The sequence below is a fragment of the Leptodactylus fuscus genome, chromosome 7, assembly GCF_031893055.1.
Source record: "Leptodactylus fuscus isolate aLepFus1 chromosome 7, aLepFus1.hap2, whole genome shotgun sequence".
Lineage (NCBI taxonomy): Eukaryota > Metazoa > Chordata > Amphibia > Anura > Leptodactylidae > Leptodactylus > Leptodactylus fuscus.
In genome coordinates, this window is record NC_134271.1 from 45,438,894 (window position 1) to 45,583,072 (window position 144,179).

General features: G+C 44.0%; 2 protein-coding genes across 2 annotated transcripts in view; one reads left to right on the forward strand and one right to left on the reverse strand.

The window, feature by feature from the left end:
• Window positions 1-25,705, forward strand: part of BRD7 (bromodomain containing 7) — an 86,198-nt gene extending 60,493 nt beyond the window's left edge. Inside the window, exons 12-16 of the mRNA XM_075281869.1 lie at window positions 19,300-19,411; window positions 22,878-22,992; window positions 24,490-24,633; window positions 25,341-25,484; window positions 25,577-25,705. Coding sequence (XP_075137970.1) covers window positions 19,300-19,411; window positions 22,878-22,992; window positions 24,490-24,633; window positions 25,341-25,484; window positions 25,577-25,638 — 577 coding nt within the window. The 3' untranslated portion in view covers window positions 25,639-25,705. The remainder of the gene's footprint in view (window positions 1-19,299; window positions 19,412-22,877; window positions 22,993-24,489; window positions 24,634-25,340; window positions 25,485-25,576) is intronic.
• A 5,367-nt stretch (window positions 25,706-31,072) lies between these two features.
• On the reverse strand, window positions 31,073-99,935 carry ADCY7 (adenylate cyclase 7). Its single transcript, XM_075281860.1, has 25 exons — window positions 99,480-99,935; window positions 88,737-88,934; window positions 77,713-77,874; window positions 60,732-60,881; window positions 57,829-57,974; window positions 57,631-57,742; window positions 53,804-53,931; window positions 53,105-53,263; window positions 52,690-52,822; window positions 50,816-51,004; window positions 48,375-48,418; window positions 47,184-47,264; window positions 45,362-45,434; window positions 44,835-44,932; window positions 43,661-43,745; window positions 43,431-43,568; window positions 43,280-43,348; window positions 42,900-43,063; window positions 42,418-42,505; window positions 38,539-38,697; window positions 35,609-35,755; window positions 35,414-35,521; window positions 34,444-34,558; window positions 33,563-33,687; window positions 31,073-31,529 (listed from the first exon to the last, which is right to left on the reverse strand). Exons 1-25 carry the CDS (start codon window positions 99,657-99,659, stop codon window positions 31,386-31,388), a joined length of 3,195 nt encoding a protein of 1,064 aa, XP_075137961.1. The 5' UTR covers window positions 99,660-99,935; the 3' UTR covers window positions 31,073-31,385.
• Between the last annotated feature and the right edge of the window lie 44,244 nt (window positions 99,936-144,179).

A 144,179-nucleotide genomic window follows, 5' to 3' on the forward strand; every position in this document is an offset into this window, starting at 1 on the left:
TCCCCTCCCTTCATCTGCCCCCAGTTTCTTGTCCCCCCCATCTCTGCCCCCAGTTTCTTGTCGCCCCCAGTTTCTTGTCCCCCCTTCATGTGCCCCCAGTTTCTTGTCCCCCCCATTTCTTCTCCCAGTTTCTTGTCCCCCCATCTCTGCCCCCAGTTTCTTGTCGCCCCCAGTTTCTTGTCCCCCCTTCATTTTCCCCCAGTTTCGTGTCCCCCCATCTCTGCCCCCAGTATCTTGTCCCCCATCTCTGCCCCCAGTTTCTTGTCCCCCCCTTCATCTGCCCCAGTTTCTTGTCCCCCCCTTCATCTGCCCCAGTTTCTTGTCCCCCCTTCATCTGCTCCCAGTTTCTTGTCCCCCCTTCATGTGCCCCCAGTTTCTTGTCCCCTCATCTCTGCCCCCAGTTTCTTGTCCCCTCATCTCTGCCCCCAGTTTCTTATCCCCCCTTCATGTGCCCCCAGTTTCTTGTCCTCCCATCTCTGCCCCCAGTTTCTTGTGTCCCCCCTTCATCTGCCCTCAGTTGCTTGCTTCCCCCTTCATGTACCCCCAGTTTCTTGTTCCCCCTTCATCTGCCACTAGTTTCTTGTCCCCCCTTCATCTGCCCCAGTTTCTTGTCCCCCATCTCTGCCCCCAGTTTCTTGTCCCCCTTCATCTGCCCCAGTTTCTTGCTCTCCCTTCATGTGCCCCCAGTTTCTTGTCCCCCCTTCATCTGCCCCCAGTTTCTTGTCCCCCCTTCATCTGCCCCCAGTTTCTTGTCCCCCATCTCTGCCACCAGTTTCTTGTCCCCCCATCTCTGCCCCCAGTTTCTTGTCCCCCCTTCTCTGCCCCAGTTTCTTTCCCCCCTTCATCTGACCCGTTTCTTGTCCCCCCCATCTCTGCCCCAGTTTCTTGTCCCCCCATCTCTGCCACCAGTTTCTTGTCCCCCCATCTCTGCCCCCAGTTTCTTGTCCCCCCTTCTCTGCCCCAGTTTCTTTTCCCCCTTTCATCTGCCCCGTTTCTTGTCCCCCCCATCTGCCCCCAGTTTCTTGTCCCCTCCCATCATCTGACCCCAGTTTCTTGTCCCCCACATCTTTGCCCCCAGTTTCTTGTCTCCTCCCTTCATCTGCCCCCAGTTTCTTATCTCTCATCTCTGCCCCGTCTCTTGTCCCCCCCCTTCATCTGCCCCTAGTTTCTTGTCCCCCGATCTCTGCCTCCAGTTTTTTGGCCTCCCTTTCTCTGCCCCCAGTTTCTTGGCCCCCCTTCATGTGCCCCCAGTTTCTTGTCCCCCCTTGATCTGCCTCCAGTTTCTTGTCCCCCCCCTACATCTGCCCCCAGTTTCTTGTCCCCCCCTACTTCTGCCCCCAGTTTCTTGTCCCCCCTTCTCTGCCCCAGTTTCTTGTCCCCCCCTTCATCTGCCCCCAGTTTCTTGTCTCTCCCATCTCTGCCCCCCAGTTTCTTGTCCCCCCTTCATGTGCCCCCAGTTTCTTGTCCCCACATCTCTGCCCCCAGTTTATTGTCCCTTCATCTCTGACCCGTTTCTTGTCCCCCATATCTGCCCCCAGTTTCTTGTCCCCCCATCTCTGCCCCGAGTTTCTTGTCCCCCCTTCATCTTTCCCCAGTTTCTTGTCCCCCCTTCATCTTCCCCCAGTTTCTTGTCCCTCCCATCTCTGCCCCCAGTTTATTGTCCCCCCTTCATGTGCCCCCAGTTTCTTGTCCTCCCATCTCTGCCCCCAGTTTCTTGTCCCCCCCTTCATGTGCCCCCAGTTTCTTATCTCCCCTTCATCTTCCCCCAGTTTCTTGTTCCCCCCATCTCTGCCCCAGTTTCTTGTCCCCCATCTCTGCTCCCAGTTTCATGCCCCCCCTCATCTTCCCCCAGTTTCTTATCTCCCCTTCATCTTCCCCCAGTTTCTTGTTCCCCCCATCTCTGCCCCCAGTTTCTTGTCCCCCCCTTAATCTGCCCCCAGTTTCTTGTCCCCCCCTTAATCTGCCCCCAGTTTCTTGTCCCCCCCTTCATCTGCCCCCAGTTTCTTGTCACCAACCCTTCATCTGTCCCCAGTTTCTTGTGCCCCCCATCTCTACCCCAGTTTCTTGTGCCCCCAGTTTCTTATCCTCCCATCTCTGCCCCCAGTTTTTTGTCCCCCCATCTCTACACCAGTTTCTTGTCCCCCCCTTCATCTGCCCCCAGTTTCTTGTCCCCCCCTTCATCTGCCCCAAGCTTCTTGTCACCCCCATTCATCTGTCCCCAGTTTCTTGTCCCCCTATCTCTGCCTCAGTTTCTCCCCCCCTTCATGTGCCCCCAGTTTCTTGTCCCCCCCTTCATCTGCCCCCAGTTTCTTGTCCCCTCATCTCTGCCCCCAGTTTCTTGTCCCCCCCTTCATCTGCCCCCAGTTTCTTGTCCCCCGTCTCTGACCCCAGTTTCTTTTCCCCCCTTCATCTGCCCCAGTTTCTTGCTCTCCCTTCATGTGCCCCCAGTTTCTTGTCCCCCCCTTCATCTGCCCCCAGTTTCTTGTCCCCCCCTTCATCTGCCCCCAGTTTCTTGTCCTCCCCCTTCATGTGCCCCCAGTTTCTTGTCCCCCCATCTCTGCCCCCAGTTTCTTGTCCCTCCCCATTTCTGCTCCCAGTTTCTTGACCCCCCATCTCTGCCCCCAGTTTCTTGTCCCCCACTTCATCTGCCCCCAGTTTTTTGTCCCCCATCTCTGCCCCCAGTTTCTTGTCCCCTCCCTTCATCTGCCCCCAGTTTCTTATCCCCCCATCTCTGCCCCGTTTCTTATCCCCCATCTGTGCCCCCAGTTTCTTGTCCCCCCCTTCATCTGCCCCCAGTCTCTTGTCCCCCATCTTTGCCCCCACTTTATTATCCCCTCATCTCTGCCCCCAGTTTCTTGTCCCCCCCCTTCATCTGCCCCCAGTTTCTTGTCCCCCCATCTCTGCCCCCAGTTTCTTGTCCCCCCATCTCTGCCCCCAGTTTCTTGTCCCCCACTTCATGTGCCCCCAGTTTCTTGTCCCCCCATCTGTGCCTCCAGTTTCTTGTCCCCCCATTTCTGCTCCCAGTTTCTTGTCCCCCCCCATTTCTGCTCCCAGTTTCTTGACCCCCCATCTCTGCCCCCAGTTTCTTGTCCCCCCCTTCATCTGCTCCCAGTTTCGTCCCCCCATCTCTGCCCCGTTTCTTGTCCCCCCCTTCATCTGCCCCCAGTTTTTTGTCCCCCATCTCTGCCCCCAGTTTCTTGTCCCCCACTTCATGTGCCCCCAGTTTCTTGTCCCCCCCTTCATCTGCCCCCAGTTTCTTGTCACACCCCTTCATCTGCCCCCAGTTTCTTGTCCCCCCTTCATGTGCCCCCAGTTTCTTGTCCCCACATCTCTGCCCCCAGTTTCTTGTCCCCCCATATCTGTCCCCAGTTTTTTATCCCCCCATCTCTGCTCCCAGTTTCTTGTCCCCCCTTCATCTTCCCCAGTTTCTTGTCTCTCCCATCTCTGCCCCTAGTTTCTTGTGCCCCCAGTCTCTTGTCCCCCATCTCTGCCCCCAGTTTATTATCCCCTCATCTCTGCCCCCAGTTTCTTGTCCCCCCTACATCATCCCTCAGTTTCTTGTCCCCCCCTACATCATCCCTCAGTTTCTTGTCCCCCCCCTACATCTGCCCCCAGTTTCTTGTCCCCCCCTACATCTGCCCCCAGTTTCTTGTCCCCCCCTTCATCTGCCCCCAGTTTCTTGTCCCCCCACTTCATGTGTCCCCAGTTTCTTGTCCCCCCATCTCTGCTCCCAGTTTCTTGTACCCCCATCTCTGCCTCCAGTTTCTTGTCCCCCACTTCATGTGCCCCCAGTTTCTTGTCCCCCCATCTCTGCCCCAGTTTCTTGTCCTCCCCCTTCATGTGCCCCCAGTTTCTTGTCCCCCCATCTGTGCCTCCAGTTTCTTGTCCCCCCATTTCTGCTCCCAGTTTCTTGTCCCCCCATTTCTGCTCCCAGTTTCTTGACCCCCCATCTCTGCCCCCAGTTTCTTGTCCCCCCTTCATCTGCCCCCAGTTTCTTGTCCCCCCCTTCATCTGCCCCCAGTTTCTTGTCACACCCCTTCATCTGTCCCCAGTTTCTTGTCCCCCCTTCATGTGCCCCCAGTTTCTTTTCCTCACATCTCTGCCCCCAGTTTATTGTCCCCTCATATCTGTCCCCAGTTTCTTGTCCCCCCATCTCTGCTCCCAGTTTCTTGTCCCCCCTTCATCTTCCCCAGTTTCTTGTCTCTCCCATCTCTGCCCCTAGTTTCTTGTGCCCCCAGTCTCTTGTCCCCCATCTCTGCCCCCAGTTTATTATCCCCTCATCTCTGCCCCCAGTTTCTTGTCCCCCCCTACATCTGCCCTCAGTTTCTTGTCCCCCCCTACATCATCCCTCAGTTTCTTGTCCCCCCCTACATCTGCCCCCAGTTTCTTGTCCCCCCCCCTACATCTGCCCCCAGTTTCTTGTCCCCCCTTCATCTGCCCCCAGTTTCTTGTCCCCCCTTCATCTTCCCCAGTTTCTTGTCTCTCCCATCCCTGCCCCTAGTTTCTTGTGCCCCCAGTCTTGTCCCCCATCTCTGCCCCCAGTTTATTATCCCCTCATCTCTGCCCCCAGTTTCTTGTCCCCCCCTACATCTGCCCTCAGTTTCTTGTCCCCCCCCTACATCTGCCCCCAGTTTCTTGTCCCCCCTTCATCTGCCCCCAGTTTCTTGTCCCCCCCTTCATCTACCCCCAGTTTCTTGTCTCTCATATCTCTGCCCCCGGTTTCTTGTCCCCTCTATCTCTGCCCCCAGTTTCTTGTCCCCCCCCCCCTTCATCTGCCCCCAGTTTCTTGTCCCGCCATCTCTGCCCCCAGTTTCTTGTCCCCCACTTCATGTGTCCCCAGTTTCTTGTCTTCCCATCTCTGCTCCCAGTTTCTTGTCCCCCCACTTCATGTGTCCCCAGTTTCTTGTCCCCCCATCTCTGCTCCCAGTTTCTTGTACCCCCATCTCTGCCTCCAGTTTCTTGTCCCCCCATTTCTGCTCCCAGTTTCTTGTCCCCCCTTCATCTGCTCCCAGTTTCTTGTCCCCCCCTTCATCTGCTCCGTTTCTTGTCCCCCCCTTCATCTGCTCCGTTTCTTGTCCCCCCTTCATCTGCTCCCAGTTTCTTGTCCCCCCCCATCTCTGCCCCCAGTTTCTTGTCCCCCCATCTCTGCCCTCAGTTTCTTGTCCCCTCCCTTCATCTGTCCCCAGTTTCTTGTCCCCCCTTCATCTGCTCCCAGTTTCTTGTCCCCTCCCTTCATCTGCCCCCAGTTTCTTGTCCCCTCCCTTCATCTGCCCCCAGTTTCTTGTCCTCCCCCTTCATGTGCCCCCAGTTTCTTGTCCCCCCCATTTCTTCTCCCAGTTTCTTGTCCCCCCTTCATTTTCCCCCAGTTTCGTGTCCCCCCTATCTCTGCCCCCAGTATCTTGTCCCCCATCTCTGCTCCCAGTTTCTTGTCCCCCCCTTCATCTGCCCCAGTTTCTTGTCCCCCCTTCATGTGCCCCCAGTTTCTTGTCATCACATCTCTACCCCCAGTTTATTGTCCCCTCATCTCTGCCCCGTTTCTTGTCCCCCCCCTTCATGTGCCCCCAGTTTCTTGTCCCCCTTCATCTGCCCCCAGTTTCTTGTCCCCTCATCTCTGCCCCTAGTTTCTTGTCCCCCCCTTCATCTGCCCCGTTTCTTGTCCCCCCCTTCATCTGTCCCCAGTTTCTTGTCCCCCCATCTCTGCCTCAGTTTCTCCCCCCCTTCATGTGCCCCCAGTTTCTTGTCCCCTCATCTCTGCCCCCAGTTTCTTGTCCCCTCATCTCTGCCCCCAGTTTCTTGTCCCCTAATCTCTGCCCCCAGTTTCTTGTCCCCCCTTCATGTGCCCCCAGTTTCTTGTCCTCCCATCTCTGCCCCCAGTTTCTTGTCCCCCCCTTCATCTGCCCTCAGTTGCTTGCTTCCCCCTTCATGTGCCCCCAGTTTCTTGTTCCCCCTTCATCTGCCCTCAGTTGCTTGCTTCCCCCTTCATGTGCCCCCAGTTTCTTGTCCCCCCCCCTTCATCTGCCCCAGTTTCTTGCTCTCCCTTCATGTGCCCCCAGTTTCTTGTCCCCCCCTTCATCTGCTCCCAGTTTCTTGTCCCCCCCATCTCTGCCCCCAGTTTCTTGTCCCCCCATCTCTGCCCTCAGTTTCTTGTCCCCTCCCTTCATCTGTCCCCAGTTTCTTGTCCCCTCCCTTCATCTGCCCCCAGTTTCTTGTCCCCTCCCTTCATCTGCCCCCAGTTTCTTGTCCCCTCCCTTCATCTGCCCCCAGTTTCTTGTCCTCCCCCTTCATGTGCCCCCAGTTTCTTGTCCCCCCCATTTCTTCTCCCAGTTTCTTGTCCCCCCTTCATTTTCCCCCAGTTTCGTGTCCCCCCCATCTCTGCCCCCAGTATCTTGTCCCCCATCTCTGCTCCCAGTTTCTTGTCCCCCCCTTCATCTGCCCCCAGTTTCTTGTCCCCCCCTTCATCTTCCCCTGTTTCTTGTCATCACATCTCTGCCCCCAGTTTATTGTCCCCTCATCTCTGCCCCGTTTCTTGTCCCCCCCCCCTTCATGTGCCCCCAGTTTCTTGTCCCCCTTCATCTGCCCCCAGTTTCTTGTCCCCTCATCTCTGCCCCTAGTTTCTTGTCCCCCCCTTCATCTGCCCCGTTTCTTGTCCCCCCCTTCATCTGTCCCCAGTTTCTTGTCCCCCCATCTCTGCCTCAGTTTCTCCCCCCTTCATGTGCCCCCAGTTTCTTGTCCCCTCATCTCTGCCCTCAGTTTCTTGTCCCCTCATCTCTGCCCCCAGTTTCTTGTCCCCCCTTCATGTGCCCCCAGTTTCTTGTCCTCCCATCTCTGCCCCCAGTTTCTTGTCCCCCCCTTCATCTGCCCTCAGTTGCTTGCTTCCCCCTTCATGTGCCCCCAGTTTCTTGTTCCCCCTTCATCTGCCCCCAGTTTCTTGTCCCCCCCCTTCATCTGCCCCAGTTTCTTGCTCTCCCTTCATGTGCCCCCAGTTTCTTGTCCCCCCCTTCATCTGCCCCCAGTTTCTTGTCCCCTCATCTCTGCCCCGTTTCTTGTCCCCCCCCTTCATCTGCCCCCAGTTTCTTGTCCCCCCCTTCATCTGCCCCCAGTTTCTTGTCACACCCCTTCATCTGTCCCCAGTTTCTCGTCCCCCCATCTCTGCCTCAGTTTCTCCCCCCCATCTCTGCCTCAGTTTCTCCCCCCCATCTCTGCCTCAGTTTCTCCCCCCCCTTCATCTGCCCCCAGTTTCTTGTCCCCTCATCTCTGCCCCCAGTTTCTTGTCCCCTCATTTCTGCCCCCAGTTTCTTGTCCCCCCCCATTTCTGTTCCCAGTTTCATGTCCCCCCATCTCTGCCCCCAGTTTCTTGTCCCCCCCTTCATCTGCCCTTAGTTGCTTGCTTCCCCCTTCATGTGCCCCCAGTTTCTTGTTCCCCCTTAATCTGCCCCCAGTTTCTTGTCCCCCCCTTCATCTGCCCCCAGTTTCTTGTCCCCCCCTTCATCTGCCCCCAGTTTCTTGTCCCCCCCTTCATCTGCCCCCAGTTTCTTGTCCCCCCCTTCATCTGCCCCCAGTTTCTTGTCCCCCCCTTCATCTGCCCCCAGTTTCTTGTCTCTCATATCTCTGCCCCCGGTTTCTTGTCCCCTCTATCTCTGCCCCCGGTTTCTTGTCCCCTCTATCTCTGCCCCCAGTTTCTTGTCCCCCCCTTCATCTGCCCCCAGTTTCTTGTCCCCCCTTCATCTGCCCCCAGCTTCTTGTCCCCCATCTCTGCTTCCAGCTTCATGTCCCCCATCTCTGCTTCCAGCTTCATGTCCCCCACATCTCTGCCCCCAGTTTCTTGTCCCCCCATTTCTGCTCCCAGTTTCTTGTCCCCCCATCTCTGCCCCCGTTTCTTGTCCCCCCTTCATCTGCTCCCAGTTTCTTGTCCCCCCTTCATCTGCCCCCAGTTTCTTGTCCCCCCCATCTCTGCCCCCAGTTTCTTGTCCCCCCCATCTCTGCCCCCAGTTTCTTGTCCCCTCCCTTCATCTGCCCCCAGTTTCTTGTCCCCCCATCTCTGCCCCCAGTATCTTGTCCCCCATCTCTGCCCCCAGTTTCTTGTCCCCCCCATTTCTTCTCCCAATTTCTTGTCCCCCCATCTCTGCCCCCAGTTTCTTATCCCCCCCTTCATTTTCCCCCAGTTTCGTGTCCCCCCATCTCTGCCCCCAGTATCTTGTTCCCCATCTCTGCTCCCAGTTTCTTGTCCCCCCATCTCTACCCCAGTTTCTTGTCCCCCCCCCTTCATGTGCCCCCAGTTTCTTGTACTCCCATCTCTGCCCCCAGTTTCTTGTCCCCCCCTTCATGTGCCCCCAGTTTCTTGTCCTCCCATCTCTGCCCCCAGTTTCTTGTCCCCCCTTCATCTGCCCCAGTTTCTTGTCCCCCCTTCATCTGCTCCGTCTCTTGTCCCCCCCATCTCTGCCCCGTTTCTTGTCCCCCCAGTTTCTTGTCCACCCCATCTCTGCTCCCAGTTTCTTGTCCCCTCCCTTCATCTGCCCCCAGTTTCTTATCCCCCCATCTCTGCCCCGTTTCTTGTCCCCCCCTTCATCTGCCCCCAGTTTCTTGTCCCCCCATCTCTGCCCCCAGTATCTTGTCCCCCATCTCTGCCCCTAATTTCTTGTCCCCCCCTTCATCTGCCCCCAGTTTCTTGTCCCCCCCTACATCTGCCCTCAGTTTCTTGTCCCCCCTACATCTGCCCTCAGTTTCTTGTCCCCCCCTACATCTGCCCCCAGTTTCTTGTCACCCCCCCCTACATCTGCCCCCAGTTTCTTGTCCCCCCTTCATCTGCCCCCAGTTTCTTGTCCCCCCTTCATCTACCCCCAGTTTCTTGTCTCTCATATCTCTGCCCCCGGTTTCTTGTCCCCTCTATCTCTGCCCCCAGTTTCTTGTCCCCCCCCTTCATCTGCCCCAGTTTCTTGTCCCCCCCCCTCCATCTGCCCCCAGTTTCTTGTCCCGCCATCTCTGCCCCCAGTTTCTTGTCCCCCACTTCATGTGTCCCCAGTTTCTTGTCCCCCCATCCCTGCTCCCAGTTTCTTGTACCCCCATCTCTGCCTCCAGTTTCTTGTCCCCCCATTTCTGCTCCCAGTTTCTTGTCCCCCCATCTCTACCCCCGTTTCTTGTCCCCCCCTTCATCTGCTCCCAGTTTCTTGTCCCCCCCTTCATCTGCTCCCAGTTTCTTGTCCCCCTTCATCTGCTCCCAGTTTCTTGTCCCCCCATCTCTGCCCCCAGTTTCTTGTCCCCCCCATCTCTGCCTCCAGTTTCTTGTCCCCCCCATCTCTGCCCCCAGTTTCTTGTCCCCCCCATCTCTGCCCCCAGTTTCTTGTCTCCTCCCTTCATCTGCCCCCAGTTTCTTGTCCCCTCCCTTCATCTGCCCCCAGTTTCTTGTCCCCCCATCTCTGCCCCCAGTTTCTTGTCCTCCCCCTTCATGTGCCCCCAGTTTCTTGTCCCCCCCATTTCTTCTCCCAGTTTCTTGTCCCCCCCTACATCTGCCCCCAGTTTCTTGTCCCCCCCTACATCTGCCCCCAGTTTCTTGTCACACCCCTTCATCTGTCCCCAGTTTCTTGTCCCGCCATCTCTGCCCCCAGTTTCTTGTCCCCCACTTCCTTGTCCCCCACTTCATGTGTCCCCAGTTTCTTGTCTTCCCATCTCTGCTCCCAGTTTCTTGTCCCCCCACTTCATGTGTCCCCAGTTTCTTGTCCCCCCATCTCTGCTCCCAGTTTCTTGTACCCCCATCTCTGCCTCCAGTTTCTTGTCCCCCCATTTCTGCTCCCAGTTTCTTGTCCCCCCATCTCTGCCCCGTTTCTTGTCCCCCCTTCATCTGCTCCCAGTTTCTTGTCCCCCCTTCATCTGCTCCCAGTTTCTTGTCCCCCCTTCATCTGCTCCCAGTTTCTTGTCCCCCCATCTCTGCCCCCAGTTTCTTGTCCCCCCCATCTCTGCCCCCAGTTTCTTGTCCCCTCCCTTCATCTGCCCCCAGTTTCTTGTCCCCTCCCTTCATCTGCCCCCAGTTTCTTGTCCCCCCTTCATCTGCTCCCAGTTTCTTGTCCCCCCTTCATCTGCTCCCAGTTTCTTGTCCCCCCCATCTCTGCCCCAGTTTCTTGTCCCCCCCATCTCTGCCCCCAGTTTCTTGTCCCCTCCCTTCATCTGCCCCCAGTTTCTTGTCCCCTCCCTTCATGTGCCCCCAGTTTCTTGTCCCCCCATTTCTTCTCCCAGTTTCTTGTCCCCCCTACATCTGCCCCCAGTTTCTTGTCCCCCCCTACATCTGCCCTCAGTTTCTTGTCCCCCCTTCATCTTCCCCAGTTTCTTGTCTCTCCCATCTCTGCCCCTAGTTTCTTGTGCCCCCAGTCTCTTGTCCCCCATCTCTGCCCCCAGTTTATTATCCCCTCATCTCTGCCCCCAGTTTCTTGTCCCCCCCCTACATCTGCCCTCAGTTTCTTGTCCCCCCCCTACATCATCCCTCAGTTTCTTGTCCCCCCCTACATCATCCCTCAGTTTCTTGTCCCCCCCTACATCTGCCCCCAGTTTCTTGTCCCCCCCTACATCTGCCCCCAGTTTCTTGTCCCCCCCCCTACATCTGCCCCCGGTTTCTTGTCCCCTCTATCTCTGCCCCCAGTTTCTTGTCCCCCCTATCTCTGCCCCCAGTTTCTTGTCCCCCCCTTCATCTGCCCCAGTTTCTTGTCCCCCCCTTCATCTGCCCCCAGTTTCTTGTCCCACCATCTCTGCCCCCAGTTTCTTGTCCCCCACTTCATGTGTCCCCAGTTTCTTGTCCCCCCATCTCTGCTCCGAGTTTCTTGTACCCCCATCTCTGCCTCCAGTTTCTTGTCCCCCCATTTCTGCTCCCAGTTTCTTGTCCCCCCATCTCTGCCCCCGTTTCTTGTCCCCCTTCATCTGCTCCCAGTTTCTTGTCCCCCCTTCATCTGCTCCCAGTTTCTTGTCCCCCCTTCATCTGCTCCCAGTTTCTTGTCCCCCCCATCTCTGCCCCCAGTTTCTTGTCCCCTCCCTTTATCTGCCCCCAGTTTCTTGTCCCCTCCCTTTATCTGCCCCCAGTTTCTTGTCCCCCCATCTCTGCCCCCAGTTTCTTGTCGCCCCCAGTTTCTTGTCCCCCCTTCATGTGCTCCCAGTTTCTTGTCCCCCCCATTTCTTCTCCCAGTTTCTTGTCCCCCCATCTCTGCCCCCAGTTTCTTGTCGCCCCCAGTTTCTTGTCCCCCCTTCATTTTCCCCCAGTTTCGTGTCCCCCCATCTCTGCCCCCAGTATCTTATCCCCCATCTCTGCCCCCAGTTTCTTGTCCCCCCCTTCATCTGCCCCAGTTTCTTGTCCCCCCCTTCATCTGCCCCAGTTTCTTGTCCCCCCTTCATCTGCTCCCAGTTTCTTGTCCCCCCCTTCATCTGCCCCAGTTTCTTGTCCTCCCATCTCTGCCCCCAGTTTCTTGTCCCCCCCTTCATGTGCCCCCTGTTTCTTATCTCCCCTTCATCTTCCCCCAGTTTCTTGTTCCCCCCATCTCTGCCCCAGTTTTTTTTCCCCCGTCTCTGCCCCAGTTTCTTGTCCCCCATCTCTGCTCCCAGTTTCATGCCCCCCCTCATCTTCCCCCAGTTTCTTATCTCCCCTTCATCTTCCCCCAGTTTCTTGTTCCCCCCATCTCTGCCCCCAGTTTCTTGTCCCCCCCTTAATCTGCCCCCAGTTTCTTGTCCCCCCCTTAATCTGCCCCCAGTTTCTTGTCCCCCCCTTCATCTGCCCCCAGTTTCTTGTCACCAACCCTTCATCTGTCCCCAGTTTCTTGTGCCCCCCTTCTCTACCCCAGTTTCTTGTGCCCCCAGTTTCTTATCCTCCCATCTCTTCCCCCAGTTTTTTGTCCCCCCATCTCTACCCCAGTTTCTTGTCCCCCCCTTCATCTGCCCCCAGTTTCTTGTCCCCCCCTTCATCTGCCCCAAGCTTCTTGTCACCCCCATTCATCTGTCCCCAGTTTCTTGTCCCCCTATCTCTGCCTCAGTTTCTCCCCCCCTTCATGTGCCCCCAGTTTCTTGTCCCCCCCCTTCATCTGCCCCCAGTTTCTTGTCCCCTCATCTCTGCCCCCAGTTTCTTGTCTCCTCATCTCTGCCCCCAGTTTCTTGTCCCCCCCTTCATGTGCCCCCAGTTTCTTGTCCCCCCCATTTCTTCTCCCAGTTTCTTGTCCCCCCCTACATCTGCCCCCAGTGTCTTGTCCCCCCCCTACATCTGCCCCCAGTTTCTTGTCCCCCTCTACATCTGCCCCCAGTTTCTTGTCCCCCCCCCTACATCTGCCCCCGGTTTCTTGTCCCCCCTATCTCTGCCCCCAGTTTCTTGTCCCCCCCTTCATCTGCCCCCAGTTTCTTGTCCCCCCCCTTCATCTGCCCCCAGTTTCTTGTCCCCTCATCTCTGCCCCCAGTTTCTTGTCTCCTCATCTCTGCCCCCAGTTTCTTGTCCCCCCCTTCATGTGCCCCCAGTTTCTTGTCCCCCCCTACATCTGCCCCCAGTTTCTTGTCCCCCCCCTACATCTGCCCCCAGTTTCTTGTCCCCCCCTACATCTGCCCCCAGTTTCTTGTCCCCCCCTACATCTGCCCCCAGTTTCTTGTCCCCCCTATCTCTGCCCCCAGTTTCTTGTCCCCCCCTTCATCTGCCCCAGTTTCTTGTCCCCCCCTTCATCTGCCCCCAGTTTCTTGTCCCGCCATCTCTGCCCCCAGTTTCTTGTCCCCCCATCTCTGCTCCCAGTTTCTTGTACCCCCATCTCTGCCTCCAGTTTCTTGTCCCCCCATTTCTGCTCCCAGTTTCTTGTCCCCCCATCTCTGCCCCCGTTTCTTGTCCCCCTTCATCTGCTCCCAGTTTCTTGTCCCCCCTTCATCTGCTCCCAGTTTCTTGTCCCCCCTTCATCTGCTCCCAGTTTCTTGTCCCCCCCATCTCTGCCCCCAGTTTCTTGTCCCCCATCTCTGCCACCAGTTTCTTGTCCCCCCATCTCTGCCCCCAGTTTCTTGTCCCCCCTTCTCTGCCCCAGTTTCTTTCCCCCCTTCATCTGACCCGTTTCTTGTCCCCCCCATCTCTGCCCCAGTTTCTTGTCCCCCCATCTCTGCCACCAGTTTCTTGTCCCCCCATCTCTGCCCCCAGTTTCTTGTCCCCCCTTCTCTGCCCCAGTTTCTTTTCCCCCTTTCATCTGCCCCGTTTCTTGTCCCCCCCATCTGCCCCCAGTTTCTTGTCCCCTCCCATCATCTGACCCCAGTTTCTTGTCCCCCACATCTTTGCCCCCAGTTTCTTGTTTCCTCCCTTCATCTGCCCCCAGTTTCTTATCTCTCATCTCTGCCCCGTCTCTTGTCCCCCCCTTCATCTGCCCCCAGTTTCTTGTCCCCCGATCTCTGCCTCCAGTTTTTTGGCCTCCCTTTCTCTGCCCCCAGTTTCTTGGCCCCCCTTCATGTGCCCCCAGTTTCTTGTCCCCCCCTTGATCTGCCTCCAGTTTCTTGTCCCCCCCCTACATCTGCCCCCAGTTTCTTGTCCCCCCCTACATCTGCCCCCAGTTTCTTGTCCCCCCTTCTCTGCCCCAGTTTCTTGTCCCCCCCTTCATCTGCCCCCAGTTTCTTGTCTCTCCCATCTCTGCCCCCCAGTTTCTTGTCCCCCCTTCATGTGCCCCCAGTTTCTTGTCCCCACATCTCTGCCCCCAGTTTATTGTCCCTTCATCTCTGACCCGTTTCTTGTCCCCCATATCTGCCCCCAGTTTCTTGTCCCCCCATCTCTGCCCCGAGTTTCTTGTCCCCCCTTCATCTTCCCCCAGTTTCTTGTCCCCCCTTCATCTTCCCCCAGTTTCTTGTCCCTCCCATCTCTGCCCCCAGTTTATTGTCCCCCCTTCATGTGCCCCCAGTTTCTTGTCCTCCCATCTCTGCCCCCAGTTTCTTGTCCCCCCCTTCATGTGCCCCCAGTTTCTTATCTCCCCTTCATCTTCCCCCAGTTTCTTGTTCCCCCCATCTCTGCCCCAGTTTTTTTTCCCCCGTCTCTGCCCCAGTTTCTTGTCCCCCATCTCTGCTCCCAGTTTCATGCCCCCCCTCATCTTCCCCCAGTTTCTTATCTCCCCTTCATCTTCCCCCAGTTTCTTGTTCCCCCCATCTCTGCCCCCAGTTTCTTGTCCCCCCCTTAATCTGCCCCCAGTTTCTTGTCCCCCCCTTAATCTGCCCCCAGTTTCTTGTCCCCCCCTTCATCTGCCCCCAGTTTCTTGTCACCAACCCTTCATCTGTCCCCAGTTTCTTGTGCCCCCCATCTCTACCCCAGTTTCTTGTGCCCCCAGTTTCTTATCCTCCCATCTCTGCCCCCAGTTTTTTGTCCCCCCATCTCTACCCCAGTTTCTTGTCCCCCCCTTCATCTGCCCCGAGTTTCTTGTCCCCCCCTTCATCTGCCCCAAGCTTCTTGTCACCCCCATTCATCTGTCCCCAGTTTCTTGTCCCCCTATCTCTGCCTCAGTTTCTCCCCCCCTTCATGTGCCCCCAGTTTCTTGTCCCCCCCTTCATCTGCCCCCAGTTTCTTGTCCCCTCATCTCTGCCCCCAGTTTCTTGTCCCCCCCTTCATCTGCCCCCAGTTTCTTGTCCCCCATCTCTGACCCCAGTTTCTTTTCCCCCTTCATCTGCCCCAGTTTCTTGCTCTCCCTTCATGTGCCCCCAGTTTCTTGTCCCCCCCTTCATATGCCCCCAGTTTCTTGTCCCCCCCTTCATCTGCCCCCAGTTTCTTGTTTCCCATCTCTGCCCTCAGTTTGTCCCCCCAGTTTCTTGTCCCCATCTCTGCCCCATTTTCTTGTCACCCCATCTCTACCCCCAGTTTCTTGTCCCCCCATCTTTGCCCCCAGTGTCTTCTCCCCCCTTCTTCTGCCCCCAGTTTCATGCGCCCCAATTTCTTGTCCCCCCTTCATCTGCCCGCAGTTTTTTTGTGCCCCCAGTTTTTTGTCCCCCCTTCATCTGACCCCAGTTTCTTGTCCCACCCATCTCTGCCCCCCGTTTTTTGTCCCCCATCTCTGCCCCCCGTTTCTTGTCACCCCGTTTCTTGTCCCCCCATCTCTGTCCCCAGTTTCTTGTCCCTCCCATGTCTGCTCCCAGTTTCTTGTTCCCCCATTCATCTGACCCCAGTTTCTTGTCCCCCCATTCATCTGCCCCCTGTTTCTTGTCCCCCCCTTCATCTGCCCCCAGTTTCTTGTCCCCCCTTCATCTGCCCCCAGTTTCTTTCCCCCCCTTCATCTGCCCCCAGTTTCTTTCCCCCCCTTCATCTGCCCCCAGTTTCTTGTCTCCCCATCTCTGCCCCAAGTTTCTTGTGCCCCCTTCATCTGACCCCAGTTTCTTGTCCCCCCTTCATCTGCCCCCAGTTTCTTGCCCCCCCCATCTCTGCCCCATTTCTTGTGCCCCCTTCATCTGCCCCCAGTTTCTTGTCCCCCCATCTCTTCCCCCAGTTTCTTGTCCCCCATCTCTGCCCCCAGTTTCTTGTCCCCCCCTTAATCTGCCCCCAGTTTCTTGTCCCCCCCTTAATCTGCCCCCAGTTTCTTGTCCCCCCCTTAATCTGCCCCCAGTTTCTTGTCACCAACCCTTCATCTGTCCCCAGTTTCTTGTGCCCCCCATCTCTACCCCAGTTTCTTGTGCCCCAGTTTCTTATCCTCCCATCTCTGCCACCAGTTTTTTGTCCCCCCATCTCTACCGCAGTTTCTTGTCCCCCCCTTCATCTGCCCCCAGTTTCTTGTCCCCCCCTTCATCTGCCCCAAGCTTCTTGTCACCCCCATTCATCTGTCCCCAGTTTCTTGTCCCCCTATCTCTGCCTCAGTTTCTCCCCCCCTTCATGTGCCCCCAGTTTCTTGTCCCCCCCTTCATCTGCCCCCAGTTTCTTGTCCCCTCATCTCTGCCCCCAGTTTCTTGTCCCCCCCTTCATCTGCCCCCAGTTTCTTGTCCCCCATCTCTGACCCCAGTTTCTTTTCCCCCTTCATCTGCCCCAGTTTCTTGCTCTCCCTTCATGTGCCCCCAGTTTCTTGTCCCCCCCTTCATCTGCCCCCAGTTTCTTGTCCCCCCCTTCATCTGCCCCCAGTTTCTTGTCCCCCCCTTCATCTGCCCCCAGTTTCTTGTCCCCCCCTTCATCTGCCCCCAGTTTCTTGTCCCCCCCTTCATCTGCCCCCAGTTTCTTGTCCCCCCCTTTATCTGCCCCCAGTTTCTTGTTCCCCATCTCTGCCCTCAGTTTGTCCCCCCAGTTTCTTGTCCCCATCTCTGCCCCATTTTCTTGTCACCCCATCTCTACCCCCAGTTTCTTGTCCCCCCATCTTTGCCCCCAGTGTCTTCTCCCCCCTTCTTCTGCCCCCAGTTTCATGCGCCCCAATTTCTTGTCCCCCCTTCATCTGCCCGCAGTTTTTTTGTGCCCCCAGTTTTTTGTCCCCCCTTCATCTGACCCCAGTTTCTTGTCCCACCCATCTCTACCCCCCGTTTTTTGTCCCCCATCTCTGCCCCCCGTTTCTTGTCACCCCCGTTTCTTGTCCCCCCATCTCTGTCCCCAGTTTCTTGTCCCTCCCATGTCTGCTCCCAGTTTCTTGTTCCCCCATTCATCTGACCCCAGTTTCTTGTCCCCCCATTCATCTGCCCCCTGTTTCTTGTCCCCCCTTCATCTGCCCCCAGTTTCTTGTCCCCCCTTCATCTGCCCCCAGTTTCTTGTCCCCCCTTCATCTGCCCCCAGTTTCTTGTACCCCCTTCATCTGCCCCCAGTTTCTTGTCCCCCCTTCATCTGCCCCCAGTTTCTTGTGCCCCCTTCATCTGCCCCCAGTTTCTTTCCCCCCCTTCATCTGCCCCCAGTTTCTTGTCTCCCCATCTCTGCCCCAAGTTTCTTGTGCCCCCTTCATCTGACCCCAGTTTCTTGTCCCCCCTTCATCTGCCCCCAGTTTCCTGCCCCCCCCATCTCTGCCCCATTTCTTGTGCCCCCTTCATCTGCCCCCAGTTTCTTGTCCCCCCATCTCTTCCCCCAGTTTCTTGTCCCCCATCTCTGCCCCCAGTTTCTTGTGCCCCCCTTCATCTGACCCCAGTTTCTTGTCCCCCCCCTTCATTTGCCCTCAGTTTCTTGTCCTCCCTTCATCTGACCCGTTTCTTGTCCCCCCATGTCTGCCTCCAGTTTCTTGTCCCCCCATCTCTGCCCCCAGTTTTTTTCCCCCCTTCATCTGCCCCGTTTCTTGTCCCATCTGCCCCCAGTTTCTTGTCCCCTCCCATCATCTGCCCGCAGTTTTTTGTCCTACCTTCATCTGACCCAGTTTCTTGTTCCCCCCCATGTCTGCCCCAGTTTCTTGTCCCCCCATCTCTGCCCCCATTTTTTTTCCCCCTTCATCTTCCCCGTTTCTTGTCCCATCTTTTTCCCCAGTTTCTTGTCCCCCCCCCTTCATCTGACCCCAGTTTCTTTTCCCCCCTTCATCTGCCCCCAGTTTCTTGGCCCCCCATCTCATCCCCCAGTTTTTTGTCCCCCCTTCTCTGCCCCAGTTTCTTTTCCCCCTTTCATCTGCCCCGTTTCTTGTCCCCTCCCATCATCTGACCCCAGTTTCTTTTCCCCCCACCTTCATCTGCCCGCAGGTTTTTGTCCTACCTTCTTCTGACCCCAGTTTCCCCCCCCCCCCGGTTTCTTGTCCCCCCCCCCCCCCCGGTTTCTTGTCCCCCCCCCCCCCCCCTGGTTTCTTGTCGTCGTCCCCCCCCCCGGTTTCTTGTCCCCCCATCTCTGCCCCCAGTTTTTTGTCCCCCCATCTCTGCCCCCAGTTTTTTGTCCCCCCATCTCTACCCCCAGTTTCTTGTCCCCCCCATCTCTGACCCCAGTTTCTTGTCCTCCCCCCCCCATCTCTGACCCCAGTTTCTTGTCCTCCCCCCCCCCCCCCCACATCGGCCCCAGTTTAGTTGGACTCACCTTGCCCCGCTCCCCGCCACTCTCTCCGCTCGCTGCACATAGTTGTCGGGCGGCTGGCTGCGTGTGACATATATGAGGCTGAGTGGGGGCCGGCGTCAGGTTACTATGACAGCCGGGAGCCTTGCGCTGCCTCCCTGGCCTGTCAGTCTTTCACTTCTATTGCAGCCTAGGCATGTAGACTGCAATAGGGGTGCCGATATTATACAGTGCATTGCAAGAAATACCATATTTATCAGATTAAAATGGAACAACGAGTAAAGTGTATGTCGGGAAACAAATTTTAAAATCCCTTTATTAGGCCAGGGTGAGGTGTACCTGTTGCTCTGATGTCGCCCAGTGTGGTCCTGCTCTGCTGTCTTGTTTTGCCAGAAGTCTCTGCCACCCTGTAACATCCCATATCCTTAGGCCACTTATCGGCCTAAGGGTATGGGATGGCAGTCATGAGGCCACGTTTTTTCACACTTGTGTTTTACTATTGGTGCTTTAGTATATATAACTGCGATGTTTTATGAAGCTGGTGAGCAGTTTACAATATTTGACTGTTTGATTTAAAGGGAGTCTATCATTGCCTAGATTGTTTTTTTTTAAATCTGGATATCATTACTTAGCCTTTAGAAAAGCTATTCTAGGCCTACCTGTCATTCCTTTATTCTCGCAGCCATTTTTGAATTAAACCAGTTTCCTTCATATGCAGATTACTCTTCTGGGAGCACCGGGGGCGTTATCCCTGTGCTCAATCAAAGCACCCCTGCCTCAGTTTCTTGAAAGACGATTCCTCCTTCTATACCTAGCAGCTAGTGTAGAAGGAGGTATTGTACAGCGCGATTAAAATCTCTCACATGCGCTGTACGTGGCTAGCTACTCTGGCAGCTGTGAAGTGGTGTAGAAGGTAGGCCTAGAATAGCGTTCATAAAGGCTATGTAAAGATATGCTTATTTAAAAAAACAATATCTGTAATGATAGACTCCTTTTAATACATTTTTCTGTTGTCAAATGGTAAACTCTTTATTATATGTGTTAGTATTATTCAGTCCCGGAAGTATCTGATTTGTAGGATTTCAGAGAATGAGGTTCTTGTGTATCCCCACATGAATGAAGTGACAGTTATGCATGTTTATTGTGCTCAATTCATCTCAATGGGACTGCTGAAGAAATGGAGCCGAAGTGATAACCAGTACCATAGAAATGAGTGGCGCACAAGCGTATCTGCTGCTCCATTTATTTAGAGAAAGAGCCTGGAGCAGTGATCTGTGGCAACTGTGTCAGTAACAGCATCACAGCCAGCCATGTTCAGGAGTTGCACAGCCTCTACAGCAACAAAATTACCAGACATTTTTAAGATCACAATTACAAGAACATAGAAAAATCAGTCTATATTATTTATTTTATTTTATTAGCATACAAGAGTTTTTGGAGAATTCAAAATACCAACCTTATGGAATGGCAGACTGTATTCTTGATGCTTTCAGCGATGGCGAGTATTCGAGGACAGAACGAGAACAGAATATAGTAAGTATATGTTTGGATGTTTGTTCCTCAATCACAGCCAAACGGCTGAATGGATTTTGGGGACATTACACACACTTGCCAGGAAAAGGTAGGCTACTTAAAATGTGGGTCACTCACCCCCAAATCACCACCGTGACCCTCCAAAGACACCTCCGGGATTGCCTGTAGAACCTGGCATTTTGCCAGCGCTGGTCTGTCCACGCACCTCCTATCAGTACATGGCAGGCTGTGGGCGGGCTATAGAGGCAGGGCTGCGGCACCATAGGTTGGGGGCTGAATGTGGGCGTGCCGATGTGGGCGTGCCGATTGAGCAGGGACACAGTGAAGAAGATGGCGGCAGCCCACATCGTCCCGGAGCCGCAGCTATCCAAGCAGACAGAAGGAGGCAGCAGGACCCGACCCTAGACATACAGGTCAGTGCAGCGGGTGGGGGGGGGGGTGTCCTGGGGAGGGGGAGTGTCCCGGAGAGGGGGTGTCCCCAGGGATCAACCACGTTCCCCAGCTTCATGTCCCCCTCCTACATCAGCCCCAGTGTAGTAGCACTTACCTTAGCCACGCTCTCTCGCTCAGTCCACATAGTTTGCGCGCTGCTGCCTGTGTGTGTTCTCTATGCAGCAGCGCGCGGACCGGCCTCATAGCAACCTGACGCTGGGGCCTCGCTAGGACACACACAGGCAGCAGCGAGCGGAGAAAGCAGCTTCGACGGAGCGTGGCCAAGGTAAGTGCTAATACGCTGGGGGCCGATGTAGGAGGGGGACACGAAACTGGGGGCAGAGATGGGGGGGACAAGAAAGTGGGGGAAGAGATGGGGGGACAAGAAACTGGGGGCAGAGATGGGGGGGACAAGAAACTGGGGGCAGAGATGGGGGGGACAAGAAACTGGGGGCAGAGATGGGGTGGACAAGAAACTGGGGGCAGAGATGGGGGGGGACAAGAAACTGGGGGCAGAGATGGGGGGGGGACAAGAAACTGGGGGCAGAGATGGGGGGGGACAAGAAACTGGGGGCAGAGATGGGGGGGGACAAGAAACTGGGGGCAGAGATGGGGGGGGACAAGAAACTGGGGGCAGAGATGGGGGGGGACAAGAAACTGGGGGCAGAGATGGGGGGGGACAAGAAACTGGGGGCAGAGATGGGGGGGACAAGAAACTGGGGGCAGAGATGGGGGGACAAGAAACTGGGGGCAGAGATGGGGGGGGACAAGAAATGGGGGGGGGGCACGAAACTAGGGGGGCCAGAGATGGGGGACAAGAAACTGGGGGCAGAGATGGGGGACAAGAAACTGGGGGCAGAGATGGGGGGACAAGAAACTGGGGGCAGAGATGGGGGGGACAAGAAACTGGGGGCAGAGATGGGGGGACAAGAAACTGGCGGCAGAGATGGGGGGGGACACAAACTAGGGGGGCCAGAGATGGGGGGGGACAAGAAACTGGCGGCAGAAATGGAGGGACACGAAACTAGGGGGGACAGATGGGGACAAGAAACTGGGCCAGAGATGGGGGGGGGGGACAAGAAACTGGGGCCAGAGATGGGGGGGGAGAAGAAACTGGGGCCAGAGATGGGGGGGGGACAAGAAACTGGGGCCAGAGATGGGGGGGGACAAGAAACTGGGGCCAGAGATGGGGGGGGGGGACAAGAAACTGGGGCCAGAGATGGGGGGGGGGGACAAGAAACTGGGGCCAGAGATGGGGGGGGACAAGAAACTGGGGCCAGAGATGGGGGGGGGGACAAGAAACTGGGGCCAGAGATGGGGGGGGGGGACAAGAGGGGGACGACAAGAAACTGGGGCCCAGAGATGGGGGGGGGGACAAGAAACTGGGGCCAGAGATGGGGGGGGGGACAAGAAACTGGGGCCAGAGATGGGGGGGGGGACAAGAAACTGGGGCCAGAGATGGGGGGGGGGACAAGAAACTGGGGCCAGAGATGGGGGGGGGGACAAGAAACTGGGGCCAGAGATGGGGGGGGGACAAGAAACTGGGGCCAGAGATTGGGGGGGGACAAGATGGGGGGGGACAAGAAACTGGGGCCAGAGATGGGGGGGGGGGACAAGAGGGGGACGACAAGAAACTGGGCCAGAGATGGGGGGGGGACAAGAAACTGGGGCCAGAGATGGGGGGGGGGACAAGAGGGGGGACGACAAGAAACTGGGGCCAGAGATGGGGGGGGGACAAGAAACTGGGGCCAGAGATGGGGGGGGGGACAAGAAACTGGGGCCAGAGATGGGGGGGGGGACAAGAGGGGGGACGACAAGAAACTGGGGCCAGAGATGGGGGGGGGGACAAGAAACTGGGGCCAGAGATGGGGGGGGGGACAAGAAACTGGGGCCAGAGATTGGGGGGGGACAAGAAACTGGGGCCAGAGATGGGGGGACGACGACAAGAAACTGGGGCCAGAGACGGGGTGGGGGGAAAGACAAGAAACTGGGGACAGAGATGGGGGGGGGACAAGAAACTGGGGACAGAGATGGGGGGGGGGGACAAGAAACTGGGGACAGAGATGGGGGGGGGGACAAAGATGGGGGGGGGGACAAAGATGGGGGGGGGACAAGAAACTGGGGCCAGAGATGGGAGGGGGGGACAAGAAACTGGGGCCAGAGATGGGGGGGGGGGGGGACGACAAGAAACTGGGGCCAGAGATGGGGGAGGACGACGACAAGAAACTGGGGCCAGAGATGGGGGGGGGGGGGGACGACAAGAAACTGGGGCCAGAGATGGGGGGGGGGGACGACAAGAAACTGGGGCCAGAGATGGGGGGGGGGGGCGGGGACGACAAGAAACTGGGGCCAGAGATGGGGGGGGACAAGAAACTGGAGGAAAAGATGGGGGACAAGAAAAAGGCGGCAGAAATGGGGGGACACGAAACTAGGGGGAACAGATGGGGGGACAAGTAACTGGCGGCAGAGATGGGGGGACAACACATATAAGCGGTTCAACGCCACCGCCAACCCGCAGACAAAGTCGCGGGTCACTGCTAGTTTACTATAATGTCTTTAGAGGGATTATATCATTAGAATCCCTTTTTCTACAAAGACAGTGTCGGAATAGCCTTTATTAAGTCTATTCTTCTCCTACCTTTATTATTCTGATCCGCACCGCCATTGCTGTGAATTTTTCTTTCGTATGCAAATGAGCCTTCAGAAAACATAGGGGCGTCCCCTGTTCTCTCTGAAGACTCTCCAGCAACGCCTCTGTCTTCTCCTGACGCCACTTCACCACATCATCAGCTGGCAGAGCCGACTGCGTATGTCAGTTCGGCCATTTTCCTGTGGCTGAACATATGCTCATGTAAGAGGCCTCATATTGCATACAGAAGAAAAAAGAAAATTCACAGAAACGGCGGCACAGATCAGAATAGTAAGGAATAGTAAGAATCCCTTTAATATGAGTCTTGATGATGTTATACAAAGTTGTTTGCTCCTTCTTGTCTTGTTTGTTCATAGGTTTATTCTGTTTGTTTTTTCTTTTAAGGCAACTACAAGTGAACAGTCATCAAATCCAGACGGCTTCAGTAGCTCTGAACAGTTTGCAAGCTTGAAGTCTGTGTTTGGTCTTGGTGTATTTGATGAGACTTTTGACAATGAAGGTAAATTGCTTTTAAGTTTTGCGGTAATTTGCCTAAAAAGTTGTGAATTTTCTAGCAGATTGGACTAAGCTGGCCTGTTTATGTAGATAACTCCCACTCTGTTGGGCTGAATAGCACTAAAATATTGTGGGCTTAGTCTAATAGGAGCGATAATAGAAAAGCTTATGCACAGCAACTTGTGCCCATAAATACAGGAGGCTCCTAAACGTCCTCTCTGTGCCATAATCGCTCATATTGGCTGAATGGCAATATATGATATATTGGGCTAATAGAGTAGACCTTAAACTGTATAGCGTTGTCTCATGACAGACACTTTTGTTAATGATGGAAGTTTTTTTATTCCAATGTAAATCTCTGTGACAAAAATGTCTGAACAGTGGCAGAATTAACTTTTTTTTTTTTTTCTGTTTTCTCTAAGAAAGATTTAATAAAGTTAATGAATTGTATGTAGCCCACAGTGGTGCCAGTTATGATTTTGGTATGTAGTGACATAAAAACACAAACCCATGGTTTGGCTAAACATACCAGTCATCAAGGGGTTGATAATAGAGATGAGCGAGCAGTAAAATGTTTGATATTCGTTTCGAAGTAGCCTCACAATATTCGACTACTCGAATCGAATATCGAACCCTATTATACTCTATGGGGGAAAAATGCTTGTTTCAGAGGTAGGCAACATTCGATGAAATAGAACTTACCAAGTCCACGAGTGAGGGTCGGGCTGGATTCTCCGAGAAGTCTTCTCCGCGCAGCATCCCCCGGCTCTGAATTCACTCTGCCAGGCACCGGACCTAGGCAGAGCTGACTGCGCATGTCCGCACTACAAAAAAAATGGCCGCTTAGAGTCAGAGGGCATTTTCTTGTAGTGCGGGCATGCGCAGTCGGCTCTGCCCAGGCCCGATGCCTGGCAGAGTGAATGAAGAGCCGGAAAATGCCGTGGGGAAGCTGCACGGAGAAGACTTCTAAAGGTAGGAGAAGAACCAGCCTTCATTGGCCGACTGTATAGCATTGAGCCAATCAACACTGGTTCTGCATTGAATTTTTCCATTCGAATAGTGAGTAGTATTCAATCGAGTACGAGTATTTAGAATACCGTAGTATTCGATCAAATACCTACTCCATCGAATACTACTCGCTCATCTCTAGTTGATAACTAAAAATAATTTTTAAAAATGAAAAAAGTTCAGTGACAGCTTCCAAGATAATAGAATTCTGTCATACAACGAAGGGAGTGGTTTCATCTCTATCTCCCATTGCAAAGAAGAAAAGCAGCCCAGTCCGCCAGCAACTATATAAAGCAGAATAGGAATGTTCTTTATTCAAACAGTAGCATCATGTGTGTGACGCTAAAGACCATTCCTATTATGCCTTATATGGTTGCTGGCAGGCTGGACTGCTTTTCTTCTAGAACAATATCAGTATATATATATATATAGACGTCTTCTCTGGATGTTACCATTGTCTACACTGACTTCTATTGGTGAAATGTTTTTGCAGAAGCCAAGCAGTTCCAGAAGAAACTAGATGAAACAACAGTTTTATTACGGGAGCTTCAGGAGGTGCAGAGTAATCGTCTGAGTACAAAGCCGCCTCCTAATATTGTCTGTTTGCTAGCACCCTCACCCAAGGAACTCCAGATCGGTACGTGTCACTGAAATATGTTCTGATAAGGATTAAAGTGAATCTGCCTGTTATTACAAAGGTCTGCGCTGACTGCCTGGTGCCACCTATACAAGAGGTCTAGAGCTAGTTTACTGTTACTATTGATTTCCATGGATAATATGCAGCAAGCGCCCTCTAGTGGCAGCTGCAGGTAGCCAGCATATGGTGTCTGCGCCACAAAATATGTTCCTCTGCCTGATAGAGCATACAGAGATTTTCTTTAATACATCGGTAGAGTGGCTCTGGTACAATGAGTGCCCTCATTTACTGTTGCCCCAAAAAATACAATATTTTATCTATAATCTGATAGTTTACTTATGAGAGGGAAAAAAGGTCCATCTTATGGTTTGCTTTTCTCTGAATAGTTGTATTGCAAGGGTTTATTGCCTCAGACTAGTAGTTAGTCTTACAATGATATTTTTCCTGGTCAGTAACATAAAGGGGTGTATCATACCAGGGCCACAAGTGTACTCCTTCCAATGAAATCTCCAGTGCACTCTGTTTTATAGGTGCACCGCTCCATTCATGTCATTGCTGGAGATAGTCAGGCACTGTCCTTCAGCTATCTCTGGTGCTTCCATTGGAATGAATAGAGACGTGTGTGTATAACTCACAGCGTACACAAGTAGACTTAGAAAATTCAGTGTAATTCAGTAAATGTCCTCAAACTTGGTTTTTGCTTGCAGCGGAAAAAGTTCACGAAAACCTGAAGGAGTTGGCTCAGCAGGTGCATCCAGGAGACATTGTCAGTGTTCTGGGCATCCGGAAGGCAATGGGAATTGTCTCTCCGTACGTGAGCACGGAAGAGGTAGCAGCGAATCTGACAGCAGGTACATCAGCAAAAAATATTTGCTCAATAAGAAAATCTGTCCACTGTGATTCTGTGCAAGGTCTTTGACTATATCATCCCATTTCCCACCAGATGCTCAAGATAGTAATGCGTTTTGTAACAATGGAAATGAATGCTCACCGATGGAGACGTGAAGTTAGAGAGACATAGAGGAACTTGTAAATTAATATGTACCTTAATGTTTTCATACAAATAAAAACAGGACCATGTTTTTGATAAAGCCTGTGGTGTAGTCTGCTACTATGGGGGTAAAACCTGCAGCATTTGGGGGCAAATCATTAGTATTGTGAATTCTACTCCTAACAAGGCTTTACTGAAAGGTCTGGATTGCAGCCACCTCTGAACTAAACCTTGGCCTCAGATTCTACAGAAACCTATGTCTGTAACATGGTAAACAAACAGAACCTTGTCCATTTAGGTAAAGCTTAAACAAATCAGATCTTTACATATCAGTCAAATTAACAACCGAGAATTCTGTATTACAAGAGACAGTAGAGTGACCTTTGTCACCCTGGTAAATGCTTCTATGTTTCCTATGTTCAAACTATTGCTGAAATATTTATTCTGTAGTGGTCACATGTATCATGCACACAACTGAGTGTAAAGTCGGAGCAGGGCTTTGAGGATTAAGGAGCATGTTCCCATCTCTGTGAATACGCAACACAAAAGTTCTCTGATGTCATCCAAGTGCTTTCTGCTCCAATTGGAACCCCTTTGGCCTTCACACTAAACAATCTAAAACGCTGCCAGATTTGTCATCCATCAGCCGCTGTGATATTTCTGGTGGATTTTAGGACTGTCTACTACCGCTCAGACAGTATCAGTAAATCTGCGCTAAAATATATTACAATCTCCTTTCCTGTCTGCTGAAAGTGTTCAAAACAGTCTTCTATGTAGAGAGGAGGAGGAGGAATAGAACAGATACTAGAGCTTTATTCACATCTATACTGCTTAGTAATAAAACCTAATAAAAATAATAAAAATTCCAGTAATGGTGCTAGAAATCTAATGTTTCCTATCGCAGCATGTACCTTATTCCCTCTCCATACACTTCTATGTTACCTGATCTGTCTGAGTCTTCAGCAGATTTCCCATATGGTGTAAGGCCAGTATACAATTTACTCCAGAATTTGGGAGCATTTCCATTAGTTAATCTGCCCCACTGTCCACTAAGATCTTGACAATAAGCGCACTTTGACCTACAGGATGCATCTTTAATCCACAGCTGGATAATACGTGACAGTTGCCACAATCAATAAGACATGAAGGCAATGAAATTACATAGTAATTAGTCATACATTGTACATAAGGAATCTGCATGAGAAATGGAAATAAATATGAAAACAATTCACTTACAAAACAAGTAATATACAATATTCTACATCTGACAAAGTAGTAGAAAACATAGTAAAGTCTACCACATAAATAAACACTTGTCACATCAGCACAGGCACTCTATACGGTATTCACTGGCATACTATGGCCCACATTTACTAATAGTTTGACACTAAATGTAGACAGGCAGTCTGAAAATGCTCCAGATCCATCATAGTGGCTGATGCTGGGTGAGAAATCTGGTGGATTTTTAGACTGTCTAGAGTAGACCATATTTATGCCGCCCCTTTAACTGGCTCACTGTGGACTGCAATTTTACGCTGCATTCACACTACGTAACGCCAGCGTGTATCACAGCCGTACACGCCGGCGCTACAGCAGGGCTGCCAAACACTTCCCATTCATTTCTATGGGAGCCGGCATGCAAGCGCTCCCCATAGAAATGAATGGGCTGCTTCTTTCACTGCGAGCAGTCCCACTGAAGTGAATGGGATGTGCCGGCGTATACGGCAAGCTCTGCTCATGCCGAGCCGTACACGCCGGCACTCCCCATTCACTTCAATGGGACTGCTCGCAGTGAAAGAAGCAGCCCATTCATTTCTATGGGAAGCGCTTGCATGCCGGCTCCCATAGAAATGAATGGGAAGTGTTCAGCAGCCCTGCTGTAGCGCCGGCGTGTATGGCTGTGATACATGCTGGCGTTACGTAGTGTGAATGCAGCCTTAAAGGTGTTTTTCAGGAAGCCTTTTAAAACTGGCTGGGAGTCACATGATCCTTATCCTGTCTCTGATTCATGGTGGAACCATCCTGGACCCCCTTGGGTTCACTGCCCGAAACCCTAAAAAAAAAAAAAAAAGTACAAAGGCTCCCTGGAGAACCCCTTTAAGCCAAAATATTGTCACATTTAGCAATGTCAACTTTTTATACAACGCCATTCACACTTTCAAGAAAATGAGCCACATTCTATAGGGAGTCTAGCACGCTCTCCAAGCATATTCAAGTGACACCACCAAGCTATAGAGCACATTACACAGACACATAAATAACAGAGGTATGATGATTGTCTTTCATAGATATGGAGAAAAACAACTTTGCTTCATTTGCATAAGACTTCAGTTGGTGCTCTGGGGGCGGACCTTCAGTTTCCTTAGAGCACTGTTGTTGCCACTCAGACCCCTACCATCTCCAGCCTGTGCCACTTCTAACACAATGTTATGACATCGCCCATCCTACTCTAGCAGTGCACCAACGGCCTCAGCTGCATAAGACTTGTTTTCTTCAAATCTACAAAAGTGACCTATATAGAACAGAGGTATGATGATTATGAATGTAACGTCCTCTATAATGCACTGGTGGTAGGTGAACATGGTTAGGGGAAGCAGTAGTAGACTCCACTTAGTCCTTATTTTTGTTAGATGCCATTTGTTAATGTGAGCAGTCCATTTACAGTACTGTCCTCTTATCCTGATAGATATTATATATATAATATCTATTAAATGTCACAGAGTGCAGGATCAGGATACACATAGGGGTTATTTCTGCAGTCTGGTACATGGCACTGCATAAACGCTGTAGACAATTTTTTATCATTTGACTTTTTGTAAAGTTTTTCATTTGTTAATAACAAAAACATTAAAAAAGACTCCTCTTCACAACCAGTGGTACATTCTAAGTTTAACATCTCCAAAATACTATCATGGCAAATCATATGATAAGTTTTGGGAAAAAAAAACTCTAAATTGTTATCCTATACATTCAATCGGCACAGTTTAATAGAAAGAAGGGAAAACTTGACATCTGTCTCTTGTTCAGGACCCCCAAGGACAAAGAAAATACTTAAAATAATACAAGTGGTAAAATCGGAGTATAAATACTATAGAATGCAAAACCAAATCTGGATTCGGGGGGAAACAAGTGTCTTACAAGAACACCGGGCAGGATCCTGAAATTTGATGTGGGACTTTCCTATATCCACCATGGGCATTCTCTCAGTCTTGTCATAATCTCATGCAGCATTTTAATTACAATGTTTCTTCCTTTATACATAAACATGAAGACTAGAGATGAGCGAATTTGCTCAATCAAATACCTCGGCCGCATAGCTCCCATTGCATAAACACTTCCGGGGCTTCGAATTTTTACTGCCCCTCCCACCTTCCCTGTGGTCGAGGTATTCAATCGAGCATATTCGCTCATCTCTAATGAAGACGACTAGTTTAACCCCTACCAGACCACTGTCTATTCCATGGAAGATAGGGAAGGAACGGGCTCTGGATTATAAGTCTAACCAGGAGAACAAGAAACTTGTTCCCATCTCACAGGACCACATTCAGGAAGGAGATGTCAGTCCTGGGTCATCTATTCGTGGAAATCAGACTAACTGTAAGAAATTATTTTTTTTTTTTTTTTATTCCAGCACACAAAGGAAAGCTTGTCCCACCACTCATTACTGTAATAAGACAGCGGAGACGGTCCAGGGTCCCTGTGTTGTGGTGCTACATCTGATAGGTTTAAGCTGCACCACTAGATTTCTTTATTTGCTTTAACCATAACTAGTCATGGTCAGCCATATAATTCTGTCCACTAAGAATGCATTGCTTTATATGTCACCTACCTTCTCAGGAGAGAACACTTAAATCTGTTCCATTGTTTTGTTTGTTTTTTTAAACTCAAGCTTTCTACACTACTTTACAAGCATGAATGTTGCTCATAATCTACGCCAACTATGAGTTTGCATATATCTCAATACAGGTGCGCACCTCTGACAGAGGATGGGCCTTGTTATACTAATATTCCTAAATCATCCTCCAGGGACTCATTTGGCAATTTCTTAGTATCTAAAACATTGCTGGTGTTCTCACTTACCTACAGAAGTTGAATCTGTTTCCTCACAAAAGCAACTCTTCCACTATCAACTGTTGCAGATAATGGGGAGTCTGAACACTGGGGCCCCTATGGACCACAATAAAGGGGTTGTCGTTCCATTCAGTTCCATGGGACTGGTAGAGATGCAACACCATTCTCAATATTGGTTGGATCCACACTGATTTGCAAGTTATTCTCTATTCTACAGTTAGAGAACAAATTGCTTTCATAATCTCACTTTAAATATGGTAGTGGGCTGGCAGGTTAAGCTGTACTGAGGCACCCAAATCTGCAGCGGCATAGGTGACTTCTTTTGTCATGCAGATGCCTTGGGAGCCTTAATGGAGGTACAAGTGCCTAAGGGTCCTGGATGTCCAATGATCTTAATTGATCCAATCCATGACAGTAAGAGTATGGTAATCTTTACTTACATTTGGAAGCCCATATAATCCACACAAGAAGCTACAGCAGTGCATGACAGTATATACATATAAAACTTACAATAATAACCCACAGTTTATGCGGTTAATATAACCAGACTGTGAAACATTCACTGCAGTTGATACATTATCACTCTATGAAGTCTTTCATGGATTTCTCTTGCTCCCTGGCAGTGAATGGGAAGTAATGGCTTTCAATACTATACATCCCTTTTAAAGCTATTTTATATCTCTTATAGCCTACAAGCTTGTAACTTAAAAAAAAACAAAACTTAATTTTCAGACTAAAAACTTCATAACACTAGATGCAAAGGTAATAAAATAAAATGAAAGTATTAAAGAGCCAACCTGGAATCCCAGTCCCTTGTTCTCTGCGACCCCTCTCTGGTGGTTTCAGCTTTCACTTTGGCTCCTTTATCAGTCATTTGTGTATAACATTGGAGCACCCAGAGGTATAACATAGGCCCATAGTGGGTATGGTCACTGTATTACAAATTCACAAAGAGGCTGTGGATAGAAGGCTGAACTGAATAAAACAAGCCAAAATGAGACTACAAAACTCGTCAGATTTTGACTAGATCCAAGATCAGAAACACTTAAAGTAAAAAACCTTCCAGCATTAGATCTCATCCTTGTTCCTTTACCCTCCAAAGGTAAATCTGTGATTATCATTTTGTCCCATATGTCACTGGAAATCTACACAAGATGCACCCCGATTTCCAACAGCAAAAAGCTGGACCTCCGCCACTTGCCTGGTACGCCGTAGGCTTGGAGACCATGAGGTCAACAGTAAAAGTACCAATGTCCTTCTTACCTGACAGTGTCAGTGGCATCTTTTACTTTTGTGACTGTCTCATGGTTGACAACCAAGACACACTGATATGGATCATAGCGGCTTAAACCCTCTTATTACTTTCTGCACCTCTTACCAAGTCCTGTAAAAAAATAAACTAAGAAGTATTTTCTAAAATACAAGGATCTGCAAAGTAACAACTTTGAGGTATGAACCACCCTTTTATCTAGCATACCCAACTTCCCCTGTTGGGTAAGAAATACTGTAGATGTAGCAAACTTTCTAGAATATTCTCTTGCCGATTCCATGCAGTGCATAAGAGACCTGCCAATAGTCCAGAAAAAGGGCCTCTCTTCTCATGGAACGGGCACTTTACGTGGCAAAATCTTCATATAAAAGTAGGCAGCATGTGAAACTTTCCTCCATTCTTCTGAATCTTCAGGTCAGTTCATGCCACAATGCTCTGAGATTTGGCCATGTCTGTACATACAAAGTACGTCCTGAGTTCTCCTTTCCCTTTAACGTTGATCAGGCCCCGACACTCACAGGAATAACCCAATGCTTCTAAAATATGGCAAGTCTCTTCTGTCACCTGGAAAGAAAGCACATCGATGTAATACTGAACAGTTAGTGTGGCTATTGCTACAAGGCTATAGGCCTTTGCTGGATTATTACTTCTTTTCACTGAACCCATTGAGTAACAAGGAGGGGTATATAGGGCTGATGCTGAGGCTACTCCACCCCTGGTTATGGCTTCAAAAACAACAAACCAGAACAAAATCTGGCAGTGGAAACCCAGACATAGATCTGGAGCCACAACCTCCTTACCACTGTATATATCAGAGGATAACTCCTAGTTTACTGAAGGGACAAGTCTTTACCCTTTCCAAACTCTTTCAGATACCTCTGACACCCCTGACTTAAGACTTGGTAGACAAACTCAAATACACAGTGGGCCAAGAAAAACTGTGGACAAAGTCACAAGAAGATTTTCCTTCTCATTAGATTTAACTATGAATTTTTTTTCATATGGAAAGAAACTTAATCTTCTATGTTTAAGCAAAACTTAATAGTTTGCTACTCTGATCTGCCCTGCAGGACTCTCTAGTAGACATTAGGTTTGTCCTCAAAGGCCAAATATCATTAGCCTGTGGGCCAGAGATTGATACCTCCATATCAGCCCAATCTTACCATAACCAGTCACCTCTTTTTCTCGCTCTGTTTTTATTGTCATTGGGGAGAGTGTAAAACTGTAAACCTCTGACTTCAGGTTTTCCTCTTCCCTTGACATCATCTATGAGCAGAGAGTCGAGGTTCCCCATATACACAGTGTATACACAAAATGACAGCCAGTTCCGCAGATCAGCAGCTTTGGCCAACCTCTCTCTCATCTCTCAGCGGCCTTCAGTGGGAACTATTGTTACCTAACAATAGATGTCCTATCACTTTCTGATGTTACAGATGCAGCAAACATTGCACTGATAACATTCTGTGTAAGATCTTGCATTGAAAAAAAATATATAAATATATATGTATATATTAAGACTGTGCCACAGAGTAGCTAAAGGGAATATCCATTTTCTAATATTATCATCTATGCTTAGGATAAGGTCATCGGTGTTAGATACGCGAGGTTAGATCATCGTTAGGTTAGGTCATCGGTGTTAGGGTGAGTTCACATTGAGTATACGCCAGCTTATTCTGAACGTAAAACACGTTCAGAATCAGTGGCGTATAAAGCAGTTCCCATTCATTTCTATGGGAGCCGGCATACGAGCGCTCCCCATAGAAATGAATGGGCTGCTTTTTTCACTACGAGCAGTCCCATTGAAGTGAATGGAAAGTGCTCGCGTGTACGGCTCAGCTATTCTGGGAGCCACATTTCCAACATACAGAATAAAGGTGTTGACTGTTTGTTTGTTTTTTTAATAATTTGGCTTACTTCCAGAGAACCCCTTAAACTTTGCTACATGTGTACCTCAGGAGTGGTCCGTCTATATGTATGACCTCTGATGGAGTAGGACACAATCCTCTTTTCTGTAACACGTGAATACCTCATACAGAGTTTGTATAAGGTTATCATACTGACATATCCATGAGGACCATTTGGTATACCAGCCAGTATCTTTCACACCATATCATATCATGCTGAAATTTCCCCAATGTGGGACTAGTAAAGGATTATCTTATCTTATTATTTTTATAAATTATAGTTTTTGTTTTTTTAAAGTTGGGAAACCTCAATGTATAAATCTATAGGATTTTTTTAAGCCATATTATTTACAGCCCTTTATAAGACTTTAAAAGCATTTAGAAATAAAAATAAATGTAAATATCTGCAGAACGCTCCTATTTCCCACATGTTTTTACTAAAGTCCTACAAACAACTGATCCTGCATATTTTTCAGCTCTGTTCATATCTGTCCCAACATTTCCATGATATGACTGACACGGCACCCATCAGACCCCTTTGACAGGGGCTGTTGTGTTACTTGTCTGATGTTCCTCGTGGACTGTCCAGTACAGATGTGATCAGAGCTTTCTTCACTTGTACACGCTGCGATAACTTCTTCACATTTTGTTTCCTCCAAAGCAAGTACTGGAATAGTAAACACTGTAACTTACCTGGATCTTTCCAAGTTCTCCTGTGCTCTCCATCCTACTGGCCACATTCACAGTATTCCCCCAAATGTCATATTGTGGTTTCCTCGCACCGATCACTCCAGCAATGACAGGCCCATGGTTTATGCCTAGAAGATTAAATAACTCATCACTGTTAAGAGTATCGCCACGTTCCAAGCAAAGCAAAAATTACCAATACAGCTCTTCTCAATGTGAGCTTAACATGGCCAAAAATGTTCTGCCCCTTTTTAATGTTCACACAGCCTTTAAGGCTGAAGCCCCACATTGCGGAAACGCAGCATTTTTTTTTTTTCTTCAGATTTTGCTGTGGTTTTTGAGCCGAAGCCAAGAATGGCTACAAAAGGAATGAGAAATATATAGAAGTTCTTATACTTCTACCTTCTGCTCAATCCACTCCAGGCTTTGGCTGAAAAAACTTCAGCAAAATCTGCAACCAAAAAAGCTGGGTTTCTGCCATGTGGGCCTCAGCCTAAAGAAGAGACAGAAGTAGGGGACAGATATCGGAGAGAGATCTGACAACTAGGCATAGAGAAAGAAAAGTCTGTATAAGATGTTGTAGAGATAAAACAATAGGATACCTTAAATCTTGCAGGAAACATTCTACAATTTTCCTATCATTCCCCATTTCATTTGCAAACATAATAAAGCCTCAGTAACTTATTTCAGTTAGTAGAAAGAGTTCTGGGATCTATATTAGAAGGGGTTTCCCATCTTTCAGAAAAGAGAGCAAAATCCCCCTAATATCGTGACCAGTGAGGGCCCCAGCAGTCAGAGCCGTCCGATTTGCAACTTACCCCAATCCTGTGTATAGGGAATACATTGCTAACATGAGAAAACACATTTGTAAGGACTCAACGACTCACCTACACGGAGGCGAAAGTTATTAAAGGAATGTCTATTGATTCCATCCAGCTTTTGCATGAGCGCCATGGCATATTCAACAGTAATCCCAATTTGTGCGTTCTGTTTTTCCTGGTCCTATAAGAGAAGTAAGAATTACATTCCAGTCCACAATATCCAGGGGAGCCGGAGAAGCTTCCAACCTCCTAGTACTGTGTAACTGAAGGGGCGACATTCTGTGCAGATAATATTTAGGGTTTGGGGGGGTTTTTCATACAGTTTTAAAATAGCACATTCTTCCAGATGCCAATAGAGGGCGCCTATACATGTTCAAAGTACAGCTATATGCCCCAGCTCCCTCTAGTGGTAACCATAGGAAACTGACAAGTTTTTAATTTACAGTGGTTATCCTCTGATCTCTTTCAACCAAAATGTCCAGAAAGCTGCTAATAACTGTTTTATAGGAAGTTGAAGTGTTTGTAGTATAAAATCTATATATATATATATTTTTTTACTTTGCTGTGTTCTTTGATGATGTTTCTGCACTGCTCAGAGTAAAATTAGCAGCTGGCATATAGTCTCTTCATATTCAGAAATGTATACAATGATCTGCCAGAACTTTAAAACCACTGACAGGCGATATTTATAACAATATTTAGTACAAATAGCAGCTGTCAATGGGCAGTTTATAACAGGCAACAAGTGAAGAGTCAGTTCTAGAAGTTGATGTGTTAGGGCTCATTTTTCCTGCTTCTGAGTGACAGGTTTTGGAGGTAGGGGGCTCCCTACTATAGCATCGGAATCCTAGCAAACAAGATCACAGGGGTCCGATGCCGTTACCTACTGAAGACCCCAGGGCTGCCTTCTGTAATGCTCAATCCTGATGATAGGTGCCAGTTCTTCTTTGACTTTCTGGTATGTGTAAAATGCAGGCCCAGCACAAATGATAGAAAGCATTCAATCCTATTTTACCGACTGTACTAAATATTATACCTGGTTATTTTCTTGCCCAGGGGTTACCGTTAAACCTGTTGCTGCCATGTAAGTACTTCCAATTGTCTTAATTTTTTCCACACCACTGAATTTTGGTTTCATGAGAAGCTGGAAAAGAACATAAGAAATGCACAATTTATAGAATTCTATTGGTATACATTTAAAAGAAAAAAGGTAATGAAAACCAAAAAATACCTCATCAAAATCAGCTATAATCTCATTTAGAAGCCGCAGACATTCCAGGCCTTCCTTATTGACATCACACTCCGTATAGAAGACCTTAAATTCTGGTACTGAGGCAAACATGACACAGACACAGTCATAGGACTGGTGGTACAGGTCCTGGTGGTAAAGGATGGGTAACATTAGCATTAGGGTGGGTGAAAAGCAGACTATAGACGTATGCATCAAACTGATAAGCAAGACTCTGCTCATAACTATATGGTCATCGCTTCTATGGGGTTGACACTGACTTTATACAGAATCCTCTGTCCGTAGAATAATGTGGGTCTCAATGATGAGACCCACGCCAATCCAGAGAATGGTTTTTCTTTACCGCCATTGTCAATAAAGTCTGAATGTAGGCGAGCCAGTGCAGGACGGGATTCATTCACCTCAAAGGGAGCGGCAGAGTTAGGTGAAGTACAGCACTTGGCTATCTCTGGTTCTCCCATCCAGCAAGGGCACATCAATATTTAGCCTGCAGTCAGGCTGAATGCACAAAAGGGGTAAAAGACCACGTTCTTTCTGGTAGAGATTGTGCGGTTTTGTTTCAAAAACTATTATTGAGTTTTCATGAAATCAGCAGTAATATAACACATTGTCCACATACATGCTACATGAAGAAAGTAGAGATATATACATCAGCAACTAGTGAGGTTACAATAGCTATGGAGGACAGAGGTATCTTTTAATGGCACCAGTTATGTGTTCACAACACAAAGATACATAAAACTGACCCGAATATAAGCCGAGGCCCCTAATTTTACCACAAAAAACTGGGAAAACTTATTGATTCGAGTATAAGCCTGGGGGGGGGGGGGGGGGGGAATGCAGCAGCTACTGGAAAATATCAAAAATTAAAATGGTCGGAGTTTTTGGGTGGAGTAGGTGCTGGGAAAGGGGAGGGGGTGTTTTGGTTGTCTGTCTGCCCCTTCCCTGAGCTTGAGGACTGTTTTTTTTTTTCCCCCACTTGGAATTCAGTCTGGCTGAGTATTGGGTTATCTGCAGTCCTCCTATTAACCCCTTCCCAATGGAACAGGAGCACTGCAGATCCCCTATATTCAGCCTGGCTGAATTCTAAGTGGGGGGGAAACACAGGGATACATAATGTGTATGTGTTTCACAGTAATTTTCTACTTTTATATGTATTCTAGGGAAAGGAGGGATTTAGAACTTTTATTTATTTTATTTTCTTATTATATTTTTTTTAAAGCTTCTCTTTTTTCACTACTTTATGGGAGATTCTATACATTACTATTGTGGTTGGTCATAGATAGGTCAAAAACTGTGCTGAAAAACTCAGCTTATACTCGATTATATACGTTAACCTTATTAATTAATGAATATATACAATTGTAAGAAATCAATTTGCAGTGAGAATACCCTGGGATCATAAACCATACCTATTTAAGCTTGTAGGAGTCATTTACACCAGTAAACTGGCACAAATGATCATAAATCTCATAGGCAAGAGAAACATATGCCAGGAAACTGAGAAATGAGTCCCACTGTTCACTTCTATTCCTAAATGAATTTATAGTTTTTACATGCTGCTTTAACATGAATATGCTACCGGTACAGAAAAACAAAGTACAATAGTGCAGGGAACGAGACCACATGGCCACTTACACCAGTAATCTTCTCAATGTCAGCCTCATGGCCGTCATCAGCACAAGTCTATGGTGCTATTCACATGTGTGAAAAGTCAGTCAAATAGGACAGGTCATATATATATATATATATATATATATATTTTTTTTTTTTTTTTCTGTTTTCATGGTTTACTGAATAGACTCAAGTATATGAGTGATCCATGAACCTGCTGCTCCATGGATGCAATGGACAATTCAATTCAATTATCACATCCAATTTCCTCACATTAACCCATAGTAGAGCAGTGATCACAAAAAGGATAGACTTGATTTTTCAGGTCAATAGAATTATGGCAAGAACAGATTTTTTCATACCATAATTGTTTTTTAAAAAAACATTTAGATACTGCGGTGACTATAGACTGTGGCATCCTATGGAGTAAACGCCCGGTGTTAGATCTCGGCTTTGTCAGCAAAGTTTCAGGGGTAAGATACAAGTGACACCTTCAGGTGGATGGCGAGCTCATAGACCATCACAATGTGTAGACTGAAGAGATCACTAACAGTTTAGCAGCAGTGACTTACAGTGGATATCACCAAAATGTTGAAAGGCTTTCTCTTCCATCACAAGACAACCCCTTTAAGGCTTAATACCATGAGATTTAGATTGTTTAAATGGTTTCCAGGACCATCACCCCCTGACTAGCCTCTTACTAACCATAAGGTTTAATCTGTCTTGTGTCCTTTCCCCCAACCGTGGAGCAGAGATGTCACCGGACTGAGTGATGTATTGCCCTTCTTCTCCATTTTCTGATTACAGCCAAGACCAAGATTAGTGTGAGAGAATGGGAGAAGAGGGAAGGAACAGTAGATTGTTCTACAGGGTGTTCTTGAAGGAAACATGGGAACTAGGGTTTTTTTTTTCTCATATACTGTGGAACTGCCATGGTCAAAAGTGGAGTCATCAACAAATCCAGCACAACGGCAACACCGAGAAGACCAGGTGAGCTATGGATTGTCAAGTTGGTTAGGTGGGGTCAAATATGTGGTAGAGACATTTAAAAAAAATTGTGCCTGAAATCCCCTTTAACTAACTATAATCAGAGGGGTAAATTTATTAGTCGGTTACCTATTATAGTAATATATCTGACAAAATCCCAATGCTCCCAAGCTGCATTTTCTGCTGTCCCTTCTGAAACAAATGGTAACCCCAATGAAACAGAAAAATGCCAGTAGCTTCATAACAAACATAACAAATGTATGACCGGACTCTGGCTGCTGGAGTAAACTCTAATTTACTAAAATCTTTACCTCATTCATTTTATTGTCGACGATAAAATACGCAGCTACATGGGCGGGAAGGACATTTTCTAGAAGAAGCCGATTCAGATTCTCCATTGTTTCAATCTCTTCATCTTCCTTTCTGAATTTCTTCTTCCACAAGCAATCCAGCCTAGAGTAATAGTCAACCTAGAAATAGAGGCAATACCAAATATATTTTACAGGGACTTGTCTGTCTTTACAAACTATCCAATCATCCTATTACCTAGTCTTTAAATGGAAAAATGTTAGAAAGAATACATATCCTTCCACTCCCAGCAAAAAGATGATGACCTTCCTATCCAGAATGGCTTACAGCATATTACAGCAGTGCCACCAGAATGGGGGCACTAGCTTTCCCAATGTCATAATTTAGAATCTGGCTTCCTGACAACACATAACACATGACTAGTTACAGAACACATCCTATTATGCTTATACTCATTTGGAACCGTATTTCACTCCTTCCCACACCTTGGCCACCTTTCTCCACCTGCCAGATGTGGATATTCCTAAAGAACGGGGTTGAAACCCCCTGCTGATCTCTACCAGGAGGGTGAGGATTAAATTAACAGCCAACCTGGAGGTTTCACCAGATCCAACACCTATCTTAAAATCTGTCTTCCCAGGATGGTTGTCCACACTCTATATTTTACCATTGGCATAGAGAGGAGATTATTTCAGTGGGAAAGCGAACCTCTGGGAAAACTAAACACTGGCCCTGGCGAGATTTAGGTCACACTACCCTAATATTTCTATGGCATTTTATTCTCTAGGCAAGATATAATGAAGGGGTTATCTACCAGTTTAAGCACAATGACTGGAACCAGACAACAATGACATGTTATGTCAGCAAGGGTCAGGGAATGGGACAGATGACAAGGCATTATGTGTATGTTTCTACCCCAGAGGACTATGATAAATCTAGGACATCACTACCCAGGGAGATATAGGATGTCCCTGCACTGACTCCCTCAAACATTCTAATGCCCATGGACAGACATTTGCCTTCAATGCAATTTCCAAAAATCTTGCTGAAGAGCTCTCACTGCTCATATCTTACCCCAGAAGATTATTATATGGGCATATATCCATCATCTAGGTCTTTCAAATGCAGTGAATTGGATACCAATTTATTCCATTGTTTGTGGGCCTGTCCTTTGATCCAGAGATACTAGGACAGGATATGGAAAGCTTTCTTGGCTCATCCTACGAACTTGGCCCCAACTAAACCCGATGGGAGATATTTGGTTACCTGGATCCACAAAGATTTCGCAGTTTGCCTGGAGCAAGAAAACTACTGCACCAGTAGCGGCAGCAGCAGAGGTGAAAGCTGTATTACAAGTATGGTTACAACCCCCAGCATCGCTTTTCAAATCATTTCTTAAAAAAAGATGTTTTTTCTTTAAGAAAAAAAAAAATGGATGAAGCCTTCTTCCAAAATGATAAGATGGTGGAGGCTTTTCAACACATTGGAAAGTTTCATCGCACTATTAATGCAATTCACACAGTAAGACATTAGAAAATGCTCTCAGTTATCCGCTTGGTTCTAGGAATATTTGTGATAGATGTCCCCAGATCTGAGTCTCCTTGCAGGATGGTGAATACATATGGTCAGGGGCGGATCCAGGGCCGGGCAACCGCCCGGGGCCCCGCGCTTAGCGGGGCCCCGCGGCGCGGCCGGGACCTAACAAAATGGTCCCGGTCGGCATGTCCCGGCTCCAACAGAGCTCAGCGTTAAAGCAGGAGCTGAGCACACAGCTCCTGCTTTAAACGCCTATGTATTTCATCTCATCGGCGGTAGGACGCCGATGAGATGAAATACATAGGTGTTTAAAGCCGGAGCTGTCACAGCTCAGCTCCGGCTTTAACGCTGAGCTCCGGCCTCCGGCATTTGTAGCCGCGATGTGATGACGTCATCACATCGCGGCTACAATATGTGTCTGAGGGAGAGAGCTGCGAGGGAACGAGGAATGGTGAGTGTGTGTGTGAGTGTGTGTGAGTGAGAACGGCTTGACACTGGGGCAGATGGAGGAGGGAGAACGGCATGGCACTGGGGCAGATGGAGGGGGGAGAATGGCATGACACTGGGGCAGATGGAGGGGGCAGAATGGCATGACACTGGGGCAGATGGAGGGGGGAGAATGGCATGACACTGGGGCAGATGGAGGGGGGAGAATGGCATGACACTGGGGCAGATGGAGGGGGGAGAATGGCATGGCACTGGGGCAGATGGAGGGGGGAGAATGGCATGACACTGGGGCAGATGGAGGGGGCAGAATGGCATGACACTGGGGCAGATGGAGGGGGGAGAATGGCATGACACTGGGGCAGATGGAGGGGGGAGAATGGCATGACACTGGGGCAGATGGAGGGGGGAGAATGGCATGGCACTGGGGCAGATGGAGGGGGGAGAATGGCATGGCACTGGGGCAGATGAAGGGGGGAAGAACGGCATGACACTGGGGCAGATGGAGGGGGGAGAATGGCATGACACTGGGGCAGATAGAGGGGGAGAGAACAGCATGACACTGGGGCAGATGGAGGGGGGAGAATGGCATGACACTAGGGCAGATGGAGGGGGGAGAATGGCATGACACTGGGGCAGATGGAGGGGGAGAACGGCATGACACTAGGGCAGATGGAGGGGGGGATGGCATGACATTGGGGCAGATGAAGGGGGGGGGAACGGCATGACACTGGGGCAGAGACGGGGGAGAAATGAAACTGTGGGCAGATAAAGGGGGAGAATGGCATGAAACTGGGGACAGAGATAGAGGGGGGGGGACATGAAACTAGGGGTAGATGAAGGGTGTATATGAAAATGGGGGGGAGATATAATTTACGGGTGACTGTAGGAGGATTATACTGTGTGGAATCACATGAAAATTGAATGAGAATGGGTGGAGTCAACATAAAAGTGGGCGGGGCCTAATTTGCTGCGGCGCGCTGCGCGCACCGCACGTTTTGTTCCCTCTTTCTAGTCTTCAACAGTTGGGAAGAAGTGCGAGACCCCCAGTAAGTAGGGCCCCGCCAAAGTCAATTGCCCAGGGCCCCGCAAACCCTGGATCCGCCACTGCATATGGTATGGTGGTAGATCCGCATATCCTCATAATTGTTTTCTTCTTCCTCACTCCATTGTACCCAATTTTCCACCCGCTTTGTGCATGCAGTGGATTATCCCCCTATATTTGGGAGTTATTCCCTGGTATTAGGTAATGTGGGAAATAGAATTTCCAAACATAGGGGAAAATATTCCATCAATATGACCATTCTTAATCTTTATAGCCATGACTGAGGAGTTATAAACTGGTTGTACATGGGTTTTTTTTACTAAAGCTACATGCACACAACCATGTGTAGTCTACAGAGATGGACATTGTGAGCGTTGATAGTGGTTACAGTAAACGGACAGTGACTCCTGGATTCATAACTTTATTTATCCCAATGAAACTGTATATTTCCCTTTCCCTATCTGAGATTAAAGTCATCAGTTGGAGTTACTTTCCTATGTTAAGTAATAGTGTTAAAGTTTACAAAAAAAATGTTATAAAAGGAAGAGCAGTAACAGCCTGGGCTCCATCTAAGCTGGAGCATATAGACAATATAGAGAAGGCGGTATGAGTGGGAACACCTCTATATTAACAAGATATTAACAACTCTCCCTGGTGCCCTCCAGCTTCCATGCAGTAACAGGTTTCGCCATCAATCTCAACAGCCACAAGAAATGATACATTGCTGTGATTCCTCCAGCCACGATAGCGGATTACAGAAGATGACTTCATTTTCACAAAGTTGTCATATTTGTGAGACAATCCCCCTACAGCAAGTCTGTGACATGACAGTACTACAATAATACACTTTGCTTACCTGCCTTGCCAGTAAGATTAGTGTCAAGTAGAATAAAGAAAGGTAAAAGCAGGACATTCTCTGCAGGTCTTTCAAAATTCCAGATGTACTGAAATCACAATGTAAAAGTATATAAAATATACATTAATGCATGATGGTAAATAATATTAAAAATAATACAGTCTTTACAGCTTTGTAGTTATGGTGTCCTGCTTATGTGTCGGCTTATACTCGAGTATACACGGTACTTGTTATAGCGCCCCCTGGTGTCCATTAGACTTGATCTGAGAATGTATCAGTATCTCATAAAATATTACAGTACGAGAAGCTGCTACATTCTCAGATCAAGTCCAACGGACACCAGGGGGCGCTATAACAAATACCGTATATAAGGGCAATATCTAGACACTAGACAATTATTAAATTATTCAAATTGTAAAATTAAAATTTATTCAAGGGACAACCCCTATAAGTCTCTGAGGACTATGAAGCAGTTGTCATACCTGTTGGTAGGGAAGGCATCTGTGAACAAGCCTTTGTGGGTGTTGAAGATGATCACATTGTACACGATGAAGGCAGCTGATAGTAGGAGCATCTTTAGCTCAAAGCTCATTCGCAGGAATACTGAACATGCCATGAACCCCAAAATACAGCAGCAAATATAATACTGGAAAATAAAGTCAAACACATTACAAGAGGATACTACTACTACTTAATGGTTAATATAGATTTAGTATCATTTGGATGGATGGATAGATAGATAGATAGATAGATAGATAGATAGATAGATAGATAGATAGATACATCTGATGCATATACATGAAGTTATTACACATTAAAAGAAAGTGTCTAACATATATACAAAAATTACTACATAACTCACAGGGATACTTTGACAAGCAATGGTTTCTGGGCTTGACCCATTGCAGTTCTGTAGAGTCTCATCTAGAGGCTGTAAAAATAAAGCCCATTAGGTCTATAAACACGTTAAAAAGTACAATCCAGAATAATAGATAGAAGGTAAAATGGCTTACCAGGTTAAGAATGGCAATTACCAGCAGAGCTCCGATGGTCAGCGCAGCCAAAACAACTCGCACTAGCGGTTTAGTCTCCACATTTTCAGCTATTGAACTTAGGACATGGGACATGGGGGAACTGTCTTTACAAAAGCGCTGGCAAATACATAAACTGTGATTACTATAATAGAGGCATAAATCAGCAGATTTTATATTTCCTTATCAAATAATTTTATATATAAACTTACCACGCCCTTGTCTGCAAAACAGATCAGTAGTACACATAGGATTAATAAGAACACCACAGCAAATGAAATACCCAGCTTTACAGTCCTGTAGAGAGAACATGAAGGAGGTCAGTACATATTGTTTTGGGATACAGAATAACTATAAGAAAATAATATTGGAAAATAATCCCATGTACAGTTTGTGATCCAGCTAAATGCTGATGTAGTGTAGCATCTGTCTACCCCTTACCTCCTGTATATGCCATATATTGCCTACACAGTTGCATTGTACAGTTGAAGAAAGTCTAGAAGTTCAACCAAGGGATAGCTACAGGACATTGCTGAGGGGAAAGGGTGCGGGACTTCTAATTGTGAGCATCCTTTTCCTGGCTCTACTGCCCCGTACTATATATAGCTTGGAAGAGTAGAACCAAAGGGAGGCAAGCACTGTACTGTATGTGCCCATGTGCAGGAGTCCTAAACGTGGCATTGTCTAAGGGTGTCCCCTCTGCCACCGACAAACTTGGCTCGATATAAGATTTCTTCCTGCTTCTCAAGTAAAAAAAAAAAGCCCAACATTGGCAGAAGAAAATATTACAACTAAAAAAGGCAATACAACTAGATGCCCTGATAAAGACTTAAAATTATGTGGGAGAGGGGGAAGCAATTCCTGTAGGTAAGTACCTTACCAGTCAATGCTGGTCTAATCCTGCGGGTGCGAGGTGCTTATCTTAAAGATTTTCCCTCACTATTTGAAGTCTGTATCAAATTCTATCTTCTATTATTATAAACTCTGAAGTCTGTATCAGTATGTCTATATCTGATTGTTACAAACGTTGACGTCTTTATCGGTACATGTATGTTATATTGTTATAAATGCTGCTGACCATGATGTAGGGGATAGTCTTTGTCCATCCTATATCCTTGCTTTTATTACTGAGGTTACAGTACAACTTGTAGTGTATTCTATTGAGCATGCATAAGTAATAGAACCTCATTACAATGCACAAACCTATACACTCTGAATACCAGGGAGGGCTATTGCAAGCAAATAATTGTGATATTTTCATGACCCTTCGTTTTTTTAATAACAATCCTTTAGAAAGGAAATGTATATTTAGTTTACTTATTGCCACTCGTATTGATGGCCAAAGCTCCTTAGCTATACATCAGTGATAACCCTGAGGGTACTGACCTCGGCATAACCAAAATTTGAACTATGAATATGCAGAGAAACACAAGACTGGCACACAGGAAGTAATTTCGGATCTTTGGAATTCTTATGGTGCGATACTAAAAAATAAAGAAAACATTAACACCGAAAACTTCACATGTTCATGATTCAAACAGAACGTAGAAGGATGCAAAGTAACACTAAGCACATAAACCATGATCTGCCCACCCATCTAATCAGACAAGGAGGCCAAACAAGGGCATATCTGTAGTTGTGCATGTGCATTGGCACATCTAATGGACACAGTGGGACTGATCTACGGAATTGGTATTCTACTCAGCAATGCAAATAGCCTTGCTGTGCCCAATGTGGTGGCACAATTTATGACTCTCGATGTTCGTTTGACTAGAACTGGGGCTTTTACTGTACATCAGAAAACTGTAGGGTAAAAATAAACATCATGGGGCAGATTTATGAAACTGTCTAGAGTACGAAAATTGTGTCATTGTTCTTGCTGCAAAGTAAAGATATTTAACATTGTTCCCTACCTCTCTTTCCAGACCTTCAGCAGTGAAAAACAGTAGGAATGCATAAAAGTCATCAGATCTCCCAAACCAGGGCCTGAAAGAAAAAGTGACACATCCAGATATGAAGTAGAATGCTCTGCTGTCTGTACTCCCTGAAATAATCAATCTGACAAGTCTAATACATCTCATTAGCTATTTTTTCAGAAAGGCTTGAGGCCTATGCATGATGGGATAGATAGATAGATAGATAGATAGATAGATAGATAGATAGATAGATAGATAGACTAAGAAATACATCTGCCTGCCACCAGAATATAAATGAAACTAATATGTTACATATATTTCTCCAGCAGATCTATAGGTTTGTGTGTGTCATTTTAATGAGGCTGTTAGTCATGCATACCCAGTAGAATACAGTACAACTTCTGTATTCTGTATCCGCAGTAAAACACCTCACTAGAATTACACAGCCCAGTCATATTAATGTGACCACCGCCTACTTTTGACGTCAACGTTAAATAACCAATCACAGAAGGCATGTGTCATCAGCCATCTGGGTGCACTTATCATTGTGGAAGGCATGATGGAACAACACAAGTACGCATCTATCCTTGCGGACCATGTTCACCCCTACATGCGAATTGTTTTTCCTCAGGATGATGGCATCTACCAACAGGACAATGTGACGTGTCATAAAGCTCGCAGTGTACGTGCGTGGTTCGAGGAGCACCAGGATGAGTTTACCGTACTCCCTTGGCCAGCAAATTCCCTGGACTTGAACCCCATCGAGAATCTGTTGGATCAACTCGATCAGGTTGTTTGTCCCATGAATGATCAACCGCGTAACCTAACGCAGCTGGCCACAGCACTGGAGTTGGCATGCCTCAACATCCCAGTGACCATCATCACAACATCCCCTCTCTTCCTGCACGTCTCGCAGAGGTCCGCTGTGCCATAGGTGGTTATTCTGGATTCTGACAGGTGGTCACATTAATGTGACTGGACTGTGTATATAAAATCATATGCACAGAACTATACTATTTGACCACAAGGGGGTGCTATTACAGGCAGATAACTAATATTTCTGCAAGGATACCTTGTTTCAGTAACAATGCTTTTTAAGGTACCTCTAAAATGGGTATTGATTTTATTTATTGCCATTTGTTTTCACAGTCCAACCCCTTTAAAGGAGCAATAAATACAGAAAATGTAATCTCTTGCTTTCCTTTCACCCCATTGTGTCTTATTAAAATTAAAACACAGAAATATACAAGATCTTCTCAGGATGTCTCAGGAGCACAATCCTATCCTGTTTGGCTGTAAGACTGGCTATTCACCTGTAACAGAAACCGGGCAGTCTTAAAACTGTTGGGGGTCCCAATGACTATATATCCTAAACAGGTGAAGGCTGATGTTACCTAAACTTTTATTTCATAACTTAATAGTGCAGGTGATGATACTAAACTCAGTAGCATATCGGATTAAAGAAATATTTTCTGAAACATTGTTTAGCTCCATACTTCAGCAGTCTAAGGTCTAAGCTACTGAAGTCTATGGAGACCAGGAGACACAGCTGTAGTCTGAATCTGACAATCTCCTCACAAAGCTGTATTATGAAGTGAAATATTACCATCTCTATGCAGAGATTAGATCCCGACTTATCTATGAGCTCTCTGCCTGTTCTTTCTCCTCACTCTCTTCTCTCTCCATATACTTTAATGTATATGTATAAGTCTGTATACAGACTCATACATTTACAGTGAGGGGAGTGGAGAGGGAAGTGATATGTTTAGGTACACATTAAACTTTTTCTTTTTTTTATGAAAAAAAAAAAGGAACTTACTTAACTGAACTAAGCCCATCGATTGTGTTCAGCATTCTGTCATGAAGTTCTTCTTCCTGGTTCCGTTTTTGTGAAACAGTCCTAAGTTAAGAACAACTGAACATTACTATATAAATACAAAGTTGTTTGTATCTTCTCGCGATAAAGCTTAGGGCATGGCTAAATCCAGTGGCATAACTAGTAATGGTGGGGCCCCAAGGCGAATATTTAACAAGGGTCCCGCCCCTTCCCAGCCCCCCTGACACCCCCCTCCCCCGCACAAACCGCATTCCTGCACACATTATTATGCCCCAAAGTGTCCCCTGCACAAAATTATTATGCCCCATTGTAGCCCCTACACACATTATTATGCCCCATAGGGGCCCTTCACACAGTATTATGCCCCATTGTGGACCACCCATGAACAATTATTATGCTCTGGGGTCTTTTCAAGAGACAGTTCGGAGACCCAGGGGAGGATACAATATTACTTACCTCTCCCTGGCTCTGGTGCACTCCCCTCAGATCTCTCCAATTTTGGTCCAGATGTTACCTGAACCAGGCCGGCATTGCCCTGGGCCAAGTGACGTCTGTGATGTCACCAAACAGACCCACAGCCTGCCTGAACACAGGAGAGGTAAGTATAATGATTGCACCAATTTCCACTCCTGATCACAGCCACCTCCGCAGAAGGGGAAGCGCAGGCGGCTGTGAGCGGGAGCAAGGATTGGTAAGTAAATAGGGCCTGTTACCTGCTGGGATTATTCCAGCAAGTAACGGGCTATTTATTTTAAAAAAAAACACACACTTCCACACATCAGGGGCACTGAGGTACCGCTACATCTTTCTATCTTTAATAAATATACTGTATCTACCGTGTATATCAACCATTTCTTTTCCCTTGACAGTTTTGGGGGTAAATTGGTGAAAGTGTCCTGGTGGATATAATACAATTATGGTAATTAATACACTCTGTAGTTTGTATTAATATGGGCATTTAATATGTTGCCTACTTCCCTAACCCCATAAGAAACTGATTACCCAAATGTCTTAAACTTATATAGTTTACTGGAATAAAATGATGTATTAAGCTTATTTCACACATTCTTATAGTGTAGCTAAAAGATTAGAAATAAGAATATTATGTTCTTGTCAGAAATTAATTTTTCCATTCAATTCCTTTTAAAGAAAAAAAGTAGGGATTTTCCATACCTCTCTGTGTTAACTTGGCGACCCATACTTTGCAGAGCAAATTCCTACAAAAGCAAATATTACATGAGTTACAGGAGCAAACAAGAGCTAAATCTATTTCCAATAATCCTGTTATGATAAGGAATAACCTATACCCATTCAACAAGACTACACTTTGGAGCTCCTTCCCCTTCTGCAGGTAGTTCATGCAGATGTCCAGGGTACATTATTCTCATCATACCATCCAATAACTGTGGGAGTCGGCAGACTGCCTGTAAGTGTTAGTATTGGTTATTACGTTCACCAAACTTATCCTTAGATTCTGGCAATTGTTGACTACTTTGCCTACTGACTAACACTGCATCTCTGAGTGGTTACTGCTAGTATCCCTTACAGTCTAGGGTAGTGAAGGTGTCAACGTCAAGCGTCCTAAGAGTATTGGGTAGTGAAGAGATCCCTGGTGTTCTAGGGTAGGGTATTAGCATTTTTGGTGATATAAATTATTTAAAGTCGAAGGCACATGTCTGCAGCTGCTAACAATAAGCTCACCACAATGGGGTTGATGTAAAAACACTGGTCTTCATAATGCCTTATCAGAGTTTGTGCCTAATGTATGACACACCTTGTCATACATGACTTGTATCCTCTGGGGGCTGTACACCTACCTAGAAATCTACACTAGATCCTTGCTGATGTAAATGATGATTGATGTCCCCACCCCGACCATGCATCATTTGATATTGCATAAAAATTTTGACTTGTATGCCGGTTATCTGGTACACAATCCATGATAGATCAACCACTATATCCTCTGTCTTCTTGTAGCCCCTGCACTGATCACAAAGATCAGTATAAGGAAGGGGAGAGAGTGAAACCACAATAACCAGAATCCTAGTCAGAAACCCCCCAAAAATCCAGTAAACATACTTGAGCAAAGTAAGGTTTGTACATTAGTCAGCAGGCAGTGAGTGGGTTTCAGTGTACAGTCACATGCTTTGGCCCCCATTTACAGTCAAACACGTCCATGTTGTGGGCTGGAATTTCCAGAAAATTCTTATGAGCTGCATAGTTTGCCGGTAATTTCACAGCTTTGCCCACAAAAAAATGGTTAACAATCCTTATAATGGTAAAACTGTATCCCCAGCTATTTACAATCTGCATTATTCCTGAATCCTGCCTACCACATGTAGGTGTAGTATCAGCCATGTGCAGCCACCACAACCTAAGTCGCAGACATTCACGAGCTCAGTTATACAGTTCCGTACCAGGAAGAGTTAACCATTGGTTTGCTGCAGCAGAGTATATAAAGCAAAAGAACACAATTACAAGTGACTGTCACCAGGGTGAAGCTTATTAGAATAGGGTCAGGTGAGGTTTCAGCATGGCTTCCTCAAAGAAGAGGGGAAGGAAGCCAGGCATATTATAGTAGTGTTGAATGTCGTCATTTGGAGAAACTGAGCAATTCAATTTTTACAATGAATTTGACATGAGTCCTCAATGTGGCATCAGTATCAGATAATCTTATCAAAATAAACTGTAAAAGATAATCCAGCCTCCGGATAACTGTAAAGAGTCAGGAAATGGAGGGGGCTGATCATCCCATGACTTCTCTACAACACTATAATGTGTTTTCTTGTTAAAAATAATAATCCAATAGTTTTTTTTAACAATTCATGAGTCACATTCTTATATTCACATAACATTTTGCATACTTTGGTTGAACTTGTTGGACATACATAGATACCTCCAATAACACTACTGTCACCACACCACCATCTGAACAGTCTCTACTCTAACCTCCTGTCTCTAACCCCCTTCCCTCATAGATTGTAAGCCCTTGTGGGCAGGGCCCTCTACCCCACTGTGCCAGTCGGTCATTGTTAGTATTATATTTGTTTGTAAATTTTGTGTACCGTACGTAAACGCTCAAATGTAAAGCACCATGGAATTAATGGTGCTATATAAATAAGTAAAAAAAAAATTAATTAAATAATAATAATAATAATAATAATAATAATAATAAATAAACAATAATAAGATCAGTATCAATAACCAGTAGGTTCCATGTCCTACAGTGTAAACTATCACTTAACACTCCTTACAATGTCTTATCCACATAACTACATCCTGTGAAATAAGAACTCGCCGCGGTGTAATTTTTTTGTCATGTGACCAGTTATCAGACTCTTCCACTGACACCTCAGATCATGTGTGAACAGGAAGTTAGTTTCTCTATTCCTCACATTGAGTTTCTCATAGGAATGAATCGATGACCTGACTTCGTGTCCACACATGATATAACTTGCCAGTCACCTGACAAAATGTCACCGCTGGTAGTTCTGTAACTTATTTGTAAAGCAATGCTGGTAAGAAGTTACATGTGATTTACAATTCAGGAGACCTGATCTGCCATTATTCACAAAATGCTTCTAAACAGAACAATATTGTACATCTTCACTAACCCGTTTCGGCTTTCCATTTGTAACTGGTGTCGCAGTGGCTGAAGGCTCATTTGAGTCAAGATGAGAGAAAGGTCTTGCTGCCCCCCATGATTCCAGGTATCTTGTCATCCTGACAGATGGTCGAACCTTGAGACCATCATTTACTCGAGTCCTAGATATGTGGTGGTTCTGGATGTGCCGTTCTTTTGACTACAAATAATATAAAAACAGTATTTGTTTGCATTAAACATACTCCTCTAATCCACAATGAAAGTCACGTGTGATGTGGATTTCCACCATTCAATGCCACAGTGATTTTAGGCTACTATCTATACTTTATATCTTTAATTTATTCTATCTAAAGTTGGCCATACAGTTTAAATAGCTGTTGGCTGAACCCATCCACTCACATGTAAGCTCAATTCGGCTGAGTGGTGCCTGTACTGAACTGGAAGAGGAGACTCATCTGGCTGTGACTTCTCTCTATCAGAACAAATGTATTGAGCAGATGAATTCCAACAGTCTGATCCTTTTTCTCTGACATCTGCTATTGAAAAACAGTCGGCAGGCGCCCATCTATATTACATGTGAACCTACTAAATTGGTTTGGTCAATACACATCTACGACTAGGTTCACACCTAGGGCCGGATTCCATTCAGGGATTCTGTTCCCAAATGCACTTGAAAAATGCAAACATCTGCCTGGTAATGTGCTGTGCACATGTGTGCTCATCACATGACTAGGGTTGAGCCGATCTTGACTTTTCAGGATCGATTTTGAAATCCGATTTCCGATCATTTTTCATTTGAACCCGATCTTGATCCCAATGCAAGTCAATGGGATTTTTTTTACTAATCGGAGATCGGATTTTAAAAACAATCCTATTCACTATACAGCATGGAATCTAACAAATGAACGCTTTAATTGTTAGAATCCACGCTGTGTAGTGATTTTTTTAAATCACTAAGTAGCCAGAGGATTTTTTTTTTTAATCCTCTGGCTACTTAGTCCCCCCTGGTGTCCACTTACCTACAGAGATGGCTGGTCCAGTGACCGGTGTTCCCGTTCTTCTTCGCCTCACTGCCCCCACCTCTCAGGTTAGGAGAGTGTGGGCATGGTACTGGGAGGGGAGAAGTCACGTCTCCCTGCCCTGTACCCACCCACACTTCCCTAAGCCACAAGCCCCGTTTTCTTCCTAGCTCATTAACACTAACCTGGGAGGCGAGGGCAGCGAGGCGAAGAAGAACGAGATCACCGGGTACCGGACCAGCCATCTCTGCAGGTCAGTAGCTACTAGCTAGTCGTCCATTAGAATGAATGGACACAGCCGGCACACAGGGGGTTAAGGCCGTGTGTCGGCTGCTTCCATTCATTCCTATGGAACCGCAGTGGAGCCTTCACACTGAGTATACACTCCGCTCAGAATGAGCGGAGCATATACTCAGTGTGAAGGCTAACATTGTTAGCTTTTCCCACAATGCTTGGCCACTAGCAAGGCCACTAGAGGTAAAAAATGACACATTTTTTTACCTCTATCAGGTTAAATTATCCCTATGGACACATTTAGTGGGTACATTGGGAACTGTCCTCACACACACTAAATGTAAAACACAAATGCCATATAGACCTAGTCTATTGGTACAGGTATAACAGATGAGAAATTTCACAAAGTGATCTGTGGCAAAGATGCTATGACAATGCCACAACAAAGTCAATGAACTCTTCATACTATTACCAATGTTTAAACATAGAGACTGCATGGCGGTGATTTTATGTATCTGTTTGCACTGAGTATGGATGGACACAATTAGAATGGGTGTCCTCATACTTCTGTCCATACAATGAATTTGCAATGCTATAAAAAGTTCATTTCCTCCGCAAACATCACACTCACTCTTGGATCAATGACAAGGTAGGTTTTAATGTTCATTTCTTTCAGGTAAGGGTCTCGGAGTTCTCCATGTCCATCCTCCACACTGTAGGCTCCATTCAGGTGCCTCAATGTTGCTTCTGTGATGTGAACTCGGCTAAGTAATGTAAAAATAGGAAAAGAAAAAAAACATCAACCATTTTATGTAGGAAAAAAAAAAAATCTGTAAAATGGCAAAAAAACAGCACAACATTGATTTCCCATTCTATTAACGGATAGCTTATATAGAAATTAGGGACAGCACCCCCACTGATTTTTAGTATGTACCGGCTTCAACACCAGCTGTATTAGCTATATATCAAGGCTACCAGACACCAACTGAGGTTGTTTTGGCAACTGAATATAAAATCTCGTCAGATGTTGCGCAGCTCTGACTTACCCTGGTACTCCTGCAGATTCCATGCGATTGGCTAATGACACATCATGTGACCAAACGTCAAACTGCCATTTTCGCAGCCCAATAACCCCACACAGCACATTGCCAGAGTGCACTCCAACCCGCATATTGATATCAGCTCCGGTGGCTTCTCTCACCTGTCTTAAGAAATAGGATATTAAAATAATTATATTCCGAACTTGTGATAAATGACTTTATGTGCTTAAAGGAAGTATTCAGGGGTGAATTCACTGCTTAGGGCACACACTGTGAAGGTTCCCTCACACTGTAGCCCAAACACTGGCATGGAACATCAGAGATTGGGCAACCAGTAAAACTAGACCACCCCTCTAAGTTTCTGTATTCTCCTGGCTGCCTTCCTAATAAACTGGCCCAGTATGTGAAATGGTTCAGCTATAATCTATAGGAATACCTAGCAAGGGTTTAATTTCTGGTCAGCGATGCCACAGGAGAAAATGCATCACACAGTACCCATTAAGATCAATGGGCTGTCCATGACATGTGATGGCTCCGCACAATAGACGTGTGCTTTATACTAGGATTACTATTAGTTCCCCTATTGAAGCCATTACTAATAGATAAGGGTTTCAATAAAGGAACCCATCTTATAGCCGAGTATTTGAGAGTTTGATCTGTAAACCAGAAGACCCTTTTATTTCCAAATATACATACGGTACTTACTTTATTGCTTCACACATATCCAGCCCCATTTTGACACAGTTCTTTGCATTGTTGGGTAAAGATACCGGCAGACCAGAGACGCAGTAATAGCAATCCCCCAAAATCTTAATCCTCATGCATTCGTTTTCCTGGGTAAACAAATAATTCTTAGCAATTTTGGAACCTATAACATATTTTAACTGCACTAAATGAAAAAAACCTAGAGGGGTTGGGCAGGATTAGAAAATCATGGCAGCTTTCTTCCAGAAACAGCGCCTCACCTGACCGTACATTATATACGTTATTGCAGCCAGAACTGTGGAGTCAGGCAAAAAAAGTTAGTGACCAGCTTCAAAATAAAATGGTTCATTATTTTTAATTATATAATACAATTTATAAAATTGTATAATCCTTGTTTGCTACATATTTACTTTTCATTCACTAGCTTTTCAATGACTTAGAGGGTATTCATTCTGTCTGTCTGACTATGGCTGTCAGCCATTTATGGAGGAATCGGACTGTGGTAAAATAGAAGATACGGACACCACAGCCCCGATTGCACCATTAAAGGGGTGGAGCTAAAGTGCAACGCCACATACAACTTAGCCTATGTTCACATCTGCGCTGGAGTCTCTAAAGTGAGGAAAAACTTGTACACAGAGGACTTTATCCTCCACTGGTTCCAGTTTCAAACTGACAGACAACCTGAAGACCCCATTATAATGAATGGGGTCTGTCGGACTTTTTGTGTAACGACATTTAAAGTTTGCCTCATTCATGTTAGGTTTACATTAGGCACTATTTCTGAAAGAAAGTAGCCATGTTTAAATAATCTTATGAAACAACAAACAGCAAATTAAGAAGAAAAGTAAAATTTCAATATCTTATTGGGGTATATTCCTACCAGTAAATCTGAACTATTACCATGCTAAGGGAACAAGCTGCATGGAGCGGATAACCGTGCTTAATGAAAATGTTGATATGTAAGCATGTAGATGTCTGCATGACAAGATAAAATGCTGATGATACCCATCTATATACCTCATCCCGTGACATCACCCCTGCAATACTACAGAACACCAGTGACTGTCTCTCTGCTGCCTCTAACATCATGTCGTCTCTATCTGAAATTGAAACTTTCAAAAAAACTGAACTTCCGGTGTTCCCTCCATCCACTAACCAACCTAACCCTGATATCTCCGTCATCTTACTATTAGACTGAAGCAGGAGCCCCGCTGTCTGGGGGTTGTATGTAACTCAAATCTCACCTGTACCCCATATATTCAGACACTTACACACTCGTCACCTGCAATTTGTCATTTTCTCACTTTCTCACTATGGAAACATCAAAACCCCTCATTGTTGCTCTGATTCTCTCTTCTTCACTATTGCAATTCTCTTATAACTGGTCTTCCTCTTCCTAAACTCTCCCTCTACAATTTGTCCTGAATGAAGCCGCCACACTCATCTTTCTGCCAAACCAGTACACAGACGCATCTACCTTGTGCCAGTCAATGTTATGGTTGCCCATCCATCACAGAATACAATAGAAAATTATCACACTCACCCATAAATCCATCGATAGTGTTGCGCCTCCCTACATCTCCTTCCTTGTCACTGTCTATTGCTTTAGCCATCCTCTCTGTTCTACCAATGACCTTAGGCTTGTTATCAAAACATCCCACCCCCATCTCTAAGACTTTTCTCGAACTTCACTAGTGCTCTGGAACGGTTTATCCTGGGCAATCCGATCAAACACCAACTACAGCAGCTTTTAAACTTCCCCCAGAATCTCATCTGTTTGGTTAGGCTTATTACATGACCTGATCACCGTATAGTGCAGGGGTCAGTAACCTTCGGCACTCCAGCTTCTGTGAAACTACAACCCCCAACATGCTCCATTCACTTCCATGGGAGTTCCAAGAACAGCAGAGCAAGTATGCATGCTGGGAGTTGTAGTTTGACAACAGCTGGAGTGCTGAAGATTGCCTACCCCTGGTGTAGTATGTGGAGGTGTAGAACAAAAACACCATTTATCCTTCCTCCTCTGTTCCTCAGATCCTGTCCCCTCCATCTCTGCAATCCTTGCACTTAGTATGTTTATTCACAGATACCGACTGGTGACGGGCTCATACGGCTTCAGTTACACAACCTTTTTTATTTAAAGATGGCTGGACCATTGTAGCAAACGAGTCCTGTGACCTCCTGTGTCCCCCTACCTCCTCACAGAATGTAAGCTCTAGCAAGCAGGGCCCTCATGCCTATTGTTTGAAATGTTTATTTGTCACATTGTAATATCTCATATTGTCTTTCCATGTGTCCTCTGATTTGTAAAGTGCTACAGAATATGTTGGCGCTATATAGTTATTATTATAAAATGTAACAGAAAATAAGGTATGAAGGCAGCATCCTGCTAGACCCCAACCAATAATTCCAAGAATGTCTTAAGACAGAACATACCATCACATACAATTATTATGAAAACCTACTGTGATTGACTGATGCAATATCTTAAATTATGGTCAAACTACGGGAATACCATAGTTATGCTCTAAGTAAGCCATGAAAAGTACTTTACAGAAGGTAAACAATGGGTTTTTAGACCCAAAGCCAGGGGTTTTTTAAAATAGCAACAAACCAATAAAAAGGCACTTTAAAGGGTATTTAAACATCAAAAAGACAGGAAATGTAAAGGTATCCTGACAACATTCATAAGGTTTGGTGACATAATAGGGTATTATTCGTGACGTTTTTTTATCACCAGTGTTCAAGGTTTCAAGAGCAGTAATAAAGTTTATCCTGCTCTCATATAGATGTGAGGGAGTGGAAGGGGTAACCTCCTTAGACAGCAACCCTAGTTGGGACCTGTAACGGTCACACACAGAGTCTCTGTCCCATCTTGGTCAAGATCTTATTAGGAACAGTGGGGTTTTTTACAATTTTTTTTTTTTTAGATGTGATGTGGAGACGCAATTGTGCAAATAGTTTTGCCATTCTTTGAAGGAACCCCAAGGATAACCCAACCATGTTGGGCTATGCTAAGCCAAAGGCAGAGGGCACAACTTGAAGCCCTTAGGCCCCGATACAAAATCTGTAATGGGGCCCCATTCCTACAGTGTTCCTTTTAGAATAGGTATATTTTATGTGGCAGAGGGACTTTTGAGGTTCCCCGGAGTTCAGGGCTGGTAGGAACTGCTACTGCTGCATTCCCATTAGCTAAATCCTTGGAAGTCAGAAATAAATAAAAAAAAAAAAAAAAAAAGTTTAATTTGCCTTAGTGTGGGTATTTTTTATTTATTATAAAGTTATCTGTATCTCCAAGCACTTGACACACATCCACATAAGCTACTGGCTACCCCTCTTGTTCGCAAAGGCAACACTCCCTGCCACGTTCATGGACTAGGCCTCAGACTTCTTGTGACCCAGTAGCTTCTCCCTGGGATTATGCACACATCCAACCTGACCAGACTCCTTGTACAAGGCGCAGGGCCACAGGTTAAACAGAAAGCATCTGCTACTACATAACCTAACAACAAACATTCTGCCCTGTCCAGGGTAGTATGACAGTCATGCCCTCATATGTTACACTTGCAAAGGGCAACACAATGCAAATCAATTGCATTACCAACAACTACAAGGCATATCCAGAAGAGAGCACAAACAAATGCAACATGGAATTAACACAGTTGCTAAAGGGAGGGAAATCTGTCTTGGGCAAGCACTCTATGGATGGCCATTTATGCGTCTTCACATAGGGTTGCATACTAACAAGTCTGACCATTCACCTTCTTACATACAAACCATTAAAATCTGCATTGTTGTGAACTCCCCATATTCTAGATTCTTACCTTAGCTATCTGATCAAACTTTCCAAACAGCTCATTCAGCATGACCACAAGTTCTTTTGGGGAACAGTCACTGGCCAGTCGAGTAAAGCCCACAATATCAGCATACAGAATACTGCAGGGGTGAAGGAAAGTTAAATCAGTGAGAAGACCACACATAGCACAAGAACTACAAGCATCAGACCTAGCAGTTCCACTCACCTGACATTTTGGTGCCGCTTTACGTATAAGCTATGGAAGTTTTTGTCTGGTTGGCGATTGTCGTTTGTTTCCTTTAGTCTGTCTTGAATGGCCAACTTCATCTCCATTGAAATATAGACAGGCAGTACGGACAACAGAAGGCTCTCCTAGTAAGGGTGCCAGGTATGGGAATTACATTGAGTAATGTTCAATTTACATGAAATACTGAGAAAGAATGGGAAAGGAAGCGAAAGAGGAAGAGGGAGTGGAGAAGATAAAAGAAGAATGAGAAAGAAAATTAGAAAAGGATAGAATAGAGCAATTTCTACTGGACACAAAGAATAAGTGCACACTGTGCTCATTTATTCACCTACCCATACACATTAGTGGATTATGAGGTTTTCACGATTTGATAACTAATCTGCCAATGTGTATAGGGGCAACCCATCTGTCTCTATAGAACAGATGTTTGATCAAGTACTGGGAGCAAATATTTGTAGGAACGCTCATTCACAACCATTGACCCCATTAATGTGCTGGCAGTTTCGAGTACAGAATATTGGAGACTATCAATATCAAGGGGTTCCAATCAGATGTTTCAGGGGCCCAAGGCACTCATGCAAGCACAGCAGCGGCTTTAATGTTTACCTCTCTACACCTACCTGAACATAGTGTACAACAGTGCAAGGGTTTGATATTGTTGATCTATCCTAAACACAGGCCTAATTCTGTTCCTGAAAAATCCTTTTAAATAACTACAGGTCAAATACTTGTTCACCCAACATTTACACTCAGTGGCTAAAAGTCATGGGAAAGCATGTCCCAGTGTCGGATATGACATTCGAACAGTGTGACGCAATGCGGCCTATGGCGCTAGTGTCGCCAGGATATCTGAGCTGTCTGATGCAGACAGGTGTCTCGTGAACATGGCAGAAAGTCGCAAGTTAAGTGACTTTGAACGTGGGATGATAATCAGTGCAAGACACATGGGGTACAGTATTTTGGAGATTACCCGGGAATTTGAGTTTCTAAGGTCAACAGTGTCTCGGGTGGACCTGCCATATCGCAGAGACAATATTGGCAGCTGAGTCAGCCGGCGTACCAGCCGATCACGAGTGTTCAATGAATGTGTGTCATGTCACCTCTGCAGAGTCGTACGGGGCTCTCATCGGTCTACTGTGGGTCAAATTGCCGCCGATTTGAATGTGGGGCTCCAGGATCCCATTTCCACCAGGACTGTACACCGAGAACTGCACCGCATAGGCTTCAACAGTTGACGCCTGACCCGTGTCCCTTTGCTGACGCCGCAACACAGAGCTCGAAGACTGGCATGAGCCCACCACCATCGTCATTGGACCATAGAACAGTGGCAGCAAATGGCATGGTCTGATGAATCATGGTTCCAGTTGTACACAGCCGATGGGCGTGTGAGAGTTTGGCGTATGTCCCATGAAGCCATGGATCCATGCCAACAGGGACGTGACCAGGCGGGAGGAGGCTCCGTCATGGTCTGGGCCATGTTCACATGGTCGCAATTGGGCCCCATTGTCCGGGTGCAGGAATCAATGACCAGTGCTCGATACGTGCAACTTGGGCAGACCATCTGCACCCCTTTCAGGTGTTGGAATTCCCTGATGGGGATGCTGTGTACCAACAGGATAATGCAACAGGTCATCGCTTGGCGGAACGTGACTGGCTTAATGAACACACCAATGACCCTCGATTGGCCTGCCCGCTTGCCCGACCTCAACCCCATAGAGCATTTATTGGATGTTGTGGATACCAGTGTCCTCTCCATGGACCCAGTGCCAACTACACAGGACCAATTGTGGGCTGCAGTGCAGACTTTGTGGATCAATATCCCTCTAGAACTCTACCAACACCTCGTGGAGGCCATGCCTCCTCGCCTTGCTGCAGTTATCAGGGCTCGCAGAGAGGCGACCCGCTATTAATGGTGCATACGGTACCTTCCCATGACTATTAGCCACTCAGTGTATATCTCCACCATATATATGCACACTTCGCCCAGGCCATAAAGCAAGTGTCTGGCAGCAACTTATTTCCCAAGAGAACAAAGGATTGGACAAGCTAAAATTCAACATGCACAATCCACTTTTTCGTGCATATTGGCGTCTTCAGAGCACTGAAAAGTAAGTGAAGTTAAAAAAAAAAAAGTGCTTGTTCCATATCTTGTATGTTTGTTTCTTGTGATTACATAGCCCACATTAGTCCATTTTAACATTTATATTCATCTTTATATGAAAGCCTTCCGAAAATAAAAAAAAAGGTCAGTAAAAATGTGAAAGTTTTTGTTTGTTAGTTTTTTTTAAATAGTTTAGCCAGGTAAAGTTATATAAATCGACAAACAAAAACAGGAATTACAGCTGTTTGACCAACCCATGGATCAAAGTGCAAAAACTAATCACTTAGGATAGAGTGTAATTATGAATTGATTAAAAAAAACCAAATTAATTATTAACCTCTTCCTGCCATCAAAATTTTCCATTGTTGGAGTTTAATTTTAGGTTTTAATTTTTTTATTTTTTTTTTACTACTCAGTAACATTCCACGACAGCAGAGTCCTGCCCAGGCCCTGACAACAAATTGCCCACCTGTTCCACCACACCCCGAACCTTGGCACCAGGGAGACAGCAAACCATTCGGTTGAGACAGACCTGACGACAATTTATTCTATCCACCTTCCCCTATAACCCCTAACTCCCTTGCCCTAGATACACTAACATCCCCCCTCCGAAAGACTGTCCTCCCAACTGTTAGGAATAGCAGTATCCGCCAGGGACACCATTTCTGATACTGATATCCTCACATCATCACCCAACTTGGGAATTCCACAAAACTGTAAGAAAAACAAGTTCACAGACATACATATACCTGTATATTACATTTCAGTAACAGTTCCTCACCTGCTGCCTCTTCTGCATTTCCAGTTTCATCTTCACCCGAATACATTTCACGGTGTAGCTGTACAAGTCCCTGGAGGCATCCTGCATATGGTATTTGTGAAATGCTCCCATCAGATTCCCACATAGGAATATAATGGCATTTGCAATAAGCTGTAAGATATAAAGACATCATCTGTTACTAAGGTAAATCTACTAACTGCAAAGAGATGATTTTTGTTCAATGTAAAAAAAAAAAAAATACTTGTGAAATTACCATAGGGAAAAAAGTAAAGTAGAGGTTTGCACCAGTCTATAGTTAGCATATGGTCCCAGAGCCCAATTCATCTGTCCACCTATGTGCCCCCTGTGGTTAGCATGGTTATCGTTTACTGCTTGGGTACTGGCTTTGAATCCCACAAAAGGCACCATATACAAGGAAATCATATGTTCTCTCTCTATGCGTTTTCATCATTCTATCTGGTTTGATTCTCATAGGGAAGATGACTAACTAAGAAGCTGTCCTTAGTTTGCGTATGTGAGAGATGGAAATCTGTGCAGTGGTATTAAATAGCCCCTGAGTCTTATTTAATGTTCTCCTTCACTAGGACAGTATGGGATGTCACACTAATAGTCCTTGGAATAGGTCATTAAAGATAATCGGGGGCCCAATCAGCTGAATGGGATTAAGCTGCTATCAGGCCATGTGACTGATGATAATTTGACATCAGAAGGCCAACCACTTCAAACTAATGATCTGCGGGGATCGCGCGTTCCAAACCCCAACGTTTTCTATTTGCCTATCCTAAGGACCCCTGAGGTATATCTTTTGTGACTTGTCTGTCCTCAGAACGCACACCATTAACAACAACGTACTAAAATCAACTCTAAGTGGCAAATTTGTCAAAGGCTTTGCCAAAATCCAGGAAAGCAGCCATGGTACTACCATTGTCCATCACTCCTATGAAAAATTGTCAAAGAAATCAATAAAATTAGTTTGACATGATCTAACCTAATCAACGCAATGCAGCCAGAGCAGGGTCATACCATGAGATGTGCGAAAACAACTCCCCACTACATGCCAAACCTGCATCTAGGTACAACTACACTTCGGCCTAAAGCTCCTGTAAGGCAGGGCGATTTAGCAGGAAATTATCAGGAATGAGCAGCCTGTCCAATAGTGCCGAGCGTTGCTTGTTCATTAGGTTATTGTTTGCTTTTATCAGGACAAAAAAAAAAAGTTTTTTCTTGCAAAATGTAATGTGTAAACTTTACACCTTGCAAGGAAGATATCAATCAGCACATTACAGTGCAACGCAATAACACAGCAGTGTGGCACATGAGTACAACATAGCTCCAACTCAATAGACTAACCTATGCTGGGTAGGGAGATTATACATGGCGATCTACAGTCACCTACCTAAGGTTGACAACAGGAAACGTTGGCCTTCACCACTCAGGACTTCAAGCGTCAGATGTACCATATGTGCAAACTGCGTAGCTACACAGGAGCCCAGTGGTAAAGTGGCCCACTATTAGCTCATCCTGGAGAACAGATTTGCATATTTTTCCCATAATCCCCCAATGGAGCAGAAATGGCTTGCAAGTCTCAATACGCCTGTGAAGGTGCACACTCTACCTAATGAGTGTTATTATCCCCTGATCTTCATCTATAGTCTCTCACTCTGCCAAACTAGTATCCCTACGCTGCGCTGAAGAGAACCAACAGATCGAAACAGTGCTGTCGGCAGCTGGGAATCTGTTTCTTTTGGAATAGAAATATTAGTTTGGCAATAATCCCCGAGTTATGGTATTAGGCTTATTAAAGTCATGCATGATGTTAAGGGGGCTGCCCCTAGAGGGCAGCAAACAGAGGCACTGTTCTCCTAATTACATCCTGGAGAACAGATTTGCATATTTTTCCCATAATCCCCCAGTGGAGCAGAAATGGCTTGTAAGTCTCCATTCGCCTGTGAAGGTGCACACTCTCCCTAAGGAGTGTTATTATTCCCTGATATTAACTCAAGAAGCAGTTCTATATGGAGTTGCATATAAGGGACTGAGCCTTACACATTTCCTAACTCACAATTACTTGTGGATTGTAAGAGAGATCTATGAGCTGTATGATCATCTTCTAATCTATCATAAGAGGTGCTCATGTACCATTCTTGTATAGAGAACTCAGCTGTCTATGGCTGCCCAATGATTTTAACCTACAAGAAAGTCAAAACACTATGTAGGGGCAGGTATGAGGTCTCCTGTAGCTACTTTTTAGTCCCATTCCAGCCCTGTGTAGTTTTACAGGGCAAAGCCAAAGACAGTTTAACAATCTGCATGAATAATTTATAAATGACGATTATATTTGCTTATTAAAAGTCTAACATGCTGACTCTGCCCTATCACCTTATTTGCAAATGACATATATAAATCACTTCAAAGCAAACACTAGAAAACTAATGGGTTTCATTAGTAAAATACTGGAAGTCTGAAATTCATTTTGTTCACGCGACATTCCACACATAGGAAGAACCAAGCTGGCAGAATTAGGACATAGAGTCGCAACAGAGCAAGCAAAGAAAGTTTGTGAAGGTTGTAAATATATGAATCACAAAAACATTGTTATCCTTAAAACTAAATGCAGTATAACTATTTATGTTTCAAACTGAATATGATATTATGTGACAAGATGATGCCAGCACTATCTGGATATAGCTAGAATATGCCTTTTTGTCCCAGGTTGAAACTAAAATTATATGCCCCTCCTGGCATCTTGAAATCTATTGTCTTTGGAGATAGTAGTACTCCCCCAGCTGACTTGAGCAGTCTCCATTTGGTTGGAGACAATGGGCATCTCTAAGTGGAAAAACCAGTTAGGCTGTTGTGGAGCATGAACAGATAACATTCAATTAATAATAATAATACATTTTATTTATATAGCGCCAACATATTCCGCAGCACTGTACAATTTATAGGGTTCAGATACAGACATACATAACAAAGAACGTCATTTCACACAATGGGACTGAGGGCCCTGCTCAAAAGAGCTTACAATCTATGAGGTAGAGGGGGTGACACAAGAGGTAGCAGGGGCTGCATTGCTTATACAGTGTTCAGACAATTTTGTAATAGAGGTTACAGTCATTACACAAACATAAAACTTTATGAGCTGTCACAAGTCGTGTCCTGTAACGTGCAGATGGTGCCTGGACATATAGAGTTAGCCTGAAGCGGCATATCATATCATGTGGGGAAATGTGGGAGCGGGGACAGAGGAGGGTTCATTTTAGGGATTCTAATTACAGTACGAAAGGGTTTACTTTAGAAATTGTGATAGACTTGTCTGAAAAGATGCGTCTTTAGTTTGCGTTTGAAACTGTAGAAGTTGGGAGTTAATCTTATTGTCCGGGGTAGAGCATTCCAGAGAAGTGGTGCAGCTCGGGAGAAGTCTTGTATACGAGCGTGGGAGGTTCTGATAATAGAGGATGTAAGTGTTAGATCATTGAGTGAGCGGAGAACACGGGTTGGGCGGTAGACAGAGATGAGGAAAGAAATGTAGGGAGGTGCAGCATTATGGAGAGCCTTGTGGAGGAGGGGGATAACTTTATATTTTATTCTATAATGAATAGGCAGCCAATGTAGTGACTGGCACAGACCAGAGGCATCGCTGTAGCGTCTAGCCTGATAGATGAGCCTGGACGCTGCATTCAGAATAGATTGTAGAGGGGAGAGTTTAGTGAGGGGAAGACCGATTAGTAAGGAGTTACAGCAGTCAAGGCGAGAATGAATCAGAGACAATAAGTGTCTTTAGTGTATCTCTGGTAAGGAAAGGACGTATTCTGGAGATGTTTTTGAGGTTGTATCTGACATGAACGTGCGAGTGATTCAATATGAGGGGTGAAGGAAAGGTCTGCGTCAAATATGACCCCGAGGCAGCGGGCATGCTGCCTAGGAGTTATAGTAAGGCCTGAGACTGCAATGGATATATCAGGGACAGATCTGTTAGATGGTGGAAACAGTAGTAGTTCAGTCTTAGAGAGATTTAGTTTCAGATAGAGCGAGGACATGATATTAGAGACAGCAGAGAGACAGTCACTGGTGTTCTGTATGAGTGCAGGGGTGATGTCACGGGAAGATGTGTATAATTGGGTGTCATCAGAATAAAGATGGTACCGGAAGCCAAATCTGGCGATGGTTTGTCCAATGGGGGCTGTGTAGAGAGAAAAGAGCAGGGGGCCGAGGACCGAGCCCTGAGGAACCCCAACAGCAAGGGAAAGAGGGGAGGAAACAGAGCCTGCGAATGATACACTGAAAGTGCGGTCTGAGAGATAAGAGGAGAACCAGGAGAGCGCAGTGTCATTGAGGCCGACTGAGCGGAGCATAGTGAGGAGAAGTTGATGGTCAACAGTGTCAAAAGCTGCAGAGAGGTCCAGAAGAATAAGAAGAGAGAAGTCACCATTGGATTTAGCCTTTAGTAGATCATTAGAGACTAATTCAATTAACCCAAAGCACTCACACATCTAGTGGCTGGGAGTGGATGGAGTTCAGAGCTAAATCAAAGCTGTATACTAGGCTATATGTATATACTGTGGGTTATGGTTTTTTGACATTGTATCAGACATCATGACAAGATGGCCTCTATACTGTGCTCAGGTGTGGGCCTAAACATGTGGACACAGGGAGATTATACAGGGTTTCCCATGAGAGCATGGGAGGACTTGCCACACCCACAGGAACTACATCACAGAATCACATGACAAGAAGTCACTCCCACAGGAAATGACATCGGATAAGCCACACGGCAAGAAGCTACATCACTTCCTGGAGGTAGTGCCCTGGAGCTGATGTCACAGGAGGCGGATACCTCGACCAACCAATCAGAGCTTGCTGTTTGTTTACTTCCTTTATGTGGCTATAAAAACTTTGATGCATAATAAAGCTCTCTCTCTTTGTGTGCACTGCTCAGACTAAGAGAGATTTTTCTGCCAAACATTTCGTGTGGTATGAAATTTCATTGAGAGCACTTAGTCTTTGAATTTGGCCAGCAATAGTTACTCACAAGTTAGCTGCTGAACAGGTGACCAAAAAAGACCCCGTTTCTCACAAGTTCTCTGATGGTGTTCGGTGTAAACAGCTTTCTTTTACCCCATACCCAGTACATCAAATGCCATTAAAGCTAAGGAGGGCACTTGGTCTAGACTTATGTGAACAAAACTTCACATCTACAGACATGCTCAGCAGTGCAGAAAATCAGAGCTTTTATGTTTCATGCACATTAGGTTTTACGTGCCCTAAGGGTAAAGCCAAGCCTGGAAACAACTCTGGCTCTTGTTAGTAGACCCAGTGTGACACACTTGAAAGGTGAAACCATCAATGAATACCAAGTGGTAGGAGGCAGTGGGGACATTTGTTGAGCTTGAGTTCAGCCCTGGGGCACTTGTGACCTCATTTACATAAAAGATAATAAAACCCATTTTCACTGCACTCCTACCTATGGCCACAAAGGTATAAAACGGATGAGTAGCTACAAGGCAATTGACAGAAAGGCGAGTAAATTCACAGGTTCACCTGCTGATTCCCTAATATTCACAGGGAACAAGCTGCCCATAAACAACCAGTAAACACAGAACCAAATAAAGTCGCATAAAAATTACAAAAATTTATTAAATACTCCAAAAAGTAAAAAACATACAAGACAATGGAGGACAACAGAGAAGGATCCACCTAGATGTTTGGCGGACAAATACCGCAACCCTCCCACAAATGGCCGACTGGAAGTAACTAGAGTTGAGCGAGTACTGTTCGGATCAGCCGATCCGAATAGCACGCACGCATTGAAATGAATGGAAGCACCTGGTGCTTCCGGTTTGACGGCAGCCGGCCGCTTAACCCGCCGTGTGCATTGATTTCAATGCGTGCGTGCTGTTCGGATCGGCTGATCCGAACAGTACTCGCTCAACTCTAGAAGTAACCCTTTAAATGAAAACTATAGAGAGAGACCCCAACAAATGTAGGTAACAAAGATATGTCCATATATACACTGTCTTTTGCAAAATGGTATCCTATATCCACAATATAGTGTAATGGCTGGTCCAGATTATAAATAGTGTTTGCCAAGGCATTATGTAAAGACCAAAAAGATCAAACAAAGATAACACTGATAAGTGTATCTACAACAAAGGAACCAGTCATAATCAATAACAATACATACCAAATGACATGGTGACAGTGTAATGCTATGCAAAGGAGAACTCCCAGGGTGCCACTCGTGGGACAAGAGAAGAGTGCCTATTTATTTATGTGCCTGTTTATTTTTTGGAGTATTTAATAAATTTTTGTAATTTTTATGCAACTTTATTTGGTTCTATGTTTTTTGTTTATGTATTGATATTGGTTCTCAGAACCATTGAGCAAAGAGTATCTTGGGTACAAGTTCTTTGGTGTCTCATAAACAACCAGTAGTCAGACTTACAGTCATACCCCTAGAGGCAAAGCTCCTGTAGCTTACTAACAGGATGCAGATAAGGACTGCGGGTACATAGTCAAAAACAGACACTTTCTGAGAATCCCTGGAATTATGAAGATTTTTTTTGGATTTACAGTGAGGACTGTCAGAGCTCAGCTGATTCCAGCTTAATCTGCTAAAGCCGCACCATAATTGGTTGGATAGTGTGGAAAGGTGGTAGGAGTCAAAGAGAAGTGAGGGATGAAAAAGGGAACGAGACCTGCCATGACTATTGGCATCTTGGTTGAAAAATAATACTCATGAGGACTGTGAAAATGCATGTAAGGGTGCATTCACCCTACTGATACGCTGACTGATTCTGATCGTTAAAACACGTTCAGAATCAGCGCGTATAAAGCAGATCCCATTCATTTCAATGGGAGCCAGCATACGAGCGCTCCCCAATGAAATGAATGGGCTGCTTTTTTCTCTACGCACACTCCCATTGAAGTGAATGGGAAGCGCTCGCGTGTACGGCTCGGACTGAGCCGAGCACCGGGCCCCTTCACACGGCGAGCCGTACACGCAAACGCTTCCCAGCGCTCGCATGCCGACTCCCATTGAAATGAATGGGATCTGCATTATACACGCCGATTCTGAACGTGTTTTAACGTTCAGAATCAGTCACCGTATCCGTAGTGTGAATGCACCCTAAAGGGGTATTCTGGTAATTTAATGTTATAACTATCCACAAATAGGGGACAACTACTAGATTGGTGGGAGCCTGACCACTGAGACCCTACTAAACACAAGAATGGTGGGTACCTTGTACTGGTCGCATATGCCCATCTCCTCCATTCCTGTGGAATTTAAGTGTGCAGACTAGAATTAGGCCAGAATTGGACCAGAAAGGAACAGAAGGTAACAATCACCAACTACTGCAAACTGATCACTTGTCTAACAGAAATGCTTCTCACCTTAATCACTGTTGTTCTCCCAATCCTTGTAAAAACAACTTTTCCACCCCAAACCAGCCTTGTCAGTAAAGAAATCCTCATCTCTCCCTCTCTCCTACCCCACCATATAACTTTCTCTGCACAGCTACTCACAAACCTGCAGGCTTTCCGCCCCAGACACATACAACCCCCTCGGACCCTCTCCTACCTACACCTCTCCCTGCTCCATCTTACTTCAGTTGACATATCTCCTAATCCTGGACCTCCCCAGCAATTCCCCACAGTCAGCCTTTTCCCCATACCTGGCGTTAGCACACAGAACCCCCGAAATCTCAAACCTATCTCACTCACTCCTACCCCTCCCCTGTCCTCTCTGCTGTACTATGGAATGCCCCCTCCGTATGTAATAAACTTGCCTACATCCACGACCTTTTCATTCTCAATAAATTTACATTTCTCGGTCTCACAGAAACATGGCTGACACCCTCAGACATAGCCTCCCCGGCTGTCCTCTCCTATGGAGGTCTGCAATTCTCACATACTCCCCGCCCCAACAATAAACCTGGTGTAGGTGTCCTCCTGTCAGACAAGTTCTCATTCGCCCCTATCCAAGCGCTACCTGCCCTCGCCCCCCCCCTCCTCCTTTGAAGTGCACTCTGTTCGTATCTACTCACCCTCCAACCTACAACTGGCCATCATATATCAACCGCCGGGACCCACCGCTGCTTTCATCTACCACTTCACCACCTGGCTCATACACTACCTACGCACAGACACCCCCACCATCATCATGGGGGATTTCAACTTCCCCATTAACACAGACCACCCCCCTGCTTCCAGCCTCCTGTCCCTCACCGCCTCCTTTGGTCTCGCCCAATGGTCTTCCTCGGCCACCCACATAATGGGGCACACGCTAGACCTCATATTCACCTGCCTCTGCTCCATATGCAGCCTCTCTCACTCTCCATCCGTGCTCTCTGACCACAACCTGCTGACATACTCTCCCCAACCTCTAAACCAACACGCCCCCGCAGGAACCTCAAGTGCCTTGACACCTGCATGCTCTCAGACTCTCTCCTACCACTCGCTGACATATCCTCACTCTAGGACACAGATGCTGCCTTCTACAATACCACCATCACCTCAGCCCTTGATTCTGTGGCCCCCTACACAAACACCAGAGCCCGACTGATCAATAGACAACCCTGGCACACTGACCTGACTAAAAAACTGAGACGTGCTTCACGGGTTGCAGAACGCCTCTGGAAGAAAAGCCACTCTAAGGAAGACTTCCTCAGTTACAAAGAGGCGGTTCTCACATTTAAGAATGCACTCACCTCTGCAAAGCAGGTCTACTTCACCACACTCATATCTGCACTCTCTCGCAACCCCAAACAGCTATTCTCCACCTTCAACTCCCTCCTCCGTCCTCCTGCCCCCCCCTCCGACATCACTTATCTCAGCTGACGACTTTGCCTCTTACTTCAAAACTACAATTGACACCATCAGAGACAGTCTCACCCTACACCCCCGACAACCCCTCTACCCAACTACTTGTTGCTCCTCATCCCTGACCTGTTTCCCCACTATCACTGATGAAAAACTCTCCTCCCTAATCTCCAAATCCCACCTCACCTCCTGCGAGCTTGACCCAATCCAGTCACATCTCATCCCCAAGCTCAGTGAAGTCATTACTCCGGCCCTAACTCATCTCTTCAACCTATCCCTAGCCAATGGATCCTTCCCCTCAGCCTTCAAACATGCCACTGTCACTCCTATACTTAAGAAACCGTCCCTCAACCCATCCTCTCCAGCCAACTATCGTCCCAGCTCACTGCTCCAGTTCGCCTCAAAACTTCTTGAGCAACACGTCCACTCCGAACTCTCCTCCTATCTCTCGTCCAACCTGCACTTTGACAGACTTCAGTCAGGCTTCAGACCCAGGCACTCCACTGAAACTGCCCTAACAAAAGTCACTAATGACCTTCTAACCGCCAAAGCCAAGCACCATTACTCTGTCCTCCTCCTCCTTGACCTCTCCTCTGTCTTTGACACAGTCGACCACTCCCGCCTGTTAGAAATTCTCTCATCCCTTGGCATCTCAGACCTGGCCCTTTCCTGGATCTCCCCATACTTCACATTCAGCGTCTCCCACTCACACACCACCTCCTCACCGCGCCCACTCTCTGTAGGTGTCCCCCAAGGCTCCGTCCTAGGACCCCTCCTGTTCTCCATCTACACCCTTGGCCTGGGCCAACTCATAGAATCTCATGGTTTTCAATACCATTGCTATGCCAATGAAACCCAAATATACATCTCTGGACCAGACATTACCTCCCTGCTGGCCAGAGTTCCAGATTGCTTAGCGGCCGTAGCCTCCTTCCACTCCTCTTCCACTTTCTCAAACTGACCATGGAGAAAACTGAGTTCATCATTTTCACCCCACCCCGTATGGCCCCTCCACCTGACCCATCTATCAAAGTTAACGGAACCCCACTTTCCCCTGTCCCACAGGCACAATGTCTTGGGGTTACCCTGGACTCCGACTTATCCTTCAAGTCACACGTTCAAACCCTCAACACCTCCTGCCGCCTCCAGCTCAAGAACATCCATCGAATCCGCTCCTTCCTCACCCCTGAAACTACCAAGATACTTTTCCATGCCCTCATAATCTCCCACTTAGACTACTGACACACCCTTCTCCATGGACTCCCAGCAAACACCCTTGGCCCCCTCCAGTCCACCTTAAACTGCGCTGCCCGCTTAATTCACCTCACCCCCCAATCTTCATCGGCTGCTCCCCTCTTCCAGTCCCTCCACTGGCTACCTATAGCCCAGCGAATTGTGTTCAAGCTATTAACGTTAACATTCAAAGCGATCCACAACCTGTCCCCTCCATATATCTCTGAACTAATCTCCCGCTACCTACCCACACGTAACCTCAGATCCTCCAACGACCTCCTACTCCGCTCTGCTCTCATCCACTCCTCACACAACCGTCTCCAAGATTTCTTTCGTGCATCCCCCATACTCTGGAACTCCTTACCAAGACACATAAGACTGACCCCCACAATCACAGGCTTCAAGAAGGCCCTGAAGACTCACCTATTCAGGAAGGCCTACAACCTCCAATAACACTATCACCACACCACCATCTGAACTGTCTCCCTCTCTCCTTCTGTCTCTACCCCCTTCCCTCATAGATTGTAAGCCTTCGCGGGCAGGGCCCTCAACCCCACTGTGCCAGTCGGTCATTGTTAGTATTATATCAACCTGCATATTCTGTGTATTGTATGTAACCCCCAAATGTAAAGCACCATGGAATTAATGGTGCTATATAAACAATAATAAATAATAATAATTCCTCCACTTCTATCAGACTGCTGAAGATAGAGTATATTATTCAACCATCTCCAATTTGCTCGACATGCCATTCCATTCAGTGTAACAAACCCCAGACGTTTTCTACTATTCAGTGGATATAGAATAACTTCAAATTACCAGAATATCCCTTTAATGCATCCAATCCCTTGTTTCCAGTGGTTTAAAAGGCCAGAACATATTTAATTTATTTATCTAACATGTAAATGCCCTGAAATTCTAAAATGTCTAATATCCCCAATACTTATACATTTTTTTTTAAAAGCAGACGCCCATCATAGAGCTCAGAACTTTACACTGGGTCACGTCAATGCGAGAAGCATCAAAGAGTAATTTTTTGGGAGAGTTCCAAAATTGAAGTCTGAACCCATCAGGCATTCATGGCATATCGAAATTCCTTGATATAGGAATTCTGCTTCAACTCTATGTGTAGGGAAGAAATTAATTTAGAGCTTTGGAAGATAAATGAATTAGATCTAAATTTGACCCCATTGCCTTTCACAGCACGGAAGAAAACTATGTCAAAATGGTATAATAATCTTCCTGCATGGCAGCCAATGTCAAGGATCGCTCACAGTGTATTCAAAACCAAAGGTTTTCATGTTGATAATGGATATGTTGACCTATGTCGTCATTTATGCTATATATAGTACCACACGCATTACAAGGATGGGAAGAATCCTCTAAAGCTACTACAGCAGCTCTCTGCTCTCACTAAACAGAGAAGGTGGGTCTATGTGAGAGACCTAATAGGGTATATTGAAAGGAACTGTAGGAATTTGTCCTATTCTCACTTTATAGGCGTTTTTCCTTTCAGTTAAGTTTACACACATGACTTGTAAAGTAGATACACATCACAGAGAGGAGATACAGGAGCTAACCCTTCCCTTCTGACAGTTTTATTATAGGCTACAGACAAACTTTGTTAAAAAAAAAAATATTTAATATTATTGTAATATATGTATTTCAGGCTAAAAGTTTTCAATAGGTTCTCATTTAAAAAACAAAAACAAAACACAACAGGGGCAACACGGTGGCTCAGTGGTTAGCACTGCAGCCTTGGAGTCCTGGGTTCTAATCCCACCAGGAACAACATCTGCAAGGAGTTTGTATGTTCTCCCCATATTTGTGTGGATTTCCTCCCATTCTTTGAAAAAAAAACAAAAAAAAAAAAACATACTGATAGGAAAAAAACAAAACAAAAAAAAAACACGTACATTGGGATCCTTATATGGAGCTCACAATGTACATAAAAAACAACAAAACACTAATTAAAAATGAAATTAAATCAAACAATAAATGAACTCAGCATGAACTGGATAAACTAACACTCCTACAGCCTATTGGATAGGTACATTATGTAACCTAAGGGTAAACGTGGCTCGTTCACAGATATTTTGCAACTGCTTTACAATGGAGTGACCACTAGTAAATGGATAACATTTTTAGACATTTTATGATACCAGTGCATTGCTATCGCTATACAGTCGTACTTTAGAAAGCTTCAGATTTCAAGACAATGAAATATTACAAAAATATAGCTGAACGTTTATTAACTAAACTCAATGAATGAATTATTAGTTAGTAGAAGTTTTATATTCTCAGTATAAAATGCCCCACAAGGTGAACTATACGCTACAATAGGTGTAATTGTCTGGTTCAGTAGGCTGGTCTGCAGAGGATATGAGATCATGGAGCTCTGCCTTGTAGACTCATTTTGCAGCCTGACTCACAGTTCTAGCTGATCAGCATAACGCCCTGGCTGCCAGACTGCTGTGTAATCTATAGGAAAACAATACAGTGCAGGCAAGCATGGCAGTCAGTGAGGTTAGCAAAAAGGAATTTAGTGGTCATCTCCGCAGTGCAGTCCCGAGAAAAGTTTAGCATGTGCTTGAAAATTTGCTGTACTCTTACTTTTTAATAACCTGCTAATAACACGCCTGTTCATTTCCATGTTACATTTTTGTCCGCTGTGTTTCAGCAAGCATTCAATCAAGTTATGTCTACTTTTCCGTTGTGGTGTTCTTATCCTCATATTAAAACCTCATAGACCAAGAACAACAAGCATTTTCAATCTCGTGTGTCCTTTTTGGTGTGATATTAGCAGTGTTTCCCGATGCTTTTCTGCAGTTTTTCCCTCAGCTTTTTATCTGCAATTGTTCTGGACTGTGTGTCCTTAACCTCAAGAGGTTTTCCAGGATTAGAAAACATGTCAGCATGTAATAAATGGAACCGAATTATAATAAAACGCACAACCTACAGACAGGTGGACAAAAGCAGCCCTTAGGCTGAAGTCACACATTGCCTAAAAGCTGCATTTTTGTTGCAGATTATTCTGCATATTTTTTTCAGCCAAGCCAGGAGTGGATTTGGCAGAAGGGAAAAGTATAAGTATTTTTCATTTCTTCTGAAGCCTATTTTTAATAAATAAATAAAATTGTACAGCTAACCAATATAAATCCTCCATTGGTGTAGGTTTAGATGCCCTGTTATAAGTTCAGCAGTGCACGGACAGGGCTCTGGTAGATAAAAACAGAATGAGGAAAAATGGAATTATGAAAAAATAATTCAGTCGTCTCCTATAAAAGTCCATCATGCTAAAAGAACACAACACATGGCGCATCAACACGTTTCGGACTGGTAATTCGGTCCTTATGGCAAAGTCTCTCCACACTAAAACCACAATACTTATATACTCCAAGAGTAATTCTACATTCACATGGCTGTGCATGGTCATCATATGGCTGCAATAACGTTAATTGTATGTCAATGGGGGTCATTCACATACACTAATTTTTTGACAATCCGTCAAAAAGGAACAGTCAAAAAATTGGTGATGTCCTATCTGTTTCCGTTTTCATAAATCTCTCATATGTATGATGGATCCGTGAAAATGAACTCCCCTTCGGGAGTACTGAGGGTGTATAACAAAAATTGAAATGACAATAATATACCTATAAATCAAAAAAATAAAATAAAAAATAATAATAATAATAATAATAATAATAATAATAATAATAATAATAATAATAATTATATATATATATATATATATATATATATAACCTCATTCAATAATCTAGGGCACAAAAAAAAAAAAAAAAAAAAACAACAACAATTGGTGAAATTATGTTTCCATATTGTACTCTTGGCTTCGGCTCAAAAACATGCAGCAAAATGTACAACAAAGAAAGCAGCTTCTCCAACGTGTGGCCTCAACCTGACAGGGCAGTGGTACACTGGGGAACAATCTGCAACACAATTTCTGTGAAGTTTGATTTTTGAGCTTATAGTTTATTAGACATGCTGGTTCAAAACTGTAGTTAGTTTTCTTCTATCACGTCAAGTGTTTTCTCTACCAAGTATCCCCTGCTTTTTGTGTATGTGGGACAGCAGAGCTCGTGAGAAGCATTGGGTGCTGTCAAATTGGTCGCCAAGATCTGACCTGAAACCTGGTGATTCAACCATTCTACATCAGCCACTTGTCCTCAGAAAGAACATTATATTTCCATCTCTGCATATAAAATTGGGTCTCATGAAACAATTCGTTAAATCTTTGCCAATTAAAGGAGACTGTGTCAAGTATCTCATTTTGGCATTTCCTAGCCTGTCATTTGAAAAGATAAAGGACAGTGTCCGCAGATTCGGCAGCTTGTTAAAGATGAACATTTCATCAGAACAATGTCAGAAATTCAAAACAATGCTTGGCTGTCATTCAAAAACATTGTTAAAAACTTTCTTGGAAATACACGAGCACAGAATTACACCAAATTTGTCCAGAAACTCTTGGAGAGCTTCAAGCTGCTTGGTTGTAACATTGCATTTTTTACATAGCCATCTTGCTAACTTCCAGGGAAATCTTGGTGCAGTCAGTGACTAGCAGGGTGAGCGATTCCGCCAAGATTTGAAGGTCATGAAGGCACGGTATTAAGGTAGATGAGATGTACATATGATGGCTGACTTGTTGGAGCATCAAGCGAGAACGTCCACAGATCAAACACTCCATAAAAAGCTATAAGCGAAAATTTGTGCCTTAATATGTAACTACCGTTCGATATAAAAAACAACTATTTGTATGAACACAATTTAACTTGCAGTAAGTATTATATAGCCTTTGTATGAATAAAATTATTCTTTGTAAGCAGTATATTTGGTAAGTTTTTACTTTATATGCACCATTTGTATGACTTCTGAAGGTATCCTGTAGCTTAAAAAGTTGACGTAATAGACAAAACGGAGGTTATTTTTGGATCCAGAGGCCAAAAGTTAGTTGAAAACAAGTCACAGATTTAAGATAACGAATTTGCTGTTCCCCAGTGAATCCGCATCATTTGCAAATACATAATGATGGCGCAGAAGCCCAATGGGGCGCTCGCTGTATGATCGGATCGTGGCGTCAGGCTTTCTAATGATATTTATTGATCATGGCCTGTTCTCCTGTTACATCCCAGTGGTTTAGCCTAAAGGGGTTGTTCAGAATTCCACAAAATTGCTAAAAGCAGAGAATGCGGTGAAATAAAATAAAAAATCCTTGTACCCTGGTAAACCCCCTGCTGCACCAGCCCTGACGTGTTCCCTTAGGTTAAACATGGACTGGCTGCAGTAGTCAAAACTGAGACATATCCCCAAATGGCAGAACACAAACATGTATGCTTTATATATCAGAGATCAAGTCAATTAGCTAAATTGTTTCTTTTTTGTAATTATCTGTAACAGCTACTTTAATATTGCCTCCTACCCCCTCCACTAAACACACAGAGGGATAGACAGAAAGGATTCATGCTAATCTTATAACGGAGGTACAACTTTACATTCGTGTAAGAAAAGTAGAAGCTTTCCTGCAGGAGCAGACATGCAGCATTTACGTCATTACTTCCTCTCTTACTCATACAAAAAAAAAAAAAAAAAAATACTTGCATATAATTACATGCCAGGAAAATACACTGATACTCTGGGTTATGTACAGTCCAAACACAGAGTCATACAAAACCAAAAATAAAACTTATGTCCTGCTCCCTCACCCCCAAACACTTGGAAACTGCACCTTCTAATGATCAAGTGAAGAATGTGTCTCGTACCTTAGCCATCACATCATATAAAATGATTTATTTTAATTTAATTTCAATAAATTTGTTAATAAAATTAATGTACAATAATTAAAGAGGCCCTTTCACCACCTGGGAAACATGCGGTTTTATATACCGCTAGAAAGCTGAAACGACTCCCCCCCCCCCTCCAATACCCGCATATGGACGAGCACTATCAGGAGGGGAGAGGGCGTTCCTCCCCGCTCTCACAGTACGGCGCTATAGGTGCTACTGTAGAGAAGGACGTTCCTGACTGACTGTCAGAAACACCCTTCTGACAGTGAAGAGCTACGGTACTGGCACCGACAGCTCTTCACCCGGGGCATAGAAAATGAAAGCCGATAGTGTGCTGAATTCTGCGCACTGTCAGCGTTCTAGCGGTATATAAAACTGCATGTGCCCCAAGTGGTGAAGGGTCCTCTAAGTAATCGTTAGCACTAAAAATATTGGCTGAGGACATATCCACATATCGAATACCCAAGGGGACAATCTTCACTTAATCCTTTTAATTTGTGTAGGTTTTCCTTGTCGCTTCAAATGCTGGCACAGAAAATACTTTAATGTGAAATTGGTCTTAAACTGTAACGCTACATTCACACAGCAAGGATTAATGGCCGTGTGATGTCTTGTTTTTTTAACGGACATCACATGGTAGCATTAGATTTGAAGCTATTCATATAACCGCTACCATTGACTGTCAAAATATAGGTTTTCCTCTTTGGCCATTTTCAGGGATCCCTCCATACACTCCAATGTATTGGGATCCATGAAAACGAGGTCCCCTCGGGTGCAAGACAGCTGTGCAAAATGGAAGTTTTTCATGACAACTTTGCACCTCAACCATCAGAATGTAGCCTAAATCTACTGACGCTCTCCTTCCGATCTGACATTAGGCACAAGGAGACATAAGGAGATGTGATATGATATATAGGACTTACTGTATACTGATTCACAGGACCCATGCAAAAAGATTCTGGGCTTCAGATGGTTGCCTCTTTAATTGTACGCCACATGTCAAATTGGGAAGGAGCACATCAGTGGAGGTATACTCTAACAACCGATAGGCGCTTGGACCTTTAAATCCCCAGATATCTGGAATTTGTCACCTTTGTTTTTCTGGGCATGGTGAATAAGATTACCTCAAATGCAACGGTGTCGCGGGTGTTTTGGTACGTCAAGACTGTGATACTGATAACAACAATGTGGGACATCCCGGAGATTATACCGATAATCAGGCAGGCTCGCATCCCCAAGGGCAGCATAGTGTACACCGAGAAGGTTATAAACAGGAAGAATGGCACCTAAAAGAAACATACAGAGAAGGTTATGGAATACATATATACGAGTACATCACTGATACTTATATGGTTAAAACTATTAATATTATAAATGTGAAATGTTTGTGAGTTTGTGACTTTGGATGTTCGGATGTTTGGCGGTCAATCACGCAAAAACCGCTCCACCGATTTGGCTGAAAGTTTCCACAAACAGTCACTACACTCGATTGCGCAATAGGCTACTTTTTGTCACAATAGCGCACATACGTTTTTCCCAGGACCCCCACAAAATCCAAACTCACATCACTATCTCTGCAATCTCACACACTTTGGACCATAGCAAGCCACAAAATTCATATTACCCTCTACAGCAGAGGTCAGCAACCCCTGGCACACGTGCCAGTGGCACTCCTGCCATATTTCACTGGCACGCCAGCAGCACAGGACCTGCAAGAGTTAAATGAAGTCTCTGCTAGAGCTGAGGCATAAGGGCACTCCCCTTTGAGAGGGGTGCAGGAAACCCAGGGGGTGGAGCTTCATCGCTCAAGTCTCTGCCTGCTATAGTGATAGCTCCTGCCGAAGCTGCTAGCAAACTGAAAGTAAGAAACACACAGCTCCCTTCCTGTAGTTCCTATTCTCATTAATGTCAGCCATTTGGGGTTATTAGTTTAGTGTTAGTAACGCCATGTGCCTCACATTAATAGGAATAAACCCCATCATGTCCCTCATATTAACCCCTGTGTGCCCCATATAAAGGTTACTAATATGTGCGACATATGGAGGTAATAACAAAAGACCTCAGTAATGAAGATACTTCATTATTACCTCCAAGTCACTCACATATCAGTAACTAGAGATGAGCGAGTACTGTTTGGATCAGCCGATCCGAACAGCACGCTCCATAGAAATGAATGGATGCACCTGGTACTTCCGGTTGGTCGTAGTCGGCGCGCTTAACCCCCCGTGTGCCGGCTACGTCCATTCATTTCTATGCGAGCGTGCTGTTCGGATCGGCTAATGTGAGGGACATGATGGGGTTAATTGCTATTAATAAGAGGCGCATGGAGTTACTAAACTGTCATGCACAGGGCCAGACTTTATGTGGCTTGCTTGAGAGTATCCTGTGCCCAAAACTTACATGTACTGGCGCAAAATAACAACTCATACAATGTCGTATATCGAAGTATATTAACCTGAAATACCTCTGTCCCAAAGACACTATGTACAGTTTATACCAACACCGTATAGCGGCTGAAATATAAATTACATTCAACACAAAAGTCTCATGTGTTCTCAGAATTACAGCAAAAACAAGATACAAAGTTACATTTTATATCCCATACCTTATACACAATACGAAAACCTTACCCGCGCCTGTATATACCCACTTTCACAATCACCGCAGACGAAGTCGCGGGTACCAGCTAGTGATAAATAAAATAAACTACTGTCATCCACGAGATTTCATTTTATTTAAAGCACATCAGAATATTCTGAAAGTGCAAGGACACCATTCACATCAGACTCCATTGCCAATGGAGCTTACAATCTAATTCTCACTCTAATACATACACATGACCATAGTTGTTTTCAGTATATTGTCCACTATTATGCATCTGTAGTTTCCGATAGTACACAGAGCCATTTATTTCTATGGCCCCATACACACGTCTGTAGCCTAACACTTATTTTGTTAGCACCAAAGAGACCCGAGCTGCACTGAAGTCACATACTCAAACAGATATAAAGCCACCTTAGGCTACGACCCAACGTAGCGAGCCGCAGCAAACCAAAAAAAAAAAAAAAAAAAAACTGTTGTAGAACCACATCGCAATTTTTTTTCTGCAGCGTTTTTGACAAAAAGTCTGCAGTTTTCTTCTGCAGACTTTCTGCCCTATAATACCTATATGGAAAACCAGCGTTTGTTTGTATAGCGGCATGCGGTAATTTTCTGCTGCATATTTTTTCTGCAACGTGTGGATTGGATTAGACAGAATCCCATTCACTTTGCAGGGACTGTAAAACGCAGTGGTTTTTGCTGCAGTGTTTCTGCTGTGTTTTCACAAGTGGGGCCCCAACCTCCATGCTAGGTTCACATCTGTGTCAGTCTTCCTAGGACGGACTGCCACAGATTCTGTTGAAAATTGGGGGAGAGATAAGTCCTGCACAGAAGACTTTTCTCTCCGCTAGTTTCAGTATAAAAACAGTGGACACCCATTGGACCCCATTATAGTCTATGGGCTGCACTCGTGTTTGTGGGTAACTGCTGCTTTAATGAGCTGGCTCATCACACACACACACACACACATAAATATACCGTAACAAACTGAATATATAATACCATAAACCCAACAAGGATGGCAAATATATGTGCTGTTGTGGAGGTTATTAGAAAATCCTTTATCTTTTCCTTACGGCACTACCTGGTAGAGTAACATAGACAATAATACTTTTCAATTAAGGCCACACGTCGCAAAATGTAGCTAATAAACCACCATTAAAAAAAAAAAAAAAAAAAACAGCGGAATAAAATACAGCGAAAACACTTGCAATTTAGACTGCATTATGCATTTTTTCCTGCCTCATACAAGTCTACAGAGAAAAAACAAACATTTTTGCAAGTCACATTAACATGCTGAGTTTTTTTTCAGAAACGCATGAATTTTGTTTTCTGCAGCATTTTTCATTGCAATTTGGTGTTGAGGGAAGACTAAAACCTTGTTTTATCAAAAATATATATTAATGGTTAGACCACGTAACTGTCCTGTAAATCTCATCTAGGGAGCCAGCAGAATTCTTTGCCCAGCATGTGGCTACAGCTCTAGTAGAGTAAGTGTAAGTTCACACGGGGTTTTTTGGTTCAGGTTCCAGACCAAAATACAGGTAGCTGTGACTGGATCCCGATGCACTGCACCAGTCACTCACTCCACTCTGGATTATTCCCAAATGAATGGGCCTAGTCAGGTGGGAGAGTCTTCCGACTGATATCGTGAGGCGAATGAGCAAGCCGCTTCTTTTTTCCAGGAGTCGTTTGATTTCAATGGGAGCTTTCTTTTTGGTTAGGATTTTGAGACAGATGCGGCCTCAAAATCCTGACCAAAAAACCCCATGTGAACTTACCCTAAACCCTAATAAACACTAGAGGGGGCCTTTCTATGAGCAGGTAACAATTTTCAATTTGTCTGAATTTGTTTTGAAATCTGTTTTTTTTTTTTTTTTTTTTTTTTTTAAATGTAGATTGTGAGCCCCACATAGAGCTCACAATGTACATTTTTTTCCCTATCAGTATGTCTTTGGAATATGGGATGGAAATCCATGCAAACACGGGGAGAACATACAAACTCCTTGCAGATGGTTTTATGCCCTTGGCGGGATTTGAACACCAGGACTCCAGCGCTGCAAGGCTGCAGTGCTAACCACTGAGCCACCGTGTGGCCCCCTTATGAAATCTGTTTTTATTGAGAGTTTTTGAACATTTTATATAACAGCATAAAACAGCATCTTTATGGCTCAAGTAAAGTGTAATTCTAATGCTCAGAACAGGTTACATGAAAAGTAAGAGATTTTCTTGGCAAAATGAGAAAAATAAACACGTGATAATAAACAGGATACAGAGATATGTCCTAAAAGTCTATTTGATGAGATGGTGGGGTGCCCTTTCTAGGAGAGAAAAAGACAAGTAAACATATCCAATTTGTCTGAATTTGGACCCTGAAATTGGACTAAAAACTGACCCTGTTTTCTTTAAGAGGTAATTCTTTCTAGATAAAAGAATACAGCTTTGGACATCTAGGGAGTCAAAGTCCCTTTATTTAAATTAGAACATAAAGAAGGAAGTAAAATCATTGCTGGAAATGAAAACCAGTCACTACCCAAGGTAGGAAGGAAGGGTGAAGTCCAAGAACAACCCTATGATCTAATACTGTCAGATAAGAAGGATCAGAGCCGAAGAACTGGATTTCACTAAAGCAAATAGAACAAAAGCTGGACCCAAGACTTTAAATGTGGCCTTCATTTCTGTGGAGAACAAACTATAGATCCTAGGGGAAATTTGAGAATGGATACGAAGCTGGATTCTGGAAGAGGGTTTCATGAACCTTTAGATACCTCGGTGTTACGATAACCTTCAATTCTCAGATCTTTGTCTATTCTTAATTGAAGAAGTCCAAAATTTTAGCAACATTCTGATGTTCTTTAGTAGTAGAATGGGAAGTCCTAGGCTTCAAAAAAATCTTTTCAGTTTCTACAATAGTTAGCACATGTTATATTTTATCTACCATTCAGAAGGACGTTGATGATACTGCAGCCACCATTAGAGGAAGCCTGGAGAGTAGTACTTGAATTTGTCATAGAGGGTATAAAACTCCACTAATTCCTCCAGTTCTCCTCCTGGGCTAGTGCACAGCTGAGGAGGCCTGCACTATACCACATACAGGATGTTGTAACTTTTGTTAAACTTGTAACTTTAAAAGAAGAAAAAAAAAAAAACCACAAAAGCGGCACCACGTCTACACCGCCCACTATAAACCGTGTCCAAATGATAATGTCAGGTGCTGGATGTTTTTTTACTTGCTACCAACCGGATGGTGCTCACTGCAAAAAAGATGTAGAATTATTCATGCACAAAAAAAAGAAATAAGCAGGGCACTCACCGGGGTGCTTCATTTAAAATCGTGATCCTTTATTTCATCCTTCTTAAAACACTTTTCTTCGTCAGGCTACGTCCGTTTTGAGCCTGACAAAGTGCTGAGTGCACGAAACGGACGTAGCTTGAAATTGTTGCTTCCCCTCTCTTCCTGTGCAAAGTGTTTTAAGAATGAAATAAAGGATGAAATAACGGATCAGGATTTTAAACGAAGCACCCTGGTGAGTGCCCTGCTTATTTCTTTTTTTGTGAATAACTTGTAACTTTACTCAAGGTAAAGTGAAAGATTACAGCTTTCTCACATGGAGGCACAGTTCTTCTAATAAGGAATTAGAATAATTGAAAACTCTGCCATGATCTTGGTAAAAATGGGAGGGTCTGCTGAAAAACTAAAGGGAAAGTTTCAAAGTGGAAATGCAGAGTCAAGATACGATCACAAAATTTCAAAAAATGTGTGATCTTCTGCAAGGGGAAGTTTTGCTGCTGTGAGGTGGGCATCAGCTTAGTGCCCTGTCCATCACATACTTCGGCAGAGTCATAACTCCAAGGACCATGTACAACTAAACCACAGATCTAGAACTGGCACACACTCCTTTGATATGTAGACCAGGTCGGGACAACCTTATTTTTCATGATTCTGCCTGTTTTGCAGAACCGGATTGACTGAAAGGTTTCTAAAACAGGTCACACTCAGGCTCCCTACACTCTGTATTCCTATCTCTAGCAAGGATCAGAAAAACTCCTGGTCTCTTCACCTACTCCAAAGCTTTCTGAGCCAAGTCTCTCCCTTCCACTCAAAGTGGCATAGCCCATTTAAGTGATTAAAAACATTAAATATAAATATATACATATCTGCCCAAACTCCTGAGCACACACAATACGCAGCACCATAAACTATATACATTTTTCAGCACTCTGGTGGGATGTTGCAAAAGATTCAGAGCCCTCTAGATCTTAGAGGTTTTTGCTCAGCATCCAAGCAGCGAGACAGAGATGATGAATGGATGACGTATCAGAAGATTTGGGAGTTTCCTATACATTCCTTGTGACAGCTGAAGCAGAAAAGGGAAACCATGACCTCCTGGCCAAGAACGTAGTGATTAAGATCAAGTCTGCCATTTTCAACACCTTTGAGAACGATGGAAAACCACACAGAACCCTCATCCCATCCCATCCTAGCTGAGTGAATGTATGTTCTCCCGTGCTTCGGAGTTCTCCACTTCTCTTTTCATTGAAGAAGTGATAATTCTGTTCTCCATTCTGTAGAAGTTAGAAACTTTCTGTTCCTCTTAGGTTAATGGCTGTCAGAGAGGAGATGCATCTCTGGGACCAAAGAATGGAAAGGAACCATGACACTCCCTTTGAAAGATTATTTTTTCCAATCACGAGAGAAGGTTGGTTCACTGAGGGAGCTTCACTACCAGGGTCATGCAGAGGCGGGGGGGGGGGGGGGGGGGGGGCAGGGTTTCCATTTGAATTTTTTTTTGCATGACAAAACAATTTAGGCTTTTTTAGGTTTATGATTATTCTGACCATCCCATTTGGTTTGGGGACAAATAGGAGATGGAGGTAAAACCCCTAAACATGTTGTCCACTGCTGAAGAATGAACGTAACTACACTGATGTGTTGGATGATGGTCAATCCCTGTTGTCGCTACTGTAATACTTCAGTGCAAAAGTGACAGTGGTTGTGATACAGATACACACTGAACATGTGTTGTGTGTATCCGCAAAAATGCACGCGCCCATAGACTTCTATTGGACCTTCTGTGCCGTGCCGTAAAAGCACGGCCATTACGGACATGCGGTATACTGTCCGGAGCACGGTTGCGGCGCGCCACACCACTGACAAAATCTATAGTCGTGTAAGAGGCCTCATAGAAAACTATGGGACAGTAAATGGTCCACAATTTTAAACCCACAATTGTGGTGTAAAACTACGGTCGTGTAAGACCAGCCTAAGAATCAAGTTTGTTTGGGGGGGGTTTTTCTCACCTTTTCCGGCCTAAAATAAAATTTTAAAAAAATTAACCTGGACAACACCTTTAAGGTTGAGTTAAAGGTGGATAGATACCCAAATTAATTTGGATACAATATCTCCCAGACTCTCACCAAAAAAAAAACAAAAAAAAAACAAAACAAAAACAGAATTTAACTTTTCTAAGTTGCGCATAGAATTATTGAAATAAAGTACACGCTCACAATTTCGCAAACCACAAACACAATAATGTGCTACACATAGATCAGGTTAAAAATGCACACATGGGTCATTTCCCAATATACAAGCTTCTTGCTCTTTAAGTGAGGCCCATAGCCATGTTGTTATTGACATCGAAACAATATGGACGTATTCCAAATCCACAAGACGGACAAGTGCCCTCTGATTATTCCCACAGTTCCATAGGACGGGGAATGATGCCAGCTGCTTGTTATTCTGATACCTATTAAATATTTATTGAGTCTGTGGGGAACGAGACAATTTGGCAAGTAATACAGCCCAGTGCAGAGCCTGTCTGAAACTAAACAATGACCTGCGCCGGTCAGCCAACAATTCATTTAGAAAGAAACCAACTTTCAATCTCGTTCCCTTATTCGCAAAGCAAAACTCTCCCCAAAAGACCTGCATAAGTCACATATTCAAGAAGAGGTCTAGGCATTTTTCTAACTTATTCCTCTTCTGCAACAAGAGGATGGATGATTCGAAAACTAGAGAGGACACTGCCACATTAGCTTTCTATTGTAGGATTTATTTAGAAAGAGAAAAAAAAAAAAAAAAAAAAGATTACTAAAAGTAGAATAAAATTGACCTTTACTTTTTGCTGTCACATAAATTTAGTAATATTGATTTGGGTTACAGCAAATATCAATTAAATTCAATATAGGACTCTTATAGGTTCGGTAAGAACCAAGGATAAACCACCAGAAAAAGACTCCTAAGAGAGGCTAAGGTTCAATTTCCATCCCCATAAAATCTAACTTTTATTGATTTAATTTAAAAAAAAAACAAAAAAAAAAACTGGTGAACAAAAGTGGTAGCTCATCCCATTAAATTCATTATTACCAGTAGTGGGGACAAGACTCTATTCCCTTATATGAGCAGATAGCTATTCATTTTAGACGTATAAAGTTACTTTAAATAACAGATATTCCCTCTTATGTCCATAACTGACTCTTCAGACATGTGGGGCTCACAATCTACATATAAAAAAAAATTAAAAAAAATAAACACAAATCTACTGCAATCTGAATCCACTCACAATACAGATTATACAACAATATAATACAAAGTGGAAAGACTAAGGCCTCATGCCCACGAACAAGTGTGTAGGCCGAGGAGGACAGATTTCATAGCGGAATGCATTTGTATTAAATCAGAGTGCCTTCTGTCCCCAATTATTTCAATTCCGTTGCGTTCTTTTGTGTTCCAGTGATTACAGAGCAGGTCCAATCCTACTTTGTGACATCGGAAAGTAACAGAGCATTGGACCTCCCCATTGGAAGACCCTAGGCCGGCATACGTGTGCATGAGGCCTAGGTATGCTAGAAAACTGATAGAAGAAGGTTACAGCCCCAGCTATGGGCGGTAGGAAAAAAAGTTTTGTGGGCATATTCTGGTGACAGATGGACGTTATGATAAGGTGTCTCAAAAGGAGTCTGTCAGCAGTAAATTGGTTATAATTCTAATCACAGAACCTCGTAGGTGTGATTCTGCAGTTTCCAAATATGCCTCAGATATTTCATTTTCATGGAACTTCCATCACCTTTAACCAAGGCACCGCGGGCCTTAATGTCCACGATCATGGGCATTAGCAGTGGGTGTCTGCTGTATAATACAGCAGAGACCCCACAGCTATGGCAGCTCCTGAATGGCCACAATATTTAAATACCTGACATCCGCCGGACTATGACAGTGAATTATTATAGTGACAGGGGCAGGGAGCAGTTCAGCCTAGTCACTCTGTCCATTTGGGCATGATCCTCACAGTCCCCTGTCAAAAAGCGTTATTAGCAAGGAGACGTTATGACTAGGCTGAAGCTGCTTCCCGCCCACACTGACCATTTAGGTTACTTTACATGCGTTTTTTTATGCTTTTAGTTAGAACTTCACTTTGCTGCAACCCAAAGTTCACAGAGTCATAAATGGAGAGAGAATCACTTCATCCTACACAAGATGGTTCCTTGTAATTGTAGGACAACTCAGATGTGTCAAATGAGTAACAGACCCCTGGTAGCCAGGCACCATGGCCTGGCTGGCCAAAGGGGAAGTTGTGTGTATGTTTTATAAACCAGAGAAAGTCAAGACAGGGAACAAGACAGTACCAGAAGCATCCTATAATGGTGTAGCTGCTGTCACTCTACTAGGGAATATGCTACAAATAGGGAGAGACCGAGCCCCGACATCTGGACTATACATTAGACAGCCCCAGACAAGGTACCTTAGCAGGTCTGTGACAGCTGACTAGTCCTGCACATTTTACAGTTTTCTGCCATTCTGATTTTTGCACACTAGGTCCTTTTGTAGATGTGGATGCAGCTGCACCATCCCTGTGCTCGGTCAGGACACCTGAGCTATTCATCTCGCTCTTTGCTGACAACACCTCTTTGTTTTCAGCCAGAGCATTACAGAGACACTACAGTGCACTGGATTCTTGTTTTCTCTTCTAAAATGTCCTATTAAACTGCATTATTATTACATCATATAAGCAACCTCTTTTCAGGAAATGTAGGCCGACACTCTATTTAACTCCTTAATGACAGCATTTTTGGAATAAGCATAAGCCATAACTTCTTATTTTTACATTGACGTAGATATATGGCGACTTGATTTTGCCAAAACAAGTTGTTTTTTTCCTTTAATGGGACCATTTGGGAGTATGTACAATGCATAAAGAAACCTGTTTTTGAATCTAAGAGCTATAAGGTTTTATCTACAATATTCAACTGATCAAGCTGTGTAAGGCTACGGTCACACTAGTGTTCATGGACTCCGTCCCCCACTCCACTTAAAATATGCGGAGAGAAACGACCTGCAAGCAAGGGTAACCGCAGGTAACTGCTTTTTAAGCGGATAAGGTTTCCATTTTTTAGGTCCCCATGCTGAACCGAAGAACCGAAATCTGAATACTAGTCTGAATTTTTGTCTAAGGGCAAATTTTCTTGCAATTATATATTTTTTTTATTTAGTTTTCTAGAGTATTTATTGTACAGATGAAATAACTGGTTTAGGTGATGGAATATCAAAATGGAGATCCTTTTGATGTTTCACCATTTTTCAATATTTTCCACTAAGGAACTTGAATATGCAGGAGCAGTGAGAAGCTGCATCGCATTACACCTCGGGTTGCCGGCAGTCAGAAAATGAAGAAAAATCCCTCTTCATATTCTGTTATGTGAACAGGTCCTAAGTGTACAACTCTTTTAAAGAAACACGGTTTGTCAATCTGCATGTGACTGGAACATAAAATGTTATAGAAATGCCGCAAAGAACTAAAGAGTTAATCTCCTGCTCCATTTTCAGAGAAGGACCTGGAGGCAGCGCTTAGCTGGGATGTAAGGATAACACTCCTTTTGTCTTACTGCAGATAGGGAGAAACCTGTAACAGTATTAAAACCTATCATATGACTGTGAGGAAGAGGAAAGGACTCATGCAACACTAAGAAACAGGAGCGGAGCTGCAGTTCCAGATGCCATTGCTACAGTATACAGAGCTGGATGCTGTACACTGTTGTGGTGGCGCCTAGAGCTGCAGCTCTTCTTCCATTCACTTGACTAGGACCAGAGCTGCTTCGGCCGTATCCCTATTATATGCCATCTGGCGGCCAAAACAGGTGATTGGCACAGGGTCTGGGTGTCAGAATCCGAACAATCGGATGCTGATGACCAATCATGTGGATAGGTCATCAGTATCCATTACCTAGATAAACCATTTAACTGTAATATGAGGCAAAAGAGAACGAAGAGAAGGAGGACAGAATGGAAGTAGATATAGATAGATAGATGATAGATAGATAGATAGATAGATAGATAGATAGATAGATAGATAGATAGATAGATAGATTATTTTTCAAGTCCATGGGACGCAGACTGCAGTACTGAGAACCGGTACAGCGAGAGAGAACTGCAGCTCAAGTGTTCATGGGAGACAACAGCTATATTATGGATAGGACATACATTCTAAAGAGGAGATAACCTTTTAGCAATGGTAATGTACAAAAATCCACAGAAATACATTTGCTTTACCTGATCCCATGTTTGGACATTGTATGGTGCATAAATTAATACATATCCGATAGTTAGAAGGCAAGTGTAGATCACCAAGGAAAAGACCTGCAGCCACTTCCGTACAAAGGATTCAGTGTATACCAATACATAGAGAGCGCAGAATATCACCAGGGCCACAAATACTGCAATAATGAAGGCAAGATGAAGCGAGGGATTCTGTAAGAGAGATAAATACATAGAATGAAGTCCAAGTAAACCAACGATAAAAGGTTAAACATACTAGGTCCTTTCTAAAATAGCAATTCATAACATAATATTACTATAATAGACACAAGCAAGGAAGGCCATTTATACGATATTTCAATTCCTATAGCTTCTCTGTCAGTAGGACAGGAAGGATAATAAATGCTGAAAAAAATGGTGGTCAATGTTTTACTGAAGGATTCAATGACAGCTGAACTCAAAGGGACTCCACAACAAAGAACAATCTGGTCTCCCCATTATAGTACAAAGTTTTTGAACGCATGAGCACACACACACGCGCACACACACACACACACACACACACACACACGCGCCCCCAACTGTAAATTTCCCAAGCCTTTATTTCTCATCAATGCAGTTTCTCTGGAAATGTGATTGGGCCCCTCTATAGTAACAAACTGGATTTTCTAGGGTGGAGCACTGGAAGAGTTTAGTAAGGACACTTTATAGATCAATATATAGACCGCTGAGCACATACCTGCAACAAAGAACCATCTACTTGCAATATAATCAGTGAAGACGCAATCACTTGCTAGCACATTCCTTTTGTTTTCAGATCTTACAAACTCTGACCTGAAGCCTGGGGCCGCTACATTTGGTGCCAACTTTACCATACATGAGATGCTTACCAATCATGCTATACGATGCACCTATGGAGTGACAAGTGTTATGATACATACTGAGTGAGTGCGCAGAACTCACAGTGACAAGACAATGTTGTCCAGATATGAGCCCTGCCCTTCACTGGAGCCGGCTCGGGTAGTGAGTACAACTGCAGGGTTGTCAAAACACAATTACAGTTGCTACAAAACGCCAATTAAATCATTATATGCAATACATGGCCATGTAAATGAGCTTAGTAACACCTGGGAGGGCCATGGAATATTTCACTGAACTGTCAGGACACCTTGTATCTCTTAGTATTTCCTGAGGCTGTAATAGAGGTTTACAATAAATATAACTGACATGTATGGTGCAGTGCTGAATCCGCACTATCATGTAGGCACAGTCACTGGCATCAATGTCTAAAAAGGACTAGTCAGTTCTCCGGGCACCTCTGACATAGTAAATGACTGCATTACCCGGAATACTTTAATACTTCCCTTTTCCACCCATTCCTCCTATGAATGTATGTACAATAAATATAGACACCCAGTCCTTGTACAAGCATTGCTGACAGTGTCCAGTGTGTATAACAGCAGTGACATTCAGTTTATTTATTCAGACAATTCCAGGAGGGATTACAGAGGAACAGCACAATGAGGAGGATCCTACAACACTGTTTTGCTACCCAAGTGCTTACATCTCAGAGAAAGCTGCACTATGATCATGTATGCTTTACACTGCAGCTCTGCTTTACCACACTGTTACAGTCATATAACTAGTTATGTGAACATTTTTGTGTGTGGATTTCTCTTTCATGTATAGCGCCAACATATCCTGCCGCACTTGCTGTCCATTGTCAGTTACTGCACCATCTAGATCTCAAAATCTAAATTCCTAACAGTATGTCTTTGCGTGGGGTTCCTCAAACATTGGCAATTTTCCCCCGACACCCCTGCACTACAATTTTATCTGAAGTATGATTCTTCACTAATAAAAGTCACGTTTTAATCTGCTTGGCTTTCAGACCATAAGTGCAGGATCACCACTGCTTCTTTTTTTTTTTTTCTAACCTATTTTAAGTTTCTGATTGTAGATTTTTTTTCTATTATCTGTACATGTATATAGGAGCTGTCATATGGCCTGAACATGCATTGAGATGTGCTTCATCATACAGGCAATAGTCCTGAGATGGTCTTTGAGATTATATATATATATATATATATATATATATATATATATACATATATATACATATACACACACACACTCACCGGCCACTTTATTAGGTACATCTGTCCAACTGCTCGTTAACACTTAATTTCTAATCAGCCAATCACATGGCGGCAACTCAGTGCATTTAGGCATGTAGACATGGTCAAGACAATCTCCTGCAGTTCAAACCGAGCATCAGTATGGGGAAGAAAGGTGATTTGAGTGCCTTTGAACGTGGCATGGTTGTTGGTGCCAGAAGGGCTGGTCTGAGTATTTCAGAAACTGCTGATCTACTGGGATTTTCACGCACAACCATCTCTAGGGTTTACAGAGAATGGTCCGAAAAAGAAAAAAAATCCAGTGAGCGGCAGTTCTGTGGGCGGAAATGCGTTGTTGATGCCAGAGGTCAGAGGAGAATGGCCAGACTGGTTCGAGCTGATAGAAAGGCAACAGTGACTCAAATAGCCACCCGATACAACCAAGGTAGCCAGAAGAGCATCTCTGAACGTACAGTACGTCGAACTTTGAGGCAGATGGGCTACAGCAGCAGAAGACCACACCGGGTGCCACTCCTTTCAGCTAAGAACAGGAAACTGAGGCTACAATTTGCACAAGCTCATCGAAATTGGACAATTGAAGATTGGAAAAACGTTGCCTGGTCTGATGAGTCTCGATTTCTGCTGCGACATTCGGATGGTAGGGTCAGAATTTGGCGTCAACAACATGAAAGCATGGATCCATCCTGCCTTGTATCAACGGTTCAGGCTGGTGGTGGTGGTGTCATGGTGTGGGGAATATTTTCTTGGCACTCTTTGGGCCCCTTGGTACCAATTGAGCATCGTTGCAATGCCAAAGCCTACCTGAGTATTGTTGCTGACCATGTCCATCCCTTTATGACCACAATGTACCCAACATCTGATGGCTACTTTCAGCAGGATAATGCGCCATGTCATAAAGCTGGAATCATCTCAGACTGGTTTCTTGAACATGACAATGAGTTCACTGTACTCCAATGGCCTCCACAGTCACCAGATCTCAATCCAATAGAGCATCTTTGGGATGTGGTGGAACGGGAGATTCGCATCATGGATGTGCAGCCGACAAATCTGCGGCAACTGTGTGATGCCATCATGTCAATATGGACCAAAATCTCTGAGGAATGCTTCCAGCACCTTGTTGAATCTATGCCATGAAGAATTGAGGCAGTTCTGAAGGCAAAAGGGGGTCCAACCCGTTACTAGCATGGTGTACCTAATAAAGTGGCCGGTGAGTGTATGTGTGTGTGTGTGATATATGTTCTAGACTTGCCCTGTGACCTGTGCAGAGGTCATTGTGCAGTGAATGGGAGTAGATAAGCCATGTCCATCACCTATTGTGAATGGTGGTGCCAACGTTATCTATATATAGATAATACCCATTATTGTAATCTTTCCTGTGCTTTCAGGACAAGAAGTGTCAGTCTATTATTAGGCAAAGAACCCTATAAGACTAAAAGATTTTTGAGGAAATTAGGGAAATACACTCATAGGAACACTCATTCCTAATAGCCGTCTTATCTAATCCTACAGCCGATCACCCCACAAAAGTAGGGCAAAAACAGCACACCACACTAAGGGCTGTGCTGTCAGCGGACAAATAGTACATAGGACATGCCGATAGCTCCTCTGTATCACCCTGTATAACAGGTTCTATTATGGCTGGTAAAATGACAGGAAAATGACAGAATTTTCTTCTTTTATTTTACATATACAGTAAATATTGGTATGGAAAAAAATAATCACAAATAGTATAAAATGCACACCAAAAATATGTGTAACAAACACGAGATTTAAACTACATGCCATTTTATGATGACACAGTTCCACAGCCCCAAGTCTCTATATTTGCGCCACCAAGGTACAAAATAGCTATGAAAAATGTCCATTTTGCAGCCATTGGGTGCCCGTTTCACGGATCTCTCTTACATTTGATTGTATTGAAGGATCCCTGAAAATAGGCAAAAAAAAAAAATCGAGCATGTCATATTTAATGGTCCATTAAAACGGACGGTTGAATAATTAGTTATGTGAATAGTCCCCATTCACGTACAGTAAATTGAAGGCAGTCATGAGATGGCCGGTTTGAAAAATAAAATAAATACATACAGGTCTCCACACAGCCGGTTATTGCTGTTGTGTGACTATGGGATTAGACTGGCCATATACATTGGATATATTGGGACAAAGTTCTAAAGGTCCTATACCAGTTGTATGTAACTATTCAAACACCCTATGTGGAGAAAAAAAAAATTGTCACAAGGTGTTTTTATGCGCCCTCCATCACTTTCCAAAAAATGGGTGTCTTGTATGCAGGGTCAACAGCAGCGCCATTGCCAGATCTGTCATCTAAGCAGATTTTCGTTAAAGGGGTTGAATTACCTTAACTCATCTGGTGGATTCTTGATGATGGACAAGGTGGTTCTGGCCTGGCTCTATCCCCCAGGACCTGTGATTGGGTCTCTTTACCCCTTCCCTCCTCCAGTGATCTGCGCTATGGAGACCGCCTGACAATAATTCATTATCAAGAACTTGCAAGATTAAATAAGACCATTTTAACTCCCAAGATGGCCCCTTTAACTTGCTTCAAGTAATTTATGTAGATACTGGGTGTACAGTGAACATATAAAAATACTTACAATGGGATACCTACTGAAAAACAAAAAAAAAATATGAAGGTGTGCTACAAAACAGCAGCTAATATAAGAAACAGATCCCGTTGTATAATATACGCCTACTTCACATCTGCGCTCGGAGATTCCATTTTTTTCCCCATTCCGCTTTAAAAATGCGAAGAGGAAAGTCTTTTTTCTCCACATTTTTCGAGTGGAAAACCAGCGAACCCTACTAAAATCTTTCTGTGGGTAACCGCTTTTAAAGGAGATTGGGTTTCCATTTTTCAGATCCCCAAGAACAGAAACACAAGCCCAGATGTGAACCAAGACTTAATGAAAGAAAGGAGACATTGCTTGGTGTGAATGAATACAATGGGGCATATTTACTAATCCTGTCTAATTTTTATACAGGGTGAACCATCATATTGGCTAATAACATAACTCATAAGAACAAGCATGTCTAAAAAGGGAAAATACACAATTGTGCAAGATATAAGGGGCAGCTACAATGGTAAATAGAGGCCGATACTTTCCTGCAAAAATATCACTATGTTAGTTCTAGAGGGATTAAGGAAAACGTGTGATTATTTTTACCACAAGTATCGATTTAAGTGACTGCTGAAAACTTCTCAGACTGCTACACTGGCTCAGAAAGAAAATGTTATGTACGGTATATGAGAAAGTTGCTGAATAACACAAATCGGCTTCTATCTGTGGGGAAACCTCTGTGCAAGTCTTACAGGTCACCTACTATATGTACAATAGTGCCGCGTAGGATAGGAACGTGGGCTGGACCTCACCAGTTAGTTTTTATTTTGCAGTATCCTAATAGGTCATATAAATAGAAGACACTTTTGTTGACAACCAAAAGTATCTCCTTAAAGTGTTAAGATACAAAAAAAAAACCTCCCTAATTGTGGAAATATATGGCAAAAATCATCAACTTTTTTGGTACTCTAACAATGACGCCTGAAGCTTCTGTAAGAAAGGCATCTTCTGGGGAGGTTTGGCTGTGTAAAGAACATTTGTGTACATCCTTAGCACTCCTGAGGACGTCGTAGGGTTGGTTATGGAATATTAATTTACTGTATCACAGGAAACACCGGAATTAAAGGGACTGGCTCAAATTTTAATGTTATTACCTATCCACATAATAGGGGAGAATTTGCTGATCAGTAGGGGGTCATTTGGAGACCACATTCCTGTAGACAGTGAATGGAGCAGATGTATGGCTCAGCCTGCCACTCCAGTCAGAAGTGGATAGCGTTAAAAATTGGGCCAATCCCTTTAATGTATAATAGAAACATATCACATTGGTCTTCACTTCTGTATGGCAGCAAGGGAGAGAGAGAAACTCTTTTCCAAATAGCAATCCAGGCTTGGAGCAACAGATAGCCTAGGTACTTAGAGTAGAAATAGCAATTTTTCTGTCTGAGGTATAATGCTGTCAAGATAATCCAGCAATAAGGGGCTGTTCACACTGCCATTGTTAACGTCCGTAGCTGTCTTCCGCCATAGGACACAGAGGATAGCTTCCATCATGTGGTTTACATTATTGTCTATGGGAACAGACACAGAATCAGTCTGTCATGTTGCTATACTTTTGTAACGGAAGAAAAAAATCCTGCATACACAGCTATATCTCCCGTTACAAAACTAAACAAACATGAAGGAAGATGGCGTCCGTCATATTGTTTACATAAGTGTCAATGGGAGTGGACACAGAATCAGTCTGTGTCTGTTCTCTACAAAAGTTTAATGTCCATTGCTGTCATCCTATGGCAGAAGACAGAAACGGACATTAACAACGGTAGTGTGAACGCCCCAATGTAGTACAGCAGTAGTTCATGAAACAACAGAATAATAGATTACTTGTAGAGCAGAAATTGAGCTCCAATCTTCCAAGGTGTGACAATAATATATATCGAAGCAACATAGCCAGTTAATATAACATACATCATAAAGCTCAAGCTAGAAAGGCAGTATAACTACTACAAATTATCAGCAATAAGGGCAGGGATAAGATCAAATGATGAATAATGTGAATATAACAAAAATCAAAACTAGGTGTTTTCCTGGGTACAACATTTAATTGAATATATGACACACACTGTACATCCTTTTAGAGTATACCAGTAGAGTTGATCAGTTTTTCCTTATATATCCACATTAAGGATAAGTTCACATCTGTGCTGATGTGGGCGGACAGGCAGACTGCAGTTATATCAGTTACATACAGAGTCCAAAGGATCCATTGACTATAATGGGGTCCAGCGGGTGTTTTGAAACTGAAAGTGGCGGATAAAGACTTTTGCCCAGCGCCCCATCCCCTTTTGGCCCAGGGTGGAGCCGGTGTTTTGATGGACCTTTTGCAAACCACCAATTTCACGCAGACACTAGATGGAGACTCCAACACAAATGTGAACGTAGCTTAAAGAAATAGCTAACTTTTTCACAGACATTTTTGTTTTGAAGCCATGGACATGAGCACACAATTCACCTTTGTATTCACAGCTCAGCCCTTGTACTGGACTAGTCCTGGATTATTCTAAGGACAGATTTAGGCCCCATGCACACAATTGCAGATAAAAGTGCGGACCCATGCATTTACATGGGTCCATACACACGTCTGCAATTTTTGCAGATGTGCATCCAGCCATAGAAGGGGTCCGCAAATTATGAAGCATGTCCCATGTTTGTCCTCATTTCCGGCACTGACAAGTGTAGTGGATCTATACAAGTCATTGCTGTTGACATACTGACGTGTTTTTGCAGATTGCTAATCAGTGTTTGCAGGAGGACTTACAGAGCTCAGCCTTCATTCAAATGAATGGAACAAAGCTACAGAACCAGACACTGCCCAATGATAACAACCATGCTGTTATTGTAAAGAAGGAAAAAATGCTTCCTAGTTTCATAGCCGAGTAATGAACAACCATCGCTTGAGAAAGTTGCAAGTGTTATGACTTATTCACAGTGTTTTCTACAGACAGCACATTAATGTATTGATTCTATGGCCGTGTTATATTAGCGATTCATTCATTTATTTACATTCCTGAAAAACAAATCAACCATTTCATTGCTCTGTAAAAAATGTACAAAATACAGATTATATCCATAGGCTGTCCATTTGTTTTCATGGACCCATAGACTTTAATGGCCCACTGTGCCCTCTTAGGGTTGGCTCACACTAGCACTTGATTCCGTCCGCAAGGAGACACCCCCCCCCCTAAACGGAATACCAACACTAAAGCAAGCGCTGTGCAGTTAAGCACACGGAGCCCATAGACCAGGGATCTCAAACTCAATTTACCTCGGGGCCGCTGGAGGTAGAGTCTGGGTGACGCTGGGCCGCATCAGGTTTTCCCAATTTTTTTTTTTTTTCTAAAATTCGCCATATTCTGACATCCGTAACTTTTTTATATGTCCGTGTACGGAGATGCATAGGGCGTCTTTTTTTTTTTTTTTTGCGGGGCCGGGTGTACTTTTTAGTTCTACCATTTTTGTGAAATGACCGTGGCGCCGGAGGGGTTAACGCCTCCGATCGGTCCTGGGACCGATCGGAGACATTAGCACCGGTTGTCTACTGCTTAAAGCAGTAGACACCCAGCAGCTATGGCGGCCGCCCGGCTCCCGGGCGGTCGCCATAGTTACACACCCGGCATGCGCCGTACTATTACGGCGGATATCAAGATGTCCACCGGGGGCCGCAAACTATTGTCCCGAGGGCCGCAGTTGGCCCGCGGGCCGCGAGTTTGAGACCTCTGCCATAGACTATAATGTGCTCCGTGTGCTTGCCCCGCACAATTCATTCGTGCGGGCAGTGCGCGGCAAGCACACGGAGCCCATTATAGTCTATGGGCTCCATGTGCTTTGAAAGCACATCACTTATAATTGCGATTGCATTCCGTCCGGGGGGGTTTCCATGTGGACGGAATACAAGCGCTAGTGTGAACCAACCCTTAGATCTGTGAAATGTTTGAACAAAAAAAAAAAAAAAAAATTTGTGACTTCTTTTCTGCCGTTACCCTTGCCCCTTTCCTGAAAAGGGGGATGTGGCAAGGAGGAGAGTCCACTGGTCCTGACAGAGTTATCGTCAGTTATGAGCTGGTGTGGATCATCTTCAATGATGTACGGGGCGTCATGTGAGCAGGGGCTTGCGTCGCAACGCATAAGGATGCAAGCTGCAGTCCACATGACGTCCGGAGCCAGGAGAGGTAAGTAACAGCGTTTTGTATGTTCCACATTCCACTTCAGACACATTCAATTATTGAGGCTTTCCGGCCCAATTTAAGCATGGAATATCCCTCAAAAACAAAAGATGCCTTACACAGTATAGAAATAAAAAAAATAAATAAAAAATTACAGGTGTAAGAACTTTTATTTTTTTTTAAGTTTTGAATTATTGTAGAGGTATGGGTTTTAAATGCAGAATATTAAATGATGCCATGAGGAAATACAACTTGTCCCACAAAAAAGTAATCCCTCTGATGGCTCTGTGAACAAAATTATAATAATTAAAAAAAAAAAAAAAAAAATTATGGCTTTTGGAATGGAGGGAATAAAAAATGAAAATTTTTCACCAGCTCCACCAACTACAACTCTTTGCACAATTTAATAGGTTCTATACTCCACATTTTTGTAGGCCCTACTGTTCCCAAGAAACAAGAAATTCCCAATAATTAATTTGTTTCAGCATCCAATATTCTATTTAGATTCTCTTCTGTCAAATGGGCGGTCATTTACTGGAGAAACCAATGTGGGACCACCCACCTGACAGTATAGAGATGAATTAGCACATTGGGTGCTAAAACTATCTACACAGATTACTTGGGAACAGCCAGGATTAGAGAAAAAAAATCCATCTATTGAAGGATATACTGAGTTGGAGTGGGTGGAGGTAACGAAAAGTCGTCTTCAAAGTCAGTCCATCACTGGAACAATCCCTATTGAACTTTAAGCACACTAGGGTCACATACACAAAATGCTTCTTCTGTTTCCCATTCAACTCCATTATTGAGATAGCAGCATTTTTACTGATATGCTAATTAGCTGTGTGGTGTAACAAGAAGGTCACCATTGCTTTGCTACCCCCCTGCTATGACTGACTGTCAGACAGTGTACATGCCGATCATAGCAGGGAGGGAGGGATGAGGACCTGGGCACTGGAAAGCAGAGCTCTCTGCAGTCTGTGGATTGGGTTTGTGTAATCCCATCCACTATACAGCTAATGGATGTCACAAGGGGTTAACTGTTGGCGATTCATAGCAGCTAACCAGCTAGGAGTATGCCACGTGTGTCCCCGGCCTTACAGACAACATGCTTTATACAGCAGTTATTATGGTCCAGGAAGCTGAGATATGAAGAAATATGGATCCAAATAACACGTTGCACATTAGATCATACCATATATGGTGGGACTATAATACTATTATATAGAAGTGAAAACACATAGGATGAACAATCAAAGTCATAAAATGTTTAGGCCAAAAGAGTGAGATATAAAATGTCAACCCAATAGTCAACTGCAAAGATTCAATACAACTATATACAATATAAAACTATATAAAGTCCGTCATGGATTTAGTGTAATGGCAGATTGCAGTAAATTCACACCATGTTTGGTGTTCCAGTCTCACAGGACAATGTAGACATCCCATGGTAGAGTCTACATTGTACACAGTGGTCTTTAGAGTAAGGTTATCCACCCAGGAGCTTTCTAGTGACCCACACGTCAGCCTATCGCTCAAGCCAGATTGTTTGGCTTTGCTCCAAGAATACAACTAATGTTTATCTCTAGACTGGACCTGCTTAAGGAGTAGCTAGTAACAACATAGCTAGATTTACACATGCCAGTAAGCGGTCCCCATGTTCAGTATCCATAGACCCCATTGCAGGTACACATACTGTATAGCAGCACATTTAGAAGATGTGTGCGGTTTACTGTATACATTTAATGCTTCATAAGGGATGTAACTTTGTTCCCTGAAATTAAAGAACCCAGAGAATGAAAAGAAGGTTTTACTCACATCATTGGTTGTGAAGAAGACGACAATGAGGGTGACACAAGCCGTCCCCACCACAAAGAGTAAAATGAGCAGCAGTGGATAGTGCTGGCTTATGCACTGGTACTTTTCATAGAGTGAATGTGTTATCATCCAGTCCTCGTTGTCCTTTATTAGATACTTCCCTTTGGATGGCATTTTCATCGAGTCTGGCTTCCACTCTTTCCCTTTAATTCCCAGATTTCACAGCACAAAAGGCAGACCAAAGCCGCTTGTATCCCCGGGCTGTTGTGTCGTGTCTATCTGATTCACATTGTAAGCCTGCATCCGCCGTGAGAAGTCTACAGCTGGGGCAAGGTAAGAAAAGCAGCTCCCTCCTCCCAAAAACATGTGCAGCTTATCGAGGCTTGTAAGCAGGCATTGCTGTGCCTGAATGATATCCTGTGAGGCTACTGCAGTGACTTGCCATATACCAGCTCATTCTTCACTCCTGTTGTATTCTGTGTGGAGAAAATACATTTTAATGTTAAATTCTTCATCAATCGGCAACTGATCCTTACAATTTGCTAAAAAAAAATTAAAAAAAAAAAAATTGTATAGTTTTTGAAACAACCAATAATAAAATGATTATATTGTATAAAAGGAAGAACAAACAGTAACCTGTAGAAGTTAATGGTGTAATTGTTAGGTGTCAGTACATAAAAGCTGGATTGCATGAGCTGTGTACACAAAGGACATCATAGGGTTCATGACAGCTCACTGAACAACTGAGTCTGCAGGTGGCTCTTGAAAGGGAAATGAGATCTGAGATGTGGCCCGAGAAAGGTGGGGTCTCAAGCACAAGAACATGACATCATAGAGGACGTGAAAGGCACATGAGTCAGACAACACACCTTTTCTGTCAGCTCTTACTATGCAATTCATAAAAACTCTGAAAATCTTCCAGCTCCTTCAGATTACGTATATACTGTGCTAATTCATTCATTTTCTATTCATGTAGTACTAAACCCACAATATTATTTTCCTGTTAAATATATAGTGACTAGAGATGAGCGAGTAGTGAAATATTCGAGATTCGAGATTCGCTTTGAGTAGAGCCTCAATATTCGACTACTCGATCGAACATCAAATCCCATTATAGTCTATGGGAAAAAATGCTTGTTTCAGGGGAAACCACTATTCGACTAAAGGAGAGTCACTAAGTCCACGAGTAGCAGGAGGAGAGTGTTTAGGAGAAGCGCTGTGCAGTTAAAGCGCACGGACCCCATAGACTATGGGCCGGTTCACATTAGCGCTTGCCCCCCCCCCCCCGAACGGAATATCAGCGCAACTGCAAGTGTTGAACAGTTAAGCACACGGACCCCATAGCATATAATGGGCTCTGTGTGCTTGCCACGCACTGCCCACATGAATCATTCGTGCGGGCAGTGCGCGGCAAGCACATGGAGCCCATTATAGTCTATGGGCTCTGTGTGCTTAACTGCACAGCGCTTGCATTAGCGTTGGTATTCCGTCCGGGGGGGGTCTCCATGCGGACTCCTTGCGGACGGAGTACAAGCGCTAGTGTAAACCAACCCTAAGAATGCATTCACACTGAGTTTTTTGGTCAGGAAACTGACTCAAATTCCTCTAAAAAATGCCTCACCATACAGTCCTATGGTGAGGTGTTTTTAGAAGGAAAAATTTGAGTCAGTTTCCTGACCAAAACACTGTGTGAATGCAGCCTAATTTACTACACTTACACTAAGGACAAGATAGCCAATTAATCTAATAGATTTTTTATTTATTTATTTTGCTTGTTATATAGCACCAACATATTCTGCAGTGCGTTTACAGACATTGTCAGGCAGTGTCCCATATAGGGCTCACAATCTACATTTCCCTTTCAGTATATCTTTGGAGTGTGAGAGGAAACCCACACAAATACGGGTAGAACATACAAACTCCTTGCAGATGTTGTCCTTGATTGGATTCGAACCCAGGACTACAGCACTGCAAGGCTCCAGTGCTAACCACTGAGCCACCATGATGCATAGACAATGGTGTTTCTCCTGAATAACAGAGCCTGGTCTGCTGTATGGATCATCAATAGCATGGTCATGATAATTCTGTGGCAGAAGGCTCCAAGGTTAGTATATTAGGTAATAGCCAAATCACAAAATTACAACCCTGTCCATCATTGCTGTGTGTGCGGCTTTATAAACCCCGGGTGGTCATGTTATTGCAATGTGTCCTACTAGTCATATTGAACATCTGGGTAAAAAGGTAATATCTTATTACATCATGGGAATTAAAACTAACGTCCAGTCATATAAAACAAGGATGGTCATGTCTGCACAGGGAGCACCACTGTTTGCTTCGTCTCTCCACTTTGGCTAACAAAGGAAAACTTCAAGTAAGTAGAGGACCCTCTTCTGTATTTATTCCTCTTCTATATATGACTTATGGTGCAAACACCTTAATAATGACCTGCTAAACCTAAAAAATATGTATATTAAAAAGGCGGAAAACCTAGGTCTAAACATAGTCTATAAAACATGTTTTCACTCTCCATTCATCAAAACACAAGTTCTTCTTCTCTGGTACTGAAGGGTTTCAGGTCTCAAAATACAAGCAGATGAGCAATGGGCTTACAAATTGCATTTTAGACTTTGTTCACACACATGTAAGGGCTGTATAAGTCTCCACACACCTGAAAAGGTGGTCTCTCCCTAAGGATGGACGTTATCCCCATAATCCACACACATGTAGTGATTTGTGTTGACAATAACAGAGTTTATACTTGTTATGATATTAAAGACAATATTTATTACTCACCTCTCCATTCCTCTGGTGCTCGGCACTGGCTCTCCAGGTCTCTGTTCCCCTGCACTCAGCATGTGGTCACTATAATGGCTGAAACGGTCTCTTACTGTAACAGTCATTGACTGGCTGAGGCTGTCACATGCTGTCAGCTTGTAAACAGAGACCTGGCACCGGATTTCTAGGAACAGAGAGGTGAGTACTGATTGTTTTTTGGGGGAGGGTTTAATAGCCTTTGAAGCAGATTTTTACTTATTGATTATTATTATTATTGTTTATTTATAGCACCATTAATTCCAGGATGCTTTACATTTGAGGGTCTATATACAGTACACAAAATATACAAACAAATATTACACTAACAGTGACCGACTGGCACAGGGGGATAGAGGGCCCTGCCCGCAAGGGCTTACAGTCTATGAGGGAAGAGGGATAGAGACAGAAGGAGAGGGGAGAGACTGACTGAGGTTGTAGGCCTTCCTGAATAGGTGATTCTAGAGGGGGAGAGAGTGTTCGCTGGGAGGCCATGGAGAAGGGTGTTACAGTAATCTAAGTGGGATATTATGAGGGCATGGACTAGCATCTTTGCAGTTTTTTGGGTGCAGAATCGATGGATGTTCTTGAGTTGGAGGCGGCAGGACGTGTTGAGGATTTGTTTTTAATAACTTAGACACAACTCTGTCAGTGCAGCTATTTTCTTCCTTGAAGTGTTGGCCGCTTTGCTCCGTAGGGTACAGCCATGATCGGTGACGGTGGTCTGAGGTGATATCAAATCCACCACAGGAGATCTACACTTCCCTACATGTAATAATAATAAACAGTCTCAAAGCCACCCCAGTTGAACCAGAAAACTCGTAAGGAACACTAAGCAGTGGGTCATCACGTAACTTCAAGTAATGATGGATGACATAAAACCTGAAGAGTCAACACTCCTGAGGTTTTGAGGAAAAAAAAGAGGCGTACAAGGATTTTTGGAGTGTGAACAGAATGATAACATGTAGAGGGGGAAGAGTGTACACAGAAGGGGAGTAGAATGGTTTTGAACAAAGGATCTGGCTGCCCCTTTTCCTAAGCTGCTTTCCCTCCCTCCATGGTAACCAGTCTATTCAGCTCACAAAGCATTGCTGAAGACTGGCAATTAACCCATTCTCCACCAAAGTACCTTAAGAAAGGAAAAGTAAACTGCTATACTACAGATATGTAACATCACTCAGTTACAGTTTATTACCTAAACTCCAGAGACATGAAGTAACTGCTATCATTAATATTTCGCCATGTGCAATACACAATATATAATTTATATTCACATATATTTGACTCCTCGGTTTAACTTTCCAATATAAGAAGTTTAGACTTGGAAAGACATCGGAAATCACAAACGAAAGCTGTGAAGAGACAGGGTCAGGTCCATAAAGTGTCACATCCTTGCATAAAAACTGGCCAGATAAAGGATCAAAGTCAGATTGCAGGCCATTTACAATGATGACTTGACATAGGATTAAACAAATGAAACAACTCAGGAACTTGGATCACAGCTCAGAGAAAGAAGTCAGTGGTAGAAGATGTTATATATGCATGGCATGAGGAAATTAAATATAGATGCTGGGACTTTCTAAAGCGTCTTATCTAGAAAGTGAAATGTTTCCATTTATATGAATACGGAAAACATGAGTATCAACAAGAATGTCATTTAACAGCTCAGTCTGTAGCAGCTGACATACAAAGATCTTCCACAATAAGACGTGTCTTATCTTCTTAAAATAAATGCACTTATGCCTTGACTAATTTGGCTTACTGGCACTTTCTGGGAAACAGGAATTTCTAGAAACATTTCTAAAGGGCTCCATGATTTCAGCCAGAAAAAAAGGCAGCGAGAGCAAATTCTACTTGTGAGTATTGTATGTTAGCTGATAGATCCTGTTCTACACAGCGAGATAACAAAATTATTATTGTTATTATTTATATAGCACCATTAATTCCATGGTGCTTTACATTTGGGGGTTACAATACACAAATTATACAGGTAGATATAAAACTAACAATGACCGGCTGGTACAGTGGGGTTGAGGGCCCTGCCCGCGAGGGCTTACAATCTATGCCAGCATGGTTATGTTGAAAAACATAAAGGGGCTTCAGAGCCTTTGAAATACACAGAAAAATACTTAAATCTATAGGACTGTTACCAACTGATGATACTATAGCTTTTTTTTTTTTTTTTTAGTTGCCTGGTACAATTGTGTGCAGCACAGATGTCTTCATGTGTCCAGGGCTTGCTGTGGTTGGGCCTGTTAAAAGGCGTAAGTCAGAGCTGTATAGCAGGTTAAGCCACAAGTCAAATCAGCAAGAAAGGTTAAAGTCTATTATGGGAGCCTTCACACGGAATTTACACTCCGCTGATTCTGAACATAAACTCGTTCAGAGTGAGCGGCGTAAAAAACAGATCCCATTGACTTCAATGGGTGCCGGCATATGCGCGTATCACATTGAAAGCAATAGGTAAAAAAAGCGCCTCCCATTGATTTCAATGGGTAGCACGTGTATGCCGGCACCCATTGAAGTCAATGGGATCTGCTTTTTACGCCACTCACTCTGAATGAGTTTACGTTCAGAATGAGCGGAGCGTAAACTCCTTGTGAAGGCTCCCTATTACTGTTATGTCTATTTTTCATCTACCCTACCAGGGAGTATATGTGCGCTCTTAAATGTCACATTTTAATAAAAAGTGCTTTTTTTTATATATATATTATTTTTTCTCTATTATCTTATTGACTCCATGAATCAGATATTTTCATTGTTTGTGTAATTTTTGACTTGTATAACCCCTTTACGGCATCCATATTAATACCATAGCAAATCAGGACCGTTTGAATAGATCAGGGTGCACTGTTCAATGCTATTGGAAGTGGCCAAACACGTAAGGCCCCCTGACCCCTCAACCACAAAAAAAACTAAAATTACTCACTGAACTCCGTTGCCACAGATCTGCAGGCTCCAGCTGTAATGATGTCTGAGCTTGATGCTCAATGTGCTTCCCTGCCGGCGACATCATCAGCCAGAGCTGATAGATGTTGAATACAATAGTAGAGCATGGAACCATCTGTGAGACACAGAGTTGAAATCACTGCCTGCTGACCAAAACAGCAGGCAAAATGTGGGACTGAACCCACTCAATTCTTGTAGGCTGTGCAGGCCCCTTCTACCATAGGGCCTGTTGCAGCTGCACCGTTCGCCCTATGGTTAAAGCAGCCCTGTAGCAGATGTAAGGCCTTTAAATACAGCCCCCACTCAGGAGCTGAGCAGGCGCAATATCCACAAGCTTTTGCTGTTTTATACAGCAGAGACCCAATGACATCCCCATGTCACAAATACATGTCACTGCACCTTGTCCCACAAAAAAACAAACAAAAAAAACATACATTTTATATATATATATATATATATATATATATATATATATATATATATATATATATATATCCTATGTGAAAGTTTGTGAGTTTGTGTGTTTGGATGTTCGGATGTTTGTTCCTCAATCACGGAAAAACCGCTCCACCGATTTGGCTCAAATTTTCCACAAACATAGTTAATACACCCGACTGCACAATAGGCTACTTTTCGTCACAATAGCGCACATACGTTTTTCCCAGGACGCACCGAAAAAGCCAACTCACATCACCATCTCTGCAATCTCACACACTTTGGACCATAGCAAGCCCTAAAACTTCACATTCCCCTCTACAGCCTAGTCCCTAACCCCACACAATCACATTCACATATACTTCAGCACTTTCACACTAACCGTAACGATACTGCAGGAGCCGACCTGTTTCACTCTCCGGCCCAGCCATCTTTACCGACCCCCACCACTAGGAGAATCCGCGGCACCGCCCACCAGACTACTCCACTCTCTTCACAGGAGCATGCGCACCTTACACACATAGACAACGTGTTACCAGCACGCCACCATTTTGCGCCTACAGCTTACACAGCAACACCCGACCCACTGGCTCCAGGCCGCAACACTCCCCGACGCCACTCTCACCTCCCTGCTGTTTGCTGTTGATGATCTATCCACCGGCCCGACACTGGTAAGTGGTCAAACCATTCTTGCATTGCCAGGACCTCTGGCCTGTATACTACGCTGGACCGACACCTAACGCTCCATAATAATCTTCCCCATCTCCCTCCGTACCCTGTCTATCTACTTAGCCTCCTCCAAACACCTCTCACTAACTTGCACTGCACTTCACCCTGTTAGTATGGCCCATGCCGCTGATGTTCCTATGCCAACCGCCCGCCATAGCCGCCGCTTATTGCCATAGCACCGCTGACTTCATTTCTACTGGCTGGGCTCCGTTGCCGGCACATGCCATTCCATTACGGCGCATGCCGGCGCTTTCGCTGTAGCAGGTGCCCGGGAGCTGCATGAACCACATGGCCTGCTTAACCCCGGTGACGTTCCCCATTGCTGCCCACATTCCCTCCTCCGCCGCCTTCTCTTACCTTTACCGCGCCTCCGGTCTGTCCCCCGCTGCGCGTAGGCATCCTCCTCCTGATCTCTGCCGTCTTCACTGAGCTACGCTGTCGCCGGCAGGTTACTATAGCAACCGCCGGGTCTCCCACGCCTGACATTTAGCTGCCTCTGTCCAGGCTGCTGAAGGGTATGCTACATAGCCTGCAATAGCACTGGCACAATTAGGCAATGCATTGCAATACATTAGCATTGCAATGCATTGCATTATATTAACTTGAAATACCTCTGTCCCAAACACAATATGTACACTTTCCACCACCGACGTATACCAGGTGAAATAAAACATATTTTACATGCAAAAAGTCTCATGTATTCTCTAACTTACTACAAAAACAACATATCAACTTACATTTAATATCCCAGACCTTTTACACACTACTAAAACCTTGCCCGTGATTGCATTTACACACTTCTACAATCACCGCAGACGAAGTCGCGGGTACCAGCTAGTATATATATAATCATCAACTTATGGCTTTCAGTATAAAGCTACTCAAAGGAAATTTTATTATTTTTCAAAGTATTTTTTTTTTTTGTAAAGTTATTAAAACACAAAAAAAGTTTATCTACAATCACGATTATACTAACAAACAGAATATAGATATACATTTTACTGTACTTTAAACACCATAAAACAAAACCCAATAAAAATGGCACAATTGTTTTTTTTCCCTAATTCCACTGCATTCTGGGGTTTTTGTTTTTTTAGTAAATTGTGCCATGATAAAGTAGAAATGGTTTAACAAAAAATAAGCCATCACATAGCTCTATGAACGGAAAAATTAAAAGTTATAACTCTTGGAATATGGGGAGTAAAAACAAAAATGAAAAATGCAAGTTGACATAGATACAAGTATGAAAACCTTGTCCCAACAGTGAAAGGCTGAAGCCTTAAAGAGAAAATGTGGAAATAAATACTAAAGTACATGGATCGATAGCTGGCAAGACAACCTACAACATGGACATTATTGTTAACAGAAGAATTCAGAATGATCTTTACAGGAAAGATCTGGAGGCCATCAAAATAGGCAGAATAAAAGTCAAGATGGAGAGTGAAGTCTGGGCTGTGTAGGAGTCCCTTCTGTGCTATAAGGAGTGCCGGCATTGGGGAGGGGGTCCAGCTGGTTTCTGCTTTCTAGAAGTCTCAGCAGCCAGGTGAGGGGGTGGGGGGAGCTGGTCTCTGTTCTGCACATAACCTTAGCTTAGCTGAAAGAAGTCACCAAAGCCAGTGGGGGAGGAACCTGCAGCATTAAACCACAGGAATTTATGATAATGATTCATTTACCCCTTAAACATACTGAAAAAGCATCAAAAACTTTATGCATTGTGTAATCCTACTATGGACACATCCCACATTGAACACTTTGTGAGAATGTATCACACTGAATAATAGACCTAGATAGATTACAATGTGCCATTTCAGAATTAAATTTTGGCAATTTTACCTTCTATATGAAATGAAGATACCAAAAATAAGTCATTTGGCAAGTCTTACCATCCAAAAAAACTACTTTAATACTCTTGGGTGGCAAATAATCCAATAAGGAAGGAAATAATCATACTGGAAAATCTATTAATGATGGGAAATATTCTAAGCTTGTCAGATAAAGCTTGTATAGGCCACTTGGGCGCACAGATCAGTTATTTCCTCCACACTAGTGTCCCAGCCACGCACTCTGTAGGGGAACTGCAGCAACACTCTATTCAAATCAATGGGGACGGCTAAATTTATCAGATAGCATATTGTTAAACCAAATGTGATTTTCTTTCTGCCCAGATCCTGGATACAGGTTGTTAATACGATAGAGTCTGTGACTGCTCTTCCTGATGCTGTTAATCATTATTGGACAACTAAAATAACACTATTCTCTGACGAAAGAAAAGAAATGGCGCTAGTTACTCAAAATGTAAAGGTCTGATATCAGATTTTCTTTTCAGTTCCAATTATTTATATTCCACCTACAAAAGTGTAAGATCACGTCAAAATCCAAATTGCTATAGATAAGCCAAAATTAAAAAATGCTATGAGCAGTTTTACGCATCATTTTGCAAAAACATCGCATTGTTTGCAGAGTCTTTGCAATCTTTTTTGCAGCAAAAAACATTATGGTCAGATGTTAGCTGTAAACCATTATAAAATTATGAAATATTATAGAAAAAAATTGGTGCAGAAACACTATGGCCCCAAGACTAGGTTCACACTTGTGCGTGATCTGAAAATTTTCAGTCTTAAAGGGGTTGTCTGGGTTAACTAGAAATCCCTATACCTATCTAAACACCCTCCCCCCTCCTACTTGCTAAATAACATAATTTAATAAAAAGTGGATAGTTACTAGAGATGAGTGAGTAGTATTCTATAGAGAAGGTATTCGATTGGATACTACGGTATTCTAAATATTCGTACTTGATACTACTGCTGCTATTCGCAGTAAATATTCGATTCAGAAAGAGCGTTGATTGTCCGAATGCTATACAGTGTATAGCATTCAGCAAATCAACCCTGGTTCTGCAGCAGGCTCGTCCTGCTGTAGTCCGATCTTAGACTCCGCCTCCTCATAGAAGAGCCTCCGGCAGAACCAGCGTTGATTGGCCGAATGCTGTACACTGGACAATCAACGCTGGTCAATTCATTCCTATGAGAAAAAGTAAGCTCGCTCGTAATCGCAAGCTGCCAGCTCTCCTGAGCAAGGACGAGCCTGCGGCAAATCAACGCTGGTTCTGCAGCAGGCTCGTCCTTCTAGTCGGGAGAGCTGGCAGCCTGCTGTTATGAGGGAGCTGACTTTTATCAGCGCAACTGCAAGCGCTATGCAGTTAAAAGCGAATGGACTCCATAGACTATAATGGGGTTCGTGCGCTTTAACTGCTCAGTGCGCCTACTAAACACTCTCCTCCAACTACTCATGGACTTGGAGACTCTCCTTTAGTCGAATAGTGGTTTCCCCTGAAACAAGCATTTTTCCCCATAGACTATAATGGGATTCGATATTCAATCGAGTAGTCAAATATTGAGGCTCTACTCGAAACGAATATCAAATCTCGAATATTTCACTGTTCGCTCATCTCTAATAGTTACCCATATCGCTGGGCAGTCATGTGAACGCTCCAGGTACATCTACGGATTATCCGGTGATGATCCTTTTCCCCATTTCCAGAAACAGAGCGTCACTACTACTCGCCCCCACCATCCACACCTTTATACTTACCATCCCTGGCTTCTTCTTGTGAGAAGGCTCCTACTTCTGTAATGATTCTGCAGGGCGCATACTCTTCTCCACCGTGCGCACTGCCACTGTGCATGCGGAGAAGACTGAATCAGTACAGGTGGAGGATAGGCCGTCTCACAAGAATATAGGTCGGGGGTTGGGCTGAGTAGGTAGGGAAGGGTGAGGTAGTTAGAGAGACAGGGAGGGGGAGTGAGGAAGCAGGGGGGAGTAAGGTGAGAGGGGTTACATTCCAGGAAGCTGAAACATGTGAACAAAAGCAGGGGATACCAGCAGCTCCCAGAGACACCCAGAAATAACTCAAAACACGGATAAAGGTATATGGGTGCATTTAATAACACATTAGTAGCAGTAACAGACATTTTTTCTCTTTTTTTTTTTTGCCCGGAAAACCCCTTTAAAGCCAATGTGATATATAGCCAGTATAGCTAACCACTGATCCACTATAAATCAATGAAGTCACAATAGCACAGAATCAAATAATATATAAACAACATTTATTAATACTCCTTAAAATAGTAATTATGTATACGGTAAACACAAATAGTAAGTGCGCTCATGCTCAGTACCAGTACTCAAATATAAAAAGAACCATCTTATCAGCGTGGGACAAAAGGAGCTGGGAACCGTAATGCATCAACAAAAATATCTCAGGTTCAAGGGGTAAGGGATACATCCCTATAAACCCCATCATCCCGTACATAGCTCCTCTCCTAACAAGGGCAATCCCAATCTGACTCTGTGACTATCCCTGGTAAGATATGTCTATTCAAAGATCCTGAACCCAAACCCGGTGCGTTTGTTGCTCCCCCATTAATAAAGAGTATTCATTAGGGGACCTGGATATTGGACAGAGAATAAAATACACTAAGTCCAAATTCATATATGTAAACATCAGTGTACATTAACAAACCACAAAAAAAATCAAATGTATCAGGTACTTACTAGTTCATGCCTCAGTGGAGGGTTCTTACAAAAAGGGGGAAATGCTCACAATCGAGCCTTTGGTTGTCACCCAGAAAGGTAGCGTTACCCCTTGTGCACAGGAGCTCCTGCTCGCTCCAATGTTAGGCTCAACTTAAATGTTGGGCTCGAACATGCTGCTTCATAAAGAACATCTCGGCCACGTTCTCCAGTAAGGGCTGATCCACCATGTCTTGAAAGGGGAGTGGCAGAGGTATCCACACTAATTATAAGCCACTCCTCTTGTTTACATCGGATCATGGCCGTCAAACACTTTGCTTTTTGAGAACAGCTTGCGAATACTACATACAGTGTTGGCCAAAAGTATTGGCACCCCTGCAATTCTGTCAGATAATACTAATTTTCTTCCAGAAAATGATTGCAATCACAAATTCTTTGGTATTATTATCTTTATTTAATTTATCTTCAATGAAAACCACAAAAATAATTGTCAAAAAGCCAAATTGGATAAAATTCCACACTAAACATAAAAAAGGGATGGACAAAAGTATTGACACTGTTTGAAAAATCATGTGATGCTTCTCTAATTTGTTTAATTAACAGCACCTGTTACTTACCTGAGGCACCTAACAGGTGGTGGCAATAACTAAATCACACTTGCAGCCAGTTGAAATGGATTAAAGTTGACTCAACCTCTGTCCTATGTCCTTGTGTGTACCACATTGAGCATGGAGAAAAGAAAGAAGACCAAAGAACTGTCTGAGGACTTCAGAAGCAAAATTGTGAGGAAGCATGAGCAATCTCAAGGCTACAAGTCCATGTTCAAAGACCCAAATGTCTACCGTGCACAGTGTCATCAAGAAGTTTAAAGCCCATGGCACTGTGGCTAACCTCCCTAGATGTGGACGGAAAAGAAAAATTGACAAGAGATTTCAACGCAAGATTGTGCGGATGGTGGATAAAGAACCTCGACTAACATCCAAACAAGTTCAAGTTGCCCTGCAGTCCGAGGGTACAACAGTGTCAACCCGTACTATCCGTCGGTGTCTGAATGAAAAGGGACTGTATGGTAGGATACCCAGGAAGACACAACTTCTTACCCAGAGACATAAAAAAGCCAGGCTGGAGTTTGCCAAAACTTACCTGAGAAAGCCAAAAACGTTTTGGAAGAATGTTCTCTGGTCAGATGAGACAAAAGTAGAGCTTTTTGGGAAAAGGCATCAACATAGAGTTTACAGGGGAAAAAAAAAAAAAAAAAGGCCTTCAAAGAAAAGAACACGGTCCCTACAGTCAAACATGGCGGAGGTTCCCTGATGTTTTGGGGTTGCTTTGCTGCCTCTGGCACTGGACAGCTTGACCATGTGCATGGCATTATGAAGTCTGAAGACTACCAACACATTGTGCAGCATAATGTAGGGCCCAGTGTGTGAAAGCTGGGTCTCCCTCAGAGGTCATGGGTCTTCCAGCAGGACAATCACCCAAAACACACTTCAAAAAGCACTAGAAAATGGTTTGAGAGAAAGCACTGGAGACTTCTAAAGTGGCCAGCAATGAGTCCAGACCTGAATCCCATAGAACACCTGTGGAGAGATCTCTTGATGGCAGTTTGGAGAAGGCCCCCTTCACATCTCAGGGACCTGGAGCAGTTTGCGAAAGAAGAATGGTCTAAAATTACAGCAAAGCATTTTAAGAAACTCCTTGATGGTTACCGGAAGCGGTTGTTCGCAGTTATTTTGTCTAAAGGTTGTGCTACCAAGTATTAGGCTGATTGGGCCAATACTTTTGTCCGGCTCATTTTTGGAGTTTTGTGTAAAATGATCAATGATTTGACTTTTTTTTTCATTCTCTTTTGTGTTTTTTCATTGCAAGCAAAATAAATGAAGATATTAATACCAAAGAGTTTGTGCTTGCAATCATTTTCTGGAACAAAATGAGTATTATCTGACAGAATTGCAGGGGTTGCCAATACTTTTGGCCAACACTGTACATTGTCATACTCCAGTCATTTTATGACATGGCCGTGCCTAATATGTTTTTGTTGATTTATTTTCTGGAAGAACAAGAGTATTATCTGACAGAATTGCAGGGGTGCCAATACTTTTGGCCAACACTGTAGCTCCAGCAGTATTAAAGGCATCCTTTTATAGGATCAGAAACAAACATATTCAAAAGAACCCGACGAACGGAAACCCGAACACAGGTGTGAAATGAGCAGAAGACAGTTTTCTGGGGTAAAAAAAAACAAAAAAACTGCAAAGCTTGGTATTTTTATGCCACCCTTGCCACTTTCCAAAAAGATCTGTAGCAAGGAATTGTTGTGGGTGTAAATGATGACGCATGTCGATTTCAGCTAGACATAGGGCTTATCAAACTTCCTTGATCTTGCCACACAGTAGACATACTAGAAGAATGGAAGATGGCGTGGGAAGATGGACCGGAGGGGTACTTTTTACCGTTTTGGGGGCTGCTTGAAACAGTTAATACATACAGTTTAAGAACAGAGAGCTGGGGGTAATGGCTCTGCTTTAGAGAAAGGGCCATACTAAAAACCCAACATCCACCCTACAATTACAGCGAATGTCAGGAAAGGGGTTAACTCATTTTTACATTTTTGGGGGGACACATGGGGCTTTATTTTTATAGAATTTTTATTCTTGAAGGAGTTTTAGAGCACAATTGCTATAAAAGATTTTTAATCAATTAACCTCTACATTACAGAAATGATATATAGTGATCAGGATGAATGTAATAAACTGCCTTCTCTATGAGAGACCACTAGTTGGCTGTCTGATATACAGGAAGACCATCTGTACCACCCAGATGTATATAGCCAATAGGTAGTTGGCATGCCGGGAAATAAAAAGTTTATATGATATGCCAGTCTCCTCCAGCTTCAGTTTTTTGTTCATGTAAGCTTTTAGATGTTGACTTGTTCCATGCCACAACCGCTGTTGAGATTCAGGTCCTGGAATAAGAACTGAACATTAGGCTTTAGACTCCAAAACAATGGGTATTTCCCTATGTAAAATACAGTAGGTGATAGGCTCTGGAGAGTAATTCCTGATTTTTTGTGTGGGTAATTTACTGGCCGTTTGACTAATACAGGAGAGAGAAGAACATTTGTGTGTCTCTGTGCTGGTACAAGATGACCAGAGAAGATAATGCAGAATATGGAACAAATAAAAGTGGAAGATTCTGTTAAGTAACAGAACACATATTGCTGTGCCAAATTATATATTTTGGAAGACATTCTTTATTACGACAATCCAATAACAGGGCTTATTTGCTAAGATGTTTTAGCTGATTTATAGCTGTATAATAATTCACCTAAATTGGTAGAACAAGGCCAGTTCTCGAATTTTGTGACGTGGTAGACATTTCTCTTCTTGTTCTCTTAGGAAATTAAATACAGTGGTCCGTCACATTACAATATTAAGTTGTTCTGGGAAAACCATTGTATACCGAAACCATTGTAACTTGAGGCGATATCTCAATGGAAAGCTAGTAATTGTCACGAAAATAAAGGATTTTTAAAAAAAAACCAAAAAAACCCAATCGTATAATTAATATAAATGCCGCAAATCCTAACCCGAAAAAAGAAAGAGCTGCTGAAAGTTGCAAGTCGCTTTCTACAATGATGATAGGAGCATTTTCATTGTCCTTAAAAGTATATATTATATACCTGCAAGGAGTTCATTCTAGCACACTATGGTACCATGGTCCACAAAATATCACTGTATATTAAATATATTGTATCTTGAGGCCAGTCTATATACACCTGAATTCAAAGGATAAGACGCGTGTCCTGCTGCTTTTCTCCATATGCCCGGTTCACATGGTGCAGTTCTGTCGCGGTAGTTTTGCTTCTTTGAATCACAGATACTTAAAGTAAGACTTTGGTCTCATTTTTATTGCTATTGTATGTGGAAGGATTTGCTGAACATTTTTGTATCATATCTTATTACCTATTGTACTTTCTTTTTGCAGAAGTTCCTCCTAGAAATATTCACCCTCTGTTAGCACTATATACAGATAGGATGGGTATCGCTGCAAATAGCTTTATCCAGGAATACAGGAAGGATCTGCCTAGCAATCCTAGCAAAAAAAGAAAAATGGTAACAACAATTACACCGTGCAACAATGATTTTGCTACTGAGAGAAAAACTTGATTTCTACTAAAATGAGCGCGCAGATTCCAAATATGAACTCGGAATTTGCCTGACACGTCTAGATTTTAAGTTATACATGTAAAGCCTATTCAGTAATAATATTAATGAATTATAGATTGGAAATATTCCAATGGACATAAGCAGACCTGTCCGGCACCAAAACTTCACGTCATCGACACACCAAGTTATCTGCATACTATATAATGAAAAGCAATGTCTGTTTCTGTACTAATGTATGATGGCATTAGATGTTTCACATGTTCCTGATGAATGGAGGCTAAATGGAAATGATCAAATACTCAGAACATAAATGGACAATCTGTGCTGACCTGAAAGTGGTAGCGCTGCTGCTTGGCCTACAGATAGGGTACACAAAGCAGATGTGTTTCTTGTGTCTATGGAACAGTCGTAATGACAACAATCATTACAAAATGAGACAGTGGCCTCTCAGAGTCCATCACAACCCTGGTCAGTACAATGTACAATACAAACCACTGGTCCATCCACTTCCAAGTTCATCTCCTACCACTTCACATTAAACTTGGTTTAATGAAAAATGTTGTAATTGCACTTGACTATGATGGAAAGGTTTCCAGTATTTAAAGGAGAAGTTTAGCACACTGAAGACTGGGGCTAAAATAAAGGCTGGAATTTTTATTAGCCCCGAAATAAACAAAGAAAAGCGATGACACATTCAGAACAAAACTCAGCCCTCTGGAACTTGCAGCTTGGGATACATTTGTGCTAGTAGTGCAAAACTTCCTTGGAAACAGACGAACTGAAAACTCTGCTGAATCCGTAGACAACAGGCTTAACAACCTATGGACAACTTGGCTGCTGAGTGTCATTGAGAAGGCATTTCTTACATTCCCATCTTGACTTTTTCCCACCCGATTTGGGACACGTAAGGCTCCGTTCCCACGGTGTAATGCACCGCGCATTCAGACACATATACCCGTGTCAGAGTGTGAGCGCTCAAAACAGATCCCATTCACTTCAATGTGTGCCGGCTTATGGGCGCTACACATTGAAATCAACGGGAGGCTTTTTAACTCATTGATTTCAATGTGTAGCGCGCGTGAGCCGGCACCAATAGAAGTGAATGGGATCCGTTTTAAGCGCTCACACTCTGACACGTGTATACGTGTCTGAATGTGCGGCGCGTTTCTCCGTGGGAACGGAGCCATAAGTGTCGAAGATGGAGAGCGGTTCCATAAAGATATTTTTACAATGAAGAACAGATATCAAGGCTGCTGGAATCCCAACATGACGGGGGACTAATGCTGGTTTTTACAACGGGAAAATATGACCAATCACAAACACAGAAGCAGATGCCTGAAGCATTTTTAACAGTCCGGGCCTTGCTCAAGTAAGACTTTTAAACTGAAAAATGAGAATTTTTGAAATTTTGTTATTCGATTACATTTCCATACACTATTTAATAGAAAAACTTTGATGTAGATCAGGTAATTGTTGGAGTAAAATTCGTTCTTTTCAAAAATTCTTCAATGCTTTCCAAGTGCTTAATTCATTTAGGCATACTTATGCATACCAAAATTTCCTGGCATGATACAACAATTCTGACTTCATGTTTGGAATCCACACACTTGATTTACTATAGGACAAGTGGTTTTTGTCCAGTAGCAGATGAAAAGTTTTTATTTGTTGTGTGGTGTTATACTTCAAGGCCTGAGGTTTGGTGAGTTTATTATTATTTTTTTTTAATGTAACATTGGTGGTTGAGGGGTCAGGGGAAATGAAATTATGGGACGGAGGGCATTGGAGGCTCACGGCCCCAATGCATTAAAATGGCCCTGATTGATCTGATAGTGTTTTGTCAGTTCATTAGTCTAGCGAGTGGGCTGTTCAGGAGTTCACTGGATGATAACTGACTTTAACGCAATGACGCCTATACACAAAGCTATGGTCAGTCACGCTCACCAACGGACAGGACTTGCACAAGGGCCGTAACTGCAGCCCAGTTCCTTTCCCCATTGCTTGAGTGGCAACTTCCCCATCTATTGTAACACTTTGTCTGCAGTTAGGGGTGATTATTAGAGATGAGCGAACACTGTTCGGATCAGCCGATCCGAACAGCACGCTCCCATAGAAATGAACGGAAGTACCTGTGACGCTGACTTTGCCGGCGGCCGGCCGGCGTCACAGGTGCTTCCATTCATTTCTATGGGAGCGTGCTGTTCGGATCGGCTGATCCGAACTGTGTTCGCTCATCTCTAGTGATTATCTGACAAAGTCACATGTGTGGTCTCATGACACAGTGGGACCTGCCACAATAAGATGTAAATGTGCTTCCCCCTAATACCCTAGCTTTCAGAGATTACATTTGGGTAGTGTACCTCCTGGTATTTTCTTTGGTCAGTGAGCTTGTTCACCATAAAAATATGCTAACTCTGCTGAAATGGATAGTAAAATGTGCAATTCTTAATATAAAAAGAGCTTATCCCATTTCCTAGCACATATTACTATGAATTTATACTGTAATGGTTTTAAGACCATTACATTTCAAACCTTTCGATATAGAACCTTATTCACAAGACAGCGGAAAACGGAATTTCCATCACATGGCCATTTTAAAAAAACAATGATCATGAACGGGGGGAGTCACATTTTGTTTTTGGTTTTTTTGACATACTGTTTTACAAGGCCATAAAAAAAAACAGAAATGCTTGATCTTGTCCATTTTGACGAATATAAAAATGGCCATGTGAATGCACCCATAGACTTTCAAGGGTTTCCAAAACACAAATGTTTTTCACTGTCATTTGAATAAGGCCAAAAACAGGCAAACACATCCGTATTCGAGTACCTGCAGTATTATAAATCCATCACACCTCAGCTGGAATAAGGGTGACTCAGCTGGTCATTTAACCTCATAAATGCTGCAGCCAATACTAACCGCAGCATATAATGATTAGACATGGAAGTGGTTCTCTTTGTCACCCTACTGCCACAATACAATAAAACAAGAACATGATTTATCCTGCACCTTGAACACAGTAATAAAGTAATTAAATAGTCATCATGCAAAAAACAAGTCCTCATACAGGCTTGAGAAGGCTCCCAGCTCCCATGCTCACCAGACAGCAGCTTTATAAGCATGGCAATCCAGAAAGAAGTCTCATGGCGACATTACTGGATCTCTGCTGTCATAACACAGAGGAGACCGGACAGTTCTAGCACTCACTCTGCTTCTGAACAGCAGAGTAAGTGCCACAATATCCACACACTACTGTGCATTGGTTATTTTGTAAAAACACTGTTCTAGTAGTATAGTATAGCCACAACAAAAATCCCCTCGAGTTCTCAGCAATGACGATTACATTTTTACTGAAGTGTGTTCAGAAGTTATTCTCTTAAGGCTCCATTTTCACGAGTAAGGGTGCATTCACACTGAGTAAACGCTAGCTTATTCTGAACGTAAAACACGTTCAGAATAAGCGGCGTCTAAAGCAGCTCCATTCATTTCTATGGGAGCGGGGATACGAGCGCTCCCCATAGAAATGAATGGGCTGCTTCTTTCACTCCGTGCAGTCCCATTGAAGTGAATGGGGAGTGCCGGCGTATACGGTAAGCTCTGCTCATGCCGGAGCGTACACGCCGGCACTCCCCATTCACTTCAATGGGACTGCACGGAGTGAAAGAAGCAGCCCATTCATTTCTATGGGGAGCGCTCGTATCCCCGCTCCCATAGAAATGAATGGAGCTGCTTTAGACGCCGCTTATTCTGAACGTGTTTTACGTTCAGAATAAGCTAGCGTTTACTCAGTGTGAATTCACCCTAACGCACCGCTCATTTAGACACGTATATACGTGTCAGAGCGCGGCGCTTCAAAACAGATCCCATTGATTTCAATGTGTGCCGGCTAACGCGCGTAGCACATTGAAATCAATGGGATCTGTTTTGAAGCGCCACGCTCTGACACGTGTATACCTGTCTAAATGAGCGATGCGTTACTCCGTGAGAACGAAGCCTAATTTTGATCTCCAGTGAGTGTGTGTGTGAGTACACACACACACACACACACACACAACATACATTTGGTAATACTGTCATCACAGCAATCCGCAGAATGAAGTTATTTCAACAAAGGCAGAATTTCTGCACTTTTCACTTTTTTTCTGGCACCCAAAAGTAAATGAATAAGGGTCCATTCACACGGAGGAAAATGGTGAGGAATTTGGTGCGGAATTTTCCACGCTGAAAAAAAAGCCTCCCATTGATTTCAATGGGTTCTGCTAGCTTTTTTTTCCACTAGCGGAAAATTCCATTAGTGGAAAAAAAGCTAGCAGAACCCATTGAAATCAATGGGAGGCTTTTTTTTCAGCGTGGAAAATTCCACACCAAATTCCTCACCATTTTCCTCCATGTGAATGGACCCTAAAAATATACAATGCAATAAATGTACCCTAAAATGCAGTTTTTATTTTGAGTTAGGGAATCTAGAAGGCCATACTACATTAGCCTAATTCTTTTTTTCTTTTTTCCACTTCTGCTATTCAAGCTTACAAGCTTATACTAGGTTCGCACCTGCATTAGGGTTCCCATTCTTTGGGTCTGCTTGGAGACGCAAAAAATGGAAAACCAACCCACTTAAAAAGTGGTTACCCATAGACCCCATAGACTATAAGGCCGGGTTGACACAGGAGTTTTTTGGACTAGATTTTGACGCGGTGACCGCCCCAGAATCCGGTCTCAAAAACGGCTAGCCGCGACTGGATGCCAGTGCAGTGCATACAGTGCACCGGAATTCAGTCGCGGCATTCCGTTCCAGATTACACCCAAATGAATGGTCCTAGTCGGGAGGGAGTGTCGCGAGGCGGACGTCCGCGGCTAAATCAGCCGTTGAATCCGCCTGAAGAAAGGGCATGTCGCTTCTTTTTTCCACGAGCGAGAAGAAAAACGCTTGCGGAAAAAGGAAATGACCGGCTCCCATTGAAGTGAATTAGAGTAGTTTTTTTGAGCCAGATTTTGACACAGATTCTACCTCAAAATCCAGTGCAAAAAAACTCCCATATGAACCCGGCCTAATGGGGGTCTTCCAGGTTTCTGCCTGAAAAACGTGGCAAGCAGGACTTTCCTCTGCATTTCTGAAGCGGAATGGGGGACGAAGTCCCCGAACAGTGATTGAGTACAGGTGTGAACTCAGCCTTAGGGTGCATGCACACTACGTAACGCCGGTGTGTATCAGAGCCGTACACGCCGGCGTAACAGCAGGGCTGTCGGACACTTCCCATTCATTTCTATGGGAGCCGGCATGCGAGTGCTCCCCATAGAAATGAATGGGCTGCTTTTTCCATTCATTTCTATGGGGAGCGCTCGCATGCCGGCTCCCATAGAAATGAATGGGAAGTGTCCGACAGCCCTGCTGTAACGCCGGCGTGTACGACTGTGATACACGCTGGCGTTACGTAGTGTGAATGCAGCCTTAATCAGTACTATCACTTCTATACTCATTTATTGTGTGATACCCATAATACTGACCGTGAGCGGGGTCTCTCAAATGTGCTATAAACCGAAACACTTGATTTGTCCAATGCCTCATTTTTACAGCCAATTCCAGAGATTCTCCCATAATATTACTCTAACATCGCTGGTGCACTGACGTCTTAATTCTCCCATCTCCGACCAATGTAAGATCCCCTCAATGACATTCCCATTGCCTCACTCTTTCCTGTGCCCAGCTGGCATCCTTTTCTTCATCTATCCCAGCTAATGGTCCCCTTAGAATACAGCCTCTCTGTTTTTAAAGGGCCAACAGTAATTGTGTATCCAGCCAATCCCTGCTGGTCCCATCCTATACAAGCGTGCTCATCATCCCTCTACTTGGCACCTGAGCCACAGGGTTCCTAGCGAACTGGACCTGCTGAAAGATTTTCCTATTATATGACCTAACCTGTGATTTGCCCCATGGCTCATTCCTGACTACTTAGGGAGCATTCACACTAGCGCCGCTGTCCATCCTTTGTGAGACCATGGAAAAGCCAGGCAAAATTACATAGGGACGGCTTGCCGGCGGTCAGTTTTAAAACCCATTCATTTCAATGGGTTTTTAAAGCAAACTACCAGTGTCCTTATGCAGCCTCTCCGCTGTGAAACCTTTTTTCTTGAACAGACGCAAAGTCGGACATGCAGGACTATGTGTACGTGCAAAAAGCAGTTTCACGGCAGAGAGGCTGCATACGGACACTGGCGTTTTGTTTTAAAAACCCATTGAAAAGAATGGGTTTTAAAACTGACCGCCGGCAAGCCATCCCTATGTAGTTTTGCCTGGCTTTTCCACAGACTCACAAAGGGCGGACAGCGGCGCTAGTGTGAACGTCCCCTTACCTGCCTGCTGTTCCTCTTCTATCTGTTACACGTGTCTGAACTTTGCCAGGTTGTGAACTCTGCATTTTTGCTGCCTGCCATGATCATCTGCCTATACCTGACCAGTGTCTCTCACCCAGCTGCTACCAACATCAGAACCAACTGAAGAGGTAGTGACCTGGTAGGCGTCCTGCAGTGAAGTCCAAAAAAAAGACGAATACCAGAATTGCAACAACAGTATGTTTAACACTAGGCTGATAGAAGACAATTCAGACAATTCCGTCATTGTCAGACACCTAGAAAAATACAATTCATTTTTATAATCACAAATAACCTGCATTGGTTTATGTACACAGTCTTAGGTCTACATCACCAGGCAGCAAAGTTACTGAAGCAGATTAAAATTCTAGTTTCATCTAGAAACAATCCGGTCATATTCAGCTTGGATATGGTGTGTGTATTACATAATGTGTGTAACATTTGTCATCAGAAGGAAAGCACATGAACCCTTTACTAGCAACTTTCAAACATTTTATCTTATCTGCTGTGCCAACTAATGTCACGGTTTTTTACACTTTTTTTAACATGTGTAAAAGATTTCATTGAAGTCAATGGGAGTGTTATTTTAACAGGTGTATTATTCTAAAATGCGTTTGCGTAAACTCCGTGTGCACGGGCCCTAAGGCTGCTTTCACACAGAGTAACGCTCTGCTCATTCTGACAGGTAAACACATGTCAGAGTGAGCACAGTAAAGGAGCCTTCACACGATGTTACGCTGCGCTCATTCTGAATGTAAAATTCGTTCAGAATGAGTGCGTAAAAAGCAGCTCCCATTGATTTGAATGGGTGCCAGCATACCCTCGCTACCCATTCAAATCAATGGGAGGCTTTTCTTCCTATTGCTTTCAATGTAATACGCGCATATCAGATTGAAAGCAATAGGGAAAAAAGCCTCCCATTGATTTCAATGGGTAGCGCATGTATGACCAAACCCATTGAAGTCAATGGGATTCTGTTTTACTGTGCTCACTCTGACACGTGTTTACCGGTCAGAATGAGCAGAGCATTACTCCGTGTGAACGCAGCCTAATTTAGGATGCATTCACACAGTTTTTTGGTCAGGAATTTGGTCAGGAGACTCACTAAAATTCCTCCTCCTAAAAACGCCTCACCATAGGACTGTATGGTGAGGCTTTTTTTGGAGGAGGAATTTGAGTCAGTTTCCTGAACAAAAAACTCCATGTGAACTTAGCCTAATAAAAGCTACCTAGTCTACCAACAGTCTTTTACTATTGAGCTCTGCCTATGTCAGGCCTTACAGGTAGTAGCGATTTCACCAATAGACTGCAATACAGTAGTTTTTCAATCTCTGATATAAGCAATCTAATGACTGCATGTTCAAGATCCATAGGGAAACCTAAAAAAAATTTCAGTTTTTATAAAATATTTTTTTAAACAATGTAACAATTCAAAATCCCCCCTTTCTCTAGATGACATCTAAAAATAAATTTTTAAAAAATGACGTTAGGTATTCCCACATCGAAAAATACTGAAGCATAAAAATATTTGCCCATACAGTGAACACCCTATTAAATATTAAAATATTAATGGTCCCACTATGAAGCACAATTTGTCCTGCAAAAATAAGGCTTCATATGACTGCATGAAATATAAAAAAAGATGTGGATTTTGGAAGGGGAATGTAAAAAAAAAAAAAAAAAAAGGAAAATCTCTGTGAACTCATGTGGTTAAAATGGGTTTATTTAATAAAATTGGTAAAACAAAACCTATATAAAACTTGGTTTTGCTTTAATTATTATGATGATTCACAAAAAAAAAAAGTTACTAGAAACGTTATTTCAAAAAAATTGACTTTTAATGCAAAGTGTATATTAGGAGTGAACAACTCTTAAAAAATTTAAGGAATTGCAAGGTTTTTCACATAATCCCCAAAAACATTAAGGGTGCCTTCACACAGAGGTACACGCCTGTGATGTTGTTATAAGTATGTTCTGTATGTTCTGTTCTGCTTACTTATTCTGCTTTGTCTGCCTAGCAACAGTGAGGTAGTAATGGAGGAGGAGCCGAGCTTAGGGGGAGGAGTTGTTAGACAGGGAGCCATGATGGAGCATGGAATAAAGTGTTCTGATCTACAAGAGTAACCATCTCACTGTGGACTTATTCCAGAAGACCTGCATCCTCACTACAACACTACAATTGGCGACGAGGATTAAGAATCATCAGCTAAAGGTATTTCACTGCTACAGAAAACTGTTTACAAGACTGCAATCCTAGCACCAGCCATGGCCTGCTTACCCTCCTTTGCTGTATTTGATGTGCACCAGCCCCAAGCAAACTTAGCAGCATGCTGGAATAAATGGCTGAAACGCTTTGAGATATTCCTGCAAGCAATGAACATTACTGATAATGCATGAAAGAAAGCCATGTTATTACACTATGCAGGGGAGCAAGTCTATGATATCTTCACAACTCTGCCCAATACAGGGGAGGACAGTGACTATGATCTATGCAAAGCAGCACTAATTAAGCATTTCTCTCCATACATAAATGCAGCTTTTGAAATATTCAAGTTTAGACAGTCAAAACAGTCAGCAACAGAAACCATTGATGAATATCATGTCCGCTTAAGACAACTTGCAGCTTACTGTGAATTTGCAGATATAGACAAGGAAATTCTGATGCAAATCATACAAGGATGTGTGTCCTCTAAGTTAAGAAGACAGGCACTCAGAGATCCCACCATGACTTTAGCAAAGCTACTGGACGTTGCACGTATTCATGATGCAGCAGAGAATCAAGCTAAACTCATAGAGAACACAGACTGTATACCAGAGCAGCCATCTTCTGTAGCAAAGCTCACTCAGAAGCCACATGTGCCTCACACACAGGCTGCAACCTGCTACAACTGTGGAGGTCCTTATCCTCATCAGAGACCATGCCCAGCAAAGGGAGTAACTTGTCATAACTGTGGGAAACAAAATCACTTTGCAAAAGTCTGCAGATCAAAATCACAATCTTCTTTCTCTGCTAAACAAGCCTGGCCACAGAAAGTTCAGGCAGTGCAGTCAGTGTCCCCTACTGATGAGCCCAGCAGCACCTGCTTATTCTCAGTGACTGAGGGGTCTCGCAATGTGCATGCAATGTCTAATCCCAAACAAGTCATCTTAATACATGGCAATCCGGTGGAGACACTGGTAGATACAGGGGCGTCTGTCAATGTTATTAGTCATGCCACTTATAGCCAGCTAAAGAACAAACCTGCTTTGCAATGCACTAACCTGAAGATATTTCCTTACGGTTCAGCTACTGCATTACCCCTATGTGGCAAATTTCAGGCAGTACTAACGGCTGATGGGAAATCCATCACGGACACTTTCTATGTAGTGGAGTGTTCTGCAGACACTCTTCTCAGCTGCAATAGTGCGGTATCTCTGGGACTAGTGAAACTGGCAAACAGCGTAACACACTCTTCTGTCCAAACTATTATGCAGAAATATCCTCAACTCTTTCAAGGCATAGGAAAGCTGAAAGACTTTCAAGTGAAATTACACATTGACCAGTCAGTCCAGCCGTCAGTTCAACCTCACAGGCGCATCCCATTCCATGTCCGCAAGCTAGTGGAGAAAGAGCTACAAGACCTTGAGACAGATGATGTTATTGAACGTGTCGAGGGCCCAACTCCCTGGGTCTCACCAATTGTTGTTGCGCCTAAACCTAAGCAGCCTGGTAAAATCAGGTTATGTGTGGATATGCGACATGCCAATCGAGCCATTCAAAGAGAAAGGCACATTACGCCTACCATTGATGATATTCTCACAGATCTAAATGGTGCAAAAGTATTCTCAAAAATTGATCTAAAATCTGGTTATCATCAGCTTGAATTGCATCCAGACTCCAGATATATCACAACTTTTAGCACTCATGTCGGTCTAAGAAGGTTCAAGAGGCTGAATTTTGGCATTTCATCGGCTGCAGAAATCTTTCAGAATGTTATCAGGCAGGTTCTTTCAGGAATACCTGGAGTCCTCAATGTTAATGATGACATCCTTATCTTTGGCACAACCCAAGAGGAACATGATAATCACCTAGAACAATTCTTTCAGAGACTGCAAACCGGCAATTTAACTGTTAATCCATCAAAATGTGAGTTCAACAAGACGTCATTGAACTTTTTTGGCTACATTTTTTCTGAAAATGGTGTTTCTGCAGACCCTGAGAAAGTAGCAGCCATAACCTCTGCTAGCCAGCCACAAAATGTCTCAGATGTTCGAAGTTTTCTTGGTCTGGTCACATACTGTGGACGATTCATACCTGATCTGGCTACTGTTTCTGAACCCCTACGACAACTCACTAAAAAGGATACTCCTTGGTCATGGACAGTTGAACATCAATCAGCATTTGATACACTAAAGTCCAGTCTTTCTAGTGACACGGTCATGGCCTATTTTGACCCACTAAAGTCTACTGAGCTCATTGTGGATGCCAGTCCTGTAGGCCTTGGTGCAATTTTAACTCAGGTGTCCAAAACTGGCAGTATCTCTACAGTCTCCTATGCGAGCAAGGCTTTAACAGAAACGGAACAGCGCTATTCTCAAACTGAGAGGGAAGCTCTCGCAGTTGTATGGGGATGCCTTCATTTTCATCTTTACCTCTTTGGTCGTCCATTCACAGTGGTCAGTGATCATAAACCACTCATTCCAATCTTCAATAAACATTCATCAAAGCCACCCCCACGACTTGAACGCTGGCTACTCCGCCTGCAGAACTATCGCTTTCACTTGAGATATGAGGCAGGAGCTGGGAACCCTGCAGACTATTTTTCAAGACACCCTTCACCACAGTCTACCAAAGATGACTTGCCTGCCACTGTCTTAGCTGAGGAGCATGTAAATTTCATTGTTACACACTCTGTGCCAAGAGCAATGACCTTCGAAGAAATTAAACATGCGGTGGATTCTGATCCCCAACTTCAGTTGGTAATTGACACTGTTCGGTCTAAGAACTGGAACTCTTTTCTAGCTGAGACTCGTCTTCAACCGCAGGGCCAAACAGCATATTTGCAGGCCTTCTTTAATGCAAGACACTCTCTTTCTGTATCTGACTCAAACATACTACTACGTGACAACCGCCTGGTCATTCCTCAGAAACTTCAGAGTAGAGTGATCGATCTGGCCCATGAGGCCCATCAAGGTATAGTTAAAACAAAGCAATTACTTAGGGAGAAAGTATGGTTTCCTGGACTAGATAAACAAGTGGAAGCACTTATTGCCACATGTATACCTTGCCAAGCAACTACGGTGGACCATAGCTGAGCATCAGTACAAATGACACCTCTGCCAGACAATCCATGGACTGCTGTGAGTGTTGATTTCTGCACTTTGCCAGATCATTCCTATTTACTGGTTGTCATAGATGATTTTTCTAGGTTTCCAGTCATTGAACCCGTTTCCACCACCTCTGCAAGAGCTGTCATACCAAAACTGGACAAAATCTTTTCTGCATATGGCATACTTGAAACAGTGAAGACTGACAATGGGCCACCTTTCAATAGTGCAGATTTTCAGTCTTTTGCAACTTATCTTGGTTTTAACCACAGGAAAATAACTCCTTACTGGCCTCAAGCCAATGGTGAAGTGGAGCGCTTCATGCAATCAATCAACAAAACTCTTCGGATTGCTACCATGGAACACAAGGATTTGCAGCAAGAATTGTACAGATTCCTTAGACAGTACAGAGCCACCCCACACTCTACTACAGGAACTCCGCCAGCGACTGCGCTTTTCGGCAGGCCTTTGCGCATTAAGCTTCCAAACATCCCAGTAGTTCACGTCCAGACTCCATTGGTCCTCAATGATTCCCTTGCCAAAGGCAGGATGAAAAGATATGCAGATAAGAGAAGTTGTCGCTTCAAACAGCTGGATGTGGGTGACTGGGTCCTTGTTAAAAGGCTGAGACCCAGTGACAAGTTATCATCCCCTTATCATCCAGAACCCTTTCAAGTCACACACGTTAAAGGTACCATGGTTACTGCTCAACGCCAGGGTCATCAAGTGACACGAAATATCTCCCATTTTAAAAAGCTTCGTGACTACAACCCAGGAGCCAGTGCAGAGGAGACAGATGATGAGGAAATTTCACCAGGTACAACTGGTTCAGCAACACCAACAAGAGATACCGAAAATTCACAGACTGTTTCTGATAATGAGATGTCTCAACGCTACCCGACAAGGATAAGTCGAAGGCCACCAACGCACCTCAGGGACTATGTTCTGCAGTAAAATTTTCTTTTCAGTTCGGACCTTTTATTTATTGTTCATTTATAATGTTTGCATTTTATTTTTTTTTTATAAGAAGGGGAGAGATGTGATGTTGTTATAAGTATGTTCTATATGCTCTGTTCTGCTTACTTATTCTGCTTTGTCTGCCTAGCAACAGTGAGGTAGTAATGGAGGAGGAGCCGAGCTTAGGGGGAGGAGTTGTCAGACAGGGAGCCATGATGGAGCATGGAATAAAGGGTTCTGATCTACAAGAGTAACCATCTCATATTGGACTTATTCCAGAAGACCTGCATCCTCACTACAACGCCGTGCTTTTTGTCCATTTTACACGTGTAAAAACACACGTGTAAAATGTAGTTAGCCATTGAGTTCAATGGCTTTTTTTTTCAACGCGCGTCTTTTAGCGCGCACAAAAAGACGTGCGTTATACGAAAAAAACCATTGGACTCAACGGCTTACTACATTTTACACGTGTATTTTTACACATGTAAAATATAGCAAAATGCGCAGAGTGTTACTCCGTGTGAAGGCACCCTAAAGGGTTTTTTTTTTTAGCTGAAAAATATAGATAACTATCTAAAGATAGGTCACGAATATTAGATCTGTGAAGGTCAGACGCCCAGCACCTCTCAGCAGCCTGATATAAAAAGAAGGAGCAGGAAGTAGACATGATGGAAGAACTGCAGCTCAGTTCTCATTCAAATATTTGGGAGTTGATCTGCAGTACCTGATCTGGCCACTGAATAGAGAACAGTGCTGTCTACTTCCTGCTCCATTCTCATCAGCTACTGAGAACAGCGGACCAGTGGGGGACCCTCACTAATCTGATATTAATAAACTATCCTAAGAATAGGTCATCAATATTTTAACCCCTTTAATAAGAGATAAGTCGCAACAAGGTAGGTTGCGTCCTTAAGGGAGTAATGCTCAAAAGAGAAGAGCATAGGTTATGGGTAAATTAAGATTTTTTTTTTTCTTTAAGCTAAACTCTCGGATGCTTTATTTTTTTTCTGTGGCTAAATCTTACATTTCAGTCAAGTAGACCAAGAAGCGTATAGCCAAAGGGAGGAATTTATTAATGATCTAGTGATCCTTACACCAGTCTAAAACGGTGTACAATAAAAAGTTAGATAATTTTCCAATATACTTTCTGTATCAATTCCTCGCAGTTTTCTAGATCTTTGCTTACTGTCTTATGCTTACTTCCAGTGGATAAAAATCAGTCCATGGTTATGTGATATAGAAACCATGATCATGGGATGTACATACAGGTGCAAAGCTCTTTGTAGTCACAGCACAGTAATCAGACATCTGCATGATAACAAGCTGTGCACCTGTGTGTACATCACATGATCATGGACTGTACATCACATGACCACGGACTGTACATCACATGACCATGGACTGTACATCACATGACCATGGACTGATTGAAGTAAGCAGAATGAATGACAACAAGCAGAGATCTAGAAAACCATGAAGAATAGATGCAGAGAGTATATTGGAAAATTGTACAGTTTTTTTTATTGTACAAACAATAACATTTGTCTCTCAATTTTGGTCTGAAAGTGGCCGACCCCTTTAACTAACTCCCTGCCAGAGGCATGACTTCCGAATTACTAAGAGGCTCTGGCTCTAGCACATGTAGGTGCGCCTGGTCACAGGTCAATGCCAGTCAGGGACATACGTAGATTTGTGATATAACCCATGCCAGTTTTCTGGCGTGAGTTATAGTATATTTGGTGGTGCGTGAAATCCCCTCCCCAGAGTACGTAGATTCCCATCTCACACCGCTCAGCGTCTAACAAAGGTACGCCTGAGAAGGTGATCTCTCCTTAGGGAGTGATATTATCCCCAGAACCTTAGGTAGAAAGCATAGCACAGAGGCTGAGAGATGCACCACAGTGTGTCTAGAAGGAGGAGACAGTTCTTGGTCATGTGGGTCTGTATCAGCAGGTCATAGATTTGGAAATGACTTCCATTTATACATGACAGATACATTTCCATAAGACGTATATTAGTAAGCTCCAACACCAAAACATTACAAAACCAATGGATGATAATGTAATGCTGCAGGGTTGTTACTAGTAGAAAATTACAAAGCTGTAAGGTGAAAAGAACAAACACACGTTCTGTACCCGCAGAGAACAAACCAAGTAGCTTCTAGCTGCAAAGCAGCCAAAAAAGTTGCTGTAGGATAAATAATTCTTGAACTTGGTCAAAGCCTAGAGGAAGTGGTTACTGAGTATGATCAAACCAGCCGAACTGTGTGACTATGAAAGTCTCCATTATACTGCACAAGCCAGGAAGCAAGAACATCTGCATACAACCTGGAAATATGAATTTCATCTCCTCACATAGAAGTATTTGGTGTGTGGGAGGTTAGAGTTACAATGAGCAACACTTTCCATTGCGTCATATAAAAATAGAGGGATTCCTGAAACTTTCAATTTCTTGTAGATGAAGTATATTCTAAGTTAGTGGATTCTATTAGCAAGTTACCTATTACCTGCCTTTTGAGTAAACTGCAAGTGTCACAGAAACATGGGAAGAAAAAGCACAGAGTAGATGACTCTTTCAAGGTCCCCTTTCTTTATGGGCCATCGCATTGCTGCAGGTTATTTATATCAACCCTTCAAATTCCACTTAACTATGTGTGTGTGTGTGGGGGGGGGACTCCTTAAATTCAGCCCTAAGGATAATTCACATAGTAAGGTCAGCACAAGATTAAAAAAAGCCTTAAGGAGCCTTCACACGGAGTAAACGCGCATGTATTTTTGCAAAATGCACGTGTAAAAATAAGACTCCCATTGATTTCAATGATATATTTTACACGTGTAAAAATACGCCTGTAAAATGTCATTGAAGTTAACTTTTACACGTGTATTTTGCAAAAATACACGCGCGTTTACTCCGTGTGAAGGCTCTCTTAATGTCCAAAAACTGATTCAGAATTTTTAATCAGATTTTGACGCTTTTTTATGTTGTTTTATAAAGCAGTTTTTTGAGCTTTTTATTTTTGCTTAACACACAAGATTCCGTTTCCTAAAACTACCATCACCTTTTTGAAGCTTTTTTTTTTTTTTTGCAAAAACCATCTCAAAGACTCCCTCCAGAGCTTTTTTTCAATTGCCTCCAATTTATTCTTATGGGAGAATCTGCCTCAAAATCATCTCCAAAAAATTGTGTGAATATACCTTAAAGGCTTTTTTCGCACTACAGGTTTGGTGGCACAAATGATGACCCAATCCAAAGACCTCCATGGAATATGGCACATTTTTATTGGCTGCACTATTCAATGCAGGTCCATCCATTTAAACATCTACCACGTGGTATAAATTTTTTTTAACATGGTTGCTTATAGGGGACAAATGCCCTTTGTGGTGTGAAAGAACTACAGTGAACAAACAGGTAATATAACCCAGTGATCATAGAATGAACCAATACTTTTCAGCAGTAATGTCATAGTAGTGAATGTAAGGCTCTGTTCAGAATAAAAAAATGATGGGAAAGAAAAAAAAACATCTTTGTAGCCTAGGCTCCTCTCCGTTATCCTCTACAACCTATCACTGAGAATCAGAACTGAGTTGCACACATGTCCAATATACTACCTAGTACCAGCAGTGTCAACTCCATCACTAGCAATCTATAAATCTAAGGAAGCAGCAGCAGCACCATTGGAATCATACAAACTGAAAAGCTAAAATATCTGCAGGGTCTTGCTGGGCAGTCTGTTCTCTGATGGTATAAGCCTTCACATGTGGTGTCCTACAAGTTTTTCTGCTGCTAAAGTCCTCATTATGGCTGCAGCACATTTTAAAGAGCAGTCTGTCTCCTTCCCCTGTCCATTACTATTAATACTGATTTATCTACATGTACGGTAATTCTGCCAGGAGTAACTGTACAATAATAAACAAATAGCTTAGAAAAGCCCAAGTGAGCATAATATTGGGCATCCAGGAACACTGAACAGCAAATACAGGGCAAACACATGCAGGCAAGATCGCTGACATAGGAAAAGAGTAATCTATGAGTGCAGTCAGGAAAGCAGGTTACTCTCTGTGAATATTAACCCATCAGTAACCACATCCTGAAGTCGATATATGTACATAAAAGACTTTTCTTACATTGTAAATGGTTAGATATGCAGACTATTCAGCCTAGTGCATACAGAAAGCTGTTTGTTGTTGTGGAAGCTGAGAGTAAAACCCCTCCCCTCGATGTAAAGAGACCCATTCCTCCTAAACTTGTCTTGCTTTTTAATGGAATTTATTGTCGGGGCTTCCTTAGTAACAGGGATGGAACTCAAATTAGCTAGATGGGAGATACCAAGTAGCAGTAACTTTACAGAGGGTTTTGAGGCAGAAAGCAACATTTTAAATAAAGTGCATTACAAGTTGGTCCAGAATCACATGCTATATTAAATGAAATTAAGTTGTCTAAAAAGTTGGCGACCATTTGAGGCTCACATATCTTCCTCCACCTACCCTACCCTCAAAACCTGCTCAGTCTACTCATTTTTTCTCTTTCGAAGCCTTTGGCTATAGATCTTGAAGAAAGATTACTTGATCCATGCCACTAGCAGTAAAGAAACTCTCTTACAATCCAGATAGTTAAGCGTCATCTGAATTAAACCGGATTTTCCCCTTATGAATTGGTGCCTCGGGTCCAGAAATATTGCCGTTTTTGTCAATATGCAAATTAGCTCTTTAGAGCAACGAGGGTATTGCTGCTAAACTGTATGAAGCAAATGGCAACGCCATCCTTGCTCCAAAGAGCTTATATACATATTGACAAAACAGCGATATCTCAGCAACAAAGGGAACAATTCACAAGGGGCAAACTCTCTTTGAGTCAGGTAACCCTAAACTACCTATCTGCAGGGCTGGATTGGCATGCTGACTTTTGGTAACAGACTCCCTTTAAGTGTATGAAGGCCTTAGTATTTTGCTAAAATATACCTCAGAGACTATGCGGGCTGTTACTCTCATCGTACAAGAAACTCTAACTGTTCTTTTCTATATGTAACAATGATATTTACAAAATATCAAATTAAAACCACTGTCAAAACTGTATACGTATAAGAAATGTTTTAAAGTTTCAATATACCTACTTTCTTATATACAGGGATCAACAACATGAATTTTAGTAGGTAAAGGTTACTAGACTGTACAAGTCTACCTTACATTGAGATAATGAGATCTGCTTTTAGACAGACAATGGGGGTGGTATTTGATGTCAGTACTTGGAACACAGCACCTTGTGAATATGATACTTGCTGAGTGTTCCTCAACAGCTTGGTGAATCACACACAGTGACCATGAAAGAGTTGATCCTGGATGGCTGTGACAGAGGTTAACCCATTGCTTCAAATAAAGCTTTATTGCTCCTTAAAAGGGCAGTGTCACCAAGCCAATTCCTGTTACAAAAGAGGCTGGCACTGTGGTAAAGTGAACCTTTCAGGTTCTATATTCCGTAACAATCTGCTGTTCGCACAGGCAAAACTTGCATCGGGGTGCATATGGGAAAGGAATATACAAATAAGTCCTCCATGGTGGACAAGGAAATCAAATGACTAGAACGATTTGCAATGAGCACATCAACTGAACTGCCAAACAGGAAGGACAAATTCACATAACTGTGCCCTGCGCTGAGTGCCAGGTGTACACCCAAGGGGACCCATTTTCACATCTCCCTCATAGATTTTATTGTATTGATGGATCGATGGCCCAAAATATGAAAAGTTCTATTATTTCACAAATTGGTCATATCAACTCTTAAAACAATGGTTTTGTGAATAGATCCTATATTTACAATGGGGCATGTGCTGGTCGAAAAAAAAAAAACCTGGCAAATTTATATCGCTTTATTATGTTCTACTACTATTCCGGTATAAAACGCCATTTTCAAAAAGTATTGATTTTTTTTATGGGCTCACTAAAGTCCAAGCGGGACTAGATGGAATTTTGATTGGTGCTATTTCCTGGTATATTCGTCTTTTTTATTACTTTTTTTTGGAAGGGGGGGAGAATGGTGACCAAAAGACATGAATACCACAGTGCGTTCTTTATATTTTTATGGTTTCACCATACAGGATGCGTAACGTTATGTCTGCATGTTACAGACTTAGGCCCAGTTCACATCTGCGTTTGGGGAGTCTGCTTGGGGATACTCCAAACAGAAACCTAAACGCATAGAAGAGTAGTTACCTGGGAAAACACGAGGACCCCCTAGACTATAATGGGGTCTGTGTGGTTTCCATATGAAATGTGTGGAGAGAAAAGTGCTGCTTGCAGGACTTTTCTCTCTGCATGTTTCTTGCGGAAACCAAATGGAAACCACACGGACGCCATTATAGTCTATGGGGTCCTTGTGTTTTCTTAGGTAACCGCTTTTCTATCCGTATAGGTTTCTGTTTGGGGGGGGTCTCCAAGTGGACTCCTTGAACAAAAATACGAACGCTGATGTGAACCGAGCCTTATACACCCCCCCCCATGTGTATGTTTATTTAGTTTACATTATTTACTTTTTAATTAGTAAAGGGTTTATTTATTTTTCATTATTTATTTTCCTTTTTTTTTTCTTAATTGTCCCACAAGTGATCTGGAACCTGGGATCTCTTGAACGCTGTACCATAAACGGCAATACTCTGTTGAAGTACAAAGTACATAGATTCCCTGTACATTATAGACTAATTGGCTGCTAATTGGCCTCCTGGTTTCCATGGCAACCTGTCAGACCCACCCAGATGCCACCATTACTACTGATCATGGCATTAAGCTGCCAGAGTCGGAACATTTTACTATCTCCGTGAAATACATGGATAGCACACTAACCCACACCACGGTCGTCTGCAAGGGGCCTACGTCCCATGTCCTGGCTATAGAATACAGTGAGGATCCGGATGTCCAGAACAGAACCATGCTATTACAATGCTGAGCGCTAACTATACGCTCTGCACAACTTGACAGCAGGGTGCCAAGCAGGAAGGGGTTAAGATGCTGGGGTTTTGGCCCCAAAATTTGTAATCTCAGCACCATCTGTGTCTCTGTTATCTATTAAAAATTCAACATGTGACAAAAAAATGTAAACGAAAGTAAACACAATTGGAACCTTTGCATCTGAAAATGTCTGAGCTAATATATTATTGATCCCACACGCTGAATGCTTATAGAATGGAAAAATCTAAAGAAGAAAAACAATATTGGTTGTGTCATCAAGGGGTTAAAGGGAACCAGTTACATAATACTTGCAGGTTTTAGAGAAGGACATACACAAACTGGGTGCAATTACAAGAGCATTGATGGTTGAAGCTAAAGCTTGCCATTTACAGCTAGTTACAAGACGGCACCTCTACTTGCCATTGCTTCGACGTAAAAGTCCAGATACAACTAGACAATTATAACGGTGAACTGCCACGGCCCCTAAAGCTTAATAGCACAATAAAATACTGTATCTGTAAATGTTCTATAACATTATATGGGCTAACAATTCTAACAAGTTACTGCAATTATATCATTTGTTTGCTTTTTTGATGCATTATATCACCAAACCATTGCCTTCTTCTACCTAATATTAGTCACAAAAATGTTTGAGCAGAGAGGGAAAGATATAAACTAGACACAGCAATTTTGGGGCCGACATATTAGTAACTTCCCTTAAGTACATATGATTGCTCTCTCTCAGTAATTTACAGTAAATTTATCACATAAGTAGGAATAACATTTAAGAATCATGTCCCTTATAGCAAGAAATGAACGAAATTATTAAACATAAACATATTACATTACTTACCTAACACATGGCTTTAGCTGAGCTTCTGAAAGATACCGTAATCTATATACAAGACCAGTTTTGCCTAGAATATATACATGCTATTCTAGCCTTAAGTCTTGTACATAAATCTTCCAAACGAAAAACCCAACCCAAGCGAGCTCTACGGTCCCATTCAGGCCCGCCAAATAAACACTATCAGTTTCATCTCCTCAGATTTGCAGAACTTCCTTTGCACACCCAGTTTTACACAATGTCAAAAAACAAGCTGTGTGCAAAGCTCAAAAAAGCCATCCTCTTTCTCAACCACACTGTCTACAAATGGTGACATGTGTGTCCTCGTACTTCTATGTATATATTTGGTGACCTCACCCGTACAAACTGGGACAATGCAAAATATTATTATAGAATTCACCTGTTCTTCATTAATGCCAGCCTAATTCAGCGGTGCAAGCACACAGGACTAGCTGCGAGTAAGGAAATTGCATTTTTTATTGGAGTGAATAGAATATTATGTTAGAGTCAATTTTGTAGATAATGCTAGTAAAGTAAATAGTCAATAACAATAGAGCAGAACTCAATATATGTGATGAATCCAAAGAATGTTCTAACCTCATATACTATATACAGTGGAGGAAATCATTATTTGATCCCTTGCTGATTTTGTAAGTTTGACCACTAGGTTAATTTTAACAGTGACAGATAGAGACCGTCTCATCTGACCAATCTGGATGATTCTGAGAGTGATTGGGAGAAGGAGTTGTGGTCAAGAGAGACAAAAATTGAGCTCTTTGGCATTAACTCAACTCGTCATGTTTGGAGGAAGAGAAATGCTGCCTATAACCCAAAGAACACCACCTCCACTGTCAGGCATGAAGGTGGAAACATTATGTTTTGGGGTGTTTCTCTGCTATGGGTACAGGACTACTTCACCACATCAATGGGAGAATGGATGGAGCCATGTACCGTAAAATCCTGAGTAACAACCTCCTTCCCTCCGCCAGGACATTAAAGATGGGTCGTGGCTGGGTCTTCCACCAACACAATGACCCAAAACATACGGCCAAGGCAACATAGGAGTGGCTCAAAAAGAAGCACATTAAGGTCATGGAGTGTGGCCTAGCCAGTCTCCAGACCTTATCCCATAGAAAAGTGATGGAGGGAGCTGAAGCTCCAAGTTGCCAAGCGACAGCCTCAAAATCTTAATGATTTAGAGAAATTCCTCCCGACGTGCGCAAATCTTATCATCAACTACAAAAAAAAGTCTGACTGCTGTGCGCGCTAACAAGGATTATGCCACCAAGTATTAAGTCTTGTTTGCCAGAGGGATCAAATACTTATTTCTCTATGCAAATAAATTTATAAAATGTATACAATGTGATTTTCGGGATTTTATTTTTGATATTCTATCTCTCACTGTTAAAATTATCTACCCTCAAAAAATATAGACTATTCATGTCTTTGTCAGTGGGCAAGCTTACAAAATCAGCAAGGGATCAAATAACTATTTCCTTCCCTTTATGAATGTGACTATTCAGAGAGGGAGAATTGGATGAATCTAAGAGAGAATGGCCAGCAATACCTTCCTGCTACTGGGTCACAGTCCAGCATCTGGAGCTTGTGTAGCAGCACCCAGGGGCTCTAGGCACGCAAATACACTGGCACATTATTGAAATGGAGGATGCAGGGGAGACTTTGGGCCCCTGTTATCCTGATTGCTGGATCCCCAGTGATCTGATATTTATCCTCTCTCCTGTGAATAGGGGATAAGTGTCAGTAATGGAAAAAAAAACCTTTAAAAAGATAAATATTGATACATTTTTTATTTATTATATTATTATTTAAGCAGGTGAAATATATAATGTTTGCAGTCCTTTTTTTTTTTTTTTATTGTATTTTTTTTTCTGTGCATGATGATGGGAGCTGTCATCTTTCCTGAGCTTCTCTTCTATTATGTTAACATTTAGTGATTACAGTATATTTTACAGCATAGTCATGGTCTTAGACAGCAATAGTCTGGAGCAGATTCATTGAGATCTATAGGAGAGTATTCTAGACATCTTCTATGTAGAGAAGGATAGTATATAAGCGGTGACATCATCTATTGTCAGGGGTGAAAGCAAAGATGGGAGTTATCTGCCGGGGTGTGATCTTCTATTGTTCCTCTGTTTTGTTTGTGATTTAAGAACTGGGAAATCTGAAAGGAAATCTGGATGCTGATTCCCTTCCAAACAGCATGGACACTGTACTATCTCAGATTATTTTAGCCGCCAGGGCTATGATCGCACGCCAGTGGAAAGGTGTACTCTGCTTGACGGTGGTGGAACTCATCCAGCACGTCAATCTGGCTTATACTTTGCAGAGGATGTATCCCAGCTTCCGGTCTAAGTGGGCACTTTGGTCTGACTATGTGGATCATGTTGGTGGTCTTCCACCCAGCAGGCCCGACCCCCCCCCCTCCTCCCTGTAACTCTCCCTCATATGCTCTGTATCCTGTTTCAAGACGCACCCTGGTAGTATTCCTATCCTTAATTTTTGTTTCCCCTTCTTATAAATTTATCGAGCTATGTGATGTTATGTTTTCTCTTTTCCCACTCCAGCTTCCCCTCTCCTACGTGTGTGCCACTTTGCCCTTTTTTTTTGTTTTTTTTAGGTGCGGACCCCATCTGGGTACTCATCACCGTTACTTACACATACTCCTGCATGTTTGAAACTGAAAACTTGTTGCATTGATGTACTGTATGACGATATATTGTTGGCATTTACTTGCCTTGTTCTTGTCCTCTTATTGTATAAAAAAATTTTTTTTTACCATTTTCTCAATAAAAGCCATTTAAAAAAAAAAAAAAATTAAAAGATGCGGCAAAGACGATGCAGGACTGTTGAGCAGCTACAATTCTACATCAGACGAGAATGGAAAAATATTCCTCCCCAGAACTCCAGCAATTGGTCTCCTCACTTCCCAGATGTTTACAGACTCTTGGAAAGAAATGGAGATGCTACGCAATGGTAGACACGGCGCTGTCCCAGCTATTTTAGAAATGGATGGCAGCAACACCTCAAATGAGTCATGGTTTTCAATTGAAATGGAAAAATATCTATTTTATTGTAAATAAAATATCCCAAATCATTGCATTCTTGTTCTCCTTACATTTTATACAATGTAAAGAGAACTTATTTTTAGAATTGGGGTCGTATAAACCCCATATTGGGTTTAGTAGTACAGACAAAGCCGGAGGTGTAGCCCTTGGCAACTAATGATAAGACCAGTATCCTCAGGATTACCATCTCCACTAGTCTTCGTCAGAATGGCCCAGTGACCTTTGCCACATAAGCGGCAGCGCTCTAGTTTACATCTGCTGGGCTTCTAAATGTCATTTTATTGTCGTTTTAAAGCAAACAAGTCCAGACGTTCTGCACTTCCTATCATCTGCTTGTAAATCTCACACATAAACATGGCTGCTGTACTGACACTTCCTTCTAGATTTAAAAACAACTTTATTTCTTGTTTACATTGTTATGTATTGTGTGGAGCCGAGGCTACAGAGAATAACCCTGTCACAACCAGGAGCCTTCACATATATTTCCTACACTATTCTTAATCCATCTTCCTGCTGGGACATCTCTGGAGGTGCCAAAACAGGTAATGGGAAATCCGCCGAGGTGTTCCCTCCCCACTATGTTTGCAGCAGGGCACAGTAACCACTACGTCCTGCATCTTTGGTGCAAATATGGGCTGTGCACCAAAAACGGGGCACAAATATGTCAGGTATAGCAAATTCCCCCACTGTCTTGACACATTTACTGTTTTGGACAGGGCTCCTTGAGCTCTCCATACAGGACTACTTCTAACTAGACAGTTAATATTATCATCGAAATATCGTTAGGATAAACCCAACAATATTGAAGCGGCTGCAACTGGCACTTCTACCTGTGTCCCGCTACTAATGGGACCTTGAGCCCCAAGTACTGAGAAGGCTGGAGCCTCTTAATAATTTATGTACATTGTGTATCAGCATGGGAAACTTCATTAATCTTAATAAATTCCCCCCATTACCTTTATTCTGCATGACAGTATGTACCACCACATTTTTATAGTTACTGTCATGTTTTAATACCTTTAAAAAAAAATAATAATAATAATAAAATTTTCAGAAAGATTGTCTTTGCATCCACATATTCTGACCCCCATACCTATTTCATATTCCCATAAACACTGCTGCAAGTAGGAAAAAAAATCAGCATTAATTAAAAAGGTATATTATTCATGACCTACTCCTGGCACCCATGTCAGTCATCTGTGTGTTGTAGCTGAGGTGTACAGGTACTATCACAGCTCCATTAAGCACGTAGTAGTGAGGAAGTTACTGCAGGCTCAGTCCCATTCATGTCAAAGGGAGTGAGTTATAGAACCTTTCCTGGCTACTACTCAGTGTATGGAAGTCTCTGCAAATAGCTGATCAGCAGGAGTGTCTGGAGTTGGGCCCCACCAATCTTCAATTTATGACCTATAGTCATCAATATCATACTCCTGGACAACCCCTTTAAATAATACTTTTTTATTTTACTAATAAAACTCTGAAAGGATAGTAAGCCTGCTTGCTACAGTATAAACAGGACTTAGGTAAAAGCCATAACTTTATATTATTTTGAAGCAGCAAGTTGTGTCCATTGCCAAAACCATCCCTATTCTGTACAATAAACCCTGCTCATTCAGCACACATCAGCCCGCACTGACAGCTTACATAACTGATTTCAATCTGTGGTTTCTGGAGACAATGACGGGTTTACTCAGCGTTCAGACTAAAGAACATTCTGACTCCAGTGCAAGTAAAGATGAGGGACTGACTGTTTGCTCTCAACACACCTAAATATATCAACATGTCATTTTCAACATGGATGCAATAGCAAATTCAAGGGGTTTTGCCATATAAATATCTATACTCTATCCATAGATTGAGGATAAATTGCTGATCATTGAGGGTCCGACCACCAAGACCCCCAATGACGTTGTTTTACGCCTGTTGTGAATGTAGACAAGGAAATAAATGGGAAAGACTGAGATAGCCAAGTGCTGTACTTCAGCTATCTTTGGTGCTCCTATTGAAATGAATGGAGCAAGGGTGCATCCACCTGCATCCACCACCACTACATTCACCATGAGGGTAAGTTCAGGCGGGGTTTTTTGGTCCAGGACCTGAGGCGGCCTCAGGTTCCGGATCAAAAACCAGGTAGCCACGACTGAAAGCCAGTGCACTGCATCGGCATCCAGTCGCGCACTCTGCTCCGGATTAGGCCCAATGAATAGGCCTAGTCTGGAGGAGGGCGTGTCTTCAAGCCAAATCGCGAGGCGAAACAGCCTGAAGAATGAGCATCTTGCTTCTTTTTCCAGGAGTCAGAAAAAAAACAGCTCCCGGAGAAAAGACCTGAGCAGCTCCCATTGATTTGCGGATACGGCCTCAAAATCCTGACCAAAAATCCCCGTGTGAACTTACCCTGAGGGTAAAACACCTCCATCGATGTTATACTTCACTAGATGCAATGGGAGAAACTTATTAAGCAAAATGCACCAGAATTCTAGCATTCTTGCACCAAAAAAAACTGTCTAACAAGCTGTGCGCCACATTTTTCATGTACAAAAAAGGAACCAAAAATGCACCAAGAACTTTTAAGTCAACTGATAAGTGATGTAATGTTGGACAAGACAGTCTAACAATACGCCAGATGAAGACTGCATGCGCGCAACCATGTTGGGGCTGATTTTGCGCCAGTGTTTTACCGGATGACAATAGTAGAGACATCCGAGTGCATTCTGTTATGCAATTACCTCTATCGGAGCTTCCAATCCGTTCTATTCAGTTGAAACAGAGCAAGATAGGATCTGCTCTATTTTCATCGGAGTGGTCTCTCGGATGGCACACTCACACGTGTGCATGATGTCTTATCAAACACCAATAGGCACTTTGATAATCTGTCCAGTCTAAGGGTGCATTCACACTGAGTAAACGCTAGCTTATTTTGTAGAATAAAATTACACTTGTAAATTTTGCTATCCCATTGACTTCAATGACATTTTACAGGCGTATTTTTACAGGCGTATTTTTTACAGGCGTATTTTTTACAGGCGTATTTTTTACACTTGTAAAAAAATATCATTGAAGTCAATGGGATAGCAAAATTTACAAGTGTAATTTTACTCTACAAAATAAGCTAGCGTTTACTCAGTGTGAATGCACCCTAAAGTTGCATTTTCTTAAACTTAAACACCATTAGTGAATCTGCCGTAGTGTATATTTAGAGTGGAGGCATAGAAAAGGTTCAGTAGAGGCCTCATTATCCTAAATGGGAGCCCTGTGTATAATGCCACAAGACATAATTGTAATGCAAGGCCTAAAGCAAATCTTACAAACCAGTGCTCCAGAGTGGGGGAAAAAACACACTTGAAAAATTTAGGAGTCCAAAAAAAATTGTATTCACTAGATCTTGTACTTAATACAAGAGAACAAGCAATCCCCTAGAAATGAGAGATGTGTACAGCTAAGGAGGGCAAGATATAATGTGTGTTATAACCAATGTGTTTGCGGATCATTTGCTGCTGCTGCTGCTACCACTAATACTACTCTGTCCCTCTCAGATAATGCTAACACTGTGCGCTAACCTTGTACAGCCGGGAATGTCGGTGGGATGCTGCAGGGAGAACCCCACCCATATCACCTCTCAGGATCCATTCACGCACAGTTTTTTGGCGCTGAATCTGCGTCAAAATTCAACGTGGAAAAAAGCCTACCATTGACTTCAATGGGTTCTTTTTTCTACTAACCCATTGAAGTAAATGGGAGCCTTTTTATTTCCACGTGGATTCTGACATGGATTTAGCGTCAAAATCAGCGCCAAAAGACTCTGGACCCTCACAGAGGCTTGGTCAGGGGTGGACGTAAGACAGTCGTGTGAGGTGAACTCATTACTTCAGAAAGAGTTATGAAGCAATGAGTTCCTGAATAACCAGAGTATGATATGGATGTATGAATAGGGCCTTACTATGCATAGTTGCGCGCATTTCCCTTCTCCTTACAGCTGACATGTGTACACACCAACTGCAACAGATTTTTGTGTGAATTTCCATATATGTATAAACTGATTTCCAAAAAAAAAAAAACATGACATGATGTGCATTTTAAATTCAAAATCATAGGTCAATTTCCATGCAATTTCCATATGTATTATGCTGCAAATTTTTTTCATTGAAATTCATGCGAAAAATCTACACATATCCTGACAGTGTACATCTAGGATGAATGCAGCTATAGCCAAATGAAAGTGCACCCTTGTTGCTCAGATTCAGGCTCACCATCCCTTATACCTCTAAACAGTCACCAGATTTGTTCCCAATCATATCCTCCTCCAGTAGTCACATTCAGGCTCACTATTCCTGCATTACAGCCCACCCACTATGAGGCTCACCATACTTCATTATACATACCTCCCAACCGTCCCGATTTCCGCGGGACAGTCCCGATTTGGGTGACATGTCCCGCGGTCCCGGTTGGAGGGAGATATGTCCCGATTTCAACTCAGATCTGCGTCCAGAGGACGCAGATCTGAGTTGAACACATATGCGGCTGAAGCAAGGAGCTGACACAGGTCAGCTCCTCGCTTCGCCGCTGCCCGCCTCTCTCCCTGACACACGCGGCTGAAGCTGCTCGCGTGCTCGCTTCGCCACTGCGTCTCTCTCTCTCTCGCTGACACATGCGGCTGAAGCGAGGAGCTGACCTGTGTCAGCTCCTCGCTTAGCTGCTGCCGCCGGCTCCTGGCTTGTAGACGCGATGTACAAGCCAGGAGCCGGCGGCAGCAGCAAAGCGAGGAGCTGACACAGGTCAGCTCCTCGCTTCAGCCGCATGTGTCAGCGAGAGAGAGACGCAGCGGCGAAGCGAGCACGCGAGCAGCTTCAGCCGCGTGTGTCAGGGAGAGAGGCGGGCAGAGAGCGGCGAGGGAGCGGAGGAGAAGGTAAGTTTAATGTGGAGGTGGAACGTGAATCTGGGGGCAGATGAAGGAGAGGACGGCATGACACTGGGGGCAGAGATGGAGAGGACATGAATCTGGGGGCAGAGATGGAGTGGACATGAAACTGGGGCAGAGATGGAGGGGACATGAATCTGGGGGCAGAGATGGAGAGGACATGAATCTGGGGGCAGAGATGAAGAGGACATGAATCTGGGGGCAGAGATGAAGAGGACATGAATCTGGGGGCAGAGATGAAGAGGACATGAATCTGAGGGCAGAGATGAAGATGACATGAATCTGGGGGCAGAGATGAAGAGGACATGAATCTGGGGGCAGAGATGGAGAGGACATGAATCTGGGGGCAGAGATGGAGAGGACATGAATCTGGGGGCAGAGATGGAGAGGACATGAATCTGGGGGCAGAGATGGAGGGACATGAATCTGGGGGCAGAGATGGAGGGACATGAATCTGGGGGAAGAGATGGAGGGACATGAAACTGGGGGCAGAGATGGAGGGGACATGAATATGGGGGCAGAGATGGAGAGGACATGAATCTGGGGGCAGAGATGGAGAGGACATGAATCTGGGGGCAGAGATGGAGAGGACATGAATCTGGGGGCAGAAATGTGGGGACATGAAACTGGGGGCAGAGATGGGGGACATGAATCTGG

What these genes read in the sequence shown, in the direction of transcription:
- ADCY7 (XM_075281860.1), bottom strand. Translation starts at nt 99,659, where the DNA reads ATGAAAATGCCATCCAAAGGGAAGTATCTAATAAAGGACAACGAGGAC. An exon ending in CAAATGGAAAGCCGAAACGG is followed by an intron (nt 48,419 to 50,815) that starts GTTAGTGAAGAT and finishes TTGCTTTTGTAG; the next exon opens with GAATTTGCTCTGCAAAGTAT. An exon ending in TAATTGCCATTCTTAACCTG is followed by an intron (nt 43,349 to 43,430) that starts GTAAGCCATTTT and finishes TTATTTTTACAG; the next exon opens with CCTCTAGATGAGACTCTACA.